The 140,904-nt window shown below is 39.1% G+C and overlaps 6 protein-coding genes across 11 annotated transcripts; 2 read left to right on the top strand and 4 right to left on the bottom strand.

Annotated features, from left to right (window-relative positions):
- Positions 1-19,315: 19,315 nt before the first annotated feature.
- LOC124876324 (zinc finger X-chromosomal protein) lies at positions 19,316-30,747 on the top strand. 2 transcript variants are annotated; one of them, XM_047378987.1, is made up of 8 exons: positions 19,316-19,602; positions 23,972-24,068; positions 24,223-24,288; positions 24,409-24,537; positions 25,143-25,292; positions 25,426-25,554; positions 25,682-25,825; positions 28,176-30,747. In XM_047378987.1, the coding sequence occupies exons 2-8, from the start codon at positions 24,002-24,004 to the stop codon at positions 29,474-29,476; spliced, it is 1,986 nt and encodes a 661-aa protein (XP_047234943.1). In that variant the 5' UTR covers positions 19,316-19,602; positions 23,972-24,001; the 3' UTR covers positions 29,477-30,747. The 2 variants fall into 2 exon arrangements, with proteins under 2 accessions (XP_047234943.1, XP_047234942.1); XM_047378986.1 differs by having other exon boundaries at positions 19,318-19,602; positions 24,223-24,537.
- On the bottom strand, positions 30,743-33,419 carry zgc:153704 (Lipocalin-like). Its single transcript, XM_047378989.1, has 6 exons — positions 33,264-33,419; positions 31,549-31,688; positions 31,396-31,475; positions 31,206-31,319; positions 31,027-31,128; positions 30,743-30,939 (listed from the first exon to the last, which is right to left on the bottom strand). The coding sequence occupies exons 1-6, from the start codon at positions 33,354-33,356 to the stop codon at positions 30,920-30,922; spliced, it is 549 nt and encodes a 182-aa protein (XP_047234945.1). The 5' UTR covers positions 33,357-33,419; the 3' UTR covers positions 30,743-30,919.
- A 936-nt stretch (positions 33,420-34,355) lies between these two features.
- LOC124876325 (palmitoyltransferase ZDHHC23-A-like) lies at positions 34,356-45,063 on the bottom strand. Its single transcript, XM_047378988.1, has 5 exons — positions 44,819-45,063; positions 41,219-41,346; positions 39,219-39,824; positions 38,502-38,669; positions 34,356-38,269 (listed from the first exon to the last, which is right to left on the bottom strand). The coding sequence occupies exons 2-5, from the start codon at positions 41,335-41,337 to the stop codon at positions 37,996-37,998; spliced, it is 1,167 nt and encodes a 388-aa protein (XP_047234944.1). The 5' UTR covers positions 41,338-41,346; positions 44,819-45,063; the 3' UTR covers positions 34,356-37,995.
- Positions 45,064-62,248: 17,185 nt separating this feature from the next.
- LOC124875818 (V-type proton ATPase catalytic subunit A) lies at positions 62,249-73,959 on the bottom strand. The gene is made up of 15 exons (XM_047378200.1): positions 73,794-73,959; positions 73,250-73,348; positions 67,007-67,135; positions 66,641-66,855; positions 66,423-66,560; positions 66,189-66,340; positions 65,870-66,032; positions 65,398-65,506; positions 65,078-65,200; positions 64,803-64,917; positions 64,489-64,552; positions 64,199-64,402; positions 63,843-63,937; positions 63,058-63,229; positions 62,249-62,963 (listed from the first exon to the last, which is right to left on the bottom strand). Exons 2-15 carry the CDS (start codon positions 73,329-73,331, stop codon positions 62,871-62,873), a joined length of 1,854 nt encoding a protein of 617 aa, XP_047234156.1. The 5' UTR covers positions 73,332-73,348; positions 73,794-73,959; the 3' UTR covers positions 62,249-62,870.
- Positions 73,960-74,604: 645 nt separating this feature from the next.
- wasf3a (WASP family member 3a) lies at positions 74,605-118,607 on the bottom strand. Of its 3 annotated transcripts, XM_047378497.1 has the most exons (11): positions 118,557-118,607; positions 118,146-118,198; positions 84,873-84,962; positions 82,894-83,053; positions 79,115-79,249; positions 78,847-79,030; positions 78,648-78,765; positions 78,370-78,554; positions 76,646-76,867; positions 75,409-75,701; positions 74,605-75,329 (listed from the first exon to the last, which is right to left on the bottom strand). In XM_047378497.1, exons 4-11 carry the CDS (start codon positions 83,024-83,026, stop codon positions 75,172-75,174), a joined length of 1,428 nt encoding a protein of 475 aa, XP_047234453.1. In that variant the 5' UTR covers positions 83,027-83,053; positions 84,873-84,962; positions 118,146-118,198; positions 118,557-118,607; the 3' UTR covers positions 74,605-75,171. The 3 variants fall into 3 exon arrangements, with proteins under 3 accessions (XP_047234453.1, XP_047234452.1, XP_047234455.1); XM_047378496.1 differs by lacking the exons at positions 118,146-118,198; positions 118,557-118,607 and having other exon boundaries at positions 84,873-85,107; XM_047378499.1 differs by lacking the exons at positions 118,146-118,198; positions 118,557-118,607 and having other exon boundaries at positions 78,847-79,000; positions 84,873-85,106.
- On the top strand, positions 88,191-101,696 carry LOC124876029 (cilia- and flagella-associated protein 100-like). Of its 3 annotated transcripts, none has more exons than XM_047378501.1 (14): positions 88,191-88,271; positions 94,135-94,180; positions 94,265-94,366; positions 94,450-94,508; positions 95,504-95,667; positions 95,765-95,845; positions 95,963-96,132; positions 97,218-97,287; positions 98,259-98,301; positions 98,400-98,545; positions 98,734-98,863; positions 100,108-100,310; positions 101,090-101,183; positions 101,474-101,696. In XM_047378501.1, the coding sequence occupies exons 3-14, from the start codon at positions 94,285-94,287 to the stop codon at positions 101,615-101,617; spliced, it is 1,386 nt and encodes a 461-aa protein (XP_047234457.1). In that variant the 5' UTR covers positions 88,191-88,271; positions 94,135-94,180; positions 94,265-94,284; the 3' UTR covers positions 101,618-101,696. The 3 variants fall into 3 exon arrangements, with proteins under 3 accessions (XP_047234457.1, XP_047234458.1, XP_047234456.1); XM_047378502.1 differs by lacking the exon at positions 88,191-88,271 and adding an exon at positions 94,013-94,052 and having other exon boundaries at positions 94,453-94,508; XM_047378500.1 differs by lacking the exon at positions 88,191-88,271 and adding an exon at positions 94,013-94,052.
- Positions 118,608-140,904: the final 22,297 nt, after the last annotated feature.

The raw sequence follows: 140,904 nt of genomic DNA, 5'->3' as shown, positions 1-140,904 counted from the left end.
TGCCTTGAATCAGTGAAAGTACTAAAATATGCAGGAGACCGGCCATTGAGGACTGATCTTAGACACCACTGCTTTAAGACCCTCATGAGTCATTTATGACTGTAATGCAAATCACACATGGTAAGATCCACACCTCTCCGCTAGTTTGTTTCACTTTAGTTTACTTTGTAGTCACTGCTTCACTAATATTTCTCATCATTCAATATATTGTTTATTAAATTATCTTATTTTTCCATCACACCTTGCAATGTTTATATGGAGTGCACACATATTAACACTGCAAGGTCAAAAATTCTCTTTTAGGTTGTAATAATACCTCTTACAAATAGGTTTGGCTTCTCCTTCCTGTTGGCAAAAGGTGTGGCAAAGGGCTGAAGGTCCTGAAGTACTCCTCATAGCCTCATTGGACTGAACCACATGCTTCATTGCCTGGAGTTTGTTTCACTGTTTTGTGTTAGTTTGTTATCTGGCAGCTATTTTGTCTTCCCCTTGTGTGTCATATGCTTTAAGTAAACCAGTGTTTAAGTTCCCTTATGTATCAGTTTTCATCAGGGGTCTGGGACATAGGCAGGGCACCAACAGTCAAGTGCAGGACGGAAAAGCAGACTTTCCTTCACTCGGAGTGTTGAGCTTATCAGGTCCTTGGAGGCCCAGGGAGTTCCTTCAAAAACTCAAACTTGACATCACTGGAATTAGAAATAAATAAATGTAATAGTATGGATGGTAGTGAGGAGGAAGACATTGGTGGTCAAGAGAAAGAGTGGGAGAAGGTGGAGAAGCGTGGAAAGACGCGGAGTGCTATTGAAAGAAAGAGGAAAAAGAGAGGTGAAGGAACTGATAGTGAAGGTAATGAAGAGAGGGAACATTTTCTTAAAAATCCATCTATGAATGTTATAATAAGATTTGAAGAAGAAGAGGGAGTACAGAAAATCGATCCACTTGAGTTAACAAAAATAGTCAAAGCACAAGTTGGAGAAATTAAATACGCTAAGATACTAAAAGATGGAAATCTTCTGATTGGGTGTAATATGGAAGTCCAGGTGGAAAAAGCAAAAAACCATGCATGCGTGTGCAAAGTTAAAGTTAAAATAACTGTAAGAGTAGACAAACAGAGGAATAATGGGAGTAACGAAGGCATTGTTGGAGTGCCTTCAAATGTAAACATGAAAGAATTGGTTTATATATAACAAATGAAGTACCAAAGGAGGTTTTCTTTAGCTTGATAAGGGTGTCAGGGAGCTTGTACCAAAACCATTTAAATGTTTCAACTGTCAGGAATTTGGACATGTGGCTAAAATATGTAAGGAAAAAGGTGATGTGTCCTATGTTCTGGAGACCATGAATATGGAAACTGTGGATTTGGAGTTAAGCCAAAATTTTGTAGTTAAGGAAGAGAACACAATGTTGCTTTTTAGGGGCGTGAGGTGATCAAGAAGCAAACAGCTGTACAGCAAACAAAGGTTAAACAGATGACATATGCAGAAGTGTGCAAAGTGGTTGAGCAAGAAAAACATATTGGGAAATCCATCATAAGGAAGAAACAAGTAATCCAGAAGGTAATGGAAATGGTTGAAAGGAAAATAAAGGAAATTAAGATGGTAACATTTATTGCATGAGTAATAAGAGTAATAAATGCAACATCAAATGTGAAATCAAAGATGTAGAGGATTCAGATTATTGTGGAAGCAGCAAATCATAGTTTGGTTAAGAAATATATCAGGTAGGAAGATATATGGGTAGAATTAATTAACCAAGCAAGTCAAGAATGATAATGGTGTGGTTAATTTTGTATCCATCTTAATCACACAGTGGAATGCAAGGAGTCTTTTAACAAGATTTTTAAACAGTTTATCTACAATCAGATAAAAATACCTGACATAATTTGTATACAGGAACATGTATGAAGCCTTTTTTGGCTTTCAGAGTTTATGGATTAGATTAGGATTTGATAGGAAAGAAGGAAATGGAGGTGGGTGTCTCCCTTTGATTAAGGAAAGTATTCCATATAAAATAATCTAAAGGAAAGGGGATTTTAATACGTAGCAATTGAGGGAAAGAAATAATGATTATAAACTATCACAATCCTTGTAAAAAGACTGAATTAAATAAACTTGAGGAGATATATATGAAAGGAAAAATAATATAGTATGGAGACTTTAATGCACACCATTTATTATGGGGGAATGAAAAAAATTGATTATAATGGTAAAGTGTTAGAAGAAAGTTTGGATGAAAAATCTTGTATGTTTGAATGATGGAAGGAAGACAAGAATAAATGTTAACATGGGTAAGAAATCTGCATTAGATATAACATTTGTATCTAGTATTTTAGCTCCATTATGTGAGTGGCAAGTAAGAAGCAAGACATTTGGTAGTGACCATTATATTATAACAAGTAACTTAAGGATGGGTCAAATACAGATTACTGAAAAGGTAGGAGGAAAGTGGATATTTGAGAAAGCAAATTGGGGGAAATTAAATTATTTTTGTGAAAGGAAGCTTTTTGAAAGTTCATTATTAGAGTACTGAAAGAACGAATCAAGAGATTAGTCAAAGTATTTTATTAGCAGCAGAGGAGGTTATTCCAAAGACATCAGTGAATAATCGTAAGAAATTAGTTTCATGGTGGAATGATGTGTAAATTAGTAGTAAGAGAAAGAAATAAGGCATTTAAGTTGGTTAAAACAAATCAGAATTTTCAACATTTAATTGAATACAAAAAAGCTCAGGCAAATGTAAGACGTACAATAAGAAGAACAAAGAGAACATATTGGAGAAATGTTTGTAATACAATTTGAAATAGTACAGAAACAGGGAACGTTTGGGGGATGATCAGGAAAATGGGAGGAGACAGAGGAGAGTGGTGTTATCCAATCCTAATAAAAATAATCAAGTAGCAGTAACTGATAACAAAAAGGCTACTTTATTAGCAGATACTTTTGTGGAAGTACATAGTGGGGAAAACTTATCAGATGGAGATAATCAAAGAACGGAGAGAACTAAAGGTAGAAATGTTGAAGTTTTAAGAAGAAAGGAAAGTACTTAAAATATGTTGAATTGCCCCTTCTCTATTGGAAAATTAAATAGAGCTTCGGGTAAAACAAGAAATAGCGCTCGATGAAATATGCTATGTTATGTTAAAACATTTAAGTGAGAAAGAGATTTTTAAAAAATTGTTGATAATTTTTAATAAGATATGGGAAGAAGGATGCATCCCGGGTAGTTGGAAAAAAGCAATTATTATACCAATAAAAAAAACCTGGAAAAGACCATAGTAGCCCTGAAAATGACAGATCAATTGCTTTAACTTCCAATATGTGTAAATTGATGGAAAGGTGTTAATGAGACATAACACAATATTTGGAGTCAAGAAATATGATTGCACTTTATCAGAGTGGTTTTCGTAGCGGAAGAGGAACAATGGACCCTATTTTATGTTTAGAAGATGATATTAGGAAAGCTCAGATTAATAAGGAAATTGTTTTGTTTTTTGGTGTAGTCAAAGCATACGATATGCTCTGTAGAGAAGGTATATTGATGAAATTACATCAAGTAGGAATATGAGGAAATATGTTTGATTGGATAAGGTTTTTTTTTTAATGTGCTAGAACTAGTCAAGTTAAAATAGGAGCACATGTTTCAGAACAGTGTAAAATAGAAAATGGAACTCCTCAAGGAAGTGTGTCAAGTCCAGCTTTATTTTCGATTATGGTTAATGATATTTTTAAAGATTTTTTTTCAATTTGTGGTAAATCACTTTTTGCTGATAATGGCACAATATGGAAAAAGGGGAAAAATATAGATCAACTTATTATGAAACTTCAAGAGGGGATAGATACAGTTGAAAAGCGGGGGGTAAAATGGGGTTTTAAATTTTCAGTTGAGAAGTCAAGTCAAGTCAAGTTTATTTATATAGTGCTTTTCAGCAACAAGGCACTCAAGGCGCTGTACATAAGGAAAAACATTACAATGAAACAGAAAATCAAACAACAGAGATAATAAAAAAAAATAAAGAGAATAGAATGATGGATAAGAAACGAAAGGAAAATTGGACTGAAAACTTAACTAATAATGTTTAGATAACACAGTCAAAACAAATAAGTTTTAAATCTTGATTTAAAGTAACTTAGGGTTTCGGCGCTTTTACAGTTTTCTGGGAGTTTATTCCAGATTAGTGGAGCATAAGAACTAAAAGCTGCTTCTCCATGTTTGGTTCTGGTTCTGGGTATGCAGAGTAGATTTGAGCCAGAAGAGCTGAGAGGTCTGGGTGGTTGATACACTGACAACAAGTCTGTAATGTATTTTGGTGCTAAGCCATTCAGTGATTACCAGAAGTATTTTAAAATCTATTCTCTGAGCTACAGGGAGCCAGTGTAGGGACTTTAGAACCGGGGTGATGTGCTCTACTTTCTTAGTTCTAGTGAGGACGCGGGCAGCAGCATTCTGGATCAACTGCAGCTGTCTGATCAACTTTTTAGGCAGACCTGTGAAGACACCATTGCAGTAATCAATTCTACTAAAGATGAACACATGAATTCGTTTTTTATGGTCCTGCTGAGACATTAGTGCTTTAATCTTGGAGATGTTCTTTAGGTGATAGAAGGCCGACCTTGTTATTGTCTTTATGTTATGTCTTTATGTGCCTCTGAAGGTTCAGGTCTGAGTCCATCACTACACCCAAGTTTCGAGCCTGACTTGTGGTCATAATTATAATCAACACATATCACTGATAAAAGCTCATTAAAATCACTGATAAAGTTTGTTTTGGACTTAGGAGGCCTGTAAATATTCAAGAACATGATTCGGATCGGGCTCTTTACCTGGAGAGCCAAATATTCAAAAGAGTCAAATTTGCCCAGAAATACTTTTTGACACTTTAGTAAATCTTTAAACAAAGTGGCCACCCCTCCACCTTTTCTTTGCTGTCTGCTCTCACAAAGAAAACTGTAGTTCGGAGGCGTCAACTCCATCAGAATGGGAGCTTCATTAAATTCATGTAACCATGTTTCTGTTGAAAACATAACATCAAGATCGTGGTCAGTGATGAAGTCATTGATTAAAAATGATTTTTATGACAGATATCTAATGTTCAATAAAGCCAGTTTATATGACTTAGTTGCTGATATTAACTCTGTGTCTGGTTGTACCTGACAGTTTATGACTTTTTTTTATTGTTTATTACTGTCTCTTGTCCTTTTGGCTTTGTTCTTTCTGTTCAATTCAATTCAATTCAGTTTTATTTATATAGCGCCAATTCACAACACATGTCGTCTCAAGGCACTTCACAACAGTCAGGTACATACATTCCAATTAATCCTAACCATTGAACAGTGCAGTCGGAGTTAGCTTTTTATTCAAATTGGATAAAAAGTTTTTCTATCTAAGGAAACCCAGCAGATTGCATCCAGTCAGTGACAGTCACTGACGTTGACTTTGCAGCAATCCCTCATACTGAGCATGCATGTAGCGACAGCGGAAAGGAAAAACTCCCTTTTAACAGGAAGAAACCTCCAGCAGAACCAGGCTCAGTGTGAGCGGCCATCTGCCACAACCGACTGGGGGTTTGAGAGAACAGAGCAGAGACACAAAAAGAACACAGAAGCACTGATCCAGGAGTACTTTCTATGGGAAGGAAAAGTAAATGTTGATGGATGTAGCTCCTTTAGTCGTTTCACCTAGAAAGAAAGAACAGATAAACTCTGAGCCAGTTTTCAAGGTTAGAGTCTGAAAGAGAGCACATAGAGTTTGTTACAGTTAAGCTCAGTCAATCGCCATGTCTAGGAGAGAGAAAGGGTTAAACACTAAAAGACAGGGCCATGTGGATCATCGGTAGAGGGTGAGCATTAAGTTGTTACCAGCAGAAGCTCGGACGATTCCCCTCTCCAGAAAGGTGTCACAGGTAGACACAGAGCCAGGCCATGTGTAGCTTCTAGGAAGAGAAAAGAGAGAACAAGGTTAAAAGCTGAAATAACAGCAAATAATGCAAAATTGGAGAGTAGTGTGAGAATGTAGCGAAGAGGGTGAAAGTGGTCCTCCAGCAGTCTAAGCCTATAGCACCATAACTACACAGATAGTTTCAGTTCAGATTATTTAGTTAAACGGCGCTTATTTACAACAATGTCGTCTCAAGGCACCCCACAAAGGGTCCCACTGATGGTCATTGTTATACTAAAAACCACAAGGATTGGGATACCTCTCTCTGTCAGACTGATTATAACCATTGGAAAAGAGAAGGGGTCATACAGGTAGCAGAAATGGAGGGTGTGTTTGCACCTCAACCATAACTGAGCCGGTTTAGGCTAAACCTGACTCCCCCTTACTCCAACCAACAGGGAGGGAGGAAGATTCCCTCCCTGATAAACTAAGCCACTCTAACTACAAGCTTTATCAAAAAGGAAAGTTTTAAGCCTAGCCTTAAAAGTAGACAAGGTGTCTGCCTCACGGACTAAAACTGGGAGCTGGTTCCACAGGAGAGGAGCCTGATAACTAAAGGATCTGCCTCCCATTCTACTTGTAGAAACTCTAGGAACCACCAGTAAACCTGCAGTCTGAGAACGAATTGCCCTGTTAGGAACATATGGAACAATCAGATCTCTGATGTATGATGGAGCTAGATCATTAAGGGCTTTATATGTGAGGAGGAGAATTTTAAATTATATTCTAAATTTAACAGGGAGCCAATGAAGGGAAGCTAAAATAGGAGAAATATGATTTATCATTTACATGAACAAACTGGAATTTGTCAGACAGATAAGATTTAAACCAGCCTAGCGCTGTTCCCCTGATCCCTACAGCATATTCCAGCCTTTTTAAGAGAATATTATGGTCGACTGTATCAAATGCAGCACTGAGATCTAACAGAACCAGAACAGACACAAGTCCATTATCTGAGTCCATAAGAATATCATTAGTGACTTTCAGCAGAGCTGTTTCAGTACTATGATGAGCTCTGAAGCCTGACTGAAACTCTTCAAACAGGTCATTGCTGTGTAAACGCTCACACATTTGATTAGCAACTATTTTCTCAAGAATTTTAGATAAGAATGGAAGATTGGATATAGGTCTGTAATTTTTCAAGTCACCTCGATCAAGCGAAGGTTTCTTAAGTAAAGGTTTAATTACAGCTACCTTAAAAGCTTGTGGTACATATCCATTTACTAAGTATAGATTAATCATATCTAAAATGGGGCTGGTAATCAGAGGGAACACTTCCTTAAATAATTTGGTTGGGATTGGGTCTAACATACAAGTTGAAGGTTTAGATGAAGCTAATGTTTCGGATAACTCAGGAAGCTCCACAGGATCAAAACAGTCCAAACACAGATCAGGTTCTACAGTTACTTCCAATGTTGTCTCACTTGCTGAGGATGAAGTAATCATCTTCGGGAGTATGTCAAAGATTTTCTTTTTAATAGAATCAATTTTATTTAAGAAGAATCCCATAAAGTCATGGCTACTAAGAGCTAAGGGAATGGATGGCTCAACAGAGCTATGACTCTGTGTAAGTTTAGCAACTGTACTAAAGAGAAACCTAGGATTATTCTTGTTCTCTTCTATTAATGATGAGAAATAAGCTGTTCTAGCTTGGCGAAGTGTCTTTTTATACAACAGTAGGCTATTTTTCCAGATTAAGTAGGAATCCTCTAGGTGTGTAGAGCGCCATTTTCTCTCCAATTTTCTAACATTGTGCTTTAAAGTATGCAGCTCTGAATTATACCAAGGAGCTAGCCTCCTATTAATGATTACCTTCTTTTTCAAGGGGGCTGCATTGTGTAATGCATCACGCAATGATGAAGAAACACTATGAACAAAAGAATTAATTTGTGAAGGGGCAGAAACAGAATTATTGCCCTCCATTGTGCTTTTCAGTGATAATGAGGAAATTAAAAGTGGAACAGATTCTTTAAAGGTTGTTACAGCATCGCCTGATAATGATCTACTATAATGAAATTTTCTTTCAGGTGTGGAGTACTCGGTTAAATTAAACTCAAAGGTTATTAAGAAATTGTCAGACAGGACAGGGTTATGAGAGAATATTGTTATGTCTTTACACTCAATGCCATATGTCAGCACAAGGTCCAGAGAATGAAGACAAAGGTGGGTAGGTTTGTTAATGTTTTGATCAAAGCCAATTGAGTCTAAGATAGCATTATTTAGGCACTTTCAGCATCAGCATGAATGTTAAAATCCCCCACTATAATAACTTTATCTGTATTTAACTCTAAATCAGATAAAAGATAAGCACAGAGATTTTACAATTATCTCCTATTAGGGGCCTGAGTTTTTTCCTGGACATGCTCATTCCTGATAGAGTTATCACTGGGGCCCAGATTGTATCACAGAGAAGCGATATGATTAGGAGGAGATAGATTAGGAGGTGGTTGGGCTCTGCGGCATTTGGAAGATGTTGGTTCAGTAGCAGGGCCTCGGCCACGGCGGGTGTTGTATGGAGACGATGTCAGAGCCATTTAGGTCCTTTCATGTTATCAGAATCCAGTAAAGCAAAAAGCGGGCTCAGTGGGGAGATGGGAGAGTTTTGTGCGGTCTGGGTCAGGGTCTGGAGTGAGGGGGGTTTAACGGGGGGGTCGGTCTTGTGATGACCTCTCTTTCTCAGCCAACTGGCCGGTTGTCTCTGCTGGAGCTGTTGGAGGCAGCGTTATCATTGTTGTTGATACTCCATGTTCTCTGCTGAAGGTCGAAGCTGCTGGCGATAATTTACTGAATAGAAGAGATTAGATGTGAGACATTTGGCTCCTGGGTTGTTCAAGCAGAAATCATCTTGCTTGATAAGTTGTCTTTTTTCCCAAAAAATATTGAAGTTGTCGATGAAGTTCACAGATTTAGTAGCACATGTTTTTTTCAACCACTTATTAATCATCAGAAGTCTCGAAAAAATCTCATCTCCGCAGAAAATCGGTGCAAAGAGTCCTCTGAGAAAACCCTTGATATTGAGACCACCAACAATATTCAGAAGACGAGTGAAATCCTCCTTCAATCCTTCTGATTTTTTCTTAGCCACGTCATCCATGGCTCCATAGTGTATAATAAGGTTTTCTAGAGACGGGCGCTTTTCTGTGATTGCAAGAATATTCTCTGGTTACTGGTACCAATCATAACTTCTGTGTTTTTCTTGTTGCAGAAGTTTTTAATCCCATCCACAGCTTTGTTGCCCACTGTTAGGGTTCTTGGTCTGGTGCGGCGCTTTTTCTCTGGCAATTTAGGAGAAGACTGTTTAGAATGAAGGTTGTTCTCAAACCTTTTATTGTTCTCTAGATGGATTGTTTTCCTGGTTTTCATTCTGTAGTGGGGCAAATCTGTTTTGGACGGGAATTCCATTATTTCCAGCTGTCTCACTCCTATCAGTTGTTGTGACAGCAGCTCGCTGTCGAAGTCTCCTTTTCCCAGGGGAAACGGGGGCAATTCTGGCCATTCTAATTTATTTAATTGCTGAGATCTTCCAGGGAGTCGTCCACCTTGATTTTTTTGGGCATGCCCCTAAAACATGCCAGGGGGGTCTACCTGTAGGTTTATTCTCACTGTTCTGATTGCCGGCTGACTCGTTGAGCTGGCTGTCACTGTTTGGGATCACAGGCAGAGTTGAATCATCGTTGTACCCCATATTCACATTCACTTCTAGTCGGTGGATTTTCATCTCCAAAACAACCAATTTCTGTAAAAGTTTGTCGAAGTCCTTTGTGGTGAAGGTAGGCATTTTGTGTTGATTAGCTGGTGTCAACTTGTCCTTCTTACGAGTTCGATTACAAAAACATCAAAATCCTTTAGAAAAAAAAATAATAATAATAATCCTTGGGAGTCGCTGGTAAGAAATAGTTTTAGTCCAATATTTCTGTAATTTTGGCTAAGAGATAAAAAGTTAGGAGTAAAAGAATGCAAGCAAGCAGGGAGCGTAGGAGAAGAAGACTAAAGTTATATTTTTTTGCAAATAAAAAATTTGAGTAAATAAAAAATTACACTTATATAAAAAAGAGATAGGAAGGTTGGAGTGTTTTGGTTTTTTAGGTGTAGTTTTTGACAGGAAATTAACTTGGAATAGTCAAATAGAGCATGTGTTGGAGAAAAGTAGAAAGGCACTGAATATTATGAGGTGTCTAGTAGGGATTTTTGGAATCTGGGATTTTGTGTGTTGTTTCATGTCTGCGATTAACATTCATTCACCACTAGATGCCGCCATAGCCACTGATTATGTGAACACAGGTGCTGAGGTGAGCAGGTGCTGCCAATCTTCGTTCTTCTGGAGGTGTATAAGAAGGCTGGGCTGTCTGCACTCCAGTGCTTGAGTGTTAGCCTTTGTGGCAACTTCTCCTGGCCAGTTTCCTTGCTGTCTCTAGTTTTTGACTCCAGTTTGTCTTACCTCGTTCTGTGCTCCTTCTCAGGTGACTTCCTAGTCTTGGCTCCAAACTCCTGTGACTCATTTGTGCTGGCTTCAAGCCTTCAAGAATTGTTTTGGATCAAGCTCCAGTGGACAGCCCAAGCCTTTCAACTCCTAGGTAGTGATGTCAAATGAGGCTTTTTGAAGCATAGAATCGTTTTGAACCATTGTGTCATAAAGTGGTTCACTACCAGAACCTTCATTAATTTCCCTTGGGTGACATCTACTGGCAGTAGTGATTGTTGCACCAAATGAAGCCCTGCAAATGTGATGCACCTCTTGTGTAAATAATAGCACTTATGTATGTATACAGGTCCTTCTCAAAATATTAGCATATTGTAATAAAGTTAATTATTTTCCATAATGTAATGATGAAAATTTAACATTTATATATTTTAGAGTCATTGCACACTAACTGAAATATTTCAGGTCTTTTATTGTCTTAATACAGATGATTGTGGCATACAGCTCATGAAAACCCAAAATTCCTATCTCACAAAATTAGCATATTTCATCTGACTAATAAAAGAAAAGTGTTTTTAATACAAAAAACGTCAACTTTCAAATAATCATGTACAGTTATGCACTCAATACTTGGTCGGGAATCCTTTTGCAGAAATGACTGCTTCAATGCGGCGTGGCATGGAGGCAATCAGCCTGTGGCACTGCTGAGGTCTTATGGAGGCCCAGGATGCTTCGATAGCGGCCTTTAGCTCATCCAGAGTGTTGGGTCTTGAGTCTCTCAACGTTCTCTTCACAATATCCCACAGATTCTCTATGGGGTTCAAGTCAGGAGAGTTGGCAGGCCAATTGAGCACAGTGATACCATGGTCAGTAAACCATTTACCTGTGGTTTTGGCACTGTGAGCAGGTGCCAGGTCGTGCCGAAAAATGAAATCTTCATCTCCATAAAGCATTTCAGCAGATGGAAGCATGAAGTGCTCCAAAATCTCCTGATAGCTAGCTGCATTGACCCTGCCCTTGATAAAACACAGTGGACCAACACCAGCAGCTGACACGGCACCCCAGACCATCACTGACTGTGGGTACTTGACACTGGACTTCTGGCCTTTTGGCATTTCCTTCTCCCCAGTCTTCCTCCAGACTCTGGCACCTTGATTTCCGAATGACATGCAGAATTTGCTTTCATCCGAAAAAAGTACTTTGGACCACTGAGCAACAGTCCAGTGCTGCTTCTCTGTAGCCCAGGTCAGGCGCTTCTGCCGCTGTTTCTGGTTCAAAAGTGGCTTGACCTGGGGAATACGGCACCTGTAGCCCATTTCCTGCACACGCCTGTGCACGGTGGCTCTGGATGTTTCTACTCCAGACTCAGTCCACTGCTTCCGCAGGTCCCCCAAGGTCTGGAATCGGCCCTTCTCCACAATCTTCCTCAGGGTCCGGTCACCTCTTCTCGTTGTGCAGCGTTTTCTGCAACACTTTTTCCTTCCCACAGACTTCCCACTGAGGTGCCTTGATACAGCACTCTGGAAACAGCCTATTTGTTTAGAAATTTCTTTCTGTGTCTTACCCTCTTGCTTGAGGGTGTCAATAGTGGCCTTCTGGACAGCAGTCAGGTCGGCAGTCTTACCCATGATTGAGGTTTTGAGTGATGAACCATGCTGAGAGTTTTAAAGGCCTCAGGAATCTTTTGCAGGTGTTTAGAGTTAACTCGTTGATTCAGAAGATTAGGTTCATAGCTCGTTTAGAGACCCTTTTAATGATATGCTAATTTTGTGAGATAGGAATTTTGGGTTTTCATGAGCTGTATGCCAAAATCATCCGTATTCAGACAATAAAAGACCTGAAATATTTCAGTTAGTGTGCAATGAATCTAAAATATATGAATGTTAAATTTTCATCATGACATTATGGAAAATAATGAACTTTATCACAATATGCTAATATTTTGAGAAGGACCTGTATATGCGTGTTGTACATGTGTTTTTAGTAACCCATTAAAGATTCTGAGTAGTTAACTCATGAAAAATGGCAATTTAAAAACAATGTGAACTATAGGGGATTACAGATTAAAAAAAATAGCCATTAGGCTAATTCTGGCTTCTTTAACTTGAATTGTCATTTGTTTTATGAAATTCCACTGTCCCATTTTAAATAAAAAACTAAAAAAAAAATGAAGTGAAAATTTTTGATTTGTCATTCATTCAATTCAATTCAGTTTATTTATATAGCGCCAATTCCCAACACGTCGTCTCAAGGCACTTCACAAAAGTCAGGTACATACATTCCAATTAATCCTAATCATTGAACAGTGCAGTCAGATTCAGTTATTTATTCAAATTGGATAAAACGTTTTTCTGTCTAAGGAAACCCAGCAGATTGCATCCAGTCAGTGAGTTGCAGCATTCCGTCCTCCTGGATGAGCATGTAGAGACAGTGGACAGTCACTGACGTTGACTTTGCAGCAATTCCTCATACTGAGCATGCATGTAGCGACAGTGGAGAGGAAAAACTCCCTTTTAACAGGAAGAAACCTCCAGCAGAACCAGGCTCAGCGTGAGCGGCCATCTGCCATGACCGACTGGGGGTTTGAGAGAACAGAGCAGAGACACAAAGAGAACAAAGAAGCACTGATCCAGGAGTACTTTCTATGGGAAGGAAAAGTAAATGTTAATGGATGTAGCTCCTTTAGTCGTTTCACCTAGAAAGAAGGAACAGATAAACTCTGAGCCAGTTTTCAAAGTTAGTCTGAAAGAGAGCACATAGAGTTAGTCACAGTAAAAGCTCAGTCAATTGCCATGTCCAGGAGAGAGAAGGGTTAAACACTGAAAGACAGGGCCATGTGGATCATCGGTGGATCATCATATTTTCTTTGGGAGTGTGCTTGGTGTACTGAGTGTTTTTGGACATTGTGCTTGGTGTAATAAAGAGGGTGCTTGTGTTACATCAGGTGTTTTTATTCAAGAAAATGTCTGCACAGTAGAAGGGCTCAAACGGTTTCACTTTTTGCACACAATGAACACAAAACGTTCTCTCTTTATCTATGTGAATATTTATTAATCTTCACCTACTCAACATGCAAAATTCTACATAACAAGGATAACACATCTAACTAAGCAAAAATAAAGAAAACAGCAGTGGGTGTTGAATCAACCAGCATTTATGGCAAAATTGAGAATATGACGAAGAGGTGTGGGGTGAGTGGAGAGTGGGGCGCGGCTCCCTTGTACTCAGTGATGTCCTGATCATAAAACTTCCCCCAACTCCTGAGCAGACAAAGCGTTATAAAACTTTTGGCGGTAAGCTAGCGAGCAGTGATATTGGAGACAAAGGAAAATGGAGAATTTCTGCTATGGAGGTTGTTTTAACAGTCCAGTCTTACCACGCACTTGCGTTGACTCCCAGATGGTAAAACACTCACAGAGCTAGGAACGCGGCAGCTCCAGATATCAAAATAACACATCAAAGTTTCAATAACAAGGTTACATGCACATATCGTTCAGAACACATGAGATCCTAACTAGCGATTCTGATCGCTCTACAACCTCTGACCCTGCCCAGGCCTTCTAATAAAGAAATAAAAATAAAGGATGGGTTTTACTTGGTGAAGCTCCTTCTGGGTCAGCGAGTGAGAGGGAAAGAGGGGGCCTTCTTGACGAAAAGGAAAAATATGATTTGACCATCAAAGTCGACTTGTGATGAAAACACAGTGGCGGTTCGTTTCCTCGAACTCCGTGTTTTTAGTTATGTGTTAAACTCACGTCTTCGATCGGCAAAGTGAAATTTCTGGCCTTCCTAGTCCAGAAACTTCAGTTATGAATTGTTCGTTGTCCAACGAGAGAGAATGAATGAACTCTGCAAAGAGTTCTTCTCTTGAAGTGGCGCACTTCAGTCGCTAGTCCGGTTCCTAGCAGAAGGCGGGGTTTTCAACATGGAGGCCTCCATATATAGCGCCCTGTGACGTCAGACTCAGGGCGTGTCATATCAGCCGCCATGTCCTGGATACAAAATGGCCGAAAGCACCAGGAGGCCTGGTGTCTGTGCAAGTAGTCCAATATTCAGCAACAAGTGGTCCAACATTCCTCCCTAGGTTCAAAGGATGAGATGAATCGCAGTCTTTGAAGCTACTGGGACCATTCTGTCCTTTGCTGACCAATCAGTGATCCGTGGCGAAGCAGAACAAAACAAAACTGTCTCTGTGTTCCTCAAAACCTATGACTGGGCAGGATAGAGGTTAGCCTGGGCAGGACTAAACTCTGACTAACTCATACCTTTCTACATTGTTCAATGAGAAAATACAGGACAATACATTCATATCATCGTTACATTCCTTGGTCATCAGCTTTGGTAACCCTGAGACAAAATGAAACAGCAATAAAAGATACCGTACACATATATGTATATATAAAAACAAAAACAAAATCATGGTTCATAGCTTATTCGTCCAACTTCTATTAGGCACTGGACCCTGGCTGTGTCATTGGCAAAGGCGGTGCTATGAACCGTGGGGGAATGAATGTAAGGGAATCAATCCTGACCTGTAAATGCTTAACCTGTCTGTATGCGGTGTGTGCCATTCCTGCCGTCACGACCCACCCGATTACAAGGAGAACTACCGTAACGGTCATAGTGTGGGTTTCTGTCCATTCTGTTCGCCGGGGGAACTGAGGGAGAGGTGTGAAGCTTAATTCCGCAGGGGTGAGACTGAACTTAATCTGTTTGGTACCTTCCACTATCAGTTGTTTTTCAATGCTGAAATTATATCCCTTGAAGGCATCCATAATTTCAATTTCTGTATCATATCGATCGGGATTAAGGTGATGAAGGATTATGTCCCCGAGATGTAGGAGTGCACCTTGGGGTACGGAGACGAACATTGTTTGGTTGGGTAATTTTATTCTGGTAACGGTGTCGTGCTGATCGTAGGATAGCAAGGCTTCTCTTACTGGTGTGCTTACAAGCCATCGGTTACCCGCACGTTCGACCTTGGTTTCTAACCCTACATCCTTCAGAGTTACCTTTGCCTGACAATTTTGTTCGGGAGATCCCTCCCTTAAACCACACATGTAATCGGTGACATCTCTAATAAACGGGTTACTCGGGCACACCCAATGGAGGTCCTTGGTTTTGGTGCACAGGTCTAAATTGGGAATCAAATAAAGCTTTGGGTCGGCCTCGTGGTAAGCCAAGAGTGATGGGGTTTTTAGTTGTACGTGTGTGTTTTCCTTCCAAAACCCGACATTTAACACTGTTTTAAGCCTGTATACGTTTGCTCTTTCGATGATAGGAAGATTGAGCATAAATCCTATCTCTAGGTTATCCAGATTGACGAAAATTGGGATTGCACTGCCTAAGCTATAAACTAGGTGTGTTTGTGGAGGTTGCAAGGTGTCTGTTGTGGTGGACTTTAGGATTTTCTCTACCAAATCCAGCGGAACTAGGTAAGTGGGTATCCGTCCTTCGGTTAGGCTGTCTACCGATGAACCAACCTCCCTAATCAGGTCCTGCATCAAATCTCTTACAACCTGTGTGTACATCACATTCCTGACCACTTCTGTGAGGGTTTGCAGTGCATGCAGGGTATTGTTAATAAGAGTGGAGTGTAAGTTTACAGTAACCACGGTGCCCTGGAGGGTCTTGGTTTGTATGTTTAATAGTCTCTGTTGGAGGAGGAGTCTTTGTTGGATTTCTGGCATTTCGTCATCCAATTCTTGCACGTGTCTCTGAATAGTTTTCAGGCTAACGGAATTTGCTGCTGAAAGGCCAATGGAAAACAGGTCCCAGCGCCGCAGCTGAGGCTATCAATCCACCTAGGAATCTCTTTGAGCGTTTACTGCCGCTGAGGTTCTCTTCGGTGACCATGAATTTCTGCAGTTGTTTGAGGATATAGATTGTAGTCTGTTTGGCATGGTCTATGGTGTCGGGGGTTTGAGTCCCCTGAGGTCTTCCTTCAGTTATCAGTGGCGGAAGACGGATGTGTTTACGGTACACGTCCCACGGGTCTAGGCGCACGAAGACCCTCTGCGTATGGAGTCTACAGTGCGTAATAAGGAGCCCGGGGGTGTCTTGCAGGACTGGGCCGGTTGGTGGTCCTATCTGTATTACACCGGTTGGTAGAGCAAGTGTGGAGCCAATAAGAATGCCAATCATCCAGATGATCTCCATCCTGCAACAGAGAAATCCTGATTATAGAAGGGAAAAATTTATGGGTGGAGTTGTTAGTGGTTAGTGCATGTTAGTGTGGAGTTTATTTACATGCACCTATCTGGCTGACCCTATGCGCTACCCTCTCCTCCCTCAGTTCCGGAAGGGAGCCCTGTTTCTGTGGAGGAGAGTCTGTGGTAGGGTTTGATCTGGTTCGCGTGAACCCATTTTTACATCGGGGCCTGTTTGGATTTTGAGATTCTTATTCTGTAGGCCACTGGTGAGAGTTTCCCCACAATTTCGAAGGGGCCTGCCCATTTTGGGAGAAATTTTCTGGAGCGTTCGGTTGGTAGGGCAAATCTGAAATAGAAGACTTTTTCACCCACTTCGTATTCACGGTGGGCTGCTTTCCGGTCATAATATGCTTTTGCGCCCTCTACGCTGGCTTCCAGGTTTGTTTGCGCCCAAGCGAATGTGGATCTGAGGTGCTCCTTCATCTGTCTGCTCGTATGGTCAGAAAACCCATCAGAGAGATGCTGGAGTTGGGGATATGATCCTGCAGTCATGTCACTGTAAAACACATAATATTGCATTCCCAATACTATGACTGCGTCCTTGTTAGAGCTTGGAGTTCATCCAACCCTTTTTTCAAATGATCTTAAATTGCATATTATATTCAACATAGGAGATGACTCAAATTTCATCTTTCTCTCTCTCCTCTTTGTTTCTGCTCTGCATCCATGGCTCCTCCTGTTCAACTAATCTGCAATTTGGGGCTGTGGTTGAGGCAGACCTTACGGCCACAGCTCAGGCTGTCCGGAGAACATGGTACCCCCGGACTCTATGTCTCCACCCTCCCCCGGAATCTGGTCAAAGCTTTCCCGGAGGTTGGACTGAATACATCCCTGGCTGAGGGCCCCGCCAGACCTTCCCTGCAAGCCCTCACTATATGCTTGGGCCTGCCAAATCTGTCCAGCTTTCTCCTCTTCCAGTGGATCCAACTCACTACCAGATGGTGATCAGTAGACAGCTCAGCCCCTCTCTTCACCCGAGTGTCCAAAACATGTGGCCGAAGGTCTGAAAACATGACAACAAAGTTGATCATTGACCTCCTGCCTAGGGTGTTCTGGTGCCAGGTGCACTGATGAACACCCTTATGCTTGAACATGGTGTTCATTATGGACAATCCGTGACTAGCACAGAAGTCCAATAATAAAACACTACTCGGAATCAGATCAGGGAGGCTATTCCTCCCAATCACGCCTTTCCAGGTGTCACTGCTGTTTCCCATGTAAGCGTTGAAGTCCCCGAAAAGAATAACGGAGTCACCGGGAGGGGCACTATGCAGCACCCCCAACAGGGACACCAAGAAGGCCGAGTACTTTGCACTACCGCTCGGCCCATAGGCTGAAACGACAGTCAGAGACCTGTCCCTGACCCGAAGGCGCAGGAATGCGACCTTCTAATCCACTGGGGTAAACCCCAACACAAGACGGCTGAGCTGGGGGCAACAAGCAAACCCATCCCAGCTTGCCACCTGTCCCCAAGGGCCACTCCAGAGTAGAAGAGAGTCCAGCCTCTCTCGAGGAGCTGGGTTTCAGAGCCCATGCTGTGCGTGGAAGTGAGCCCGACAATTTCTAGTCGATATCTCTCGACCTCCCGCACAAGTTCAGACTCCTTCCCCTCCAGCGAGGTGACATTCCATGTCCCTAGAACCATTTAAGCCCCAGACAACATAGCCTCTAGGATCATTTGAGCACTCAAACCCCTCCACCATGTTAAATCGGCGGTTTAAGGAGGGGATATTAAATTTAATATTTTGAAAATAAAAATTTTAACTGTAACCACTTGAACTGGTCAGAATTTATTATTAACAATTATCTGATGCTTCCAAACTCATTAACGGACCAAGATGATTCTTCAAAATTTGGCCATCAAACTCCAACATACTTTTATACATGGTTGTTGTGTGCTAGTGTGTCTTGAATATCTGTACGAACCAGATACATATTTATGAGAAAAAAAATTGTTAAGAATGAGTTATCTAAAACAAAACTTGTGAAACATAAATTCTCATTCTTTTTATACCCCTTATGCAATGCCATAAATTTTTATTCACAATAGAACAACAATTTTAAGATCACACACATTAGCCCTACACCATCTCAAAACAACAGTTGTAGGCTGATATATGGGTCCAACTGGGAGAACCACAGGTTTAGATCAAAGCATATACATGTATTAGAATGGCCCAGTCAAAGTCAGACATAAATCCAACTGAGAATTTGTGACCAGATTTGGAAAAACTGTGTTTACACTCGTTTTCCATCTAATCTGATTAATCTTCATCTATATGCAAAGGAGCATGTGTGTCCATTTTTGTTTCTGGCCATACAAAGTTGGTAGGGTCATATCGCCATATCGCCAAATGCCCCCACATTTTTCACAATTGGAAAAAAATTAAACCATTTCTAATATTTTTTGTTATTTCACCTTTAATAAATACAATACCAATAAAATACATAAAAGTTGTTTGGCTGTAACGAGGCTAAATGTGAAAAAGGTATATATGAGTACTGACGAGGCACAGTGCTTCTTTTGAAAAGCTGTAATATAAAAAGTAGATGCGTTCTGTAAAAGTTGTGGTTTTGGTCGTCTTTGCATGTTCCACTGTTGTTTGGGTAAAGTAGAATGGTTCTAGTCAAGCTACACTAGCTTTTGATTTTATACTAAAGAAACACAATAGTGAAGTTTTGTCACAATCCAGCAAACAGGTCCTCACATCATGGCCTTTTTAGTAGCTTTCGGGTGATTTCCACCTCAACTCTTCCGCATTTTCCTGCCGCTCTCGGGCTGTGACGTGTCGTGCTGACGGCGGCCTCGGAGCTGGAGAAGCGGGGGGCTGTAGCAGGACACTGTCTGGCTTCAGACGTCCTGCTTCGTTTTTCAGCGGTGTTCCAGAAACAATCCCCTAACCCCTCCTTCTCTGCTCGTTCCCGGCCCGCCCAAATCACACAAAATTCCCGACTGAATCCTGCCCGAGTCTGGGGGAACCAGGCGGCCTGGGAAGCCGTGGAGCGGAGAGAGGCCGTCCCTGCAGCATAAATCTGGTACGCGGCTTTTTTTGCGCTCCCTGGGCGCTTCTTGTCGTTCCTATGTCTTCATTTGTGTGCGTTTATGACTGTTTGTCCTTGCTTGCATTTTATATTTTAATTAAATCATTTGATGTTACGGCGAGGCCGCTCAGGGTTGGGCCTCTTTTTCTCGGGCCCGGGCCTAATTGAGGCCGTGATCGGTAAAGCAGGCCTATGTTGTTAGCTAGGTAGCTAGTTAGCCATCCAGCTCTCCGAAAGCTAGATGTCTGTACTCTCCATTTTCCGTTTGTTGTCTTTGATAGATAATGAGAACAGCAACTGTCGAGCCGCGTGGGTCTTAGTTAAAATATATTTAACATAGTTTTTTCGTTAATTAGAAATGTCATTAACGTTAAAGTTAGCATTCGTTTAGACACACGGCTAACAAAATGGCGGGCGCTTGTGTGTTTGAACGGTGGTTTTAGAAAAGGTGTGCTTAGCGCTCCTCTTGCTAGCTGTGTACCTCTGCAGACATAAACCCGTGAACAAATAGTTTAACTCGACTTTCTTCTTTTTGTTTTGTCACGGTGTCTATATGTTGAAGTAGTAATTAGCTTTTTATAAATGAGTTTTATCTGTGACAGTCGGAATTTGCATCTGAAATCCGTGTTAATGTTACTCCAGTGGTCAGTTGGACACCGTGCCTTTATTCATCTCAAATGGCTTTGTGTTTGGCTTAGACTCGTATACGAGACTAAGATAGTTAACCCAATCACTGGTGTGGGTTTTAATAGACGTTTTTGCTATCTCTAAAGCAGAATGATGCCCTGTTGTGTGGCTCTCTACTAACTGTTGTCATCTTTTTTTGCCCACCTAGAGGTGGGGGATGGTGCATTCAGAGGAAATTGGCACCTCAGCTACACCGTTTTTTGTTTACATCTCTGCGTCTTCCTTTTTTGTGACTGGACAGATTTCTTTCGCACGTGATCTCATCTTCTTCCCAGTGTTGAAAACATCACACTTCTAGCTTTGAGGATCATCATGGTAAAATTTACTTCAGGGAATGAAGTGAAGATCATTCTGTTCTGTTCACTAGCTTACCTTTGCAAACAAAACATGATGTCCCATTCTTCCAATTGTACTGTTCAAAAACTGATTTTTAATTGAATATCTTTATTTCTGACTGTGTGTGTGCCAAATTTACAAAACTAAACAGAAACCTTTATAAAATACTTGTCATATTAGATGATAACTGTTTTACCTTCAACTTAGGACATTTATTAACAATTAAAACTGAAAGAAAATCCAGCCTTCGTTAATCTTTTATAAACAAAGAGTGAAAAGCGGTGACATAGCTATTATAGTTTTTTGTTTCAGTCTGCACACATAGGTTGTAAACCAGTTATATTTTTGATCACTTCTGTAAAGTTTTTGTGTTTGATGCATGTTCTTAATTTATTAAGAGGTCCCTGAAGATGAATCCACTCTGAAACCAAGTTAGGATTTAATATTTATCAATATCACTGCCACATCAGTGAGACCCTCCCACAACTGACATTTATCATTGTGTATCTATTTTACTTTGTGTCATACATACCTAGTGTTTTAAGGCGTAAGTAAAACAGCTCATACATATAAAACACGCCATTTGCTGAAACAACAACTGACAGTAATTAGGCCACAATTTTGCAAAAAATAAATACGTTTTGCATGAAAAACCTTCTTTGTCTGTAAATATGCTCTATCCCGAACTCCTCAAGTGGCGTAGATTTAGCCTCACCTGGTTCAGGTTCTGTAAAAAAAAAACTCCTATTAAGCAACTTTCACAATCCGATTATTAATCGATTAATCGAAAAAAGTCTACAGATTAATCAACTAGCAAAATAATTGTTAGTTGCAGCTGTCGTTTATTATTTTTCTTAGGATTTTATCCTATATTTCCATTGATACTGGTTTTGCCCAAGACAGTTTTGACATGTTTCCTATTAAAATGACAAAGGACCTGGACATAATATTTAGTAGGCTATTATTTTAGATGGTATGCATTTGTGGGACTGTATTCCAATAATTAGTTTTTAGGGCTGGGTTGACTCCCTTTGTTCTTGATGTCTGAATCTGATTAAGTTGATAACTGGACCAAAAACATGCGCAGGTTGTACAGGTGTCATTCGTCTAAAATATTTGATTAGATGCAGTTTTGTTCCTTTTTATAAGTTGGATACAAATATAACCATGCAATAACAGTTCTGTGCATGCAGTCCATTGCCTCCACAGTTATAAATGGTCATGAAAGATTTTACAGTTCAATTATCATTTTTTAAAATAATTATTTATTCCTAATTTCATATTAACTGGAAAACGAATTAATCAGTAATTGTTATAATACTAATATAGACTTTATTGATCTCCCAATGGAGAGATTGTCGTCTGCATTTAATCCATTCCTTTAGGGAGCAGTGGGAGCATTTAGGGGCCAAGGCTCTTGCTGAGGGACCCAGAGTGACAGGCTGTGGGATTCAAACCAGTGTACTTGTGTCCTCTCCAGGACACAAATGCCCTGCTTTCTAACCACTAGGTCACGACTCCCTTATTGTTGTAGGCTGCATTGCATTCAGTATTCTAGAGATAATTACCATACAGATGTTTCTCAGTAAAAATCAAATAGAAGAGAAGACTTACTGTGTTTTTGTTATGTTTTTATTTTTCAAGATGACCAGTTGGTTGTACGGAGGTATTTATACAATGTTTTGAGGCCTTATGTGGAGATGGGTTCCTTTCACATTTGAACCGATACCCGGTACCTGGGAATCTATACCGGTACTCAACGGTACCAGTTTTCGGTACTTTTTTGTGTGTTTATGTGGAAATAAATGTTAATTTGTTTATTACTAAAATAAAAAATTCAATTTAACATATTTATTAATATACAAACTTTAATGAATGTATAGTGTAGTATCTCAGTTGTTCCAAACATTTCTTCTCCCATGTTGCTGGTTGCAGACCATGAGTCAGTCATGGATGCAGGCGTGGTAACAGTGCTGAATGCAGGAGTTGTAGCTGTAGATCTGAGGCTGTGGAAAACTGTGCACTCCTCAGCTTTGAGAAGAATCTTGCACTTAACCAGGTGATTCCTCAGATTAGAAGTATTCCCACCGCTGGCCTTGCACTTCCCGTCACAGATATTGTAGCGAGCGTAATCTGCATCGCATTCTGAAAAGTGGTCCCATACTTTGGAGCACTTTCTACACAAATACACTGGTTTGAATCCCACTGCTTTCTACTGAGGTCATTACGCTCTTCTGCGTGCAATGCTGTGTTCATGTCTGGCATGAAAAATTGCCCACTCTTTCACTCCCTCAGTGTCACAATGATGCGTTTAGGTAAAGAAACATGGTACCGTTTGATTTTTGCGTGATTAGGTACTCTGTAGTACCGACGGAATTTGGTCGGTACCTATAAAAGTTCCGAATTAGGTACCCATCTCTAGCCTTATGTTTAAACATAACTTGTCGTGTAATAGATATTTGATAGAGTTAGTTATGTTTCCATTTGAAGTTGCCAAAAACACTAAATGTAGGGGTCACTGTTAATTACTGAACCTAAGGCTACTCTAATGAGATACTAATCTTGCTTCATAGTGTGGGCTCCAAGGGTTTTTTTTATAAAAGGGCACCAGTCAAACCTCAAACATTTGTAAATAGGATCTTCTTGTCTCTGTTGGTTTAATCAAGCTGTTTTTATAAACATAAGTAGAGTCGACTGTAGGGATTGCATAAGATAATCATGATAGCTCATATAATTGTCAATATATGTCGTCAGTATGTATATTGACAAAAAACCTGACTATATTGTAGTTTGCAAAATAGCTCAAATCAATCATTGATGTTGGCTTTTTGGGTAATTTTTCAATCCATTAAGAGGATCCTGCTCTACATTTTACTTTTGTCAAGCATCAGATAAAAGTTTTCCTCTCATCGTGCACGTAGGAAAATACTTGATACAAAGGCTCACACACAGTCACATTCAAATCTGTTTTAAAGTTGCACACAGGTGATGACCTTAGATCCATGCTCAATGTTTCTTTCTGTTCAAATTCAGTTTGTTTGCCCTACATATGTAATAGATAATCCTAAATGTAATATAATGTAATTAAACCAGTTGGTTGTATGACAGGTTTTACTGGTTTGACATTTTGGTAATTTGGGTCTGTTTCAAGACTGCTAGAGTAAGAATGAGATGCAAAAAGGAGACTGATTTATTCATTTAGTTTTTAAGGAGCTTCTGATACCAACCAGATAATAACCATTTGACCAGTCGTTTACATTTTTGCGACATGCATTGCTTTTCTGTTTATCGAAGCATATTTTTACAGCAGAAATCTAACCATTGTATGTTTTACTTTCAGCTCTTCAGTAACAAATGCAGTACGAGGACAATGGATGAGGATGTCACCAGGCTTGCAATTCATGCTCAAGAGCCTAAAATAATAATACGCGGATCGGGTACGTTTTATTATGTTTCTGATTAAATGAAGTACTTAATGAATGCTTTTTTGATGGAGAATATATATGTCCATCTTTTGTTGTAACTTCAGAAGGTGTTGTATGAGATGGTGGATCTTTGGTGTTATCCTGCTGATTGGTTGTCTTCTTCCAGATGACGGTGGTGCCGGTGGGCAGGAGTTTGTTGTGGAGCTTCAAGAGACTGTGTTGGTGTCAGAAGGTGAGGGCGAAGGCATGGCAGTGCACAGGTTCGCTCCAGAGGAGCTAGTCATCCAGGATGCAGTTGAAGATGTGGTTTCTGAGTATGTGCATGGAGATGAAGATGAAGATGTTGCTGTAGAAACCTGTGTGATGGCTCTAGAGGGCGAAGAGGAAGGCGTTGCCATGGGAGACGTCCCAGAAGATGGCCTGGACCCAGAGCAGCAGGATGACGACCAAGATGGCTGTGGAGATTATCTAATGATATCCTGTAAGTTTATTCTGCTTTTCATTTGTTAGAGATTCACCATTCATGGTTTCAGGCTGATTTTGCTTTTCAGATCTTATCAATTCCAATTTAGGTTATTTTTATTCATTAACTAAACTTGAACACTGACCATAATAGAAAAACTATAGATTCATGGATAAAGGTTGTTGTTTCAGTTGAAAATAAAATAAAGAAATAAAAAAATGATTTCCATTTCCACATTAAAACATATTCCTAACCTTTATCTGATGCTATTTTACTGTTAACAAAGAGCATGGTGTTGTTGAAGACTTTACAAATTGAAAAATATGGGAGTTTTCATTTTTGATTCATTTAACAGGAAAAGCGTTTTTTAGAGTTTTTGATCTGCTAATTGCATAATGTCTGTGGAAAAATTCTCATTTCAGTCATTGGTGTAATGATTGGCTTTCCGCTACCAGAAACATTCATAGTTTCCTTTTTTTTTCTGGGTTCTGTTTTAGGTAGGCTCCCTGTGTTTCATTTTTGACAGGGGTGACTATACAAGCAACATAAGTAACATTGGTGCATTCATGATGTGAAAAAGATTTCCATTGCAATAATGTCTTATGTATTTATTATGTAACTAGTGGACGAAGCTGGGAAAATGGTCTCTGAGGATGGAACTGAGGTAACCGTGGAAGGAGCTGTGGAGGATCAGGAAGTGGAGAAAGATGAAGATGGACAAGAGGTGATAAAAGTGTACATCTTCAAGGCTGATTCAGGAGAAGACGACATGGGTATGAACTTATTTTGTTGTTGAGTCATACTGTTGTTTCTTTTTTACTTGTTACCGTGTTTAGGAAAAAAAGATGTAAAAAAATTAATTCAATCATCGAACAAAACTAATGGCCGCATTATTCCTTTGTGCAGGAGAATCAGTTGACATCAGCGACGGAGACGCAGAGAGCGTCGCGTTAACAGAATCTACGGGCCAAACACTCAGAGAGAAGATGGTTTACATGTCTGTCGGGGATTCTCACCACAATCAAGGAAACCATGGTGAGCCTGCGGAGCTATTTAGAGACAATACCCTTGTCTTTTTTGGTTTTGCAAAAATTCAACCTTTTACATTTTCCATGTTTTACAGGATTTGTTTTGTGTAATAGACATTTTGTTGGTCCCTCAGGTGTAGAGGACAGCGAGGGCTGTGAAAATCGAAACGGTGCAGCCAGTGCGCTGCTGCACATCGACGAATCAGACGGGGTCGATGAAATCAATAGGCAACGCAACAAGAATAGGAGACGATCAGAACATCGGCAGGTCCAGACAGGTACGGGATAAAAACCCCAGAAGAAATGGTAATATTTATATCACCCTGGTTTTTCATCTGTACTTATTTTCCCTTTTAAATATGTGCTTTCACTGTTAAATTGAGAATTAAAATGTTCTATCGTGACTTGAAGCAGACATTTTGAACTCAAAATACATACTTCTAATAGTTGACCAAGGCCTGCCTGTTATATTTGCCCAGGACTTCTGTCCGGGTGGCTATTATTTAAAAAAACTTAATTTAACATTTCTAAATAAAAGAACACAGAAGATCTGATTGAAGCAACTTTTTATATATAAAAAGAAAAGCACATATATACATTGCATTAAGCAAAATTAGCTTAGCAAAATAGCACACTAACTTTGCAGACTGATGTATTTCTCATTCTCAGAAATGGCGTTCTATCACAGTAACAAGCACGTGTTATGTCCTGAATCATCAAATGCAAACAGGAGTTCAGATATGAGTTAGAAAAAACACCAGCTGAGAATCTGTAATGATGCACCATACTGGTAGAGAAGTTTAATGGCTCTGAGCATCTTCATGCACAGATTTCCATCAATCTCCAATAGAGTTGCACAGCTTATCAATGCAAATCATTCTTTGAATTTCAAAATGTGAAGTATTGCCATCGCAAAGGGTGCTGCTTGCACTGTGGATCCAGAAATCTACTTCAAAAAATCAAGGTAACTCGTTGCCTTAAAATTTTAAAGTAATGAAGCATCAGTTGAATGAGTGAAGTGAAACTACCTTCAGTGTACTCGAGCCTCTAATTGAATGCTACAGAGCATTTGAGTTGAATGTACTACTAGCCAAGTTACAGTAAGTGAAGATACTTAGTTTTAACAATTAAATTACATTGTTTATTCGAATTGACCTAACTTAACTTTTTCAGTTTCTGTAATTCAATATACGTCAGTCATGAAGTAAAATGTCTTGCCCAAGGTTTGAACTGGCAACCCATTGGTTAAAAGACAAACTCCCACCATCATCACCACCCTCACCCATGTACCATTTTTCCAAATGAACACAATAGCCAACAAGCTAACAGTTAAGTAACTAAAACTTTAAGAGTTCGTGCATGAGGTCAATGCGTTGCTAACAGGCAAAACTTGATGATATTGTGTTGTTTGAGCTCAAACATATATTTACAATAAGATAGACCATTAAAAAATACAGTTTTCTCAGAAATCACAATTAATGTAAAGAAATGACAGATGTTTAAGTAATATGAACTCCGTTGTGGACTTAGTTATCTGGTCAGTTGGATGGGCTCCTATTGTCGTTTATGGACTACTGATCTAGATCTTATGTGCTGAGATGCTAAACCCCAGGAAGAGTGCTGGGGAAGTTATGATGATGATGGAAAAGAAGAACAGGAATGAGGAAAGAGGATCAACTACAATTGATATTATTGCCATATGCAACAAATCTTTCACAGTTTCATGTTTTCTTCTTTAATCTCCGTTTTGAAATTAAGTCCTGTTTTGACTATGAAGAAACTGTCTTTTAAAGGGATGATGAGTTGCCGGACTCCTAGATTTCCAGCGTTTAATATCTGTGAGGAGCTGACCTGACTTTACATTGATTTGGTGTCAGAGCGCCAAGTCAGTGAAAGAGCAGCATTATCAACAATCATTCTGTTGCACCAAGGCTGGACAAACATTGGTTTTTACTTTATTCTCTTTATACCTGTGAAGCCATGCACAATTACTTGATTTTTAACAGTGATGAAACGTAGCATTAGTTTTGTAAATGTAAATTTCACTTAGCCCTTTACTATTCTTGAAAATTAAACAATTAGTTTACTATGTGTACATTGAAATGCATGCATTGCCCTGCAAAGATACTCGCATAACATTTTGTTACGATACAATTACAATCTTCACTGTAATTTATTTGGATTTATGGGAATGACGAACTAAAAGTAGTGCATGAGGAAAATAGTATAACTGCCTCTAAAATCTAGCTTATTTGCAAATAGAGACCCCCCCTGCGTGCGGTTTAATCTCAGTATAAATCCAGGGTTTGTATGAAATCCCCGAGGTTTGTTTGAGGACGTCGGTGAACAAGCAGCATCATGAAGAACAAGAAACACGGCAGACAGGTCAGGGAGATGGCTGTGGAGATGTTTAAGCAGGTTTAGGTTGTAAAACACACATCTAAACTTCTGTTTTGGTCAAATATATTGAAAAGAGATGGTTGTCGAAATGTAAAGAAGTTCAAGGGATATGAATACCTTAGCAAAACACTTTTAACAGTTTTATATTGACAAAAAAAAAAAGATGAAAAAGTCCTTCTTTTCAAACAAAAACATGACCATGTTATTTCATTGTCTTTCTCTTTCCAGCTATTATCATCGGTCCATACGGCCAGCCGCTGACGGTTTATCCTTGCATGCTTTGTGGTAAAAAGTTCAAATCGAGAGGTTTCCTAAAGCGACACACTAAGAATCACCACCAGGATGTCCTGACCCGGAAAAAGTACCAATGTACAGACTGTGACTTCACCACAAACAAGAAAGCCAGCCTTCACAATCACATGGAGGTGCACGCATTGAGCAGCAAAGCCCCTTTTGAGTGTGAAATGTGTGGTAAGGAGTTCCACCAGCAGGGGGCGCTGTTCTCCCACAGGTTGCAGCACCACCACCGGGAGCCCAAAGCCCAGCCGCCTCCTCAGCCCACTAAGATGCACAAGTGCAAGTTTTGTGACTATGAAACCGCGGAGCAAGGGCTGCTCAATCGACACTTGTTGGCCGTCCACAGCAAAAGTTTCCCTCACATCTGTGTGGAATGTGGGAAAGGTTTCCGGCACCCTTCGGAGTTGAAGAAACACATGCGCACGCACACGGGTGAGAAGCCTTATTCCTGTATGTACTGCGACTACAAGTCGGCCGATTCCTCTAATCTCAAAACGCACATCAAGACTAAGCATAGCAAAGAGATGCCGTACAAGTGCGAGCGTTGTTTCCAGACCTTCGCCGAGGAGGAGGAGTTGATGCAGCACGGACTAACTCACGAGGAGAATAAGACCCACCATTGTGCCCACTGTGATCACAAAAGCTCTAACTCCAGTGACCTGAAACGCCACATCATATCTGTTCACACCAAGGACTATCCACATAAATGTGCTGTGTGCCGAAAGGGCTTTCACCGGCCGTCTGAACTGAAGAAGCACTCTGTGTCTCACCGCACTAAGAAAGTCCACCAGTGCCGACACTGCAACTTTAAAATCGCAGACCCTTTCATTCTCAGCCGCCACATTTTGTCTGTGCACACAAAAGAGCAGCAGGCCTCACCTGAAAAGAGTGAAGTGAAAAGGACAGAGACGCACACTCCCGTTGTGGCCCCCAAAAAGTCTGCACCTAGCGGGTCGGGTGGTTCCGGCCCGCCTGCCAGGGTCAGTGCAGCCAGCCTAGCCAGCAGTGTGACCGTTGTTATCGGCAAAGGACAAAAAGAGAAAAGAATTTACCAGTGCCAGTACTGCGACTACAGCACCGGGGATGCTTCGGGTTTCAAGCGCCACGTTATCTCCATTCACACAAAGGACTACCCACACCGCTGCGAGATCTGTTCCAAAGGTTTCCGACGTCCCTCGGAGAAGAACCAGCATATTATGCGTCACCACAAGGACGTGGTGCAGGCGGAGTGACTCTGATTGAGCTAAATACTGTGCCAGAATAAAGACCAACGCCCATCACACACCCGAGTCCTTGCACCCTCATAGAAATCGTTGTGTGTCTGTTCTACTTTAGTCCAATCTGTTGTTTTTGCTCTTTCTGATCCTCTGCCTCATGTTTCTCCATACGGATACTCATGTACATACCATTATGCCTCTGACAGAGTTAGCGCCCCCTCCCCTCCCCTCTCCATAGACTTGCACTTTTTTAACTGCATGTCCCCTGCTGGTGACTGTGTGCATGGTGGTTTGTCTTTTTGTAGATACACATTTTTGCATTTGGCAGGTAGCAATCAGTTCTCAGTCAAAATTGGTCCTAATTCTTTGTCTTAAAATGGATGTGTAATTTTAAAAATATCTGCGTCATTCTGTTCAGATATACTTTTAACACAACAGAGGTATGGATTAGCCACATGTTCTAAGTAGCACTTGTAAAATTGAGTGTGTGAGAGTGAATGAGAGAAGGAAGGACATAAAAAAAAAACCCTTTGTTGTGCTTCCTGGTGCTTTAATCCCACCAATAATGTAACATAATGCTTTTTGTTGTGATAACAAAAATTATGGTTATGGAAGAATCATTCTGGACTGCAGGTGTCCACCACAATCATTAAATTTACCTGTAAAAGAAGTGGACACAGTATGGTTGTGATTGAACATGCACATAAATCGCTGTGCATTCAATGCTTTACTTTATGTCCAACATTTCTGTTTCATGTCTGTAAATGGGCTAAGTTGCTCGGATCAAGTGGAGACAAAGCCCAAAATTACAGTGTTTTAATCCATTAATTCTAACTAGGAAGATAAACCCAATGACTTTCAAAGATGATTTGAGTGAAATGTTTAAATGTTGGGAATCATACAGTATATGTGGTGCTGCAAGTAAGGAACTATGGACTGAACTGTGCCCTCACCATCACAGATGTACGTTTGCCAGTAGAAAAGGGAAAATGTATATCTTAGATGCAACTTTCCGATACCAAGAGCTGGTGATGTAAGCGTATTATGGCTTTTTACATCTTTTGTTAACACCTGTGATCATTTCTGTTTTTATATTTATTTCACTTACAACTCGTTGTATAGTTAAGTGTAACTAGACTTCTATGGGACGTAAATTATTGTTTTGTATACAGACCTGTACAAAGCGTGTAGATGTAAACACTTGATGAAAAGGAAATCTGAACTGTGTTGTTATGGATGTACGTCTGCGTATTTGTTAAAAAAAGATAATAAAGCAAAGTATTTTAGCTGTTTTCATGTTTTATTTTGCCAGCATGGTGCTAGGATGAATGGAGGAGTAGACTCGTTGCAAAGCACAGTAACTGAAGATGTTTATGCCAGTAGCTTTAATAGATGAATATTTCCACAGCAAAGGTAATGATCTGCAGCCTGCATCACCGGCATGATAACCAGAGAAGATTAGGCAGCTGGGCACTCGGCTGAGGAAAGCAAAATAAAGTTGATTAGTGTTTGCAGCACTTTAATTTATTTGGGTACAAAACCAGCCTCCAGTGATATAAATGTACCGTTTTTAGGAAGAAAAACAATGTTTTCGGCCAGAATGCCAGCCTCCAAGGAGAGCTGTCTGAATTTCTCCATCACGTCAGCGTTGACTTCCTCTCCACGGCCTGGAAACGTCACAAAGATTATTCTGCTGCTAAAGGCACAGCTACATAAAATGTAGCACTGCTAGTGAGTACTATACCATAAAGTTTGGTGACAGTGGTGGTCTGCCCTGTCTTCATTTTGGTGGTGTAAATCAGTGCATACTCGTCATACTTGACATCCACCACAAGCATGTCGTTCACACTTCCCCAACCTGACAAAAGCAAGAAGATGATGTGAATTTGTGGCTGTTTGTACCCTGTTTACATTGGTGTGTACATTGCACTTACGCTGACAGACGTATGTAAACTTCCCAGGCACGTCAGTCTTCTTGGCAAGGTTGGTCTTTCTCCAGCAAGAACCATCGGAGCTGCAAGGAAATTAAACTCATTTATCTTTAATTTTCTGAAATCAGCTCTCTCTCACTGTCCTCTCACACTCACTTGAGACTGGCGTATGACAGATCCAGGTCTCCCTCTGCAGTTGGTTTTAGCATGGCACTGCCCATTTTCATTGTAGCTTTGCGGGTGACGAACCACTGGGCGTTGGTAGCGAATCCGATTAGGTACCACTTCCCTGAAACCTGGGGAAACAAATAGTTAAACATTTCATTCAGTATAACCTTGAGATGTGTTATTTTGCTTTTAAAGCAAGATAAATTGGTCTTTTGCATCGATAGGTTGAAGGATTAGGTTTTCCAATAATGAAATTGCAGACCTCGACTGCTGTGAGAACATCTGCAGTGATCAGACCGACCCAAGGCATAACCAGAGTGCCTACTTATGCCCCACAGACCAGCGGGAGCCCCCACAAGAACTTATGATTTCTTAGTGCATAGATCCTAAAAGTAGCGTAAATCTAATGTTCTACTGTTTGTGAATTACAAATTAAGCCAAATATATTTGAAGCTTTAAAAAAAAAAAAATATTTAACAGATGTATTACCTGTCTTATCAAGTGACAAAGTGCAGCGGTGTAATAAATCATTAAATAATGCATTAAAGTTTGTCATATATTTGTAAAATGTGTCAAAAATTAAATTCATATAACTACTTGAATAACGTATCCATATAATGAATTTGAAGTAGTTTGTTAAATCATATATAAATGTAAATGTACTGGTTGTCTGCTGTGCCACAAATCATAAAAAAAATGAATTAAGTAATTAATTTATGTAATAATTATAAGTGAATAGAGATGCTTAAAATGATTAAAATGTTGCAATAAGGAAATACATGTATGAATTGTATTTGACACAAGATATACCTATATTTACATAAATCAATGTATTATTTATTTATATATTCATATAAATGTAGTCATTTTTATATATAAATAAAGTCCTAACAAACAATAAGTAGTTTTATTTCGACAAAAATATTTTACAATATTATTTAAATATTTATCAGTCATTTAAATTTAAAGGTATTACATATTCAAACCTTTAATTAGGTCAGAATTAATTTATGTCATGGTTCCTTTTCTGCAGTGCAGAATGACATGAAATAAAGAAATTTTTACCGTCAGTCCACTTTTTGAAATAACTCCAAACACTGAACTGAGCAACAGTCACAGCAAGTCAACTTCCGACCACTTATATTGACCAGAGCAGCGCCGCCCACTGACTGATAAATTCGTAACTTGTTGCAACAGGGGGCCATGAAACAATTGGGGGAAGAAAAATATTACTTTTTTACATTTTAAATCAGTCATAGATTTTATAAATCTGTTTAGATAGTTTAATTTTTCAATGACACGTATCAGGTATCACTGAATGTATTTATAATAAATTGTGGCACTTTTGAACTTCCATTCTTGTTAAATGTCAGACAGGTTTTAGTTTTAGCTCTGGCATTATTCTCTCTTCACAAACCCTCTCTTCTTGCCTGATAATTGCAGTATATGCCTGTTTTATTTTTTACACTTCTGTTACGTTATCATTTATGGTTTTGTTGTATTTCAGTGTCTGAAGGTAAAAAATAAGATATAAAAGTATATATTGTAAACAATGTCTATTATATGATTTTCCTCTAAGTCTATAAGGTAAACCTGCAGATCGCTGCAGTAAAACATTTAGGGAATTTGTATAAAACAATTTATACTGATCATAAATCTGTATTAAAAAACACACACATAGTTAATTCTGCAATGTCTCTTACCCCTTGTAAGTCAAAGTCTGCCTGAGGCACGACTTCGGCAGACATCGTCAGGGAGCAGAGTGCAGCTCCCAGTAAGGCGAGCAGTGGAGTCATGGTGAGTCAGTTTGATGCCTGGAGCCTAGATGAAGGTCTGCAGGGCTGTTGTTGAAAAGTCTGCCCGATGATTGTTTATATAGCAGAGAGAGGCAGTGAGGGAGGGGGTTGTACCTTTTCTCTTCGGTCGACACACACACACACACACACACACACACACACACACACACACACCAACCCACAGAGCTGGGCTGGGTTCAAACACGTGAAGCTTCAGGCGAACACATGTACAGGTTCACTACCACAAGGTTTGGGCCTGCCAGGACACAATCCCGTCAGCCTTGTGTGTGTGTGCGTGTGTGTGTGTGTGTGTGTGTGTGTGCGTGTGTGTGTGTGTGTGTGTGCCTGTATAAATAACATATTGTGTGTGTGTGTGGTGGGAGGAGTTTATTTCCCCTTACTTCTAGTTAGAATGTAGATGTATTATTTAGTTGATTTATTTAGTTGGAAGGTGGAAAACAACACCCTGAAGTGGTAAACACCGCTGCAGCTGCCCTCCAGTGCCTTCTGTGGCTGAGACTAGAGAATCAAACCCATCTGTCAGCAGTTGTGAAACACAGAGACAAACAAACCTGCTCTTGCAGACTGGATTCCTAATGATGCTTCAACATGGGATGAGTTGGACTGGATAGCTGGGGAACTGGGATGTTTATGTTTTCTATAAAATCCAGTAAAAGAGTAGTTTTCAAGTCTTCAGAAGCACATTGTGGAATCAAATAGTAAATAGGAATGGATTTTGTTTAGCAACCCAGAGCGCTTTTTATCATATATGGAAGGAATGAATTCATATTCATTTCAACAACTAACTGCTGCTGTATGACTACATTATTACAGAATAAATCATTGTGAAATAAGGCACTTCTGTCAGATAGAAGGATGTGAGTAATGTATGCAAGGATAAAAAAACGTGCTGTGGTTGAAAAGCTGCCAAAAGTTAATTTTAGTGTAAATAAGGAACATTAAAACTCTGCGTTGCATGAGCAGAAAGGGGTTCAGAGCAAACATTTTTTATTAAAGAGCATTTAAAAAGACCGAGTTATCCAAGGGATAAGAAATCTCAGTTGTTTTAATTTTTGGCTTTGCACAAAGCAATACATTCAATTCTATTCTATTCAGTTTATTCATGCAGCATCAATAAAACGGCAAAATCAATTAAATTCATTTTAATATTATCCACTCAGATGTGCTGCCTTGCTAACATATCAATACTCCTTGCAGTTTTCAACATTATGTCATGTAAAACTACAAACTTCCATGTATTTTCTTGAGTTTTTCGCACAAAGTGGATGGAAAAAGATACATGAATAAAAATCTGAAAAGTATGGCATGCATTTTTATTCAGTCCCCGCTACTCTGACACTTGAATGATGTGAATTGATATGTGTGTGGAAAAAAGACTAATACTGCTCTGCACCATGAACACACTGTACCCACCAGAAAACATAGTGGTGGCAGCATTATGCTGCGGGGAAGCTTTTCTTCAGCAGAACAGGAAGGCTCACTAAAGATGGATGAAGCTAAATAAAGGGCAGCCCTGGAAGAAAACCTGTCAAAGGCTGTAGATTAGTTGAGATTGGGGTTGAAGTTCACCTTCTAGGAGGACCATGACCCTAAATATACAGACAGGGACCCAATAGAGTGGTTTCAACCAAAGTATATTTATGAAGTCTAGACCTAAATTCAACTGAGAATCTCAGGCAATATTTTAAAATTCCTGTTCAAAGACATACTCAATCCAATCTGACTGAACTTTAGCTATTTTAGAAAGAAAATACAAAAAATGTAAATATCTTTATCTGCAATCTGAGAGAAACATGCCCCTAAGATTTTGCAGCTGTAACTGCAGCAAAAGGTCATTCTCCAGTTGGTTGGTTCAGGGGGTGGCATACAAATGTATTTTGATAAGGTTTTAATTTCCTTTCTCTTTACAATTATATACAACTTAATGTTGTGCTATCACACAAAATCCCAAGAAGATACATTCAAAAAATAAAAACAAATGAAGTTTGTAACATGACAAATTGTGAAAAAAATGTCACATTCAGATTCAAATACATATTTAATCATAGATATCTGAACATCAGTCTGTGTTTCAATAATCTATATATTGTGTTCTACTCAGTGAACCAAGTTACTGAAGTAAACTAACTTTAGCTGTTTTAAAAAAAAAATAACAATAGAAATCCAGAAGATAATTATATAGCAGTTGCACTGCATTGCAGATTTTTTGAAGGCAGGTAAGAACAAGTAGCTGCTTGAAGACAGAGATAAGGCTGCGTTAAACACCAAGGCGTCCCTTTTTCCAGGACTATCAAGTCTAGGCATAGTCACAATCAAAAAAAGCAAAGAGACAATTATCTAGTCATAAAACATTAGGAAGAAAAAAACATGGTGGAAAAGTTTCTTTTTCCATACAAATTCACTTGTGACACAGTGTCACATTTGTCAAGATTTGTACCACTGAATGCAACATCTTTACCCAATAAAGTTTTTGCAATGAAACGTCATCTTATGTCGCTGCTGTGACCAAAAAATTAGAACGATTTTTAAGGATTTCGCATGTTTCAGAAGGATATGCAAGGCCATGATTTGAAAACAGAGCAGCTGGCATGCATACCTTACCAGTATAAACAGGTGTTGTCTTTGCACCAAGAAAATCAAAATTGAATATAGGAGTGTGCCAAAAAATGTTACATAACCGCACAGTTATGAAAGTGAACTCTTACAAAACCTTGCAGCTGCAGCAGTCTGCGTGACAACAGTTTTTCTTTTCATAATCTGAGGTGGTTGCTGTTTTATAAAAAGGAGATTTAACTGTCCTTTGTCACAGAAAGTTGGAATGTTCATCCTGCCATTGCCCTTGGCTTTCAAAATCAGTTTATGGCAACAGGCTCTGTTCTTGAAGACCTGTTTTTCTCAAGCTTTAGATCAGATTCCTGTTGTGGGTCATGAAAGAGCTTGTAGATGAAGAGTAATGAGAAGATCTTGAGCAGTCCACAAAAGACAGAAGGGTCTGACTAATGGTCGAAACGAGATTTAGGAGGAGGTTGCTGAGAGCTGAGCTGCTCTTCCTCCACACCAGAAGAAATCAATTGAGATCATTCAGGTTCCTGATTAGGATCCCTCCCAGGTGCATCCCTTTGAGGTTTGGTTTTTTGGGCATGTCCACTGGGAGAAGGCCCCGGGGTACATTCAGAAGTCACTTGAGGGACTATATTGTGTATCCTTTCTGGGCTGGGAACACATTGGGATCCCCAAGAATGAACTGGAGAATGTCACTGATGATAGGGTGTCCAGGTTGTCCTGCTGGACTTGTTGCCCCCTGGATGGATGGATGGAAGGATGGATGGAAGGATGGATGGATGGATGGATGGATGGATGGATGGATGGATGGACACTACTCAAGTCAATGAAGGCCAGATAGAAAAAAGCCTAACAAATGAAATCACAAGCTATATTACTGTGTGGTTATATTTGGCTTTCCCAACATGTTTAAAGGAATAGTAACCTTATTAAGAGTAAACTTGTGCAATAAAAAATATTCTGTCTCATTATTTTGTCATTTAGCAAACAGAATTCTATTTGTTAATCTTAAATGAGCAAAAACAAGAAATTTAATGTCTGATTTAATGTCAGACAGTGACAATACATTGATTATGTGTCTGTTTATACAGTGTATGTAAATATCCAGTTTCAATTGACGATTGACTTATAGCTGTAATGCCTTGTCTTAGGACATTTTCTGATTAGCATAAATGGGAGCAGTTTTCTAGAGATTTTTGGAGAGTAAAGGAGTGGCCTGAAGAGGGCAGCAGAGGACAGACTACTCTTAAATGCCAGCTGCTGAGGTGATTAGAGGAGACAATAAGTTCTGAACTGAGTTTTGTGAGCGAGGGGACACATCTATTGATTTAAAGAGTTATTAGAAACATTTCTGTCAAGAAAGCATAAGGGTTAACAGTTGAAACCGTGACGTGGGAAAAGGATGTTGAATACTGCAGGAAAATGCACCTGAGACGTATTTACTGACTATGTTCTTTATAAGTTCAAATGGACAGTTGGTTGTTACCCATTCTAGAAGACAGGATTTCAATCTTTTCTAGAATTTCTTTGAATTAATCTTCATATTTTTGCTTCTGAAGCATGCATTTATTTCACTTTAAAATTCTGTTGATTTGTACATAATAAATTGCCTTATATAAATAAACTGCACAGTGGTGACACCTTTTTCTCCTAAAACACAACCACGAGCAGAGCAATTGTGCAGCAAATTCAAACTCCAAACCATGCATCTTCATGAGTGTCTTCAGTCAGAGGCTTCTCCAGATCTGCTGTATGACGGAGCACTACAGGAGATCCTTCCTGCACACAGCCATCAGCATCTACAATGGCTCTTTGAGGAAACCTGTATAACATGAGCTACAACAACATTTATTTCCCTTTGGGATTAATAAAGTATTTTTGAATTGAATTGAATTTGAATCAGCGTGTGCTCTTTTTCTAACACCAGAACCTTTATTCTCCCTTGCAAGCTTTTGTAAGCTGAAACTATTGTCATGTTCAAATACCACATCAGTGGGTTCAAAGTTGTGCATTGAGACTGATGTGGTCATCAGATTTCGTAAGATACAAAGAGAAACTAGACCAAGTCTGTGGGGCTGGAGTGAAAAGACACAGAGGAATCTTTCATGGTGAGGAACTCAACCCAGTTCTGATAAAAGCCACGTGAATGCTCTCCAGTGTCGACCACGAGTCCCCACAGGCGGCTCTGGCCCTTCTTGTTCCTCAGAGCCAGCTGAGCTTCCCGCCCCGTCACGTTAAAGCTGATGTTCAGAACTTGTGCCACCAGAAGGTAGACCAGTCCAACTGTTATAATGCTGCTGTACCAACAGCAGATGAAGCAAAGGGCTGTGCTGCAAACACACATGGAGCAAACATATCATCACTACAACATATCCTGTCAACACATCAATATAAGTTTCAGTTTCAAAAAAAGGTTTAACTTAAAAAAGAAACAAAACGCTACAGGTAAAGTAATGTTCTGCTCTGAAAATGTCTTATTCAAGCTTTTCTTTTTTATACATTAACCTGTCAAGTGTGTCCATTTTTTTCCCCCATAGACTGTTTTTAAAAGGGCTGCAGCACCTGGGCTGGCTGTAGACGCCGGGGCAGTAGAAGAGGGCCGTCACCAGATACTGACAAGGACAGAGGCTGCGGAGCACCAAACTGATCCCGTACACGGAGGTCAGCACAAACACACAGACGGTCTGCAGGAAGCTGCGGTGATTTGCTTGTCCCACGCAGCTGTTTATCCTGCAGCATCTCAACGTGCAACACAGACAGACAGACAGGTCAGAGTATGGAGACAAAATGCAGACAACATGCGATTTCACATTTTGTCACATTTCCATCAGAAACGTCTGGTAGATTTATTCAATCAAATTGTGCATCATTGTAAGGAGGAAGGTAATTGATACATGGTTTTCAAAATGCTTTGCTAAAGAAATGAAAAGTATGGCATGAGGAGGAGCTGCAGATTTCCATGGCTTATGTAAGGAAATCTGCTGAGAGGACAACTATTAGGCGTGCAGTCTACAAATCTGCCCTTTATGGAAGACTGGAAAGATTTTGCTTTGTGACCATGCAGTACTGTGCACAGATAAAATGTACATTATTTTATAAGTGTGTAACGTAAATGTAACAAACAAAGTGTGGTTTCTGCTTCGATGTGTTAAAAGGAGCGGTTTGTTGCTTGGCCTGTTGCACAGATGCCAACAGAAGTCCTTGCAGATAACAGATCCATCATCTTGTTAGGAAAGATCAACAAGGAATGCAACACATAAAATTTCAAATGAGACCCACCAAACACAGTGGTGGTCCAGACGCTGAACACACGATCCGCAGGTTCTGCAGTGTCCAGCACGCGGGGGTCGCATTATTTTGCAGACTGGACACAAGGTCCATTTTGTTGTTGGGGCCTGTTTTCTTGTCTTTTCTGGGGCTGCAAGTTGAATAGATACATCACAGTGATTGGAGTGATCTTCTGCATCCATCCTTGCTTCATGCAGAGAGTCAGCGACAAACCCTGGACCTCTCTTAGTGTGAATAAGAGAAACTATAGTGAGAATCATCCCAGTGGTCACGACACACATCTGCAGTGGGCTGACATCCCCACGGGGCAAAATCTCTGTGATGAAGAGATAATACATGTAGGCCAGAGAGTACAGTGCGAGGGCGAGGAAGAAGAGGGTTCGCCTCTTCCTCCGGTGCGTGGCGTAGTAGTACGACAGCACCAGGCCTGGCAGAGCCGTCAGGATGATGATGCCCAGCAGGTAGTGCAGAGATGCCGCTCTAAGCAGGAGAGGCAGCAGAAGCAGGGCCGGGATCATGGAGATCTCCAGGTTGTTGATCATGGTCCCCAACACAGGAGACTGAAGTCCACAATAAGGTGTTTTTTCTTTCAGCCAGCTACAGAGAACAGAGGACATCAGTCATATCAACAAAAATATACTATTATACATTTTACTGTAACAGTTGCTTTCAGTTAGTTTGATTTTAATATGTTTGCGCTGCACATGTTTTTTAGGCTAAAATCATGGGATTTGTTTCCCTTTAACCTTGCTCAATGCAAATTTACAGTGATTTTGATATAATTTATTATTTAATTTAATAAGCCCCCAAACAAGCCCCCAGATAAAAGAGCAGTATCAATAAGTGAAAACAATATGTAGGTTTTTTAACTCTTTAGAATCTATTTAGCAGTGCATACAATTTAGGCTGACTGTGTAGCCTTTTGTCTTAGAAACAGTTGAAAAACAAATTTAAAATCAAGGAACAACGGACTGCAGTAATTTGAGCACAATCTTAGACTAATAATCTTACTGAAAATATGCTTTGACATTTTTTAAAATGTTGAGAATGAAGTATTGATCACCTATTGATTAGTTTAGTCTCTTATGTGGTCAGTTTTGTTCCACAATGCACCAAATGTTTTCATTGAGTGATATGTTTATGGTGTAATGTTGGTTAAATATAACTAGCACTGTTGAGGGTTGAGCAGCAGAGCATGTGGGTTAGCCATGAAAACTAACCAAACCCTTTCTGCTCATGTATTTTTAGTGGAGGCACCGTGATCGTATGGGACAACATCTTCCTCACTGAAAGACAAGCTCTGTCTTCATCCGAGGGCAGAGACAAATTGAGATAAGATTCAGCATCCAGCAGCAATCCCATATCTCTGTTAGGGGACAAACTATATTCTTCTAGAGGTCAACAGAACAGGGTTGAATTGTTGGTTTGAAAGTTCATTTACGTATTAAAAAAAACTGTAACTAAAAACGTTTTTGGTTACATATATATTTTAAGATGTGTTTAGGCTGTGGCAAGGGTGATATCTGAAAAAGAATAATTCTCTTTTTTTTAAACATAATGAATAAATGTGCTTGGATTTTTTCAATTATGCAGTTATGCTGCTCCATAAAAGATATGTATTAATTCACAGAAGTTTATAATTATTCATATAAGTATTTATATAAGTTTTTCAAACTTTAAATAATAAATGCAAATAAAAATGTAAAAGGCACTATATCTGTGTCCTGTTCTTTCTATGTGTTTGCATAGTGCTGTGATAAACTGGCGACCAGTTCAGGGAGTACCCCACTTCTCTCCCACAGACTGCTGCACAAGGGGGGATCTACAACCCTGAACAGGATTAAGGAGGTATAAATAATCAGCCAACGGGCTCTGCTTCCTGTTTAAGTAGTAGGCATAAAAGGATCATTTCTAATAAGAATCTTTTTTTCAAAGACTTTCTCAAGTTGCTGATTCAGCCTCACAACTTTTGTGTACCAGAGAGCTCATACCTATTGAAAGCTTCATCTAGGTCTTCACAGTCACAGCAACAACTGTACTGGTAGATATCACATCCACAGCAACACATTGGATCATCTGGATCTGGAGGCTTCAACTTCTCCCATTTCATAGTGACCTGCTAAAAATGCCACTGATATTTAGAGCTGCCAGTTCAAAAGAAAATGTAATCATTAAAGGAAAAAAAAACAAAAGCATATAGATATTAAATGTATGTAAGCTAAATAGTAATAAAAACATGAAACATGGTTTTCTGTATTTCTAACAAAGAAGAATTTAAAAACTGTGGCATGCAATCGTTTTTAGCCAATTCTATTATTTATTAATGAACTGACTGCCTTCAGCAGTGACCTAATGAGAGAACAATATTCACCTAAACTGATGGACTGATTAGGGGCAACATTAATCAAGAAAACAGCTAAGAGGTCCACGGTAACTCTGGAGGAGCTGCAGAAATCCACAGCTCAGGTAGGAGTATTAGTTGTTACTCTATAAATCTGGGCCCGTATTCACAAAGAATCCTAAGACTAAAAGTAGTGACGTCATTCTAAGAAAAATCTACGAATTTCTTGAATTTGAAGATTTTTCATTGAATTTTCACTCGGTATGATAAACGTTTTTTATAAAGCGTCTTAGGATTTAAGAGAGCTCCAAACATGAGGAAACGTTAAGAGTAGAGAAGAGGACTTTTAGTGAGCCTAAGAGTGTTTTAAGCAGAGAAGACGGAGGAAAGATGGAGAGAAAGGAGAAATATTCTCCATACAATAATCAACAGTGAACTAATAAGACGCTACCGGCTCGATTGTGCAGGGATCAACCCCCTGAACAGTAGAGTAAATGAGCCCATAAATGTCTATAACATTCATACAGTTATTGATATAGAGATACAATTAACCTTATCATCCCCCTAAGGGGAAATTAAAAAGTTTCAGCGGCCGGACAGGTTAAATGTACACCTCTACTAAGGAAATATGAGGAAAAATAAATAAATAATAGAAACAATAATAAATAATCATGAATAAAAAGTTCACAAATTACCAACAATATCGTATAGAATTATTTAAATAATTACAGGCTGTAAAAATGCTTTTAAAAAATAAATTTGGAAAAAATTGGAAAAACTCAAAATATATTTATAGATATATACATAAATACAAACTCTAGACAAGATTAAGTACAATAATCTAAACATTATGTACACAGAAGGAAGATGTAAATGAGGTGATAAGTATTTACTGTATTGTACATGATGATGTCAGTAGCTATAGCCTAAGTGGTCATCTACAATGCTCCCCGTCTGTGGAGACGTTCTCTGGTGTGTTGCTATCTCCTCTCTAGCTTCTGAATGCAGCAGGTACCAGTAGGAACCAGAGCTGCTTGCATTCCAGGCTGGTGCTGAAAAGCAGAGGGAACGACCCATTGATTTGCTCAGGAATGCCTGTTTGTTTGCACCGTGATCCCAGGACCGAATCTACCTTTCAACTCTCTTTATAGGCTCTCCTCCTCTGTTCTGTTCAGTTTTCTCCACCTTTTTTTCCTCCATTTTGTTTTGGTCATTTTACCACACTAAACCTCATTATACAAGAAGGCAAGGACAGTAAAATGCTGAATTTTAATATTAATATGAAATGTATAAACATGAAATAGATGCAACATGAAAATGACCAGCATGCTGAGTAAACATAATAATAAGCAAATAAAAATAATGATGAGCATGTAAATAAGCTAAGTTCAAACATTTTTAAGCTGTTTGACAATTAATTTAATCTTGCTAAGTTTTATTATCATAATTTACACCTTTCCGAATCCAGTCTAAATTCTATCATCGGTTAATTTCTCTCCTTTGACTACTAGGAGCATATTGTTTTTTTTTTTTTTTTTTTTTGCAACAACCAATCACAGCTCTTAGAAGACAGCATCACACCTAGCAATGGGGTCAACCACACCTCCTCACTAAAATAGGAATTTCTGTCATCTCCTCGCTCAGAGTCGCTCTCAACAGTGAAGAGAATCACTCTTAAGCTAGGAGTCCTTACCAAGAATTTTTAGGCTTAGATAGGAGCTCTCTGAGTGAATATGGTCCCTGGCCTTTATGGAAGAGGGACAAGAAGAAGGCTTGGAAACAAAGTTAAAAGAAGTCCTGTTTAAAGGCAAATATGTAGTAAAAATAAACATTTTGGTTAACGTGCACGATGCTGTGTGTTGTGGAAAAGTAATACTGCACATCACCCTGAATCCATCATCCACACTGTGACACATGGTGGTGGTAGCGTTATGCTGTGTGGATGTGCTTCTTCAGCGGGGTCAAGGTATCTGGTCAGAGTTGATGGTAAGATGAAGTTAAATGCAGGGGATCCTGGACAAAAAGCTGTTGGAGGCCACAAAAGATAGGACAACCCTACACAGCAAGCCAGGGCATAGTTCAAAACACATTCATTAATGGCCCAGTCAAAGTCCAGATCTAAGTCAAATTGAGAATCAGTGGTGAGACTTGAAAACTTGTGTACAGATGCTTTCCAGTCAGTCTGACTGATTTTGAGGTATTTTGCTAAGAAACATGGATCTCTGGATTTGCAATCCATACCTCAAAATAGTTGCAGCAGTAACTGCAGCAAAACATGGTTCTACAAAGTATTAATTCAGGGGACTGAATAAAGACACACCAAACCTTTTAGATTTCATTTGTGAAAAATCTTTTAAAAACATTATAATTTTCCTATTACTTCTCAGTAATTATTTGCATTAGTTTTAAATTCCAAATAAAATACAGTTAAATTTCAGCTTATAATGTGACAAAGAGGCTATATAAACACTTTTCAAACGCCTTAGTATGATTTTCTTGTGTGCAGCGGGTACATACACACCTAACCTGAGCCTGTCGGACCTGACTGCAAACTCTGGGCTTGTTTGGCTTTATTTGAGAAGCAGAGATAATGTTGAGAGATAAAAGCTGCGAATCTCCTTTTGAGTGTTGTCTTGTAAAGGGGCAGTTACATCAAGTGACCATCTTTATACCACATTAATTACATTACTCCGAAGACAAAAATCTATGTAATAAATAGGTGGTGATATATTATAAACAAGACGTAGAGATGGCAAAGAAAAAATTTAAGGACTGGATAAATTTAACTGCATTTCAAGCTGCTACCAGAAAATTAACAATATGCTTTTCACTCATTATCAGTTTTGGCTTGAAAACATAAAATAAAATTTCAATTTTAATATGAGATTCGGATTGCTTTAACATCCCAGGAGGTTTTAATATAATTTGTTAAAACAAGGCCACTATGCCTGCCGGGACTAACTATCTGGGGCAGCAAACCCAAAACCTTAACACTCTGAGATGTACTGGAGTTATTGTAAGAGCAATTTATTAATTTGGTCCGATTTCTTGAGTTTACAGTCTCATACTCTGACCCAGATCTACATGAATGACATAAAACAAGGGGATAAAATAGACCATTACAGTGTTCTAAATAATTTTTACTTTGACTGTATCTAATAAATATCAGCACAGGAAAATTACATTTTTATGTTGTTGAAATGACAAGAAAAACATTCACAAGGCAAAGCAATAGTTTCTGTTGACTTACCTTTTGTTTTTGAGCAGAATATAAAGCCCCACAGAGTTAGATTCACTTCTTTTAAGTGAAAGTCAAATAGTCCTGTGACTGAGGATGAAGTGAAAAATGACCTCTTGTCACCAAGCTCCTTCTGTGAGTGATTGAAGGGAAGGATGAACAGAGCAGCCTAGTTTCTCATCAGTCATTTGCTTTGGAAAAAAAAAAAAAAAAAAAACTGCCATGTGTCAGCCCTGGTGGAACTGTTGTAGCAGCATCAGCGTGTCTGTGCAGGAAGATGGTTTTCATTGCTTGGAATCCCATGGAGGAAGGCAACTTTGATTCCTCCTGACAAGTGGTTTTAATATTGTGTTGCATCTACCCGCTCACGTAACATTGAATAGTTTACAAGTTGTCCTCTGGCGTACGCGGCCCGCTGACAGTTGCCGTTTCAGATTTTAATACTGGCATGCTTGGTAAATATAGAAGCCACCTTAATGGGTTCGGGCAACCAGAGAGCTGGGAGCCTGTCGTGGCTCTGCAGCACAGCTGAGGAGGGGGGTGGGCTGTGCTGAGGTTTTCAAAAGCTACAACAGAAGCCCTGATAATCCACACTGAGTTGGATGAGGTGTGCAGCATGAGAACTATGACAGGCACTCATAAGATGAGAGGGTGAGCATTGATCCATGAGGAGCCCCACCCTCAAGGATCACATTTCCTCCCACAAGATGTTTGACCGTGCAGCTCCAACACAGGAAGCTGTGTGGAAGTGTCTGTGTGTGGTCTGGGCTTTAATATCTCTGTATTCCTACACATCTCACTATGTGAATGTTTCACTCAAAGTGACAACGTGGTAAGTGACCTCACCCGCCCCCCCTCCCGGTGTTTACAAGATTGTTCAGCTTCATGCTCATAAACACCTCAGCAGAGCTTGTAAGCTATAATAAAGTACCTTGCAAAACTCTTCGTACCACGTTGAACTGTTTGATGTTTTGTCACATCACAAACTTTAAGGGGTTTATTTTCTATTTTTGTGACAGCTCAACACAAAGTAGTGCATCATTGTGAAATGGAAGTGATATGGTACATGCTCTCAAATATCTTAGATACTATGCATTTTTGTACAGCCTCCCCTCAGTCAGTCTTGTGAAGAGCCAGCTTTAGCTGCAGTTGCAGCGGCAAGTCTTTTGGAGCATGTCTCTACCACCGTTCACACCTAGACTGATGTATTTATCCATTCTTGTTTGCAAATCAGCTCTTGCTCAGTCAGATTGTGTGGAGAGCATCTGTTAACATCAATGTTTAACTGCTGTCACAAGTTTTTAATTGCATTTAGGCCTGAACTTGGACTGGGCCCTTCTAATACATGAACATTATTTGATCTAAACCATTCGGTTATACCTCTGGCTGTTTGTTTAGGGTTGTTTTCCTGCAGGATGGCAAACCTCTGCTCCAGTCTTAAGTCTTTTGCAGCCTCCAACACGTTTTCTTCCAGGATTACACCGTATTTAGCTCCATCAATCTTCCCATCAACTCTGACGAGCTTCCCTAACTCTCCTGAAGAACAACATCCCCACAGTATGAAACTAACCAAACAAAACCAGAAAAACATGTTCAAGTAGGTATACAGGTAAATGCAGTTACCTAAGTGTCGGTAGTCCAAGAAAAGGCGACAAGCTAGGGATAATGGTCTGAATAACCAGGGGATTTTTCCATAAAAAATCCATTATGAAAGTTTCCTTCATACTGCTTTGTGATATTGTTTTTTTTAACAATGTTCTCTAACAAACCTCTGAGACCATCACCAAACACCTGGATTTACACCGAGGTGGCCACTTGATTTTATTTGGCCGCATCAGCAAATACAAATGCACACTACGCTTTTATTTGGTTAATTTTTGTTTTAAACCATGTATATTTTCCTTCCACTTTACTACTATGCTCTACCTTTTGTTAATGTGTCACATAAAATTTTAACAAAAATACACTGAAGTGGGACTGTAACATAAAATCAATCAATCTGCTAGCTTTACTTCACCACTAAACAGAGAATAGGAAAAAGTATGGGCCATAAGTGTTTAATGCAGAACTCACTCTGTTAACCAGCAGTTGCATAGGATATGAGAAAGCACTCTGGCGCCTGGAGGATTGAACTTCCTAGAAGCTACCAGACCAAATTAAAGTTATTATCTGGCCAGTATAAGAGACATTTCCACAGAATGAGATGTTATCATTTTTTTAAATTAGTTCAAACAATTTAAAGGCCGAAACATGTGCTTCATGCTTTTTGCATGAGCAAACTCAAACTTTTTTTAAAATAATTTGACCTCCATGACTTCCCACACATTATCTATCAACCATTATAAACTGAGGAATCAGAGGCGGAGATACAAGTGCATTATGACCTATAGGCTGGTGTATTCTGAGCCCTTAATGTCTGAGCAAATGTGCATCTAGACAAACTGAATCAATGCAGGCGAAAATATGCTGCTGTTGCCCTTATGGGTTGTGCGTCCATTAGTCTTAATGGAGCCCGGGAACCTGAGATAACAGCTCTAAACCAGTTTGGAGGATGCTACGCTGGGGCAGAACACTGAAGCAGCAGAACACGCTGAAGTCCACCACTGACCCAAATGTTTACTATTGTACAGTACTATGCAAAAAAGTTGATACATGTTTCACTGCAAGTTTTTTTTAAAGGACCTGACCATCTCCTATAAAAATATTAGATCACACATATGAGGTGCTTATCCACAAATACGTCCTTTGTTTCACAACCCACGCATCTTGAGTGTCAATTTTACCAAAGTTTAATGGCCCAAAGCCAACAGTTCCAGTTAAAGTCCCATTATAGTCAGATAACTGTACATGTTCAAGTTTGTGATGGTAGGTTACAAAAGGTTTTCCCTGCAGTTATTTCTAAATAGCCAGTTAGTATGGGAAGACTCTTGTGCCATCAGAAACTGAATTTGAATTGCTCATACTGAATTTGTATTTGTGTAATTTGAAATTAAATGCATTGGTTTGAAAATGAATTTCACTAAACTGAAACCGAATTTAATGGTTTGAAACTGAATTCATTTGCTTTTAGAATGTATTTCGTTGCATTAAAAACTCAGTTTGACTACTTTTACTTTCAGGTCTGTAATTCAATTTCAGTTCCAAAATTCAGTTTTTTGTGTCACACATCCGGGTCCTTGAGGATAGCCACAGATTAATCAAACACAGATTCATCGATTTACGTTTCACATCAGGTTAAACTTCCTTTACGGCATGTTGAGCTCGAGCGGTGCAGCATACAGGAGCTTGGCGGATATGGAGAGCCGTTTCATTCAAAAATAAATAAATAAATAAATACTGCTATCCATAAATTATTAATAAATATCCCCTTGAAATAAAACATAATAATTATGTTAAAAGAAATGTTCATCTTATTTTATTTAATTCATTTTAAGATTTATTTAATTTACTTAAATATTTATTTAATTTACTTAAAGATTTATTTATTTATTTCATAATGCAGTTTTAGTTTGTGACACTTATTTTGTAAAGCTACTTTACGTATTTCGGTGACTTTTACTTTTTAACCCCGTTTTTCATTTTAAGCCCTTTTTATTTCATGTTCTTAAATTCAAATGAGTGGGTGGGGTTTTATCTGTGGGGTGGCGCTGGGACAGCAGGACCGAGCTCAATTCGACAGCATGCTGGAGGTGCTGCCGCCGGTGCTGCCAGTGCCCCTGGCTCCTCTGGTGCCAGACCAGCTGTAAAAGCCTTTAACATGCAGCCACGGCGGTTGCCGCTGTTTTTGTGGAAGCCAATGCTGATTATCGGCAAACGGGATGTCATTATGGTTATAGCCTTAACATAAGGTGGCTGTATTTACTTGAGAAGGAAAATAAATAGCACTATGTGTGTGTATGACATGCTGAAAGGATGACAAAGACTTATTGCACAAACAGCTTCCACAAAAACAGCGGCAACCTGCTGGCAGGCAGCGGCGTGCTTCTGCCGCACAGTAAATTCAAAAGTGTTAAATGTTTTGTTGTTAATAGACTTTGTGAAAAAGAAGAGTTAATTTTACTCTAAGTAGAGTCACAATTAAATAATGTAACTCTGAGGTGACAAATATAAGTCTCTATATAAATCTGCAGGTGTTGCAATGGAAACATTAACTCTTGACCTCCTAACTCCAAACTCCCACAGTGGACTTGACACTGAAAAAGAAAATTCCCTGAATCCGCCTCCAGCACCACAGGTTCCAACAAAAGCTGAAGAACATTTTGCTCTCCATTTTTCTGTATTTCTGTCTTGTTTGCCACGCTTGCTAAGTAATTTTTTTCTAAGATGGTTTTAAGTAGTTTTATTGATTTCTAATTCTGTATGTTTTTGAGTCAAGACAAAGCTGTGTGATAGGCATTAGCCACGTTGCTTGGTGAAAACATAATTCGTTTTAGCTCACTAAAATTTAATGTTTGCAGGCAAATGCTTTGGCGTTAAAAAAAAAGGCCTGGCTTGTAGAATATTCAGTGTATTTGTTGGCTAAACTCATCAAGTTAGATACACCTTAAACAAAGTTTAGTTAAATGTTAGCATAAAAATATGGCGCTACTGGATCCCCGGGGACTGAAAACTATCTCCCACAAAAAAAGATGTAGCAAATGGCACTGCGTGACAATGGTTCTTAACATTAACATTTAGGTCCCTACAGAGGTTTGGTACTGTGCACACTGTTTAAGTAAAAATAAAAAAATAAATTAAAAAAATTGATGTTTTAATTCATTTCAGTATTAACAGTTGTCTGTATTCTTCAGTTGTTTTACCATTAGAGTTAAATAGCTAAAATTTTATATTGAGAAGTGCCCTTAAACCCTTTCTGGGAATATTATTTCCTTTAAAGATGACTGACGGATTAATATCTTACATTTCATATATATAGCTACATATTCCGCAGCCTATAGGTTTATATATTGATCAGAATTGTCTTTTGGTAAAATACTTGGCTTTACACAAGTTATGGATCGTAATGATTACTTTTTACTGTGCTGCAATTAATAACCAAATAATCTATTCTCTTAATTAGTGTATAACTAATCTTTATAGAATCTCCACACAGGAGATGCTTGCAGAAGTACATTAAAGTTCCGCAAAGTGAGGAATGCTTTCATTTCCTCCAGTTTCTTCAAGGTGGTTTGTATTGATATGCAATTTAAATTAGTGTAAAATAATCACCTGGATTATCTACTTGAATTGGTGGTTTTAATAGTTAAATTAAATTTCAGTTCTCCTGCTTTCAGTCATGGAAAAATTCAGCTTTCAGCCTCAGCTCTTTACAGAAAGTGTACTCGTCCTGACTGATACTTCAGACAGTGAAGTTGATTCAGATAGCTTTGATGAGCTTTAATGACTGGGGTTGAGCTTTCACGGTTGGGTACAGAAAGCAGCCAGCAATAGGTAAAAAGATCTGCAATAATTTAGAGGAGTATATTTCTTTATAATCTTTAATGTTCACATGAATATTTCTCAATTTAACAAGCTTTCCGATCCCAATTTCTGTCTTTACATAAAAAAAAATGCTGTTAGATGTTGAATGTGTATTCCACACTGTAATTTATGTGGTCTGGCTTTACTGAACTTGTTCTGACTTGTGCACATTCATTTTGCACTGACTGACATTTGTTTTATCCCTTTTTTGTCTTTTGTTCCTAGATTTTGAGTTCAGTTTGGTTGAAGATGAATCACAGTCATCAGTACAGCCAATCCCTCTGGTCCCCCCATCTTCACCAGTTTCATTGTCAGACCATTCCCCATCACCAGCTTCTTCCTGTTCATCAGATTCAACTCTTATCCTCAAAAGAACAAAAAATAGAACAGAGGGCCTAGAAGAGCTTGATCGTGATTAAGCAAAACAGGTCAAAAGCAAAGCCTTAAGCAATTTATTGGTGCTGAATTAAATTTAACAAACACTTTCCTTTTTTGGTAATTTTCTTGAGTTTAAACAGTATGAATCTTTTTACAGAAGGTGTATACTGTCCTGAGGTCAAACCTAAAGGGTGAGGAAATCTTCAGTGAATACAACAAAACTAAAATAATGTCAGATGCAACACATCCCCAAATGATCAACATACTGGTTGCAGATATGATAGAATCACATGGGTAAAAGTTTTTTTCACTATCAAAGAAAGCAGTGTTCATTAAGCAGAACAGTGATAATTTTTTTTGTTTTCAACAGGAGGGTCCCACCCATAAGTGTTCGGACTAACTATGCCCTGGGGATTGCAACGCTTTTTCCATATCTCCAAGATCCATCCTCAAAAAATGGTTATGTAAGTGTTATATTCTCTGACACTCAACATCTTTGTAATTTTGGCATGTTTTTAGTTGTACCAAATACAGTGCCTGGCGAAAGTATTCGGCCCCCTTGAACCTTTCAACCTTTTGCCACATTTCACGCTTCAAACATAAAGATATAAAATTTAATTTTTTTGTGAAGAATCAACAACAAGTGGGACACAATTGTTAAGTGGAATGAAATTTATTGGATGTGTCAAACTTTTTTAACAAATAAAAAACTGAAAAGTGGGGCGTGCAATATTATTCAGCCCCTTTACTTTCACTGCAGCAAACTCACTCCAGAAGTTCAGTGAGGATCTCTGAATGATCCAAATGACTGATGATGATAAATAGATTCCACCTGTGTGTAATCAAGTCTCTGTATAAATGCACCTGCTCTGTGATAGTCTCAGGGTTCTGTTCAAAGCGCAGAGAGCATCATGAAGACCAAGGAACACACCAGGCACGTCCGAGATACTGTTGTGGAGAAGTTTAAAGCCGGATTTGGATACAAAAAGATTTCCCAAGCTTTAAACATCCCAAGGAGCACTGTGCAAGCAATCATATTGAAATGGAAGGAGTATCAGACCACTGCAAATCTACCAAGACCCGGCCGTCCCTCTAAACTTTCATCTGGAACAAGGAGAAGACTGATCAGAGATGCAGCCAAGAGGCCCATGATCACTCTGGATGAACTGCAGAGATCTACAGCTGAGGTGGGAGAGTCTGTCCATAGGACAACAATCAGTCGTACACTGCACAAATCTGGCCTTTATGGAAGAGTGGCAAGAAGAAAGCCATTTCTCAAAGATATCCATAAAAAGTCTCGTTTAAAGTTTGCCACAAGCCACCTGGGAGACACACCAAACATGTGGAAGAAGGTGCTCTGGTCAGATGAAACCAAAATCAAATTGTTTGGCCACAATGCAAAACGATATATTTGGCTTTAAAGCAACACAGCTCATCACCCTGAACACACCATCCCCGCTGTCAAACATGGTGGTGGCAGCATCATGGTTTGGGCCTGCTTTTCATCAGCAGGGACAGGGAAGATGGTCAAAATTGATGGGAAGATGGATGGGGCCAAATACAGGACCATTCTGGAAGACAACCTGTTGGAGTCTGCAAGAGACCTGAGACTGGGACGGAGATTTATCTTCCAACAAGACAATGATCCAAAACATAAAGCCAAATCTACAATGGAATGGTTCACAAATAAACGTATCCAGGTGTTGGAATGGCCTAGTCAAAGTCCAGACCTGAATCCAATCGAGAATCTGTGGAAAGAGCTGAAGACTGCTGTTCACGAACGCTCTCCATCCAACCTCACTGAGCTCCAACTGTTTTACAAGGAAGAATGGGCAAGAATTTCAGTCTCTCGATGTGCAAAACTGATAGAGACATACCCCAAGCGACTTGCAGCTGTAATTGTAGCAAAGGGTGGCGCTACAAAGTATTAATGCAAGGGGGCCGAATAATATTGCACGACCCACTTTTCAGTTTTTTTATTTATTAGAAAAGTTTGACACATCCAATAAATTTTATTCCATTTCACGATTGTGTCCCACTTGTTGATTCTTCACAAAAAATTAGAATGTTATATATTTATGTTTGAAGCCTGAAATGTGGCAAAAGGTTGAAAAGTTCAAGGGGGCCGAATACTTTCGCAAGGCACTGTATGTGTTTTTTATGTTGTATTTTCATTGTGTTTTTTGTTTGTGTGTGTGACTGATGTGCATGCATGAGTAGGAACATTACAATAATCCTGAGGCCAACACTGGCTATCTTGCTTGGAGACTCAAAACTGTCCAACACAATACCTATGATGGTGTACGTATGTGTCAGAGGTCAAATTTCCAGGACAGCCCGACAACCCGAAAAGAATCTTTGTTAGTTGGTGGACAGCTCTTTGGCAGGGAGTGCAGAGAGGCTTTGTCTGTTATTAGACTCTCAACAGATAAGTCTGTGGTTAAAGAGAAGATGAGAGCCACGTTTGAATATAGACAGAAGCTGGTTCATGATCCGGATGTAACATCTTCAGTCTTGGATGTCTTCCTTCGTTTCCTTAATACACCTGGGTTGGTGAGTATACTTTTAGATATTTCATGATATGTCAAAACACTCATGATTCTAACTTGCAAAGAACGCTTAAGTAACCAGTATTCTGTTGCTGTTTTTTCTTACTAAAAGATCGATCAGGATTCCTCGATGATGCTCGGGGATGACATCTCTGAAAGATTCCTTACAAAGTGACCTTCATATTTCGGAAATTCGGATATTTAGGAAAAAGTCATCGCAGAAAGCAAAAGTCTTCCATCAAGTCCTTGTGTTGAGGAGTTACGAGCATCTTTTGATCCAGAACTCACACATGACTACGGTAAATATTGACAGTGTTTCAGTATCTAAAAACTCCCAATACTCTTTGTCTCTCAACACACTGAAGTAATTTATGCATCTCCATGGTTTAAACCTACTCAAAGATGTCAGTGTTTGTCTCTTTAACAAAATTTCCAGAATTATAATTGTTTTCAGGTAAATTTAAACTTTTTGTCTCAAATATGATTTTTGTCTTTAAGGTTGGGAGAGTCACGTGGCAGCTCTTCTCTTGCTGTTGCATCTCCTTCCCCCCACATCAAGAGGCCACAAAAAAACAGCAACGATTAGCTCCACACAGGCAGCCACTCATCTTGTAAGATTTGTCAAGGTATGCCCCATTAGGACTTTTGTAAGCACATTTTGTTACTAACAATTTTTGGTTTGTATGCTGTAGTAGTTTGTAAAAGTGTAAGCCACAAGATAAAAATAGGAATGATGCCATAAATGTAGTTACCTTTGGTGTCTCTTATCAGATCAGAGAAACAAAGTCTGTAATGGCTTTGCTTTCCAGAGGAAGTTACCATGATCGTCAGATTTGGGGTCAATACACACTCCTGTCCCCAGCAAACAGAAGAATTTGAATTGCTGTTTACTTGCTTAGGACCATAGTCATTATATGTCAACCAAACAGTTGAAAAACAAATTGCTCATGACTGACATGTATAATTCAAATTTCAGGAAGGAGTCAACCTCACTACTTTCCTGGAGAAAGTTGACACCAGGCAGCCATTCCTTCTCTGCATCAGTGAGCAAAAGAAAATTCAGAGGTTTTTCATTGTTCTGGACCAGAAAGCTATACCCTGTGATGCTCCAACATCAGTAGCTGCTTTTGATAGGCTATTCAAAGCACACTTTCTCTTCAGCCTCTCATATGATGAAGCTCTTTCCAGTTTTTACATCTTCATTCAAACCACAATCTACAACATTGATGTTGGGAACACCAAAGAAATTCCAAGAAACTGAGAGCACGTCTACTGCGAGAGCGCTAAAATGCCCCAAGGTCCACAAACGTATAGGAGGGTTTAAAAAACAGTTTGACAATGTTTATATGCTTTGTTTGTAAAATGCACCACAAAAGTTGCTCAGTTCTTTGTCAACATTTAAAATTTCATCACGGTTTATATCCAGCCAAACATTTGCGTTTAAAATGTGGAGAGCAGCGATGTGTCACCGGTTGGGTTTGTTTCGGACCAAAATGCAGAGATAGGCGGGGAGACTTCATGGCAAAGTAAAGCGAAGATTTATTATAATCCAGACTTGGGCAAAAAAACTCACAGCAGGAAGGCAGGGTAGCAGCAGCACATCAAAGTATCCACATCAAAAAACAAAATCCTAAACTCTAGACTAGAACGAAGTGAAGGTTAACTTAAGCGAGGACGAGACGCAGCATAATACATGGAGAGTAAGCACGAAGACAATTTTACAAACCAGCATCGAACACATAAACCAGACTAACTAATATACCAAGGGATAACAAAGGGCGGGTAATCAAAGAAACAGGGAACAAGTGTGACATGGAAGCAGGGAGGCAGAGGGAGCAGGTGAACCTAATAAAACTAAAGCATGAGGAAAGGGACTAAATGATAAGACAGTGAGCAGACCTAAAAGAAACTATAGATCGAGATAAAGTAAAGCATAAGAATCAAGAATAAACATGAACTGAAGGAAACTGAGAAACTGGAGGGAACACAACAACCTAAGAACTTAGCAAAATAGAAACCTCAAGGAAACCCCGACAACAAAAGTAAACAAACCTAAGCCAACACTGATAGAACAAACTGAGAATGAAGCAGAGGAAACAAGGACTAGAATAAAAGTAAACAATAACTAAAGCTAACCTATAAAGGAGGGACTGAAGAACAAAGATAAACTAGAGGAACAAAGCTAAGAGGAACTGGAGAATAAGGGAACTAAAACCGAGTAATAAATAACTAAAAGAGGAAAACCAATGACAAGAGGAGTAACAGAAAAGAAACTAATAAATAAGAGAGCGCAAGGGAACCAGAGAACTATAATAAATAATAATAATAATAATAATAATAATAATGAAACCATTCTAAGAAAATGAACAGGAAAGCAACGCCAAGGGAACTAGGAGCGAGAGGAGAACACACTGGGGCAGAAGAAAACCAAAACTGTCAGAAAACCACAAATAACATGAATACAAAACACAAACAAGAAACATCTAGCTAAAAGTAAACAAAACACAAAAACAAAGTCCAAAAAGTCCTTTTGTACTTACAATGGCTTCAGAAAACATCTTCACAATGTACATAGTTATTATAATGATAAACATGTAGAGACGCAACAGGAAGTTGTCAAGAAACTCATTCTCAAGGAGACCTCTTAAGTGATGAACCATCTACTTCTGCATCTGTATCGCAGGTTCCCACCATTATCAAACTGGACTCACTTGTTGGAATGTGTGGATCTATTGTTGCTCACTTACAAGCTTCTGGTCTTTCCGAAAGTGCTGTTCAAACAATAATGTGTCCTGTCGAGGAAGTCGTCAGTGATGTTCAGAGTCAAGCAAGACAAGTAGTACTCCAAACATTTCCTCCTTATAGTAAGGAATCAGACATTTACAAAAGAGTTGAGCACAGTTTAAACAAATTAGATAACCCTTTTTCAGACTTTAACACTGAGAAAAAAAGACAGAAATATTATGATGAAAAATGGGAAATAGTTGAGCCTAAAGAATTTGTACTTGGTGTAAGATTGGATACACGTAGACATAGAACTACAGGTGTTTATTGCCAAATACCCGTGACAGACAAATACATTTATGTACCCATCTTAGACACATTGAATTCAGTTTTCAGGAATAACAAAATAAGAGAATGCTTTTTGCATGAGAAACAAAGACAGACTGGGTTATACACAGACATTAATGATGGATTATATTTCCAAAACCTTCTTCTGTTTTCACAAAAGAAATATGCTTCACAGATTTTGCTGTATTATGATGATTTTGAAACAGCTAACCCATTGGGTTCCAAGAAAGGGATCCACAAACATGGCTTTATATATTTCACTTTAAAAAAACTTCCACGAAAGGTTAACTCTGTGCTGATGAATGTACATCTAGCTGCTCTTTTCTACACTGAAGACTTAAGAAAATATGGTTTTGAAGAAATACTTTTAGAAACTGAAGGAATTCTGCTTCCATTTATTGAAGAGCCAGTGTTTGGTTCTGTTATTCAAGTAACAGGAGACAACCTTGCTTTTAATGGCTTATTAGGTTTTGTTGAGTCGTTTAGTGCAACAAACTGGTGTAGGTTTTGTTTGACAAACAAGGAAGAAATTCAGTCTGTTTTTACTGAAGATAATTCTGGGCTTGTTCTGTGCTCCAGAGAACTTCATATTGAACATTGTAAGGCATTAAGTGAAGACCCTGCAGTTAAAGGATCTTGTGTGCTCAATTCATTAGAATATTTTCACAGCACTGACAATTACGCAGTTGATATAATGCATGATTTATTGGAAGGGGTTGTGCAGTATGAGTTCAAACCTTTCTTTCAGTACATGATCACATTTGGCTACATCTCCATTAGTACATTACTAGACAGGATACAGAGTTTTAATTACGGTTTTCTAGAGCATAAAAATAAACCAAGTGGGTTAAAAATAGATGATAACAGAAAGAACTTAGGTTTAAATGCCATTCAGTCATTATGCATCCTCTGCAATACTCCACTCATTTTTGGAGACATTGTTGAGTGGGGCAATAACCACTGGAACCTTGTTCTCCTGTTGTTGCAGATCGTTGACGTTGTATTGTCCCCAATCCTTACTGATGTTATTTGAAACATCTGATCTGTGATCACCACAACATGTTTAAAAAACTTGTACCCTGACAGAAGATTAATTCCTAAACACCACCTAATGATTCACTATCCAAGATTGTTACGACCCCACTCGGTCTAGGGGTAGGGGGAAGTAAACATTCAAACCAGGTGTTGTTGGTTTAATGAAAGAAAGAGTAATTTATTTCTTTTTAGTTCAGTTTCCGTTATTTTTAACAAAACAAACAAAAGGAGGATACTTAAAGTACAAACCGTTTGAAAATAAAAAGGGGTAAAACCCAAAATACACAATAACCATAAATTTAACAAAATACACAACCATCAGTAATTTAACTAAAAATAATCCCCCAAAAGGAGGGACAAACTAATTCAACAGTTTCCTAAATCAAAAACGTCCCTGCTAACAAAAAGCAAACAAACAAATCAAGACAAAGCCCAATCAACTTTAAAGAGACTCCTTTGAGCCAAGATGGAGTCATCAAGCAGGTGAGCACACAAAAATAACCAAGCTTCCCAACGAGCAGGTAAGCATACAACAATAACCAAGCTTCAAAATTTTACAACACCAAAGTCAGAAGTGGCGAGCTGTTCTGTCCAAATACCAGCTGCCTTTAGTGGCAGGTGCAGAGAGTTTATATAATGTAGTCCCTTCTTGATTGGCGGCGAATTCAGAAGAACCAGGAAATGAATAGTCCAACATGAACTCCCGGAGACGTCCAGCAGGAGGAGTGCAGAGCACGCAGGGAGATCAGAGTCCGTCAGGAACAGCGAAGAAGAGGGTATCCAGCGAAGAAGAAATCCGATCCTATCAGAAACAGCGGTACCGATAGCACGGAGGAAAACGGTGCTTTTCAGCGACATCGGCTGGCCAGTCTGTTGATGAAGGTACAAAACAAACACACATACGGCCACCAGCCGTAACAAAGATGTACAAAGAAAATGTCCCTCTTATCCATGTATGGTGCCTGCGTTTTGAAGCCAAGAACAAGTTTTTAAAAAAGTCTGGCAAAAATTTTCAAAATCTTACAAAATCTCTGGTAAAGCGACATCAGCGTTAATTGTCCTTCTACTATGAAAACTATAGTTTTAAAAGATTTGAGCTTGGTCCTTTAAAATGAAGAATAGTTGATAGCTTGGAAGGGGGACATCTATTGTGCGAGACATTAAATGTGGATTCATGCTCAAATGTTTCAACTACAAATTGGGTAAGAAATTATGGCACTGAAAACCAGGTTGGCCTGTTTTTATGTACTGGAAAGTCCAACGATCTACCTATGTTTAAGAAAATTTGCTATATCATGATACATGAACAACATGCATTCATTATAGGCTGTACTGTCAACACCTTGTACTTTGATGAACACTTTCATGCGTACTGTATTAAGGAAAGAAGTAATGAGCACGCTCTTATTTGCATTGACCAGCTCACCTATGTCAGACCTTTTGATCAACAATATTCTAATGAAGGCGAGAGCATTTACATTGTTCCACATTGTTACATGTTTTAGAAAATGATTTCCAATTGTGGTGCACATTTTGAAATAAATGTTTTTCAGAAGAAAAAAATATTTTCTTATATATATATTGCGCATTCTGTGAAACAACTGAACTATTACAATGTTTTTAGAAGTGCATATAGTTGTGTAAACCTAAAATATCTGATCAGTTTATCAAGATATCGCTTAAATACACAAATGCACCGATGTGTTCGTCTGCTGCCTCGCCAGCTGTTAGCTGACTGGGTGGTTGAGGTCAGCGCCATAGAAAGAGACATCTAATGTAAGACATCTAATGGAGAGGTTAAAAGAGTAATAAAAAGAGTCGTCAAAGAGCAAAGGAGCCCTCACAAAAAACTTCCATGGAAATAGCAGGCAGAGTTTGTCCCATGAAAACAATAAATAATGTACTCTACTGCAGTTGCCTCTGTGCACACTCACTGTGCAAGACTCCACTGCTGAAGAGAAGGCATGCTGAAGAATACTGTTTGTTTAAAGTTTGATGCAGAAGATTTGGGCAGGCCAGTGAATTAGTGGGAGATTATTTTCTGGTCAGATGAGGCCAAAGCTGAACTCTTTGGATGTCAATGCACACACCATGTACACCAGGAAAACTGCTTCTGGACCTGACCCCAAAAACAAGATGCAAAAAGAGAAGTATGGAGGTGGGAACATAATGGTGTGGGTTGTTTTACAGCATATGGTACTGCTAGACTTAATATAACTGAAGGAAGGATGAATGGAGAAATGAATAAGGACATTCTTATTCTTATGACATTACACCCGAGCGATGCATGTATCTAGTTTCTCCATACAGGAAACGTCTTGAAGTTGTCATTACAAACAAATTACATTAATTAATTTCAAAAGGCGTGTTCAATATTTCCCTGGCATTGCTTTTTTCCCCATAACTTAATTTATGGACAGATTTTTTTCGTATGTGTGGATAACTTGGGTAGTTACTGATTTCTGGTGGGAATTTCATGTCACTATAAATATTACAAATATATTTAAAGAGAAAAACTTTAACAGGTTCACTTGCTATGAATCCTAACCTCTGGTGTGAATTTCATGTCAACAGAAATATGAATATAAAAAGTGTTGGAGTGTTCACTACCTATTTTACCTGCAGTAAATAGCGTCTAGTGTTTGTTAAGGAGACTTAGTGACCCCAAGATGGCCCTCTGTGCTGCGGTTCCTTCACAGGGAAGTCTGGAGATCTAGTTAACCCCACTTACTATTAAACTCACATTTACATGGTGGCAAGATAAACTTGGGTCCTCATCAAGCCTGGTACTCATTGTCTAAAAGAAATGCGCTGCTGTGCCACATCAGTTTTATTCCCCAGGAAAACAGAATTTAACGTATTACTAATTAGAAGTTCCTAGAAACTCAACTCAAGTAATTGAAACATAAATTGAAAATATGCCTATATTAGTATAATCATAATTAATTATTAGTTAAATTTTTTTAAAGGGGTTATTAGGAAAAACAATAACTGTCACCACTGCAACTACAACTTCTTGCCATTTTTTGTCATCTTTTTTCAGAAGGTTATGATACTGCCATTAAAAAGGTATTTATTTCTAAGCTTTTGTCACATTCGTTTTATTGGCCGGGAATGTAAATCTTTCATTCAAGGGTTTAATGCTTGACACATCATGGATATGAACTGGTTAAAAGAAGAAAAGCTTCATGTAAATGAATAGTTTAAAGGACCAGAAAGATTCTGACATGTCTAAACACTGACTACAGCAGAAATTCAGTTCATGAAAATAAAATAGACCAGAGAAAGGCGAAAACCTGGATATGGGGTTTTAGTTGGTCGACTAATAGTCTCATTAGAATAGTCCCAATGGTAAGGTGCCTTTTAAAAATACATTTTAAGAACTAGAAACCAGAAGAAACAAAAAAGGTTTTGATTCCAACAGAAATTTGTTTTCCATAAACTTTACTGTTTTATTATTGTGAGATCTCACAACTGTGTTACAGTTTCTTTTTTCTCTTCTCACTTTCTTAAGATTGAAGACAGGTTTCAGATTTGGATCTGAGAAATTCAAAGGCCACGAATCCAACATTTGAATGTTTTGATCCCTGAACCAATTAGTTATCACTTTTGCCTTGTGACACAGTGTGCAATTATGGAAAAAACATTACTGAGGAAATTACTGGACAAAGTTTTTCTTGCTATGTGATTTGATACCATGCTTTTAGGTAAAACAGTGATTGAACCTATCCTTTAACAAGAGGCAACACCACACATTAATGGTCCCATGATGCTTCCCTGTCAACGTAACAAAGGATTTAAAGTAGCATTCACCTTTTCTTCTCTGTACATTAATTTTTTCCAGATGAACAGACTAAAGAGGACTTCATCAGAGAGGCCAACATTACTCCAGTCCTCTATTGTCCAATCCCGGTGTATCCTGCAGAACGTCAGTCTGTCAGCTAATTCTGGAGTAGTAAATACAAAGCGAATGATGTTTGGGTGACTACGTTAATTTCCATCAACTTGGCAATTGGTTGCATTTCACATGATGACTTCCTATAGCAACTTAAACACAATGAAAAGTGTGGTAATGGTGGTAATAAAAACAAGTTATGTCTGTATCAAAACCTTTGGCCATGACATTTGAGGTGAGCATGTTTAGGTAATATGAAAAATGTAGATATGTGCACCAAAAATTTAAAAACACCCAAAAACCTAATTTTTGTAAAGGTCCCCTTATACAGACATTGTGTGACATGTTGGAGAATTTCCTCTGTGTTGTGGCCTTTTTGAGATTTAACACACCTTAATGTTGAGATCAGATCTCTGATCACAGTGTTCATCAAACTGCATCTAAAATGAGACGGGGATGCTCAGATGTGGCATATTTTAAACACATGCATGTAGAAATTGAGTTTTTAAGAGGTTAAGATATTATGGAGCTTTTTTCAACAGTCACCATGATATCAAAGCTCTGTGTGCCACCTTGTGGGGAGATCTGCAAGACATGTTTGATCACAAAAACTTTGACAAGTCAGGTTTAAATTTTTCTAGAGAACAGGGTTGTAATATTGAGGTGCAAACTGGAATGTGACTAACAAACCATAGTTGTGTGGGGATAACTTGTATAGGAGGGAAACCCAGACACTCATCTGCCCAACAACACTCCTCAACTCTTACCCAAGTATCCCATGCCACACTGTTTTTGCTTTAGGTCTGGATAGGCCTAAAAAGCATCCCAGGTACCCCCATACTCTCACAACGCCCTCCACAAATTAATGCTTCTACCAGGATAAAATCCAGACTGCTCCTCCTGAATCTGGAGGCTTGACCCTTGTTCTGAACCTCACTTCCAACAACACAGGAGAAACTTTTCCAGGGAGGCGGTGTGATCCCTCGATAGTTGGAATTTTGTTTTCTCAAAAAACCAGAGAATGTGATAAAAATCTCACTTCAAAGGAAAACATTTTTTGTATTTTTTTTTCATTTATTTAGAAGTACCACCAATACAATAGATATACATGTTTAAACAAACTAGATTAATTCATATTATACTTTTATACATTATATCAAGTATACAGTCCACATCACAATCACCCTCAAGAGGTAGGATGTAAAATATGCATTTATCCCCATTGACTACACCTTGAATACTCCATCCCTTTGTCCATCTGCATGGTTTAAATAAAGTTTTTTCAAAAACGTGCACTGCTCACCTTAAAAAGGGAAAAACAAAACCACTCTAAGTTAAGAGTTTGGTGCAAGTGCAACACCTGATCGAAGCCTGCAGGTTTTAACCACATTGTCATGAAGAAGAGCAGTGAAATGGGCTGAAACAAGGTGTGAAAGTCTCCACAGAACACAGCGAATGTCTTGCTGATGATATTCGATTACAGCAGCAGGTTTTTATCAATTAAAATCAAAAATGACCAAAATGAGACAAAAACTTATGATAGTCCTGGAATGTTAGAGGGGATGTAAACACGGGGAAAGAGTTCACATGAATGAGGAGGACAATCACAACATGAGCCAACGATTCTGGACTATATGGTTCGGCTACGTTGGTGTGGAGACGAGAGCCTGGAAGCTCACTCCTCTAAGGTCCGGAAGGAGTTCTGCATGTCTTCTAGCAGCTGAGCGTATTCTGCCTTAATCTTAGCTTCTCCATCTTTAACAGGGTCCTGAGGATAACACCAAACACAAACCTCTAGATTTATCCTGCTTTAACATGTGAAACACATAAATAAAACCAAACAATATGATCCTTGAATGTACCTTGAACTTCATGGAGCTGATCCTGTACAGGATCTCTCCCATGTGCTCCCGGATCATGGCCCAGGTGATCTTGTTGTCGCTCTGAGCTGTTGACTCCACTGCATGTCGGGCCATGTCGTAGAACGCAATCATGTTTGAGAGGATGCCAACAGTTTTGTAAAAGGGGCAGAACCTGCATGTGGAGGACAAAGGAGTGTTTGAACCTTCCAGTTTTACGTGATAATCACATGAAGCAAGTGACTCCTCAATCAAAAACCCGTTCCTGTAGTTTCCACAGAAATCAGAGCTTTTACAATAAAATCAACCTCTGGGATGTGCAGAATATGGATTATACCTGTTTTCAGGCTCAGCTATCTACCTAAATATCATACAAATTAGCTACTTCAGCTTTTACAGCATTTATTATCTTCTTAATAGATTCTCTACTATGCAATTGCTTCGCAAGTTCTAAATGGAAATGACAAAAGCAATCACTGTAGATCAGATGTGGGAGGTCAAAGCTGTTTTGTGTTGTTTTGAAGCCTTGTTGTGACAAGACAAGTCTTTTCACCAATTAAATAGTTTAAACGGAAAACAGTTAATACTATCTGTCACGGCATAATATAAAAGATCAAACTTAAGGAGCTCAAAGGGTGACGATTTCCATCATGTAAGTAGTTCAAAAAAGTACTCAACTTAGAAAAAAAAACCAAGATTTGCCATCCTAGGTGCATTCAGGACAACATTAGTACCCATGGTTGAGGTCAAATGCTAAAAAATAAAACAAAAGTAGGCCTTGTTCTCACCTGTCATAGGGAGTGTAACCATTCTGCTGCAGGAAGTCATCCTTAATGAGCTTAGCAACCTCGAGAGTGATTTTATCAGTCTCAGCGAGAGAAGCCTACAAACAAAACAGATCAGTGGTCGTTACATCCGCAGTGTCAGCAGCCAACAGCTGACAGAAACCGCATACCACATCAGATCGCACTCGTGGTTTAGTCCCTGTGAAATTACCCATTCACTATCAGTCTCATGTAAAAATTACACCAAAGACATCATGAATTACTGGCCTTACCACACAGATGGAAGTACTTTTTATCTGCCACATTTTTAAAAGTACAATTTCTAGATGTTTATTTTTTACCCTCTCAGTCCACCTTACCTTGCCTACAAGCTGCACAATTTCAGCCAAGTCCTCCTCCTCCTGCAGAATCTCCTTTGCTTTTGTACGAAGAGGGACAAACTCTGGAAAGTGCTTGTCATAATATTCATCCAGAGCTCGTGTGTACTTGCTGTAGCTGATTAACCAGTTTACTGACGGAAAGTGCTTTCTCTGAGCCAGCTTCTTGTCCAAGCCCCAGAAGACCTAGGAAGAACAAATAACAAAATGGCTCACACATATTAAATCAAATAGTAGCATCCACGGCTAACGCATCATGACCAGCTGCTTACCTGAACTATTCCCAATGTGGCTGAAGTGACTGGATCTGAGAAGTCTCCACCAGGGGGCGACACACTATCAGGAATCACCGAATTAAAGGAAGAGTCAGTTTAATGACTGATACAATGCAGGTCAAGTCTTTTATGTCAATTGACAAAACACCTTTGGAAGGTAAAGATGATCATTATATCATGATGTAAAATACTCTTTCAGTAAACTTCTAATTAAATGAGATTTTAAACAATCTAACAGGAAGCAGAACAGATTTAGGGTTTAGGGTTATTAAGTAAAAAAAAATAATAAATCAACAAAAACATCAACTGACGCTCCAACGATGCTGACGCTGCCTTCCCTCTCTGGATTTCCCAGGCATTTCACACGTCCAGCGCGCTCGTAGAAGGAAGCCAGTCTGGCGCCCAGATAAGCAGGATAGCCGCTGTCTGCAAGCAAGAGGGTCCACAGCTGATCATGAAGTCTGCTCTAGGATGGGTGCTTTTAAAACTTTTTTTTACATATGCAAAGCATTACCTTTTCTGGCCTGGGTTAGGTTTAAAGTCTTCACATTTCAAAAAATAAACAGCATATAGACGGTGAACTCACCTGCAGGCATCTCAGCCAACCTTCCAGAGATTTCTCTCAGAGCTTCTGCCCATCGAGACGTGGAGTCGGCCATCATGCTCACATTGTAGCCCATATCTCTGAAGTACTCAGACAGCGTGATGCCTGCAGAAACAAAAATATTCATCAAGACTGAGCAGCTTTTGTTCTACTAAACATGAACCCCATGACCATCTTTGTTGGTTTGAAGAATAAAAATAAAAGTACTTAAACGTACACAGTTGAAATCATACGGCTGTATTTACATGTAGCAGCAGTTAAGATCTACAGTGTAAATCCACGGTGACGTGGTTGGTTGGTACCTGTATAGATGGAAGCCTCTCGAGCAGCTACAGGCATATTGGATGTGTTCGCTACCAGTGCTGTTCTCTTCATGATGCTCTCAACTTTGCCATCAACTTCCATCGTAAGCTGTGGAGCAACGGACACAGTAACATTACATTAGTTTAGATTATATTAACATGCTTTAATGACGTAGAATAAAAAATAAACTGAATTTTTGATTCAGTTGCAGCGTTGAGTCTAAATGATTCTTTATGGTCTCATTTTTCTCCATCTCCATCCTGAAGAGGTTTTAGATCCATTGAAGGTGACAGACCACTGTAAGCATTCCTATAACTGAGTTTTAAAAGCAAGCTACAGGTTCTGGCTCCTGCTTGTTGCGGCAAATGTAGCTGCTGGAAAGTGAAAGCACGTTATATTGAGCTTAAAGGGTATAGAAAGGATTCCGGTCACATAAATTACACATTAAAACCTACAGGTTGTTCCACCAACCTCCGGGAAATCCCGCAGCACTTCAGACATTTCATTTCCACGTTCCCCACAGCCGACGTAGATGATGACGTCACTGTTGGAGTACTTGGACAGCGACTGCGAGATCACGGTCTTTCCGCAACCGAAGGCTCCAGGTATAGCGGTGGTGCCACCTTGTACACATCTATAAAGCATATTAATCACACAACTTTAATTGGCACTTTTTTTAAACAGTTGACAAATAAAGCCTTTCTATAATCGAGGTCAGATCACATGAACAGCTCACAATATCGTATAAATTCAGTTAAGAGCATAATTTAATATTCAAAGAAGCACTCACGGGAAAAGCGCATCAAGAACTCTCTGACCAGTCAACAGTGGATGATTGGCAGGTAATTTTTCTGTTACCGGGCGTATTTGTCGTACTGGCCACACCTGCATCATGGTGAACTTCTCCTTTACTCCTTCAAATTCAAGCTCTAGAACAACATCCTACATGCAAAAAAAGATCAAAGTGAAATACATGCATCATTTTTCCAACAGATGAGCGTTCAGCTTGATGAGCAGCGCTCACAGAAAGGTCGTAGTTTCCAGATGGAGCCAGGTAGGTGACAGTGCCTCTGTTTCGGGGTGGAAGCATGAGTTTGTGCTTGATTAAGGAATTTTCAAACACAGTCCCGTAAATATCTCCGCCTGTGATGTGACTGCCAACCTGGAGGCAGGACAAAAAGAAAAGGCGTCAGTCTGAGGGGTAGTCAGTAAATCCGCAGTCGTTTTGAAAATGTTTCTTACCCGAAGGTTGTGGCCAGGAGAAAACTCCCATTTGGTATCTCTGTTAAGAGCGCCAATATTTACTCCTCGTGGGATGTAGATACTTTGAGTGAGATCATTAATGTCTTTTAGTGGACGCTGGATACCATCAAAGATGGAGCCCATGATTCCCGGCCCCAGCTCTACGGAGAGGGGTTTCCCCGTTCGGAGGACGGGATCACCGACAGACACACCAGCTGGAGAATAACGTTAGGGGAAAATAAACACCCACAAGGCCGAGGCATCAGCAGATGCTTTTATAATAATTTCCTATTGTCCTTATTAAAAACTGTGACATGACATAATGTATTATTATAATGGAGAGTTTTGTGGCAGTAGAAAGGATACACGTCTCCTCATACACCTGGATAGTTGCCATGTCACCCTCTAAACGAATGATTTCTCCCACCAGCTCACTGTGACCGACACGAACCAGCTCGTACATGGCAGCTCCAGCCATCGAAGTTGCCGTCACCACTGTCAATTGCAGGAACAGGAATGAAAGACAACATCTTCAACTAAAAAATACAAAGCAAAAAGTTGGACCAGAAATCATTTCTTTTTCCTGCGTCTACCTGAATGCTACCAGAAGTCAGTCATTTTCTACCGCTTTTTCCATAGTGGGTCGCGGGGACCAGACGTCTTGTGTTTAAATTACCTTCGTAACAAAACAGTCATTTATCACTGTGGTTTACTAGGCTCACCACAGAGGGCATTAAAATCCCTCTATAGGGTACCGGTTTGTTATGTCTTCAAATTACTACTCTAAGACGTTTCTCACGATTACCTGCTCCTGACTGGATAATCGGAATATAAACGTTTGCCTCTTTTCCACTGACTTGTTTTAGCTGGCTCGGCTCTGCTCCACTCGGTTTCACTTTACTCGGTACGGTAACTGTTGTGTTTCCACTGACCCGCCGACGGCTGAAGCTATGGCGACTGAAGCCCCGCCTCCAGCAATGAGTGTAGTGTGCTGTGCTGCTATTAACGATATTGTGTTACATTGTCACATTAAAGTAATGAGTGAAATGATAAAAAATAAATAGAAAATAAAACTATAAATAAACTAAATACTAATAACGTTTGTATTAATATAGATGCTATGTTTTTTATGTCTAAAACGATCCACCGGGATAATTATCTGGACCACAGCCCAGCCAGAAGGTTCTGAAGCCTCGGGGGTTCTGATGTGAGGGGGTGTGGCAGGAGAAGCAGAGAGGAGAGACGCTGCTGTCTGGATGGTGAAGCTCCAAAGTTTGCCTGAAGAAGTTACAATTTTGGGCTTTATGAAGAACTTTTTGTCTCAGCCATGACAATAACGAGGACAAGGACTTAACACTAGAACTCCCAGGGCCGTCAATTTGAAGGTTTTGAAAGTTAGACATGCCATAACTCTGGTTTATTAAAACTCTTATCTTCCTGGCATCCTCCTGACGTTTTCTATACCTGTCTTTTGCATTCCTATGTCTCTTTTAAAAAAAATAAAGTAAATAAAAGATCTAAGTATTTCTACCTCTAACTACCACACCGCTATTTTGACGGCCCTATTATTTACATTGATATTTTTTTCCCGCGGCTGAGTATACGCGCGAGCGTTGCCTAGCAACCGCAACTCTAGAACGCAGTCTGAGAAGGAGATTGTTGGCATCCTACAAATGGCTTCTAGAAGGATATTTTCTGCTCAAGAGGCATTGGAAATGCTTCAAAAATTACATGATTGTGATTCTGGGTCGAGAGGGATTCTGACGGCTCTTGGTCAGTATTTAGTTCCAGTGACAGCGGGTCAGAGAGTGAGCCTCCCCCGACTAAAAAGCACAAGTCGTTCCATTAGCAGGAGGTTGTGACACATTATTTCAAGGTAGTAAAGACTAGCCTATGTAGCGATTTTATCATTTTAGGCTATAGTTTACAGATTAGTGAACTAAAAATATATAAACTACAGCAACAGTGCCACAATCAGCGCAGGTTCAGAGACGGGGAGAAGAGCCAGGAGCCCAGTGCCCAGCTATAAACCCAGCAATCCAGCTCACTGGCAGGAGAGAAACTAAAAAACAAGGTACTAATAATGGAAAAAGAAATAAACAATAAGTTAGGTCATAGATATAGTAGCCCTGTAACAACAATCTATTCTGCGCTTTACAGCCTTTTCATCACATGACGAGCGCACACCTGGGAAGGAGGAGGAGTAAGGAAAGGATGGGACTGTGTGGACAGTAGTAGGGGAGGAAGAAAGTAGAGGGAGGCGTCAGACCCAGAACACGTTGACAGAGCGCCAGATCCAAGAGGCCCAGACCGCGTTCCTCTGCTTGGTGGACGCCAAATCGCTCATCCACGTTCAGGGCTGCAGGGTGGCTGAGGCCGGCAGAGTTTTAGATGATTCTCCTCGGACATGAGTGTGGATGATCTGAAGGCATTTTTAGCACTAGTTTATGTCCGCGAAGTGAAAGGGGGGCGTAACATGGAGCTGTCCAGCTTTTGGTCAGATGAGTAAAGTTGTTTTTTTTTTTTTTTTTTAAATGTACCCACTACTCTGTATTATTTTTCAGTACTATTTATAAATAATAATAAAAACATGATAGGTTTTGATCAAATACTATTATTAATTCTTGTCAAAACCATAATTTTATAGCGTGCAAGAAAACCTTTATCATTCTGACCAATGTAATACGTTGATGTCATCACTGCCTCGCATCCAGAATGCTCGCCGTCAAAATGACGGGCTTGGGAGTTCTAGTAGAGTTAGAATTCTGGGAGTTCTAGTGTTAAAAGCACAAAACCACAGACTTTTGACCTTCAAAATTAGTTTTAAGTCGGATATTGCATATTCGTGCTCCGCAGATTCAGCAGGCTCGTCTTCCTGTTTGGTCCGATGCAGGCAGTGTGATTACGGGCAGCTGCTCTCTGCCTGCTCCCTCCTCCTGCAGATGCTGGTTTGCTTAAGGACCGTAAATAAATGTCCGAACCAAACAAGTTTCATGGTGGTTTTGTTTTGTGTGTTTAGGGGGGTGTGTTTTAGGCCGACTTTGGCCTATGGGCCGAGCGGTAGTGCAGAGTACCCGGCCTTCTTGGTGTCCCTGTCGGAGGTGCTGGATAGTGCCCCTCCCGGGGACTCCATTATTCTGCTGGGGGACTTCAACGCCCACGTGGGAAACGACAGTGACACCTGGCGTGATCGGGAGGAATGGCCTCCCCGATCTGAATCAGAGTGTTTTATTATTGGACTTCTGTTCTAGTCACCGACTGTCCATAATGAACACCATGTGCAAACATAAGGGTGTCCATCAGTGCACTTGGCACCAGGACACCAGAGGCAGGAGGTCAATGATTGACTTTGTTGTCGTATCATCAGACCTTCGGCCGCATGTTTTGGACACTCTGGTGAAGAGAGGGGCTGAGCTGTCCACTGATCACCACCTGGTGGCGAGTTGGATCCGCTGGAGGAGGAGAAAGCCGGACAGACTTGACTGGGAACGTCTGGCGGAGCCCTCGGCCAGGTATTCAACTCCCACCTCCGGGAGAGCTTTGACCAGATCCCGGGGGATGTTGGAGACATAGAGTCCGAGTGGAACATGTTCTCCACATCTATTGTCGATGCTGCTGCCCGTAGCTGCGGCCATAAGGTCTGCGGTGCCTGTCGCGGCGGCAATCCCAGAACCCGGTGGTGGACATCGGCAGTAAGGGATGCTGTCAAGCTGAAGAAGGAGTCCTATCGGCTGTGGTTGGCTTGTGGGACTCCTGAGGCGGCCGACGGGTACCGTGAGGCCAAGCGTGCTGCGGCCCGGGCTGTGGCAGAGGCAAAACCTGAGCCTGGGAGGAGTTCGGTGAGGCCATGGAGAAGGACTATCGGTTGGCCTCGAAGCAATTCTGGCAAACCGTCCAGCGCCTCAGGAGGGGGAAGCAGTGCTTCGCCAACACTGTTTACAGTGTGGGTGGGGAGCTGCTGACCTCGACAGAGGACATTATCGGGTGGTGGAAGGAGTACTTCGAGGATCTCCTCAATCCTGCCATCACGCACTCCCTGGTGGAAACAGAGGCTGGGGACACGGGGTTGGACTCTTTCATCACCCAGGCTGAAGTCACCGAGGTGGTTAAAAAGCTGGTGACTTCGCTGGTGACTGACCTGAAGCCCTGCCACCCCTGAAGCCCGCGGTGGCAGGGCTTCGGGGGTGGATGAGATCCGCCCTGAGTACCTCAAATCTCTGGATGTCATGGGGCTGTCATGGTTGACACGCCTCTTCAACGTTGCGTGGACAGTGCCTCTGGACTGGCGGAATGGGGTGGTGTACTTCATAAGTAGGGGGGACCGGAGGGTGTGTTCCAACTACAGGGGGATCACACTCCTCAGCCTCCCTGGTAAGGCCTACGCCAGGGTATTGGAGAGGAGAGTCCGACCGATAGTCGAACCTCGGCTTCAGGAGGAGCAGTGTGGTTTTTGTCCCGGCCGTGGAACACTGGACCAGCTCTATACCCTCTGCAGGGTACTTGAGGGTTCATGGGAGTTTGCCCAACCGGTCCACATGTGTTTTGTGGACCTGGAGAAAGTACTCGACTGTGTCCCTCGTGATGCCCTGTGCGGGGTGCTCCAGGAGTATGGAATCGGGGGCCCTTTATTAGGGGCCATCCGGTCTCTGTTCAAGCGGAGCAAGAGTTTGGTCCGCATTGCCGGCACTGAGTCGAAACTGTTCCCGGTGCATGTTGGACTCTGGCAGGGCTGCCCTTTGTCACCGGTCCTATTCATAACTTTTAGGATTTCTAGACGCAGCCAAAGGCCGGAGGGGGTGTGGTTTGGGGACCAGTGGATTTTGTCTCTTCTTTTTGCAGATGACGTGGTCCTGCTGGCCCCCTCTAGCCAAGACCTACAGCATGCACTGGGGCGGTTCGCAGCCGAGTGTGAAGCAGCTGGGATGAAGATCAGCTCCTCAAAGTCAGAGGCCATGGTTCTCGACCGGAAAAGGGTGGCTTGTCCTCTTCAGTTTGGAAGGGAGTTCCTGCCTCAAGTGGAGGAGTTTAAGTATCTCGGGGTCTTGTTCACGAGTGGGGGAAGAATGGAGCGGGAGATCGACAGACGGATCGGTGTGGCTGCCACAGTAATGGGGGCGGTGTGCCAGTCCGTTGTGGTGAAGAGAGAGCTGAGCTGAAAAGCGAAGCTCTCGATTTACCGGTCGGTCTACGTTCCTACCCTCACCTATGGCCTTGAACTTTGGGTCATGACCGAAAGAACGAGATCCCGGATACAAGCGGCTGAAATGAGCTTCCTCCGTAGGGTGGCCGGGCACTCCCTAAAAGATAGGGGGAGGAGCTCGGCCATCCGGGAGGGGTTTGGAGTAGAGCCGCTGCTCCTCCACATCGAGAGGAGCCAGTTGAGGTGGCTCGGGCATCTATACCGGATGCCTCCTGGACGCCTTCCTTGGGAGGTGTTCCAGGCACGTCCCACCGGGAGGAGGCCCAGGGGACGGCCCAGGACACGCTGGAGGGACTATGTCTCTCGGCTGGCTTGGGAACGCCTTGGACTCCCCCCCGGAGGAGCTGGAGAAGGTGTCTCGGGAGAGGGACGTCTGGGCGTCTCTGTTGAGTCTGCTGCTCCCACGACACGGTCCCGGATAAGCGAAAGACGACGAGTACGAGTATAGCCTTTCAATGAAAGCAGTCATCTCACATACATTTTGTTTTAATTGTTGATGCAGACACAGCGATACTGTGGTTATCATGCCGGGAGAATCTCATTCTAGCCCATGCCCATTGCCAACTCCAGAATTCAGCCTCAAATATACCCAGTTTATTTCTTTATCTACAGTAAAGCCAACATCCTTCATTTTCCTTGCAGATTTAGGTTTAAAGTAACAATGTACTTTTCCCCAACATGTTTCTTCTGTGTGGAAGTAAAATTAATATTTCTGAGGGCTCAGTCAGAGTCCAGACTTGAATCTGGTAGACAATCTGTGGGGAGAGCTAAAAATTAGGGTCATGGCAAAAAGGCCTTCCAAGCCTAAAAACGGAGAGCTAATTATCCTGAGACAGACTGTCAAAATACCAGTGGAAACATTCAAAAGCTGCTCAGCTATTGTAAGATATATATGATTGCTTTATTGCATAGAAGCATAGAAGTTTCCAATGATGACTGAGAAGAGTATAAGTATTGTTTGACATGCATTTCTTCAATAAAATGTATATAAAGAGAAAAATCACTTCTATTAAAATTGATACTCCTTTTACATTTTTTTCAGAGACACATGTCTCATTTCCTGCAGTGGTTGTATTATTTTTAAATTGGTTTTACTTAAGATGTTATGTGAAGCACTTATTTAAAAAAGTGCTCTAGAAATAAAGCTTTACTTCCCTAAATGTATATTTATGTCATTACTCCTAACTGGGGCATATCGTTGGATTAAAACCTTCTCAACTGTGCCACCTTTTTCATACAGCAGATTTATCTTCATAACCTTGTTATGTTGGCTTTTTGCAATACTATGCTGTAACATGATCTACTCCTAGGGATTTCCTGTACAGTTTATATAGCCTCAGCTCTCTTTATGACAGCATTAAAAAGTGGAAAGCGCAATGTAATGAGACAGAAAATGACCAAAACCCGACCTGGTCCTGAAACTCCATGAACATATCCGAACAGGCTTTCTCGCTCCTCGTCCTGGATCTTAGGAAGCTTTGATGTGTCCATAGCTTATAGTGTATCTCCTGCAAAGATGAAGAGGAGACAAAGTTGATTTAACTGTGACACAATCAGCTACACAAAACTTTGACAGCATTTAAAACACGGATAGGCTGAAGTTACACAGCATCTGATCACTTATTTATTGTTTCAGTGTAACGTGATCAGTGGGTAGCACAGAATGATAGGAGGATTAAAGTGGTAATCTTTTGCAAAAATTCTTCTGAAAAAATTAATGGACGAGTTATGCAGATCACAAGCTAACTTTTCCCTTTACAAGGACAGATGGCTGTCTCATGTTTCGAGTTCAAAGCTGATCTGTGTGTGCGAACGAGTCAGGTGACAAGCTAGCACGCAGTCCCTTTACTCATCATATTCACACAAACTCAAACATATCACACGACACTCTACTAAAGACTAAAACAATATCTGTGAAGCAAACACCAAATAGCGCCGACGTGAGTAGGTTACCTTAAACTGTAGCTGTGGTTGTGCCCAGGTTTGTCTCTACTGTAGCAGGCTGAGGAGGCGCTTTCTTGTGCTGTGCTAATCACCTGAGCACCGGTCTGTCAGGGGAAGAAAAAGTCTCCATTTTGGCTCAAGCAACTTCCTGTTTTCTCCAACGACGTTAGCTGCGTTTTGAGCCATTATGGCGTCTGATGCTAAACAGTTTCATAGCCTATGCAGTTCCGTCGGTCCATTCACGTGTAGCAGGCGCATTACTGACCCCTGCTGGACACAAGTAGAAACGCACATCACTTACAATGCCTTGTAATGGTATTCAATTAATTAATTAATTAATCTGTCATTGTTTACAGAAACCTTTTCATACACAAGGATGATAAAACACCTTATATTACAACCAGGGGTGATGGGCATTGAAAGAAAAAAAACTAGTAACAATAATGAAAAAACAGACCAAGGAAAGATGAACTGAAGAGAGCAGAAATTTTAAAATTAAAGAAAAATGAGCATTTAAAATATTAGATTTGTGTTTGGAGTGTTAATGATGAAGAGGAGGTACAAAAGTCTTGACATAAAAATTCAAAAATAGGTTGAAAACATCCTGATAAAAGCATTAAACCTAGGTTACAAATGATTAAAAAAGCAAAATAAAATCTACATTTAATGAAAACAGCTAGTATAAAACTCTGAAAGAGTACATTCAATTATTTAAAATCAATCCAAAGCTTAACAGCTTAACTCAAACTTAGTTTTTGGAGGGCCAAGAAAGAGGGAAACAAATGTAGGGAAAGATAATGTGAAGGACAAGAAACTTACATAAAAGGTTTATAAAATATTTATTGATATTTAAGCATATTCTAAAACACTTCACAACAAACAATACTACTACCAAGGCTGTGAAGCACAAAAACGACCCTGACACTTTAGAACGGACATGGATGCAAGCCAGTCATGGCTTGTATTATTTATATTAGTATTTGTTTTCCTAGAGAGGCTTTTCAGAATATATTTTGTTAAAAAAAGATCTGGTGATAATAAACTTATAATCCTTATGGGAAAGATCTGTTTTTAATTTGTCAGTTTTGATTAAGAGGACATTTCAATGGAACAAATAAAAACAAAACATATTTTAAAATTGATCAAACACATATAGTTCATGTTTTTTTTTCAAGCAGATGATGTAAATACTCATCTAGTTCACACTAGTGGTGCAAAATGAGCATTTATCATAGTTGCACAAAACAGCAATGTATCAGTCCAGAATTATGAACATAGGGAGCAGCAGTGGCATTGTTTATCCACTAGATGAAGCCACAATTCAATTTCTCTTTTTAGAGGGTCCCCTCAAAGTCCACGTCAATCAGGTGCTTCAGTTTGTGTGAGGTCAGTCTGACCAATCATTTTCATCAAGATCAGAGTCATCCTCAGAGTCACTGTATTCAACTGCGATGCGTCTGGAAAGGATGGTGGCCACGTCATTGCCCACCGGCTCCCGCTTGCTCTGCTGTTCTTGCTGCTCTTGAACTTTCTTCAGCTGGATGCCTAACAATACAATAAAACATTAATTAGGCTTAAAGCAGCCAACGTTTTCACAAAATTACTTCAGAAAAGCCATGCTCACCCATCCGAATGGCAGACAGCAGGTCACTTCTGGCATCTCTAACCGGTTTCATTTCAGTCCTGCCGGCCTCATTGTGTCCTAGTGGGTGTGAGGGCACAGCTGGGGGAGGCAGAGGTGGAGGCGGGGGACCTGGGGGAAGCGGGGCCATGCATGGCCCCTGTGGAGGTACTGGTGGGAGTGGGTAACCTGGTCCTATGTGCACAGCTCCATTATGCAGCGGTGGTAGTGGAAAGCCAAATGCTGTCTGGGCTGATGGGATGGGTGGGCCTTGGGGAGGAGCCAGGGGAACAGAGCTGTTCAATAGTAAGATCAGAATTAGTGTTGCAAACCCTGGAAAATGAAGTTACATTTGAAACGTGCTTATTTTGCGGCTATCAGCCTGAAGCTTTTCTACACATATTGTGAGCGTATCAGTTTGGGCCTTTAAACTGGTTTATTTAAATCAGTATTGTTTTCTGGGTCATCTGATAATACTACATCTAACTTAGGTGATTTTAATAAACAATAATTGGTTTCCTCTTAACCCCACAGGGTCAAAATGACTCATTCAGGATAAAAAATAAACATTTGCCAACTCTAATATTTGGTTAAATGTCCTTCAGAAAGTCACAGATAAACTTGACACTTTTGTAGTCACCAATAAAACATAATTCTTGTGTTTCACAATTTCTGATGAGGGTTACAAGTTTTTTTTAAATTGGTTGGTTTCCAGGGACTTCACTCTTAAGTATAGGCCATGAATTTTCAATAGTTTTAAGGTAGGGCTATTTCAGAGACATAGTGTCAGACTGCTTTGCTTTGATGGACCCTGTGCTAAGGTTTAATAATCCAGTGGTTGATCTTCGGTGCTGTTTAGAATTTTGAAGTATGACCCAACCTGTTACTCTCAGATGAAAGGGTATTTGTTGGGTTATTCAAAAACAACCCAGAAACCACCATGGCTCAAGCCAATCGTTAACAACACCAGAGTCACTATCCAAAGTGAAGCAATATTAAGATCAATGTTGACTTAGAGGTTATTCATGAGAAAAAAGCTCCTGCTCCAAAATTGACACCTTTAAGATACAACTAATTTGCAGATTCGAATGAATCTGCATAAAATTTAAACTTGTACACTTCATTCTTAAGCAGTATTCAGTCCAGAAGATGGTTCCAATCAACCATTAAAATCTCAAAATTATCTGACATTCTTGCTGATAATGTGTGCGTGTAAAGTCCTGACCGGCACAATACATACTTGCAGTCTGTAACCAGACATGCAGAGCCATTTAATCTGTCTGCAACATGGGGCTCTGCTGCAGCATAGGTAACTCTCTTGTAGTTGACATCAATGCTGTGGTATTCGTGCTCCACAGGTGGTGAGGGTTGTGCGTTTCCTGGGATGTAATCATGAGACTTGGCATAGTTGCAAGCAGCATGAGCAGGTACCGGAGGGATTGGGTACTCCCGAAGGTCAGGCCTGGATAAACAATGACAGTGAGAGAGATTATGATGCAGATGCCTTCGCATATCCAGATGGTCCTTTTTTTTTTTTTTACCCCCACATGCTTGATACAGCAGGAATGAAAAAACTAACATGCAGTGGAGGATGTGCAGGGCATTGAAAAAGTATTCAATTTTACTCTGCATTTGCAAATTCTTTGACTTTCAGCAATAAAAGTGAGAAACAACTTTTTTAAGATCCTACAAAAGAAACATTGAGAAAAGTGAATAAAATGGAAAATGTCACTGCTGAATTAGTTAATCGGCAACACTTGGTTAAAAACATCCAAAAATGTTTAAACTTAAGACGGTGGGCCAGCATGGCAATGATTTAATGGATTACAACAATTTTCTTCTAACATTTAAAAAAAATGTGTATTATCTCCCTTGCACGATATAATCACAATAAATCACTGAATGTATCTGGTAAAATCCCTGCACAAAAGAAACAAGATTGAAAAGCCATCCTGAATGAGGTGCTATAATAAAAACAGATCTGATTCTGTTGTGGGAATTATGTCATGGCTTAGGAAGCCTTTCTAAAACATTTCATTTCTGCAAAGTACAAACTACGGGAAGGGATTGACTGAAATAAAAAAAAGTCTTTTTGTGCCCAGCTGTAAAGGCAACAGTGCATGTTCTGGTACAACATACTTTTTCTAGTAAACGACTTGCTCAAATCAGGATGAAAAGCAGCATTATGCAAGTATCAAACTAGACTCTGTATAGTCAGGAGCTTCCCCTATCAGAAACATTTGGCACAATAATAAACTGAAATAAAATAAAATGCGCAGTTGGTAGCACTGTTGCCTTGCAGCAAGAAGGTCCTGGGTTCAATTCCCGACCAGGGGTCTTTCTGCATGGAGTTTGCATGTTCTCCCCGTGCATGCGTGGGTTCTCACCGGGTACTCCGGCTTCCTCCCACAGTCCAAAGACATGCCTGTTAGGTTAATTGGTCACTCTAAATTGCCCTTAGGAGTATGAATGAGTGTGTGTGGTTGTTTGTGTGTTGCCCTGTGATGGACTGGCGACCTGTCCAGGGTGAACCCCGCCTCTCGCCCATAGACTGCTGGAGATAGGCACCAGCTCCCCCGCGACCCACTATGGAATAAGCGGTAGAAAATGACTGACTGAAGTTAAAATTAACCAATTGGAATCACATTTGCAGCAACCTATCTAAACAGGTGAGGCTGTTACGTTTCATTGCATTACATTGATATTAGCACATATATTCAGATAGAAAGGAAAAATAATAGTTTCAGTTTTAACATTTGACTGTGTACCAGTGTCAGCGAGTTCTCCATGATTCCAGTCTTTGCTCTTTTAACTACTACTTCAATAAATCAGCATCATAATTCTTACAAATGCAAAATTATACAACACAGAAAATTTAACACAAGCAGAATTAAAATAACATGACAAGTGGGTGGAACAATCTTTTTAAATTTTTTTAAAAAAGGACACAAAGGATACTCTTACCTGCTATCTGGAGACAGTGAACCTTCTGATGACGCTTCTCGTCGAAGGGTTTTCGGGTGGCGTGGATCTGGACGGAGCTCTTTATCAAAAGCCATTATGTTCCACTCTTGTCTACGGTTTCGAGCCTTCCTCACCTTTTTCACCTCCCGCTGGAGGGTGCTGCTCTCCATACATCGCTTCTGTTCCTGGGAAAGCGTAATAGAAAGACAAAGAAGAGTGAATATTTATACAAACCGTAAAATACATAAACAGAGATCCAAACAAGGCCGTGCAGTTACTCTTTGTCTCCGCCTTTCTTTTCTCTTGTCCTCAGTGTCCTGAAGCATCTTCTCCTTCCACAGATCAAAAAAATATGATGGATCCGAATAGAATTTCATTGCATCGACGGAGTCCTGTCTATATCATATGAAACAAAACTGTTTGCAAAGACTGATAATATAAAGTGACTTGATGTTTGATGTAGATCACTTGCAGCACCTGTAATCAGTAAGGGTACCAAGAGGGGGAGGTTTGTCACAGCCATCATACATTTCTTCAACAGAACTGGGAGTGCTGCCTTTCGACAAAACCTGCTGGTCCTGGACCGCAGAGCCTCGAAAGGCCTTCCTCATGTTCATGTCGTGAAGAGACACTATGAAGCAGCAAGAGCCAAGATAAAAGTCTGTTAAAAGGAAATGACTGTAAAAAAATTGTAAAAAAAACAAACAAAAACAAAACGCAACAGGAGGTTTTTCAGTGAACTGACCCTCCTCCACGCTGGAGTCCAGCTGGGTGACTTTGACAGCCAAGCGGTCAATACGGTCCTGGAGAGAGTTTGCCCGAGTGTAAAATGTGTTGGCCTCATTAAAGAGCTCTCCAAACACATTTTCTGCATGTTTACCTGCAACAGAAACAAAAGGAACGGAATACAAAGGTTTAAATGTTAGAAAGCACTTTAATAATAAAGACCAATAATAAAAATATGACTTCACAAATCCAAATATTACAGGAAAAATTAATTGTATTAATTCTGATGTGCACTGTGGGCTGTTTGCATGCTACCACCATAACAGCTCCTATCGACTTAGTGTGAAAGCTATCTTAGGCTGTCAGTGTTTAGATCTCCACCCAACAACTCTAAATCTTATTTGCTTGGTAGACATAGCTTTACGGTAAGCTCTAAGCCAGGTTTACTTGACTTAATCCACACACACACACACACACACACACGCACACACACACACACACACACACACACACACACACACGCACGCACGCACGCATGCACACACGCACACAACTTATTAACCAGATGCCCATGAGAAAATTTTTCTTTCTTGATCCCTCATATGGCAAAGAGACAACCTTCATAACAGTAATATGTCCCTTCTATGGACAATACCCTGAGTTACCTCCAATACAAGACACTAGCAGCCATCAAAGTGTCCATAATTTGGGCACTTTGATGGCTCATGAAAATAAAGTGAACAAGTTTGGTGCTAATCACTTATATCACTAATATTAAAACAACAGACACACTTCTAACCTTAAGTGGATGCTGCTGTAAATTAGTTAGTTATGGTCAAATATACTAAAACATGCAACTCCACTACAATATCTGATGCCATATAAGATACAAGGAGTTTTGTGGGATGCCTGTCCAATCTATCCTTAAATATGCATGTTTTTCCAGCTCAGACATTAAAGATACTGTCTAGTGGTATATTTTCTTTTCACCAACAAATGCACATTGACACCATGATTTTGACACCATGATTTCTCAAAATACAAAAAAAAACCTTCCTTATAGACTGCACACAGAGAGTCAAGGTGTGCCCTAATGTCACCTCGGACATCAAGATCCATTCCACCTCTCCTCAGGGCTGTGAGCCCCTCAGTTCTTCGTTATGTACAATGCCGAATTATGCAAAATCCCACCATAGTGACACATCTTCAAATTTGCAGACGAAATTACTTTAGAGGGGCTGATCTCTGAGGAGGTGGATTCCATCTACTGGCATGAAGCAGAGTGGCTCTTGACCAATGGTCTAGTGGGAGAGCTGCATGAGTTGGTAACACTGCTGTCTTGCAGCAAGAAGGTCCTGGGTTTGAATGCTGGTCTGGGGTCTTTCTGCATGGAGTTTGCATGTTCTCTCCGTGCATGTGTGGGTTCTCTCCGGTTACCCCAGCTTCCTCCCACAGTCCAACACATGACTGTTTAATTGGTCTCTCTAAATTGCCATTATGTATGACTATGTATGACTATGTACCCTGAATAAGGATGGGGTACCTTATTTTTCACCCAGTAACTGCTGGAGGTAGGCACCAGCTCCCCCATGACCCTGCACAGAAAAGTGATCATAAACAGTGGATGGATGGATAGATGGATGGATGGATGGATGGATGGATGGATCTTGTGGGCTACAGTAAAAAGAAAACATCCAACCACTATACATCAAAGGGGTCTGTGGAGATGGTGCCTGACTTCCATTTCCTGGGACTCTACATCACAGAGGACCTGAGCTGGGGCATAAACACACTAGAGCTCATAACTAAGACTCAGAAGAGACTCTATTCCTAAGAGTCTTTAGGAAAAATAAGACCCTTCAGAAACAGCTGCCTATCTCTGCTGGGAGCATCATGTGTTATTGCCCCTGTGTAGGTTCTCCAGCTGCTGCACAGCAGGACAGAGGAAAAAACTACTACCTAAAAACTGCCCAGGGTATCACACCTGTCTACCCTCTCTTGAAGAACTGCTTTGGTTCTGTTGACTCAGGAAAGCTAAAACATTGCTAACTAGAAAAGCACTCATAGAACGCAGACCTCTGCCAAGGCAATAGAGTAACTGAAGCATATCAGCCTTTTTCCATGCTGATGAGCTATATTCTGGATGACCGCTACATGTCAACTGATGTCAGGGTGACGAACCATGTAGGAATTCCAAGTTGTTGCACCATGGTCTGGCCATGATAAAGAATCCTTCAAAAAAAAACTGAAACCACCCTGGAAAATCAAATTATCTACTCCTTATCCTAATACGCACCTCGTCAGATAATGTTATCCAAAGATGGACAGACAAATGCAGACAAAAATATAACTTCCCTGGCAGAGGAAATGACTGATCCCAGTCACAACCTGTTCTAGCTGTTGCCAACACGCAGGAGATACAGAAGCATTAAAGCAAGGATTAAAAGATTTAAAAGTTGTTAGGGCTGGTAACATCAAAATATGCACAAGAATTGAGCAGATTAGCATAAACAGTATGGTGGGTCAGCAACCTTTGACCGATTGTTAAATAAAATGCACTTGAGCTGCATAAGGTTCAACGTTTCATGTCTCAGCCAGAGTTTGACTCTGACGACCCTTACCCCATGATGGATCTGCCATAGAAGAGGTTCATCTACAGACCTAACCTTCCTCAAGAAACACAGTCTGCTTTGTCACGTCTTGTAGACAGCTTCACTGTTGCATGTCCAGTCCAGTCTGTTGTCCAGTTGAACACTGGAGTACTCCCCTAACATTTCCACTTCTTCTCCCATGATGGAAATATTGTTTGAACTATACCTGTTTCTCCTGAAATCCACAATCATCTTTTTTGTTTTATTCACATCCAGATGAGATTATTGTTCCTACATCATTTCTCTTGCTTTTTTCCTCTGGTGTTGACTGAAAGGATCCTGATGGTATGGGTTGTACTGCACATGCATGCATAAGGCTGACTGTTAGTATTTAGTTCATCGCCATTCTGCCTGGTGGGCACTTCAGGCAAAAGCAACAGGACTTGGAAATCTTTTCAGTGAAGTGCGTGGACCAGACTATATCGTTTTTATACCAACTCGGCTCAAAATGTTCGCTGACTGTCAGTGAAATCTGTGTCATTTTATTCGGCCCTGGTCCTCTTCACAAACCTCTTCCATACCTTTTATTGTTGTCACATTTTCAGGCAGTGATCTCACATGCAGCTCAAACATTTCCTGCAGCTGTTTTGAATACAAGTAAACAATAGAAATCTGATTCAAACAGTGTGAACAGAGGAACAACAACAACAAAACATGGATACTCAAAAGGATTCTGATCTGTTACGTTATGACTTTTGTGAAGTCACCAGAAGCATGTGCACATGGAAGCTTGTTTTAGGGATTTTATCTTGATTAAATAATGATTTATAACAAAATAGTAAAATAAATAGGAAAGCTCACCATGGCATGTTTTTCTAAAGGTGACAATCTACAATTTGGCTTTTAGCTTTAAAGGCGTTAATCTGTAATGTTCTGTGTTAGCTTTTTTTGCAACTCGCACCAACGTAGATACAGAAAATTTGTGCAATATTACTTGTTCAATATGTGGTCTACAAACTATCATGTATTGTAGTTTTCCTGTGATTTTCTGTGTGTTTAACACCTCTGTGGAAACATTAGACTTTAAAATCAAGCTTGATTAGAAGTTCCAGGTAGTTTTCATGTGAAATGAAAAATATCCTGTAACTCCACTGATTCCATGTTAAGGGGGCATTTGAATATACATTCTTAACAACTAGGAGCTTACTCAGACAACTGAGCTGACGGATCACGGTAGATAGCGTGTTATTGGTAACACATTCCAGCTCATTGCCAATCCCATCAGGCACTGCGTCATGGCACAGGTGTCGAGGCTCAATTTTTCTCTTGACCAAAGGCATGACTCCTTCTCACATCTCGTCGACTGCCTGGTAGGAGAATAAAGGATGCAAAAATCAGTTCTCCAGCTAACACAGCCTGCAGAGTAGACTATATTCTGTGTTTATAGCAGAGACAATAAAATTAAACACAGAACACAGTGGCCCATGCATTAAAAATAAGGCTCTGGGTTATGCAAAAAGCTGCCACTGCAAGTATTACATTTTAAAATGATATTTTTAGTCTGGCAGAAAATATGATTTTGTGAAAAGTATAAAGTAAAAAAAAAAACCTTCAAAGGTTTGTTATTTTTGCGGATTTTTACATTTGACGCCTTTTCGAATTAATTTCCGCATGTCAAAGTAGAACGTTTCACTGAGCCGCACTGTAAAGATACCTCATGCTTTGCATCTTCTTTATCCAGAAAGCTTATGTCATAAAAATTACGAGAGATAGAACAGATGTGTTATTTTTCCGAGTACTTTGCAAATGAATTTACAAATCTTTAAACGGACTTGTCAAATGATTCTCCGCTGATGTCAGCCAGTTAACCATTATAATAACCAAGCAGACTGACAACAATTGTGCATTTTTTAGACTTTCTTTTGCCATATGTCAGAAAGAGAACAGGCTTAATTACAAATGGACACTTACAACAGCTTGTCTGACACTGTGTATAGTAGGGAGCCTAAGCTCTGATACACATTTTAATATTTTTTTTAACATAATAAACGGGAGGAGTTTTTTAGAAACGTTAAAGAGATGTCACAGTGACATGGATCTATGTCTCATTTTTAGAAAAGCTTTAAGTTTTGCCAGTTTTTGGTTTCTCATCAAACACAAACAATGGTCACCTACTTTACATACAGCTTCCTACCTGCAACCCATAAAATGATTCATTTATAAACTAAAAGCTCCCTTAATGTGTAATTTAAACTGCTTAGCTGCTAAAACACGTAAACTGACATTGGAAGCATGGAAGTCAGATGTATAATACATAAAAATATCTCAAACTTAATTAAAAGAGCATCTACAAGCAGTTTTGTATATATACTATAAGTCTAACAACTATAATTTGGTTCTGACAATTTACTTCTAATTTGTTGAAAGTCAGAGGTCAAACTCAAACATGTCTCTCAGGTGATGCATAAAAACATGGTGGTCGGTGAAAAGCATCTTGAGAAAAATCACCAGCTATAATATTAATGTTGTAGCACTGTGTTGTGCTCAAAGTAAAAATATGTCTTTTCTTTAAGATTTCACAGGCAATTAATTTATGTCCAAGTTTAAGAAACCAAACAGTTCAAGCTAGTTACGGCCTGTACTTGTATTGCACTTTATCTAGTCTGAAGACCCCAAAGTGCTTTACACTACAATCAGTCATCCACCCATTCACAGTGGTAGGCTACAGTGTAGCTGCCATACAATCGGCACCACCGGGCCCTCTGACCATCAGCAGGCATGGCGGGTGAAGTGACTTGCTCAAGGAAACAACAACTAAGACAGACAGAGCGGGGGTTTGAACTGGCAACCGACCATTTACAGGACAGAAAAATACACACAAATTTTGTTTTTAAATAGGTGATTAGAAATGACGGTTAATCATATTTTTAAATTGCCATGGATATGATTTATTTTTCATTAATATCTGTTTTTGTATACATATTTGTATAATGTAAAATCTTTCCGGCTTGTTTTTTCTTTTAAGCTTATTCATAACTTCAAGCTACCAAAACTTTAATATTTCTTAAATTGTGCTAACTATTGCTATCAGGTATTCTAAATTTTCCTGACTTTCAAAAACACACAAATGGTGAAATGTTTGAACACTTTTATTCAAAAGAGCAGTTACGTAAAAAGACTGCCTACCGGTGAACTGTAGACAGTTGCCTCTGTCCTGGAAAAGTATTTTCGATGGGCCAGGCTGTCTGCTGGGTCCAGAGATGTTTTTCCTGTTTTCTAGCAAGCAGGGGAACACCTGTCACAGTTGAGTCAGAGCGGTTTCATCCAAGTTAAAGGGACTATCAGAGGGCCTGCTTTTGTCAACTATATGTGTGAATAGGAATAGTTGTCCTCTCAAGTGCAGTTCACTGACAATAAATCCCTACGTCCAAATAACAGCCTGAGCCAGGAAGGGATTACCCAGTAGATTTACTCTTGCTGTCCAATCACAGACGTCAAGGCTGGCCGTGTTACATCCAGCCTTATTTCAGGATGTAGTATTTATATAGCATAGTAATGCATTCCATGAATTTAAGGGCAAAGAGCAACTCAGAATTTTTATACAATACATGAAAGTAAGAATCCGCATATACCACAGGTATCAACATATTAACATACATGTTAAAACTTTTAGACTTAAACAGTTCAGATTCCGAGACATTTGAATCTTTCATATCACATAAACAGCAGCTTGTCAGTCTAATCTGGTCTATTATCATCTCAGTGGGAATGACCTGGATAAAAAAAAAGAAACAGACACTTGGAATGGGATCTAAAAGCCACACACATGCACCATCCTCCTCTCACAGATGACAGACTGGATTTAGGGAGGTTGTTGGTGTAACCTAGATATGGAGCTTGAATCTTTACAGGCATCATTACATCAAACAATAACTCAGAGCTGTTTTATTACAGCCTATGTAAAAGAGGCTTTGTTTAATCTAGGTTGTTGTAGTCTGGATTGTTGATTGGTTTAAAAGATGAACCCACCAACCCCACCTTCAGTGTGAAGGTGGAGCAGGCATCCTAACGTAGGGATCCAACTTTAAGAGAAGATGAAGCCATAGGGAAGACGTTGAAATTAACCCCATTCTATTCAATTTAATTCAATTCTAAAATACTTTATTCATCCCAAAGGGAAATTAATTGTTGTTGTAGCTCATATTATGCAGATTTCTTCAAAGAGCCGTTGTAGATTTCGTAGCCGCTGTTCATAGTATAAGGCATAGCATTATTCCTTTTGTTAAGATAAGCAAAAATGTGAAGAAAAAAATCGAAAGCAACCCCTGTGACTCTGCTCCTTGAAGAAGCATCCTAAGCAGTGATTACTTCAAAAAAATCATCAATTTTTCACATTTTGTACATTGTTGTGCTGTATTTTTTCACAGTGTTGCTTTAAGTTCAGTAATGTTTGTGTTTTGCATGTATTTACTAATCCTCCAATGTCCTTTAAGTACTTCATTTGAGGTGTGGTTTGGCATTTGATAAGATTATTGCTAAAACTTGATTACTTCACAATCAGAATCATAATCAGCTCTATTTGCCAGGTTTGTGCTAACAAACAAGGACGTTTGCTTTAGTGTGGTTTCAGTTCCACTTGCTTGTACCTGTACTCAAATAAGAGTAGTGTCACTTCATATTAATATTGCTCAAGTGGAGGTAAAAAGTATGGTGCATTAACTCATTTTGCATTACTCTTAAAGGTACATATTATTCCAAAAAGTTACACAAGTTACACAAAAAGTTACACAAGGAAATGTAACTGAATAAATGTAGTTACTACCCACCTCTGGTTATAACAATTTTTAATTTCTCTTTAGGATTTTTGAAATTTTTGAAATTGAATTGAATTGAATCAACCATTTGAGCAGATACATTAAATATCAGAGCCTATGATAAATGTTGGCAACTCCAAGCTCAATTTTACATTTTACAGGAGACCTTTTTAATAAATAAATTGTATTTTTCCGCTTGATTAGCTTACTGCTTCTAACTCCTCTTTCTTTATGTCATCTGTACAATTTGATCATCACCTCTGGAAATGTTTTTTTTTTCAGGGCTCTTTTGACAAAACATCAGAGAATTCTGACTGTTGTAAGAATATCTGCAATAGATAAACACACAGAAAACAAAGTGAACTTTTAAGAAATCAAATCTCACACTTTCCACTTCAAAAGTTTCTTGTTTCATATTTTGGAAGCTAATTCTTAATGGATGCAATAGGTCAATACAATAAAAGATTATTTCACAAAAACTACTGATTGTATTCCAAAAAATATATATATTTCCTGTGCATTAAACTTTTATTTGTATTGAAATGATAATGTTAGGATGCACGCACCTGAGATTGTTTATGTTTAAATGATGCTGTGATGATGCGCCTGAGGAGAAACCATGGCAACCACAGTTCTCCACATCCTTTTGTCTACTACAGGGACCATGTTATCTACCCATCTCTGATTCTGACTGAACAGATTAACGGCGTCAGTTAATTACTTGTCAGTTTAGACATCAGGCATGAAATATATAAAAATGAAGACATTCTCATGTCCCCTGTACATCATTTGACACATTATGTCTTCTATTCAAACCCTAAATCAAAGAATTAAAGAGGAGCTTTACCATTTGATCTGCCATACTGCTGGTAAATGACTCAGGTGAACAAATAAGGTACTGCTTCAAAGTTTTTCAAAAGACATAAAATTCTCAGTCATGTTTTAAACTGTTCAGAAGGATGATCCCAAAGCAGCTGACTTTAGTCACCAAGTCACTGCGCTAATATGGTAGGACAATTTGATTTATTACACCGTTGTTATTCTGAGTTGGACTCTGTAATTAAAATAAACTGCAGCAGAAAAAAAAAAATTGTTTTCCTTCAACTATCACTGCACTACTGTATTTCACAATGTGTTTCTGTTGGGAGAAATCAGACCATGTGATGAATGTTAGCATCTTGAAGCTCATTTTTACATATAACATGAGAAAGACTATGGTCTACCTCTTTGTGTTGTCTTTACAATTTGATCTCCAGTTCTGAAAATGTTTCTTTCAGAGATTATTTCACAAAAACTGCTGATTGTGTTCCAAAAGAAAATATATTTCTTGTGCATTAAACTTTTATTTGTGTTGAAATGACAATGTTAGGATGCACGCACAGGAGATTGTTAATGTTTAAATGATGCTGTGATGATGCGCCTGAGGAGAAACCATGGCAACCACCGTTCTCAGCATCCTTTTGTCTACTACAGAGACCCTGTTATCTCCTTGAAACGTTTCTTCCAGAGTTTCTTCCTGAGTTTCTTCCAGAGCTTTTTTAACAAAACATTGAGGCATTTTAAGTAAAACACAGGAAAATCTGAAGCAAACAAAGCAAGCAAAGCAAAGAAGGTTTCTGGTTTCATCTTTTGGAGACTAGTTCTCGATAGGATGCAATAGGTCATTAAAAGAGGAGAATTTTTCACATATATTGTTAAGTGAAATCTACAAAGATACTTTTTTGTATCTGATGAGGAACCACAGCAACCATGGAATCGTTGAAAGAGAAAGGTTAGAAAAGACCAAAATTTAACTTTTTGGCTCAATGTAAAATGCTGTGTTTCAGAAAACTAATACTGCACCTCTCCATGAACATAGCATGGCTTCTATGAAACGTGATTTTGGCTTCATTATGGTGTGGAGATGCTTTCTTCAGCAGTGAAAGTGAAGGAAGCTACATACAGGGGAATATTGGAGGAAAACATGTTTAAGCAGAACATTGAAAAAGGGAAGAAAGTTCACTAGGGGAGAAAACGTCCAAAGTAACGTTAAGTTACAATAAAGGTGATTCAAACAAGTTTCAAAGACATTCTCCAATCTGGAACAAAAATTTTGAAGTTTCAACTCATTTGAAATGAATATGTTTAAAATACTTTTTAGAAAGCCAAGCAAACGGGTTTTTGTATCAATTTTGTTTTGGCACTACTGCCCTTTATTTCACAATATAAGACAGGAAATTGGCAAAGAAAGGATAGGGGAGGACATGCAGTAAAGGTCCCAGGGTCAGGAATTGAACCCCAGACCGTTGTGTTGAGGACTTGTGATGTCTGTATATGCTGTGCACACGCTACCGCTACACCACCCCCCACATCAATTGTTTGTATGTATGGACGTTAACATTAATCACACCTAGAAATAATTTTAATCAAAATAGTCTGATAACAGGAATGTTATCATTTCCAGATTATATATCTCTCCATGATGATTTCATTTAGCTGCCAGGAAGTTGATGCTGAATGCATAATGTTGTTTAGGATTACAGGAGGAATCCAGCACTCCTCAGACAACAGTCGGAAAGAATTTCATTGCTTTCTTAAGGAATCTGGTGATGATTATGCATCCTCTTCACAAGACTATAAAACATCAGCATAGAGTCTTCAGTCAGAGGCCTCTTTAGATTTGGTTTAACACAGATTGCTACAGGAGATCTTTCCTGCCCACAGCCATCACCATCTACAGTAGATTGTCCATCAAAAAAAATATTCACACTCTCTAATACTTTGTTTGACTTACTTTAGCTCTGATTACTGTATATGCATTTGTGTGTCATCATTTCAATACACTTATGCAATATCACATTTACTTCCGATGTTTTAGACATGACGGGAGAGTCAAGAAGCTGTGCAAAATATTTTTAAGCACGTCCTGAAGATTTTTAACAGGCTTATGTTCTGGACTTTTTGGTGGCCAGTCCATGTGTGAAAACGATGTCTTATGTATCTTGAACCACTCTCATACTAGTTCTGGCATCGTCATCTTGGAATAATGTGGTGCCATCAGCAAAGAATAAATTCACTGATGAAATTCAGTACATTTAGGTAGTCAGCTGATCTCATTCTTTGGCCATAACTTGCTGAAACAAGACCAGCCCCAGGTCACAGGACTACCCACATACTACAGGTTTGTACAGTGGACACTAGACACGATGGGTGCCTCTCTTCTCACTCTGATATGAGAACATCACTCTGGAATGGGAATCATCAGACCAAATTAACTTCTCCCATTGCTACAGTTTACAATTGACCAAAGCTGTGTGTTCAGCTGTTTGTTTGTTTTTTTAAAATTTTATTTCACAAAATGTTTAAGTGATTGCCGATCACAATCATTTCTTCGCAGAAAGAAATATTCAATTCAATTCAATTCAAAAATACTTTATTAATCCCAAAGGGAAATTAAATGTTGTTATAGCTCATATTATGTAGGTTTCTTCATAGAGCCGTTGTAGATGCTGATGGCTGTGGGCAGGAAGGATCTCCTGTAGCGCTCCGTCTTACAGCAGATCTGAAGAAGCCTCTGACTGAAGACACTCTGTTGCTGTAGGACAGTCTCATGAAGAGGATGCTCAGAGTTCTCCATAATGTTCTTCATTTTATGAAGAATCCGTCTTTCCACAATGATCTCCAGAGGTTCCAGAGGAGTCCCCAGAACAGAGCCAGCCTTTTTTATCAGCTTGTTCAGCTTTTTTAAGTCCCTGGTTCTGATGCTGCTTCCCCAGGAGATGATGGTAGAAGAGATCACACTTTCCACAACAGACTTATAGAAGATATGCAGCATCTTGCTGCAAACACCAAAGGACCTAAGCTTCCTCAAGAAGTACAGTCTGCTCTGTCCATTCTTGTAGATGGCTTCACAGTTGCATCTCCACTCTAGTCTGTTGTTCAGGTGAACACCGAGGTATTTATACTCCTCCACCACCTCCACCTCTTCTCCCATGATAGAAATAGTGCTTGACTTATCCCTGTTTCTCTTAAAATCTACAATCATCTCCTTTGTTTTAGTCACGTTCAAAATGAGATGATTGTTTCCACACCATGCCACAAAGCGGTCCACCACCATCCTGTACTCATCTTCTTGTCCATCTCTGATCCACCCCACGACTGCAGAATCATCCAAGTATTTCTGCAGATGACAGGAGTCTGTCTTGTACTGGAAGTCTGAGGTGTACAGAGTGAAAAGGAATGGTGAGAGTACAGTCCCCTGTGGTGCTCCTGTGCTGCTGACTACCTGATTAGACTAACAACCCTTCAGTCTCACAAACTGTGGTCTGTTTGTCAGGTAGTCTTTAATCCAGGAGATTGTTGAGGCCTCCACCTGAGGCTTTGTCCAGATGACAGTGGGTTTGTTGAAGCAGGTGTATGATGGCATCTTCAACTCCAACTCCACAGCGATAAGCAAACTGAAGGGGGTCCTGATGGTTTACTGTTTACTTACTCAGGTGGGCCAACAGGAGTCTCTCTAGGACCTTCATGATGTGAGATGTCAGGGCAACAGGTCTATAGTCATTGAGGACTGATGGGTGAGTTTTCTTTGGTACCGGAACAAGACAGGAGGTCTTCCACAACACCGGAACCTTCTTCTGGGCCAGGCTAAGGTTGAAGAGGTGCTGCAGAATCCCACAGAGCTGCTCTGCACAGGCCTTCAGGACTCTAGGCCTGACATGATCTGGATCTGCAGCCTTATTCCTATTCAGTCTCTCCAGTTGTCTCTTCACCTGACTTCTTGAGACACACAGGTGGAAGGGGGAAGCAAAGGAAGCATCAGCATCTTCTGATATGGTTGATGGCAAACATGTAGAAGGGTCTAGGGCTGAGGTGGAAGATAAAAAATGTGAGGTGTTACTGGACAGCTGTGGGTCCTGTGGGTCAAAGGAGGGTGGGATGTCTGTTTGGCTGTGAGCAGGAGAGGAGGATGCTGAGCTTCTTTCTGAACTGAACCTATTGAAGAATAAGTTCAGTTCATTGGCTCTGTCCAGACATCCATCGGTCTGATCATCCTTCTGCTTGAAGCCTGTGATCTTCTTCATCCCTGTCCACACATCTCTGATATTGTTTTGCTGGAGCTTGCTCTCCAGCTTCTTCTTGTACACCTCCTTGCTGTCTCTTATCTTGACTTTAAGTTGCTTCTGTATAATCCTCAATAATTCTCTGTCTCCCTCTCTGAAGGCTCTTTTTTTCTTGTTAAGCAGGTCCTTCAGGTCACTGGTGATCCAAGGTTTGTTATTGGGGAAGCATCTCACGGTTCTGGTGGGGATGATGGTATCCACACAGAAGTTTATATAGTCGGTTACACACTCAGTCATGGCATTGATGTCCTCTCCATGTGGCTGGCACAGTGCGTCCCAGTCTGTAGCCTCAAAGCAACCTTGCAGAGCTTCTTCAGCTTCCTGTGACCATTTTCTCACAGTCCTCTTTATTACAGTTTGCCTCTGAACAAGGGGCTTATATTTCGAGCAGAGAAAAACAAGATTGTGATCTGATTTGCCTAGAGGTGGTTGTGCTGTACAGATGTATGAGTCCTTGACATTTGCATAAAACAAATCCAATGTTTTGTTTTCTCTGGTAGAGCAGCTGACAAACTGTTGAAACGTTGGAAGTGTAGCAGAGAGTGAAGCATGGTTAAAATCACCAGAAATTGCCACAAAAGCATTGGGGTTTTGTGTCTGTAGCTTAGCAACAACTGAGCTGATGGCATCACATGCAGTGTCGGCAACAGCGGAAGGTGGAACGTAAACTGTTGCCAAAATAACACTGGTGAACTCTCTGGGTAAATAATATGGACGAAAACTTACTGCCAACAGTTCAATATCTGGACTGCAGAGATGACACTTCACAGTAACATGTCCTGGATTACACCATCTGTTGTTCACAAATACTGCCAGTCCACCTCCTTTACATTTGCCGCTCCTCTTTAAGTCTCTGTCTGCTCGTATGGTTAAAAAGCCCGGCAGAGAGACACTGGAGTCGGGGATATGATCCTGCAGCCATGTCTCAGTAAAACACATGATACTGCATGCCCGGTACTCTGGCTGGGTCCTTTGTAGGGCTTGGAGTTCATCCAACTTGTTTCCCAACGATCTCACATTGCCCATCATAATCGACGGAAGAGATGGTTTGAACTTCCTCCTTCTCTCTCTTCTCTTAGCTCCTGCTCTGCATCCACGGCGTCTCCTTTTCAACTCATCAGGGATTTGGGGTTGTAGTTGAAGTATTATTTGAGCTTTTGAGATATTAATCAGCTGCTCCCGGTTGTAAGAAACAACCCCGTTGCCATGGCAATGCATCATAACAAATGTCCAAAAATAGAAAGTATCAAGAAAAATCCTCCAAGCTGCACAGCATCTGACACCGGAGTGGACAGTAGTCCAAAAAAAATCAACTGTATCCACCACAAGAGGAATAGTTCCCAAAAAAGAATAAATCAGAATCAAAAGTAACAGAGCTACTCCAACCTGCTGCCACCTTGAGCGGCACAATTCTAGAATATATATATATATATATGGTCCCCATCCTTCCGATATTTAAAAATGCATTGGACAGTTTGTTAAAAAGCAATCTTCTTAAATGCTTCCTATTTATTTGATGGCATCCATTAATTTGACCCTTCTGAAATAGATAAACATGACCACAGGATGTGTCTGTCTTCCTACATTGTTGTTGAGAAAATGAGAAGCTACTCATTGCATTAATTAAGGTTAAATAACTTCTCGCCAGCTGAAACGTAATCACCCATGCAGCAATTATCCAATGGAAGGCTCTTATCTGTTTGCTTTGTTAAATTCTGGTGGTGACAAAAAGGGCTGTTCATTGCTTATTGTTTTGATGGCACCTTTTGAGGTCATTGTTCTTTGAAGAAACTTGGAAATTCCAAGATACCACAAGATTTAATGTACATTTTAAATGTCGGTGTACTTGTACATGTACACAAACTTTGATGACATCCTTTTCTTAATCTATAAGGTCCAATTTGTTGACGGACACACTGTTGCCAGCAATAGCAACTTTTACTATTCTGTAAACATCTTCTACAAGGTTTAGGAGTGTGTCCATAGTTTGATGAGAACATTAGAGCAGCCTCTGCTCTAATTCATCCTAAAGGTGTTGAAGAAGGTTGAGGTCAGGACCCTGTGCAGGTCAGTCAAGTTTATCCACACCAAACCTTACACACCTGCAGCCGTGGAAGTGATTGGAACACCAGAATCTATTGATTTGGTGGTGTGACCCAATACTTTTGGCAATACAGTGCATCTGTCAAATGTTAGCTAAAAAATAAGTTTAATTATAATAATAAATGCCCTAGCTAAGAATGTAAATAAAATTTGAAATTTCTATTTTTTATTTATTTACCAAAACAGATGTTTTCATTTTATGTAATGTGGGGTTCTTAATCTTACTGACAAGGGAAACATGCATACAGACACATTTGAAAATACACTTCGGTTATCATAGTAACACGTAGTAACCACCCAAACACACGTTTTTCAGTTGCTATAAAGTCAGAGATATAAAGAGGAAGGTAGTACTTCTTCATTAATTTGAAAGTGTTATAAGGTGGCAAATGATTGTTTATTTTAGTAAATAGGTATTTTCATTAACAGGCGGCCCTCAACTAGACTGCTTTAGCTCTTTGCGACAATTTTGAAGGTAAATACTAGACTTTTTGTATATATAGATTTTATAGAGGGAAGTTTAGTCAAAGTTTTTGACTAAATATAATTTCTATAACAGCATTCCACCTGAAAGGTCCAATGATGGAAGAGAAACTGGGAGAGAAGAAGAAAAACCAAACACAAAGCAGTCCTGATTTAGCATTCTGGACTACACCACCAGGTGAGTGGAGACACAGTAAATCTGGCAAGTAAACTGTTTCTCAAACAAGTGGCTCTAATTTGCCTCTCTCCTGTTCTTGGAAGCAGCATTGAGATGCCAAAATGACATTTTCAATTACGACAAAAGGATAGCAGAGCTAAAGGTAACTTAAACATGCATAATTGAAACAATACAAAAACCTGGACTAATGAGTCCAGAAAATTAACCCAATATTGTGCAAAAATATTGCCAGAACATTTAGTTATCTGTAAAACAATTAATGAGTTTGCATTTGACAGCTTGTATGGAATGTGCTAAATATAAATTCAACATGAACTAGCTGTGACTGTCCAAAGGGTTAAAAGTAAAAATAAAGTCTTAGCATTTAACTTATTAAGTCTTGCTTTGTCTATGAAATTTTATATTGGAAATAGAACTGCAGTTACAAAACTACTTCAATGAAAAATCTGGCAGACATATCTATATCTTCATTCATGCTAAAAGGAATGTAAGCTTCAATTCAGCTGAAAGTAAATACCTTCTATAACCTCAGATTAACTCACAGTATATGACCAATTAAACTGTTTTATTATTGTACATAAACTGCACTCAAATGAAACTGCATGTACAAATCTAGCTGGACACGTGGGGTCATTAAAATCACATTTAAGGAGCAGCAACGTGAAAAAATTACGTTCTGCACAACCCTATTAGGCTTTGGATGTATTTTAGTTCCGCCTGATGTAAAATTCCCACGGTCTGTGACACATAAAAGAGAAAAAATGTGCCATATGTGTTTTGATACAGGTAGTAGTGTTGAATCCTATGGAAAATTAAAGAATGACAAGAATATCCTTATTTATACAGCATATACCCCAAACCTTTATAATTTTAGGTAGTTCTGATTAATTATAATATTGGACTTTGAATGTTTTGATAGTCTGTCACACATAATGTTTTCTTTAAATGCATTTTTCACAGCCTTATTATAAAAGCTCGCAAAAACCTTAAGAAACGGAAAATAACTCCTAACTTTTCTCAACAATAAGCGTGAATCAAGTGTTTTGGTTATCAAATCTAAATCAGTTCTGTGCATCTTTTCTTTTTTGTCAATATGCATATTCAATCCTGCCTTTACTGTCATTCACATGTCCTCAGACTGACGTGGCAATGTTTACGAAAAAGATTAAGGAGCTTGAGAAAGTCATCAGGCCACTGGAAACAGAAGTGAATTGTAATCAACGTTTCTGTGACAGAGAAATTTACAACATACAGCAGTTCATGACAAGAATTGAAAGAAAACCTCTGGATGCAAAGATCCTGTAAGTAGTAGTTAATTTGTTTTTTATAATATCTGATGACCAATGAATGATAATCTTTTAAGATTTGCAGTGATCGTTCTTATTTTTTCATCAACAGATTTGAAAAAGCTATCAAGTTAAAGCAGGAGAGCAGTGCTACATTGGAGAAGATGTTGAGGGAAAGAATGACATTGAAAAGGTTGCAATAAGTAACAAGCGGGCACTTTTTCAGTTTTTATTATCCAGTCCTTTTGCTTTTGCTGTGCTGATCCATTCTTTCCTGTATGATTCTAAACCTGGTCTTTCCTCTTTGAAGTGAATTTGAAAAGGTCGAGTATATCCTGAATAGACACAAGTGTTATGGAGACATATTGTTCAAGCTTTCACCTCCAGAGTGGCAGGAAGCCAAAGAAGCTGAAATTCTGAAAGCTAAAAATGCCCAGAAGGAAAGCAACCCTGAGCCTGAAGAAACTGCAAACAGCAAATGTAAATGTTTAATTTTTCTCCTCTTGTAAATTACTATTAAGGTTAGAGCTTCTTTATTGCTGACCTAAGTAGTCTGTGATGTTAACCCTTAAGAGTTCCGTTAAACTGTTAAGAATTGCTTTTTGTCCTTAACAACTGACAAAAAAAAATGTAAAACATGCCACAAATATATGATATATTGATTGTTGTTTTTTTTCTTTAAACAAGCCAGTCTTTTAAACCTCTTCAGTCTGAAGAATTCAGGTCAAATAATATTCACATTTTTGGGATTATAATCCTTTAAAGGTCAGTATGTTTACAAAGCTAACAACAAAACATCAACTTCCTTAACTCTGCAGATATATATATATATATATATATATATATATATATATATATATATATATATATATATATATATATATATTATATATATAACCCAAAAAATATATAAATAAAATAGTTATTCAATTTGTTTGGGTATTAATACTTTAAAGGCCAGTGGGCTTTTATAGGACCACTGGTTTTTTTTTAAAGGAAATTAGCAAAACATAATTTTCCTTGAACATATTATTCACACCCACCAACTTGTTTACACCCTTGCAGAAAACTGTAAAAAGAGAGTGAATATCGCCATCTAGTGGGCAACAATAAAATTGGAATTTGACTTCATTACTTTACATTAAGATAAACGCGGGATATAAAAAGGACTTTTTAAGCAATTTCAAAGAAAAATGTTTTATCATTGGGTTTTTGTGTAGCTTAGCCTTTTTAAGCTAATTTCACAAACTGAGACAATATATATATATATATATATATATTTTTTTTTTTTTTTAAATAAATGTCATCTGGCAAATTTGAGCTTCATACATTTAACACTCACAAGTGAGGTGAAAATAAGATAAGTAGCTCTTAAGGGTTAAATCTGAAAGTACATCTTTTGATGTGCAGAAATTAAGGACCCCTAAAATAGCATCTAACCAACGCAGAGAACAACCCTCTTTAGACATCAGATGTTCTTCAAAGCTGATGGAGTAGAGAATCTCGTATTTCCCTCACTGTAAAAGGAAATGCTTTTATTAGTGATATAATCGATGCTAACACAGGTGTGGAAGCAGCTCAGAAGTCCAGTCCAGGTGGAACGCTGCCTTTGGAGTCCAAGCTGTCCATGTTAAGGTAAGGAAACATGAACACAATCGAACTGTTTAAAATTTTTAATAACTGAACCAAAAGCTGTAAATTAATAAATATACAATTCCGATTGCCGTTATCTTGAAACTAATATAAATATTTTCATACAAGTTCAGACAGATTATAAGTGCCTACAAGCATTTTTGCTACCTGTGCATGCAGTTCTCACAAAGAGACTGACTGTCAAGTTTTCATATTTAGTACATGCTGTCCATTATTATATACAGTTACAAATTATATTACAGTTTTTGAAATTTTGAAATTCAAACAAATAAACCAAAATTTCTATCATCAGAGGTAGTTAATAGTTAGCATCAATCAGTAATTGTGAACAGTCACTGAATGTATTGATTGCCTTCTAGTAAGTATTATTATTATGGTTAGGGAGTTCTTGAACATTTTTAAAATACTGTTTTATAAGTGTAGTGGAAGGGTTGTAGTGCATTTATGTTAGTTATAAGATGCAAAACAAACTGCCTGTAGCTTGCATGGACAGGTCATTTACCACTAGGAGGCTTACTGAAGCAGAAGGAGGCCTGAGTAAAAATGTTTTCAGAGTATCGTTTATTAACACAAAGATTTAATACAGGCGAGTCTTTGTGTTTTTGATGACCAGAACAATATTCTTGAACAGTGTACTTTATCTTGTCATGAGGCAAATGTGCTAAAGACTTCTTTCATCCAGCTGACTGGCTGTGTGTAGCAACAGTTCAGGGATGAGCAGTGGTGCGTTACTCTCTGCTACCTAGAGAAAATTCAGTTCACTCTGGCTCTTTCTTTGACACCTCAGTAAAAGAACATTTCGGCAATTTTGATTAGCAATATATAATTAGCAATATTCAAACACAAAACATTTCTGTAATTTCCTTCGGTGTATAATATTATACAATCTACCCTTTTATTGTAATTTTTACTTGTTGTTTTCTTTATTAGTTTAAACTCTTATGCATTTTTAGGTTCACAGAGTCAGTTGTGCTTAGCGGCAGCGAAGGAAATGAGGTTAGACTTAGCCTAAATCAAAGCCCACCTCAGTAACACGTTTCCTCCTTTTCCATGGTTAGTGTCACAGTTTGGTGTTCCTTTGCTTCAATTTGCAGAAGATTATGGAGATCTATTTCTCTGATCCCTCTGAGGTTGTGGTTCTACCATCAGAGTTGACAGACCAGATCCTGTCTCTGATTGAGAACGCCACTGAGATGGATGAAATGCTGGAGCGGACTTTGGAGATCACCACAAATAAAATGTGAGAATATGTATGCTTCGTTTAAAAGGTAGTTTAAGACAGATTGATCTTAAATATAAAACCAGACACTTTAAAGACGTTGCACAAGATCCATATTAAATTATCAGTGACAAATTAAGCCGAACACCAGGCATATTGTAGACATAAAAGACACATGACACTGAAATGCAACTTCTGTTTGTGTGAAGGAAAGAGGATGAGAAGAAACTAACAATGCAAGAAAACAACATGAAGAGCAGAACTGAAATGGAAAAGAAAAGAGCTGTTGTGCTCAAAAAGCAGGTTCAGCTCCATAAATCATTAAAATCACAAGACCAGGTAAAGAATCTGCATAAGGGACATGGAGCGTAGCGGAAAAGTGTTTTTCCCGTCTGGTTTTGCTTAACACATTAAACGTTTTCAGATATTAAACTAATTGTCAGACAAAAAGTACCAGAGAAAATGCAAAGAGTACCTTTCAAATGAATTGATTTATTAAGGTAAAAAAAACAACTATTGAAACCAACCTGGTTCTTTGTTAAAAAGTAAACCAAGCCTGGTGAAAGCATGAGTTTAGTGTGAATAAATTCTATGGTCTTTTGTCAATATCGCAAGCTACATTTAGGCTTGATTACTGCCGCACATGTAGAATCAAGAAATCACTTTAATAGAACCTGTTTGACAACACAAAGTAGACTAAAATATCCCAAAACGCAACACATCGTGCCCTGGTCCAAAGAAGTCTAGAAGAGAGATGAGAAACAAAGTCAATGACCTCTATCAGTCTGGAAAAGGTTGCAAAAGTCATTTCTAAAGCTTTTTAGACTTCAGTGAACCAGAATGAGAAAACCAAGAACAGTGGTGAACTTTCCCAGGCGATCAGTAAAGAACCCAGCTATGGCACAGCAGGCCTCACTAAACTCAGCTAAGATTAACTGTTGATTATTAAACTATAAGAAAGTGACTGGGCAAAATGCATCTTGATGATTCCCAAAACTTTTGGAAAAATATTTTGGAACTTTTTGGAAGGTGTCTGTCCTGTCCTGACCTTGATGAAACCATGAACTACCAGAAAATCTTCAAGGAGAATCTTCAAGAAAGTCAACTTCTGAAGAATATTTTTTAAAGTCTGCAGTAATTTCTGAATAAATTGGACCTTATCAGGCCTTTGATTCCCAAAAACTCTCCAGTGTGGCAGAATTAGAACAGCTCTGGAAATAGGAGTGGGTCAAATTTCCTCCACAGTCAGTTCCCAGAAACCCCTGATGGCAGCTGCCAAGGTTTCTACAACCAGTTATTAGGTTTAGGGGACTATTACATTTTCACATAGGGCCATCTTGTGTTGGATAGCTTGTTGCTCTGAATAAATGTCATCAAATAAAGATTTTGTTTTTATATTTACTTAGGTTATCTTAGTCTAATGACAGAAGAATGACAAAAAAAAAAAAAAAAAAACAGAAAATCTCTAACGGGAAACACTTTGCTACAGCTTTATACACTATTTGCCAAACTGTTTTAGATCCAAACTTTTCCATAAACAAGTATAAGTATAACCATAATATTCTTATGTTTTCTTATTACAGGATATCATGTTAGAAGCTCTGGGTAGGAAGGTTACAGAAGTTCACTCCTGCTTCTCGGAGAGCCGGCTTATCAACCTAGCAACTTTGGAAAAGCTCTGTAGTGTTGAGTACCGTATGACTCTGTTGCTCCAGCAAATCGAGTACATCCCTGCAGACATGTTTCAGACACTGTGGCAAATCAGGGATGGTGAGAAGAAGTCCAGGTTTGTTTCCATGACTGCAGGCCAAAATAGTTTTTTCTCATTTTATAACAACAAGCTCGAGCGTATTTGATTGGGATTTTTTATGATAGAGCGACACAAATTAGGGCATAATTAATAATGATAAAGAAGTAGAAGAAAATGATTCATGATTTTAAACATTTCTTACCGATAAATCTCAAGGCGGCAGATGCAGAGAGCTATTTTGGTGCTAAACGTTTGTAAACCTAATTTTGCTCAGGCTCCCATTTCTGAAACTAGACCCAAAGGCAGGTCTACTCCAAAAGCCTCTCCCAAGCAAACGGTGTTACTCTGCACTCGGTTTGGAAAACTTTGAATGAGGCCTCATGCATTTACTTAAAGGAAAACCCTATTTGATGTGCATGTGTTTCTTTAAGACACTGTAAGACACCGGAGTGAATACCTCATTCTCAAAAACCAAAAAGAACTGTATCACTTTACAATCTTCATTATGGCTTACTGATATAGAAACACCATTGCAACACTTCCTCCAGTCAGTTCTTATAAAAAATGTCTTTTCAGGTCAGGGACTGGAGATTTCTGGTAACTTTTGGGAATCCCTTGATTTTGTGTCCCCTCCAAGTACCTTGGACACAGAAATTGCTCTTTTAAACAGTCCTCACCATGCATGGCAATGAATTACTAACCACTTAAACTCCCATTTTGGATATTCTTTTTTTAAGGTTAAATAGACCTTAGGGAATAAAGTTATGTATCTGGAATTATTTTGGTTAGCCTTTTTGGATTTATTGTCATTCCAGACTACAAGAGGAAAGACTCCGGCAGGAAAGGCAGAAGCAGAAAGAAAAGTTGGACAAGTGCCTGAAACGGGCTCTAGGAGAGAGCAAGAAAATTGTGAGTCACTCTAAGACAGCAAAAACAACCTTTGAAACTGCCTTGTCAATTTGTATCAATTTGTATCAATTTGTATAATATATAATGCCAGAACGTGTTTTGTGTTGTCTAATGTACATTAAACAACATTAATCAAAATACACCTTGGGCAACAGGATGGCATTTAAGAAACATTTACAGCTAATTTTGCTGTAATCAGACAAGCTTGTTTTTTTGTAAACCATTCTCACACCTCTGATGGAGTGTTTTTAATTTGCATTGACTGTAAAAAATATGACATCTTTTTTTAGACTGGAAGAAAGCTCATGCCAAGATGTATTCCTGTTCAAAAGAAGGTTCAAGTGAACGTTGAGTCCTCTGCACCTGTGGAGGAAGATCCTCATGCGGAGGTCTTTATAGAGGGCTGCGACTCAACATTAAATACTTACATATGATGTTTTTTTGTTTTTTTTCTCGTGCTGAATGCAGGTACTACAAACACTCCCAGAATAAAAAGGAAGTAATCTGTTCACACCAAATATTTGTCTTCCATGTTTAAAGCCTGGCCACTGTTATATCTGCCAATAATTAATAGTGAATTTGAGTATTTTAAAATGAGTTTAAAAGATTGAAAATTCTCAACATTTAAGTCGAGAATATTGTGTAATTTTGAGTCAAAATGTTTAGGAACCCTGACTAAGTATGCCAAGAAGCCAAGAAGCTTCTTTCCATTTGCTACACATCACAAACTTCCAGCCCCTTCCTGACATTTACTGGGGGAGATAATAATCTAAGGTGCGTTTTTGCAGTTTTACTGTGTTGTGTTCTGTTGATTTTTCTCATTTATTGCATTTTGATCATGAAATTTGATTTTGTTGTTGTGAGTGTTTTTGTTTCAGAGAACTTTCACCCAGATGAACTTGCAAGATACCAGTTTAAATTAAACACTTAATTTTTATGCATTTATTACTTATTAAGCGTTTGCTAATGTGTTGTAAATCAATGATTCATAATGTCTGAAATACAGTAATTGTGTAATGCAGTTTCTTGAGGTTTTTTTTTTTTTAACATAATATCCCTAAGAAAGAGCTATTTCTGTCTGAATGTAGGTCTAGAAATGTGATTTTTGGTTGCATGTTAAAGTCACGATTTAACATTGAGCTGCCTTATTTGGATTCTTCTTGGGGACTTCTACGAGTTTAAAAAGAATTTAGAAAATCTCTTTTTGATATTCTAAGCTTGATATTGTATAAGAAAGGTTGACTTGTGCTCTGGAATGAGTTTATCAGTTCCCTCTTCATACATGGAAATGTCAGAAAAGGCATAAAAGTGAACCTTTCAACTTCATGCATACATATGCTGACTACTGTTTATTTTAGATTGGTCAAAAAAATATCACTTCTGGGGAGGAAATTTCACAAGGTTTTATGGTTATTTACAGTTTTGTTTCTCTGCTGTATTTTAAAACCTGTTTTCTGTGTCTGAGAGTTTTACTAGCATTAAACCTGGAAACAAAATTTTACTTGTAGGAGTCTTCTATAAATTAGAAAATATCATAATCTGAAAGCCAGCCCAGGAGTATTAACCCCTGTGCTACAGTGCTTACAATCCTCATTACCACCATCATTGACCCTGCTGGTGTCACATAATGTAGCCAACAACCAGTTTACCCACTTACTGCACATTGGCATTAACACGTACACCTCCATCCTCCATTACACACAGAATGTCCCTCCTCTGATATTTGTCCTCCTATTATGGCTTTCTAGTGCTATTCTATAATGACCACAGCCAATACCTTTCCCAGTTATTATCTGTAAACAGTGAGAATTACACTCAAAGCTGTGGCAGGAGTATCATTTAACACTGTGGTCAGTTTTTCATGTTTACGCTTGTGTTAATCCACATCCACTATATCAAAATGTTTAATGTATCTATCAAAGTCATGAAGAAGCTGCCATTACATTAAACATGACCATTATTTTGTTCAGGGCTTTTGGTCCATGTGGTTATATTACCATGGCTTTCAAGTCTACTGTACATTTCTCATTATTTTTCATAATTGCTCATTAACATGTTCAAAAACATTTACAATGCCTTGTAAGAGTATTTGTTGCACATTTTGTCACATTACAAACCCAAAATTCTGTGAATTTGTTCTGGATTTTATGTGATAGACATAAACAAGATAATGCACAACTGAAGTGGAAGGAAAAGAATATTTGGTTTTTACAAGTAATAAGAGCATTGTTCAATTCAGCCTCAGAAAATAGAAAGCGTGATACAACTGCAAACCTAACATGATATGGCCACCCACCTAATCTGAGAGGCCATGTGAAGAAAGCATTAATTAAAGAAACAGCCAGGATGCCCCTGGTTACTCGGGAGGAGCTGCAGAGGTCCATAGCTCAGTTGGGAGTATCTGTTGGCAGGACAACTACATACAAAAAAATAGTCTTTTACAATATCTCACAAAAGTTATCACATCCTGACATTTTTGTAAATATTTTATAATGGCTTTTCATGGGACAACACTGAAGGCATGGTACTTTGATATAATGTAAAGTAGTCAATGTACAGCTTGTATAATAGTGTAAATTTGCTGTCCCCTCAAAATAACTCAAGGAACAGCCATTAATGTCTCCAATCGCCGGCAACAAAAGTGAGTACACCCCTGAGTGAAAATGTTCAAATTGTACCCAAAGTGTCATTACTTTGCATAGCCACCATTTTTTTCCCAGCATTGCCTTAACTCTCTTGGACATGGAGTTCACTAGAGCCTCACAGGTTGGCATCACGGAGCTGGTGGATGTTATGGACCCTGCACTCCTCCACCTTCTGTTTGAGGATGCCCCACAGATGCTCAATAGGGTTTAGGTCTGGAGACATGCTTGGCCAGTCCAGCACCTTTACCCTCAGCTTCTTTAGCAAGGCAGTGGTCATCTTGGAGGTGTGTTTGGGGTCGTTATCATGTTGGAATACTGCCCTGTGGCCTAGTTTACAAATGAAGGGGATCACGACCTGCTTCAGTGTGTCACAGTACATGTTGGCATTCATGGTTCCCTCAATGAACTGTAGCTCCCCACAGCCAGCAGCGCTCATGCAGCCCCAAACCATGACACTCCCACCCCCATGCTTGACTGCAGGCAAAACACACTAGTGTTTGTACTCCTCACCTGGTTGCCACCACAGACGCTTGACACCAATCTGAACAAAATGAGTTTATCTTGGTCCCATCAGACCACAGGACATGGTTCCAGTTATTCATTCCCTTAGTCTGCTTGTCTGCAGCAAACTGTTTGAAGGCTTTCTTTTGCATGATCTTTACAAGAGACTTCCTTTTAGGACGACAGCCATACAGACCAATTTGATGCAGTGTGTGGTATATGATCTGAGCACTGACAGGCTGACCACACACCCATTTAACCTCTGCAGCAATGATGGCAGCACTCATACATCTATTTTCAAAAGACATCATCTGGATATTACACTGAGCATGTGTACTAAACATCTTTGGTCAACCATGGCAAAGCCTGTTCTTATTGGAACCTGTCCCGTAAAACCTCTGTATCTACCTCTGTTTCTTTGCTGCCATGCAGCAGCTCAGTTTCAGGGTGTTGGCAATGTTTTTATAGCCTGGGCCATCTTTATGCAGGGCAACAATTTGTTTTTTCAGATCCTCAGAGAGTTCTTTGCCACAATGTGCCATGATGAATCTTTAGTGACCTAAATGAGAGAGTGTGAGAGCGATAATACCAAATTTAACACACCGAAATTGTGCTCTGTTGTCTCATGTCTGCTGAGATGCAAACTCCTTGCCTGGCCAGAGAGAACCAAGCTATTAGAGTTTACTACTCAGTAGGGGTTAAGGACCACCATAGTATTTTTCTGCCATAATTAAGATGGGTTTTTGGTTTTAGAAATTAGTTCACTGTGTATTGCTGTGAAAACGTATATTGTAATACTTATCACTTTGTAATAATTTAATGTGGATCTTCTTCTCTGCTTTTACAAATCACTTAAATTCACCATAGCTTGTCATTATAAAGCTATCAAGACGTTTTCCAACTGTTCTCTTCTTATGCTGTTTACAATGGCTTTTTACAAAACACAAAACCTTAAATTTTCCCATAGCAGAGCTCAGCACATCACACGGCACCGGAGAACAAAATCAGCCGCAGCTTAAGGCTGCATCAAAAGCCTCACAGTTCCTGAGCAGCCGTCTTTATAGGGGGTGACTCTTAGAATGCCTCAGCTTGTTTGTCTCATGGTTTAAGTGGTGCACATAGCCATGGAAAGATCATTAAATCACTGTTTTACCACTTGGCTTAATCCCTGCAACAAAAGAGGAAGATACAAAAAAAGGGGAAAATGGCGAGAAAAAAAGTGGTGGGCGAGATTAAGTGAGAACTTGATTGATCTAAACTGACATCTCTTCTTCCTAGCGTTACTATGGGGAGTTAAGAATCCCGATACCACATCTCCTGAGGAGTGCTGCCGATCGGCCTTTCCCTGTTACTCCCACAGTGGCCAGCCTCTCTCGTACTGTCCGCTGCTGAAGCCATCTGCCGGATTACCCAGCAGGATGTGTTTTTATGGAGAGCATCCCATTCATATCCTGCCTGCAAAGGTTTACATTAAGGTTGAACTCGGGTGCACTTACAATGGCAGATGAAACGGGCTCTGTCCTTCTTACAGCACCCCTCCCCATCTTCTCACTGTTTGAGAGACTGATAGCGCGGAGTTGAAAGGAGCTGCTTCACCGTGGCATGAAAGAGGATCTCATGCAATGCCACTGTCTGCTGCTGATTCTTTTTCAGCCACTGACAATGACGTGATGCCCAGCATGAAAAAAACACTGGTGCGTGCCAAGTTTAATTGTTTCTTCTAATAGGCATCAACAGGCCAACTTTGCCGTGTTACCATACAGGTGAACTCATTCCTGGGAAAATGTTTTTTCTTTCTTAGCCTCGTAGGCGCGATGGCGTCCCCCTTTTTTCCTCGGCCTAAAGGGATTAGTCGTGCCAGTGCTACCCCGGCTGTCACGGTACTGTCTACTTCCCATCTCTCTTCTGGGCCTCTAATGTGATTAGCCCATTCCCTGTGGTCCGAATGGTTCTGGATAGTGGGTAGAGGCACAGGGAGGTGGATGGAGGGGGGGTTCCTTGGCATGTTCTTCGCCATGCCTCACTCACCATTATTGCTACCTTTGTTGGACAGGAAGGAGTGAGGTCTAAGGTTTGTTTGAGCATAAAGAAGGGAGCAAGTGTATGAGGAAGGAATTTATAGACTTGGGCACAGTCCTAATAATATAGAGCAGGTATTGAAACAATTTTCTTTAATGTGGGCCTTTCAGCCCCTACAAAGCTGAGCTTTACTTTGTCAGCTGTGTTTGATCACAATCTGTTGAAACCTCTCAGCTGATGATACAAACCTCATCCATTTGATTTGAAGAGTGGCTTTGGTTTGAATCAGCCCTGAATAATTGCTGCTTGTTTAAGTGAAGGCCATAATGATTACCTACCCCCATCACGTTGTCAAATGTCAGTGTTGAGGGGCTTCGCCTGTTTAACAAATGTCACGCTTATTTTGGACTCATCTGTTGCAGGTCTTTAGAGCATATGCTCTTTGCCAGAGCAAAGGGCCTTTTAACTGTATGGCTAAAGACAGAACATAACTCTGTACAGTGGTTAGCAATACTAGAAATATTTTTTTTATTTTCAGTAAAATATAAAAGTTTTTACTTAATGATAAAAGAGAAATTAGATCTTTTAAGGCAGGATATACAGTCATCAGTAGTAGTCATCACTGTTTAATACCAGGTCAACAAATCATAACTCACTACATATTAACCAGTTGTTTTTGCAAGGATAGTATGATGTTAGTAGAGTTGGTAATTGCCCGATTTTATGCTTGACTTGCCCTGATTGATGGTCAGGCTGTCAGTGACTAAAAATCTTATCTTATTTCTGATCAGTGAACACAACTAACCTTAGCCCTAACAGGTCGCACGAACTGCAGAGCTGTGTAATAGTGACTGCTTTCTCTCACTCACACAGTAGGTCATCGCCTCTGCTCCTAATGTAAAAAGATAATGATTAAATATGACAAAAAAACCTCTTTAAAAGGCAACTCACATTGGTGGGGTCAGACTAGAAATATGCCCCCATTTTTCAAACAAGGCAAAAACTAAGCCTTGTTAATTGCATGATGCACTGCCCAAAGGGTGCTCTGCTTAGGGCTTGCTTTCAGTTACCATAAATGAATAAATTATTTTACAGTTTAACGTCTGAAAACTGTCGCTTCCCATACATTTAGTTGAACAAAGCTGTTATTCATTTTGAATGGATCTTGTAGAAAAAAATATCTGGTATGGAACACGTCTAAACAAAAAAAGTAGGTAAGGTTCAATCTGGCTCTTAAAAGAGTAAATTGGGTTTATTTCTACAAGTAGCATTGTCCCATAAGTTAAAGGATTTTCCTGAATTCGTAGATGCACAATGATGCAGAGAGAGATTATAACTTTGGGCTGTTTTGAGAAACAAATGTACCATATAAACATACGACTCAAATTGTTTCGGCCTGTCAAAGCTTTACAAAATTGGAGATCAAGAATTCTCCCTAATGTCTCTGATTGGTGCATCTGTAATATATTAAAACCTTTTACTCTATCAATCTACAGTGAATGAAACAATGACACTGCAGTCTTAATGTAACGGTGTCTTCCCCCATGCTGTTTTAAGTAGGGCTTCACGTGAGCTCACAGCCATAGTCAGACGACGGCACGGAGAATTAAGGGTCTTAATTGGGAGCTTTTACAATGCTGCATGTGCTCATCAGTTGCAAGACAACAGGGAAGGGTTATGGTGGAGTTTTAAACAGCTGTTCTCCCTGAAATGAACTTCAAATTTAACACAAAACGCATGTCGCTGGTACTTTTTCCAAGGAAATACACTGAGAGATGGTATAATGACAAACTAAGAAGTATATACACTTTATACATTTAAATATATAAAGTGTAAATGTTGAAATAAAAAAAATGTAGTCAAGGAGAACACAATTCAACATTGTGCCTGAAAGACAATACAATCCTTTGGGGGGTATAACGCCTATCTTGAGCAGACTTGGTAAGTTTCCAATCTTGATATCAAACGCAGCACCATGTAATGGAAGGTGGCACTTATTGTATTAGTAGGGGCTAATGAGTGTCTAAAAGCCTGTGTGACTGTGTGCGCTGAGGAATCTCATCGTGTGTGCTGGGTGGTAGGAAGAGAGGGCAATGTCTGCAAAGTGGAGGAGGCCATGACGTTCAGAGTTAGAAAAGAAAAAAACAGACCCCTATCCCTATCAGTGAAGGTTCAGGAGGCACACGAGGCTCTTCTGCACAGCCGAAATCTAATCTAATGCAGACCTAAAGAGGAGAAAATTAGGGGAAACCTTTATCAGACTCTCTTTATATCAGCATGGCAGGTTTTACTGTATTCAAACAATCAACTAGCTGTAACTTGAAATTACACTGCTGTTGGATTAGTTGACGGTTTAAGAATTTGAAAAATATATTTTTTCAGTAGGGTAAATGTAGACATTTTGGGACATGATGTATTTTGGGACGTGTTAAGTAAACAACCATTTAACCATCCCTTGCTGTGCCTTATAGTTTTATATACAGAGATACAATGCATTTTTGCTTATCCTGTCCCATTTACCCGATGCCTGAATTCCTGAATTCACCATACTATGCTATACAGCTCTGATTTATTGTCATTAACATAGAAGACTTTGGCACGCAAAGATAACAAAAATGAATGTTACTATGCTTCTCTAATTAATCTTAGCTTTTCAAAAAAAAAAAAAAACAGCAGTGTCATTATTCACTTTACATGAAAGAAGAAATAATACCAGATAACACTTAAATAGATATCATACTCCTAACTGTATTGCTGACATTTACTGAGTTCAGAAAAAGTGAGACATAAGGCGAGGTAGGATGTATAAATCCTAATGTTTGGAAGAAAAAAAACAAAGACACAGGAGGTAGAGTTGTTGACACAGTACACAGTGCAGTAATCAACCTAACCACAAGGTGGCTATCTTACAAAACAATTGAGAATCCACACTCCTTATTTCAATAAGTAGTACTTTCATTAGATAGCTTTTTAAACCTGACTCAATTTTATTCAATTCAGTTAAGCTCAATGTAATCATATAGCATCAATTCAGTTGTTACAATCGTTACAAGACAAGCAGGCAGCATTCATATTTGTTTATATAGAATTCATTTTGGTCTAAATTCAGTTGGTATCAATACAAATTCACTTATGTGGAGTCTATTTTGATCATAATCATACTCAAATACTGTCAAATCAGTGGATCATATAATGTCAATTTGTAAAATGTTATCTATCTAGGGAAGCCCAGCAAATTGCAGAAATTACTAGCCCTCATCTTAAGCAAGCACACTGTAGTATAATGTACTATACTGTACTATAGTACTGTAATATAGCAAATACAGAGATTTTACTTTTATACTTATCAATTATTAAGATGTCCTCTAGGGTTAGTAACTGACTTGACTTGTCTTACATCTTAAAATCAACATAATTTATAAACATGGACAAAATTTCTGTTGAATTCAGAAAAGAGGAGGAAGTCACAATTAAAATATTATGTAAATTACATACAGTTCCAGATAAGGATAAATAGTTTGAATCCTAAATCTATTCTTTGTTTACGGCTGCAGGCAACATATCGTATCATAATTTTGGGAATCCTAAATTATTTCAATCCTACTTGAAAACTGTTGATTGGCACATGGCTTGTACCACAAGAGAGAAGCCTGATAACTGAAAGATGTGCCTCCTGTTCCATTTTTAGAAACTCTAGGAACCATCAGAGTTGCTCTGCTGGAAACATCTGGAACAACTGGCTTTCAAAAATATGACAGGGCTTGATTATTAGGGGTTTATATGTAAGTACATTTTTAGAAACTTGTTTAATATGGAATTTAAATAATATGTACCAATTCAATGACATCCAGATATTTTAAAAGCTGGAAGTTAAATAGCAGTAGTGTAAATGTCACAACAGTTGTGCATATGCGGTATACATGGAATGTGAGAGCTGCAGCACATATTCTCCAACCAAAACAAAATGTCCAACAAATCTGTGACAACCTGGCAATGCTGATGTTCTAACTGTTCACTCAACAGCATCAGAAACGTAGGAGGGCTGGATCGTTATTGGCCTAAGGCAGCATATCTTTCTACACCGTTGAAACACAAGGCAGCACAAAACAGCAAGAATGTGTGAGGGGGTAACCGAATCCCTTCATGCAACAGTGCTTCAGCGCTGATCTGATCACAAAACATGAACAAGTTGCACATATCAGCTGTCTTAAAATTACATGACTAAGTTTGTAAAATAGTTGATTGTTCAAGGAATACTGGTTGAAATAAGAATTTTTACTGGATATGGATACTAAATACTGGATGTATTTGCTGCTTGTAGCAGCTATGTTTATTTTTATTACTAATTTACATACACAAGTGCATTGCATGCATAACTTTTTATGCAGTCACTCTTTACTTTAACCAAACTGTATTGCTAACAATAACTTTTGAGCTATATTGTAAAATTTACCAGCTTCAGTCACATTTTTGCATTAAACCAACAAGTTTTATTTAAAACGAAAAACTATTATGAATCCGCCTTGGCTCAACAGACAGAGTTAGCTTTCATAACAGAGTTTGTCAATGCTGGAATTCGTTTCATTGTTCAGACTTTAGAAATAGTCTAATTTGTCACCAGAAATGTGTGATTTCAGACATGCAGGGAAACTGGGAAACCTTTGGCCCAGGGAAAAAAAATAATATCTTCAAACCAAGAGGCTGTCAACTGAAGGCTCATGGCCCACTGGAGATATAATGACATCAAGGATTTGAAATGAAAGTGAGCTCCTAAAGCAGGCCGATCCTGGCTTCACACTTGGTCCACAGGTCAGCCTCAGTGCGCTCATCTGAACATAACTCAGGTTGACACGAGTTGACCTCAGTTAGTAACCTTCTCTGCTACTCTTTGTTTTCACATTATCCCCTGAGAGTTGTCTTTAATACTATACTAACATTCTGTATAAAATGTTATAATCTTCTAAGCTCTCATTTCTCAACATTTGCTTTTCTATTATTTGTCAGACCTCTTCGTCCTTTTAGAAACGGTCCTTTGGAAGGCTGTTGACTGAGTTGTTTCTCTTGGTGTGACCTTCAAAGAAAAAGCCTCTTTAGTAGCATGAATGAACAGACTATTGTTGTTGCCTAACTTTTCCCTATATGAAACATTCTTAAAACTATTACATTTATAAAACTTAAATGTAAAGTTTAAGTGCAACTATCCACAAGTTGTGTTAAATAAACTTTGCAGATTTCATTTTTAGATTAGGCGTTCTCAAAGATTTCTCAATCAAATATTGGTGAAAAACTTGCAGGTTTAAAGCTGCTCAGCAGACAGAATATTATCAGCATTTTATTCTTTAGATTGAGACTTGTAATAGCCTATGTTTAAAAAGAGCTAAAACGATAGAACCAGTCCACTGGTGTCTAATTTTAAAGTGAAACTTACTTTTCTATCAACATTTGAGAAAAACAAACCAATTGATTGTGTTTCCAAATTGGCTTAGCTCTTTAGTTTGTTCTTTAATAGGTTTAGAATGGGTTTGTATGGTATTTAAATTAAAGCAAACTGAAACATTTGCTTTTCATCTGGTCAGGAAATTTACTGTAATTAAAAAAAGTATATATATTACTCGTCTTGGGTGTTAAATAGAGCATCCAGCCTCCCTGTGGTTTGGTAATTCTTTCTATGGAGTTGGGCACAAAGTGCAAATGTTTGAAAACCAATTGAAATTCTTTTAGGAAGAATCCTAACAAAACAAGCATCCATCATTTGGAGGTAGCAGGTGGATGATTGTGCATGGCTGACTGATCGGAAATAAAAAGATGCCTAAAAGAGCTTTCAAGAAAGGCACGGGCACGTTTTTCATTTCCTAATTAGCGTTTGGATTCTGCTTCCTCGTGCAGCATCCCACATTGTCGCAGGAAACCAACAAAACCTCTGCATCTTTTCAGCAGGGAAAGGCTCCCTTTTTTCTCAGGGGCCAACACGTGCAGTGTTTATTTGCTGACAGTGAATGGGGAGTGAGATGTGAAGCTATGAATACTGTGAGGTCATCCCACCATGATGCTGTAAATAAAAACAGGGCCAGATCATAATGAGTGAGGCCGCAGCCAAGCTCCCCGTTCAACCCTTTGATCAAAGAAACTGAATAGCGGACATAGATGCACATAATGACATACGTCTGCGTACCAAACAAGAATATAATTGTTGCAGGTCTTGCTTTAATTGTCTGTAATGTCAGCTGCCATCTTTTTGTTAAAGGATTGGATAAAATAAGCTCAGCAGGGCTTACTCTGATATTTAAAATGCTCACATTAACCAGAGACACGGCTGTTTTGAAGCATTTATCTTAAGAATATTTATTCTCCCTCTCAAGTAAGATCAATATGAGCCATTAAATGTATAAAAAGTTGGAATTAGGATTTTTTCCACAGAATTTACAATTGTATTCAAAAAGACTCTGTGCATTTTTGTTTTGTTTTTCTTTTTTCTCTTTCAAAACACTTTACTGTCAATTTAAATATAACACATAGATTTTAAGTTTAATGTTTTTTTACAGACATTATGTCAAAAATGTCTAACATTTTGGTTTTTGACCAAATTAGTCTTGACTATTTCCAGCTCAGCGGGAAGCCTGAGAAAAACCATGAAGCTCTAAAATTATTACATACATATCGATCATGTCCCAGCTGAACCCTGCAGAGAGCTTAGATGGTCATGGAGACAACAGGATTTAACCAGGAGGCCGCACAGCTTAGTTTGTTCAAAGCTGATGTTGAAGAAGTTGGTACAAATTGTAAGAAGACATTTCTTTCAGCCTCTGTTTGTTCACCCAAGCTTACAGAAGAAGAACCACACTGCCAGAGTTTAAACTTAATATTTGTTATTACTCACAATAAAAAGCATTATTCGTGTTTGTTTGAAAATTATAATTACATAAATAATGTGTTGTAAGAAACCTACAAGTGCCTTTAATATTTAATTGATCCTAAGTGCAACATTAACAGTTATGCAGAAAGTATGCCTTGTGTAAATCATTTCCAATTAACTGCAGTTGCACTATTTGCCCATATGATGTCACTATATATACAATTATCTCAGAAGCTTTTGTGCATATTAGTGTGGGTGATGATTGGTCCTGATGAAACGTTTACTTTGTTCCATTTCAAAAGAAGAAGCTAAAATATTTGATCAGACAGTTGTGTTTTTGTGACAGTATTTGGCAGGAAAAGGCAGCTAAATAAACACATTGGATCTACAACGGCTCTTTGAAGAAACCTACATAATATGAGCTATAACAACATTTAATTTCCCTTTGGGATTAATAAAGTATTTTTGAATTGAATTGAATTGAAAAGTAATTGCCCCCTAAATCTGACAGTGGTTATGCTACCCTTGGTGGCAACAACTGATATCAACTGTTTGTGACAACTGGCAAGAAGCCTTTTCCACTCCTGTGGAGGAACTTTGGCCCACCTTTCTTTGCAGAATTGTTTTAATTCAGCAACATTATATGGTTTCTTAGCATACCACAGCATCTCAATCACGTTTAAGATATTCTAGGTTCTTTTGTGACCTCTTTGATGAGTCGTCAATTGCCTTTTATAGTAATGTCACTAGCTGGCCACTCTTGGGGAGGCTCACCATGTTTCATCTGCTCTCGATTTGTAGATATTAGCTCTGACCGGTGCGCTGGAGTCCGACAAAAAATTGCTTTATAAACCATTTCAAGCCTCACAGATGTTATGACTTTATTTCTTGTCTCTAATGTATTTCTTAAGACAGAAGCATGAGTGCTGTTATTTTGCAACCTTTTAGCCTGCTTCATGTTGTAAGACAGGTTCTATGCAATATCCTGATTCTACAGGTCCAGCAGTGTTCAGGCCTGGGTTAAGAAGTCAAACTGATCCTAAAAGATGCTATTCATCAAAGTTTATTTATGATTTAAGGAGGGGCAACTGTATCTTCACATATTAAATGAAATCAACATTTGAAAGCTGTTTTTGCTTCTACTCTGGTTATCTTTGTCTGATGTTAAAATTAGTTTGATTATCTGAAATATTTAAGTATGACCAAAAAAAAACAGAAGAAATGCGTAATTGGACAAATACATTTTGACCTCACTGTAGTACCCGTCTTGTTAGTATAGACATACATGAAGTGAACTGGTTAAGAAACGGGAAATGGTGAAGCCTGTGCAGTGTTGTTTTAAAAAGGACACACATCTGCAGACATTAAAATATGCTACTCACATGGAATGATTCTAACTTGCATGTTGCAAGTTAAAAAACCTGAAAGAAAATTCCACAAATACCTCACTCCATCTGCTTTTTCTTACAGAGGAAATTATTAAAACTGAAAAATGAAGCAACTTTTTCTGCTCAAGCAGACACCGTCACCTTTAAATACCTATAGCTGTTTTTAATCCAAATAAAATCAAGGCTAATGCTTCATTACTGGGTATTTTTACATAATGATCCTCATGATGCGGCTGTTAATTTTTTTATTAACGCAATTACAGAGCTCTCAGTGGACTGGGTCACAGGGGTCTAATTACCCTTGCGTCATGCCGGTAAATAGTTGGAGGTGTCTCCGAGCAGGTGGCCCTGGAGGTAAGAGGGGAACATGGGGCATACCGAGGCGGGCAATTACTGGGTGAATTTCACTTTAATAAATGTTGAGCTACATTTGGAAATTCAGATAACAGAGCTTTTTGACTAATGGGTGCTGCACCGAGGCCACTTGAGCAAGAAAATGATCTGAAAGAGGGTTTAATTAACACAGGCTACATGATCCGGGGAGCGCGTGACAGAATGCTAAAGTAAGCGGGAGAGAGCACAGCGCTGGGAGAGTATGAAAATTAGGAGGGTGAGAAACAGAGGGAAGAGGGAGGGGGCAGGTTGACGAGCCAACTTCTTTTTCAGAGGCTGAAAGTCTAACATTTGTTCTTTGTTTTGCACAATGCTGGTCTAAAAATATGCAATATTACAATACGATGCATATTAAATACAAAATAAAATATTTGTTTTCTCAAAATATCTCAACTGTAGGATTTAAAAACAAAATATACACAAAAATAGACCCCCCACTCAGCAAAGGATGGTCAGATGATATAGAGAAAAAGAAGTGACATCTTAATAAACCTATACCATATATATAAATAACGGTGGTGCAATTTTACATTTACATTCAAGAAAGTTATGACATTTCACCCTGATTGTTACTGGATGTGCCACAACAATTTTAATTTCTTGATTTCCACACAGAATATTTTGTTGACATTTCATTAAAGCTGCTAAATTTCCTTTTGGTTAAATAACATTTGAATATATGGTTTAAAAGCAAATGATTACATTAGCTTGTCATTTGTATTACTGAAACAAATACATGCCCAAAACTAAACATGCAAATAAATTTGCAGTTTGCAAAGTGTTTAGGGACTTTTAACAAGCTGTTGCACTTGCGTGATTGACAGGAAGCATCCACCCTCCAATGTAAGCAGAAACAGTTAAAAGGATTATAAAACCCTTCAGGAGTGCAATTCAGCACAGACAGTGGCCAAAGTTATTGGTTGTTCCCCGTCAACATTTGATCACTCACTAAGCAAAAATGTGATAAACTGAAGCATATTCACAAGATTCTTAAAGAAAAGCCAAATAAAACAGTAATTAAGACCTAAACAGACGGGGTCAAGAAAGACCTTTAAGCAGGAGCATTTACCTGTGTGGGAATTTAACAACTGATAACAATATAACAACAGGAAATAAAAAAACAGAAACTCAAAAACACCTGACACAGGAGGATCATGACAGTCTGTTGTGTTCCTTTGCCTTCATAATGCTTTGTTTGCTTGTTTACTGATGTTTATCGATGCTGTAACAAACCTCTGAAGCCTTCACAAAACAGCTGGATTTGTCAGGGTTGAAAGACTTTAGGCACTTCATGATTCAATTTGTTTCTAATTTAGAAGGCTATGATGTATTTATAAATCTATTAAAACATCATGGCAACCCCTGTGTAAATAATGAAGACCCTAAGATCTAGTTAAAATGAGAATAAATAATATTTAAACAAAAACACAATTCTGTCCAACATGCTTAGACAAAAATGCTTGTGGACCTCTTCAGCTTCCAAACTAACAAACAGCTGACATAAATAAATAGAGAGTGCAAGATCGTTCACTTTATCAGTAACTAAAACAAATTTTTTTTAGAAATCAGCCATTCTTCAGCTTTAGTTTTTTGCAGCTAATGCATGTTTGCACCCATGTGACTTTCATTTTCTGCTCTCGTTTGACCCATGCAACACTATAGTTGCCATGCATCAGGAAATGAGCAGTTTTAGATGGCATAGCTGCTCTTGCATCAGGTGTTAAAGTGACCATACCTGCTTTCGGTGATTTTGTGACATTGTTTCGGTTTAGTTGAAGAGTGTAGGGACCACCGAGTCCTGAGCCCTCCCTAGCCTGAAAGCCCTGGTTCTCAAAGACAGTCGATAGTCGCAAATCTGTCCCAGTAAAAGTTACAATGAGCCTCCATCCATGTTCTATACCCGCTTCTTCCTTGCAGGGTCGTGAGGGGCTGGTACCTATCTCCAGCTATCTATGAGCAAGAGGTGGAGTGTGTACTGGGGTCATCATAGGGCAACACAATGACACACAGGATAACCATGCACAAACCCATTCATGCCTAAGGGCAGTTTAGAGAGACCAATTAAGCTAACAGCGATGTTTTTGGACTGTGGGAGAAAGCTGGAGTACCTGGAGAGAACACAGATGCACGGAGAGAACATGCAAGCTCCGTGCAGATAGACTGTTGGTCTATCTGCACCAGGACCCAGGACCTTCTTGCTGCAAAGCAACAATGCTACCAACTGTCCCACCATGCAGCCTTACAATGAATGTTTTCCATGTTATTAGGGAACTTTTATAATGCCCTCTAGTTGATGGTCCCAGGTATGATTAGGTTTTATTCTTCCTCCTCTAGGTGGAAACGTAAATTACTTTCTAATGTTCATTGTGTTTTAGAACACTTTAGCTTAATTTTACACAGCCTGCATATGCTATGGTTGTTGTCCGACTCATTTTCCCTTTGGTGCTGAGCGTGCTGGCCATAAACATGTGGCTTGTGTGTTCACCATAAACTGTACAAGTGCCACAATAATGCACTTCCAAGATCCCACTTTGCATTCCTAGGTTAAAAAACTAACATTGGGATGATTAAAATTGGAATTTGTTCATCAATTCAGAGTTGTTAATGTGTGCAACTCAATGCATCCAAACAAAAGATTTTAAACCCCGCCCCTTGTATGTATGCTGAGATGAAATAAACAAATGTGGACTCTATTTATTGGTGATATCTGAAGGCAATTGGTTACACTGGATATTCTTTAAGGCATTAGAGTAAAGGAGCTAAATACAAGTGGACGCCACACTTTTCAGATTTATAATTGAACAAAATGTTGAGATATTCTCCATCTTATTCTCCACTTCACAGTTTTGTGCTATTTTGTGTTCATCCATTAAATAGATCACCAATAAAATATCATAGGTTTGTGGTTGGAACCTGACAAATTGTGAAAATGTTGTATGAATACTTTCTCAAGGCACAGTACCTCGTGAGCTCCAAAAGGTTAAGTGCCAATGCTAGCTAGCTTACAAATCGGACAAACGTTTTCTTATGTCTATGAAAGTGTAATTAATTCTATTTACAGAATGATTCCATAAAATGACTTGCACACTTTATAGATAAAATATTCTTGACAGTTCCAGTTTACAAATGGAAGCATCCAAAAATAAAGGAGTCTTTTGCTCACCTTTTAGTCACTATATGTTGAAGTGGACATCAATGTCTTCTTTAAAACATTTTCTGTGAGGCATAAAGAGAGCAATGTACAGCAGGTAAATTAAAACATAACGTTTTTTTCAGTAAGTATATTTTAAACATTTCCCTTGATGTGAAATTCACACCAGATGAGTAATCAACACTTACAAACAAATAAAAAAAAACAAGCCCATAAATTCAGTTATGTGTAGTCAAGTGGAATAGTACTGAGAACATATATTAAATGCAAGTATAAAAATAAACCAACTACAAACTGTCAGTTTTAAGGAAGCATTGAAAACTTTCCTTCTACTATGTGCAAATTAATATATATATAAAAAAAAATTGAAGTTGCAAAACATTGTAATGGAGTTTTGACGAAAATTCAGAATGAAAGACTCACCTTCACCGCCTCCACCTTCCAGTAACTCTTCGGTGCGTCTCCCGGCCTTCCAATCAGCATCCTGTCCGTCTGATTCTCCATCCAATCACCTTCCGACGCCTTGCTTTTAAAGGAGCTTCTACCGTGTTCATCTTCGCTTGTCAGCTGAGCTCATCCCTCCTCCACCCCACCTCCACCATCTTCCTTCACATCTACTCCTGGCTTCCTCGCTCCCTGGCCGCCAATCCACCACCAGTGTCGGATCAGGGGGAAGACATATTTAAATCTAAGCCTTACAAATGATCATCTTAGCTCATGTCATTCTCAACATTCATGTCTTCCTCCCAGGTCAGAGCGCCAAAGAAATAACCATGTAATTTCTCATCATTAAAACTTTTCTAATTGCCATCCCTCTCTTTGTGAGTCTTTTTAGATTGAAATGATAATGGTATCAGCTTTACTTCTAAAGTTCTGATTTTTCCAGTGAGCATCGATGGAACTGTTATCTAGAAGCGCAAACAACATAATTTGACCATAAAGAAGAATTAGACTATTGAAGACTGTTTACAGTTGTGTTAAAGGTTTGCTGCATAAGATTAGGACAAGCCAGTAAAAAAATGGAAGAATAAAATATGGTCAAATGTGGCTAAAGCTGAACTGTTTCGATGTCATTGCATACACTGTGAATAGAGGAATAAAAGCTCTGCACATCACCCCTAAAACAAGGCGCCACAAGTGACGTTTGCAGGTGGGAATATGATGGTGTGGGCTGTGATGTGATGAAATGAAATGTAAAGAGACATTTTTTATAAGAATCTGAAGATGAAGCAGGTGTGAATTTCCAAGCAAGACAATCATCCCAAACACATTTCCAAGGAAACTCTTAATTGGTTTCCGATACAGAAAGTTGAACTGCTGTAATGACACAGTCAATCACTTGACTTGCATCCATCTGAACATCCATGGAAAGAATTGAAACTCTGGGTGTATGGAAAGGACCCCCAGAACCTTCGAGATTTAAACACAAATGCGTGAAAGAACAAGTCAAAATGACACATGAGCAATGCATGTAAGTAGTTTCTGAAGTTTTCATCACCAAGAAAATTCTTTTCCACAACATGTTTAATAAATTCATGTAAGTGTGTATTTCATACTTCTTCCATGAGTCATTTTTCTTTTACCAATAACTTTATTTGTGTTCTAATTTGTTTAGATCTTTTTGTGTATGTTGATTGATTGTTGATTGATTTGTATAGTTGATTGATTGGGTTGTTGTCGACATAAGTTATAAATGTTATTTCAGTGACCCTGTTGATATATTTATACCCACTGTAAGTAAAGCAGTGCTGCATCCTGATGTGTAAAAATGAATCTTCCAATTTCCGGCTTTCCGATGAAGCAAAACACTTTTAAGTTGTGCATAGTGTTACTGTTATGTTGCAACCTCAGTCCACCGACCCTAAAACTAAATATAATCAAACTATGTCATGCAATAAGTACTCCTAGCTATATATAGTAGGTGGCCTAATGTTTTAAAAGTTAAATCTGCAGGAATGCATTTGCCCATGAGATGGCTCAGCATGCCATGGCATTAACACATGTTTGGAAAGTTACAGCAGACATAATTCAGAGCTGCATCTGCATTATGTGTCACTGAAAGGAGTGCATTTTAGAGCCTGCAGCTCCTGACGTTTGTACTGTTAGTTGCACTAAGCTGCGCCGTATAGGTCCGTGTTGTGTGTATACAGGATGTAGGGTTTTATTTATTTATTTATTTTTTGTTTAAAAAGTGTATGTGTGTGGTTTTTTTGTGCATGTAAGGTCCTCATGGTTTTACACACCGTGGTCTCCCTCCACTCTCTACTGGAGCTAAAAGCCCCGAAACAGAACGGTAATTGCCCAATTAGGGCCCTCGCTCTGTGGGCCGCAGAGCACTATGCGCCTCCACATGCTCACAGAGTCAGATAATTGAGCTGAAAGCAAATGAACGGATGGCAGACAAACAAGCTACTAGAAAATAATTACTTGGAGTGTTTCTTTTCAGTACCTGTACAGCGAATTTCATTATTGTCAATAGCCTCTAAAGCTGCTCGAAACGGTGGTATTTGTCATTTTCATAGAGACTTGATAATGACATTAATTTGTCTTAATGGGTTGGTTCTATTGTTAAAAATAGTAAAATGAGCAGAAATTGTCTTTCCTCAGCAGGTAGAGAGGACTTCACCACATTCCCGTCAGGCATGAGGAGATAATTTGGTGTGCTTGTCAAATTTCCAATAATTTGTTATATGGAACATGAGTAATGCTAATACCATTAATGTCCATTTTCCTCTAAATTCATTACTGCCCTTTTTCCCTTTTATGTTTTTAATGCCTATGCCATTTTTTTCTCTCCTTCAAGAGGTTATTCCAGGACTGGTAATAAACATGCACATTTAGCCCTTTGGCTCATGCATACGCAGGAAAACAGAAATAAACACATCATTTAAAAACCTGTAAGACATGCCTGTCATCAATCCTCCTGATGTGTGTGTTAGACATTATGCATTACTCAGACAGGTTATGTTTGAAATAGTCACAATATTGGCTTTAAATTATCAACTGACAAATATGCAACAAAAATCTATTTTGCATTCATATTTTTCAGCACTCTGACAACCCAGGATACATTTTATACACTCACAAATAGGAATCTGATCCTAATGTTACAGTACATATATTTACCCCATCTGTAAATCTGAGTGAATAGAATTAAAACTATTTTAAGTCATTAAATAATTCATTTTAATTTTTAAATAAAAATCCCATGTTGAATATTGTTCATACCCTTCTCAATAATCTGTGAAAAATCTTTTTTGGTATTACAGGAACCAAACCTTTCGTACAGTTGCTGCCCACCTTTTGACGAATAATGTTGGGCTTAACTTTACATGAATTTTATCTTAACCTAAGATTGTTTTACCATGAAAATAAATAGCATATTTATGGGTATTTTTAATCAATTCCCAAATTAATTCCACTTTTATGAATTTATTTGAAAGAAATCTCTCATCCTAAAAAAATAGTATATCTGTTTTAGATGATAAAATCTGTTTATTGTCTAGTCTGAAATTGTAAAATCATCTTACAAATCATGCCCCAAATTATTTGAGTCTGGGAACTATTTCTGACTAAAATAATATTAATCCTTCAACATCATCATAAAAAACCGCAAGTGTTTTTGTAACTTTTTTTTCTCTGCTTATTTGATAAAGATTTTATTAGAAATTGTAAAATGGTTGCATTAAGGGTTAAGAAATAATTTAAACATTTAAGTGTGGAAATATGAAGGGAAGAATAATAAGGCAACAAATAAAAAGAAAAGTTGTACAAAGTAAAAAGTATGTCCCTGTGAATAAATATAGAAACATAGAAAAAATGAGAGAACACTAGAATTTGGTAAAGTTTCTTCAATAATTTAAATAAAATACCTAAAAAGGTAAAGGAGTTTGGATCCTGATTGGTAGAATAGGGGCAGATATCAGATGAAAAGCAAAAAAAATCTTAGAAAAAAAGAGAATATTGTGGAGGAAAAATTAGTAGCCTATGTTCACACTTTTAAAGGATGTTCTAAGAATATTCTCATGAACTTCAGAACGTCCTGAAAAAATATATTTTGATAAAAGAAATGTTTTACTTGGTTTATTTTTTATATGTTATTACCTTAATTTAAAACATATGTACATCTCATTTGTATTGTGGAAAAATCCCATTGATCCTCTGTTAACATTTAAATATACAAAAGTGTTTGGGGTGATCAGAAACTACTTAGTGAACTAACATGTCACTGTCCATCAAATGATGACACCAGGATGCCTCAGTCCTCAGAGATCTGCCCTCAAATGTCAAAATGTAAAAGCTTTTCAACAGCCTGCAGAGGGTGCTGGTCAATGATACCCCAAAGTAGCTTTTAGCTTTAGACAAATTGTACAGCTTCCACACTCTGAAGTTTAGTGATTGAGCAGAATAAAACCTACCTACCTACCTACCTACCTACCTACCTACCTACCTACCTACCTACCTACCTACCTACCTACCTACCTACCTACCTGCCTGCCTGCCTGCCTGCCTGCCTACCTACGTACCAACTTTCCTTCCTTTATTTTTTCCTGGTCCCATATTTAAATCTATGTCATAAGTTCATTTAAAGCATATACAGTATATTCATTTTGAAATTAATATAATGGACTGGGAATTGTGGAAATTCGGGTCAGGAGAAGTTTTAAATGCTACAATTTTAGTAGTCTGCTTAGAGTTTGGGTGATACAGTTAAAGTTGAGGTGAGTGGACCTTATAGAAAGATGAAAAGTTAAAACCAGTTAAATATAAAACATAGTTTTTACAGTGTTCTTATCTAATGCATTGGTCTAGCAGAACACAGATTTAGGCATCAGATGCACTAATCCAGATATTTTTCCACAGATCTTTTTGCTGTTTACAAAAAAAACATCTATGCTTTGTAGGGAGGTGGTGACAATGTGAACATTGAGCAGACCCAGGGCATAGCTAAAAAAAACTGCAAGGACTGCACTCACCGGCCACTTTATTAGGTACACCTGTCCAACTGCTCGTTAATGCCAATTTCTAATCAGCCGATCACATGGCAGCAACTTAATGCATTTAGGCATGTAGACATGGTCAAGACAATCTGCTGCAGTTCAAAACGAGCATCAGAATGGGGAAGAAGGGTGATTTAAGTAACTTTGAACGTGGCATGGTTGTTGGTGCCAGACGGGCTGGTCTGAGTATTACAAAAACTGCTGATCTACTGGGATTTTCCCGCACTACCATCTTTAGGTTTTGTAGAGAATGGACCAAAAAAGAGAAAATATCCAGTGAGCGGCAGTTCTGTGGGCGCAAATGCCTTGTTGATGCCAGAGGTCAGAGGAGAATGGCCAGACTGGTTCGAACTGATAGAAAGGCAACAGTAACTCAAATAACCACTTGTTACAACCAAGGCATGCAGAAGAGCATCTCTAAATGCAAAACTCATCAAACCTTGAGGCAGATGGGCTACAGCAGCAGAAGACCACACCGGGTGCCACTCTTGTCAGCTAAGAACAGGAAACTGACGCTACAATTAACACAGGCTCACCAAAATTGGACAATAGAAGATTGGAAAAACGTTGCCTGATCTGATGAGTCTCAATTTCTGCTGCGACATTCAGATGGTAGGGTCAGAATTTGGCATCAACAACACGAAAGCATGGATCCATCCTGCCTTGTATCAACGGTTCAGGCTGGTGGTGGTGGTGTAATGGTGTGGGGGATATTTTCCTGGCACACTTTGGGCCCCTTAGTACCAATTGAGCATCATGTCAACGACACAGCCTACCTGAGTATTGTTGCTGACCATGTCCATCCCTTTATGACCACAGTGTACCCATCTTCTGATGGTTACTTTCAGCAGGATAACCCACCATGTCATAAAGCACGAATCATCTCAGACTGGTTTCTTGAATATGACAATAAGTTCACTCTACTCAAATGGCCTCCACAGTCACCAGATCTCAATCCAATAGAGAATCTTTGGGATGTGGTGAAACAGGAGATTCACATCATAGATGCAGCCGACAAATCTGCAGCATCTGTGTGATGCTATCATGTCAATATGGACCAAACTCTCTCAAGAATGTTTCCAGGACTTTGTTGAATCTATGCCACGAAGGATTAAGGAAGTTCTGAAATGCAATTATCAACCTTTCTCTACTTCTAACTGGCCACCTGGCATGAAGTTAAGATAAAACTGATATATCACTTCTATGGGCCTCCTCCTGATGCGTGGGACCCTGAGCAACTGCTTAGTTTGCTTATGCCTTGCCCGGTTTTGCTCCGCAGTGACTTGTACTTTAATATCCTCATATGTGCTGCATAGACTTTCAGCAACCATGAACTAAAAAAAGTATATGGTAGACAGTTTTTCAGCCCCATGGCAAAATAAATAGTAAGTCTGGTCTAGCATAATGCTGTTTTGGTATGTAACCAGTTAATTTCATTATTGTATTCATTGCTACTTTAAGACCTTTGGTCTCTAATAGTATCTATTTTAACCAATCTGTGATTCTCTTCATATCCACGATCATCTGTAGTAATAATTTAATTATGAAACCATTTAAATGTATCCTTTAAAAACCAAACCATTGCAGATAGTCAATGCAACTGCCATTCACATTGCTGCGTCCGCCCATAATACTGAAATAAAACGTGTTAATGTGCATCTAAGTGCTACTTCAGTCTGTATTTAGCTGTACATGACTCCTTTAATATTGTGTGGAATGCCATAAAGTGCTTTAAGTGCCAAAGGATCATTTGTTTGACTTGACTGGACTGATGATTCATTTGTGGGGCCTGAAATCCTTTTGGAGATTCTTGTGTAACACTCTGTTGAATAATACTTTTTAAATATAGCCACTTTTGCTACACTTGTGGCCACAGATGGAAAACTGTGAGTGTGAGGTATCTTGGGATGTTACACATCAACAAGGCAAAGGGTTTGCAAAGAGTACAGAAATCAGGTACTACAAGTAGAAATTACAGTGTGGGAGTGTCTTGCAAATCAGTTAATGTCTATACTTTGTGTTTTACAGTTGTCTTTTATATACCACTCTCAAGCTGTGCTAAATAGGAATAATATTGTTCTGCTTGACAGTGTCTTTGTAATATACAGGTCCTTCTCAAAATATTATCATATTGTGATAAAGTTCATTATTTTCCATAATGTCATGATGAAAATTTAACATTCATATATTTTAGATTCATTGCACACTAACTGAAATATTTCAGGTCTTTGATTGTCTTAATACGGATGATTTTGGCATACAGCTCATGAAAACCCAAAATTCCTATCTCACATAATTAGCATATCATTAAAAGGGTCTCTAAACGAGCTATGAACCTAATCATCTGAATCAACAAGTTAACTCTAAACACCTGCAAAAGATTCCTGAGGCCTTTAAAACTCCCAGCCTGGTTCATCACTCAAAACCCCAATCATGGGTAAGACTGCCGACCTGACTGCTGTCCAGAAGGCCAGTATTGACACCCTCAAGCAAGAGGGTAAGACACAGAAAGAAATTTCTGAACGAATAGGCTGTTCCCAGAGTGCTGTATCAAGGCACCTCAGTTGGAAGTCTGTGGGAAGGAAAAAGTGTGGCAGAAAACGCTGCACAACGAGAAGAGGTGACCGGACCCTGAGGAAGATTGTGGAGAAGGGCCGATTCCAGACCTTGGGGGACCTGCGGAAGCAGTGGACTGAGTCTGGAGTAGAAACATCCAGAGCCACCGTGCACAGACGTGTGCAGGAAATGGGCTACAGGTGCCGCATTCCCCAGGTCAAGCCACTTTTGAACCAGAAACAGCGGCAGAAGCGCCTGACCTGGGCTACAGAGAAGCAGCACTGGACTGTTGCTCAGTGGTCCAAAGTACTTTTTTCGGATGAAAGCAAATTCTGCATGTCATTTGGAAATCAAGGTGCCAGAGTCTGGAGGAAGACTGGGGAAAAGGAAATGCCAAAATGCCAGAAGTCCAGTGTCAAGTACCCACAATCAGTGATGGTCTGGGGTGCCGTGTCAGCTGCTGGTGTTGGTCCACTGTGTTTTATCAAGGGCAGGGTCAATGCAGCTAGCTATCAGGAGATTTTGGAGCACTTCATGCTTCCATCTGCTGAAAAGCTTTATGGAGATGAAGATTTCATTTTTCAGCACGACCTGGCACCTGCTCACAGTGCTAAAACCACTGGTAAATGGTTTACTGACCATGGTATCACTGTGCTCAATTGGCCTGCCAACTCTCCTGACCTGAACCCCATAGAGAATCTGTGGGATATTGTGAAGAGAACGTTGAGAGACTCAAGACCCAACACTCTGGATGAGCTAAAGGCCGCTATTGAAGCATCCTGGGCCTCCATAAGACCTCAGCAGTGCCACAGGCTTATTGCCTCCATGCCACGCCGCATTGAAGCAGTCATTTCTGCAAAAGGATTCCCGACCACGTATTGAGTGCATAACTGTACATGATTATTTGAAGGTTGACGGTTTTTGTATTAAAAACACTTTTCTTTTATTGGTCGGATGAAATATGCTAATTTTGTGAGGTAGGAATTTTGGGTTTTCATGAGCTGTATGCCAAAATCATCCGTATTAAGACAATAAAAGACCTGAAATATTTTAGTTAGTGTGCAATGAATCTAAAATATATGAATGTTAAATTTTCATCATGACATTATGGAAAATAATGAACTTTATCACAATATGATAATATTTTGAGAAGGACCTGTGTGACTGTAAAAACTGATCTGAAATCTTTAGGACTCTCTATCCTATTTTTATCCTCATTAACTGAATGCAGCATTAAATCCTCTAAACTGACTTCACCCACATCTCAACCTCTCTACTTCCTTCAAAGACATGTTACAGCTAACTGCTACAGTTGTCTTATGAGCAAACAGCAACTGTCTGTTGCTATCACTGTGGGCAAGAATCTTGTGCTGGCAGATCTCATCCTTTGAAACATAAGAATCACCTGCAGGGAATTGAAAAGGTAAATGTTTAAACTGCTACCCCCTAAGAAATGATAGTACAGAGAACTTTATAATTCTTGCCACACCTGGTAGATGGATGAAACGCCTTAAATTCTTGCCAGTAGTACAGCTCTTGGTCTTCTCTTGTTGCATTTCACAATGTTGAATCAATAAAGAGAGAGTGAGGTTTGACTATTTCCTCTCTCATACACTCTGCTCTTCGCCTCACCCAATATGCTCTCTTTAGGATTCAGTTCTGGGGACTGAGATTCACATGGAGGAAGGTTGATTTTGTGTCCACTGAACCATTTCTTTGTTGGCCATATGTTTTTGATCATTATCCTGTTGAAAGACACAATGATTACCCATTTTCAGTTTACAGCCAGGGGTCACTAGATGTTTATATAAATATCCTGATATTTCAGATTTCATGACCCCATGGACTATGACAGGCTTCTCAGGACCTTTGAGAGAGAAATAAGCCTACGGCTTTTTCAGGTCCTTCATCACACTTAATAGTGGAGATGAGGTGCTTTTCACATATTCATATTGTTGTTTCACATGGAGTATTTCTTACTAAAAAGCTCAATCTTATTATCATCTAACTACAGTATATCAATCAGTTCCAGTTCAAGTTCAAGTAGCATTTAGTAAACTCCACACATTTTCCTGCAAACTTCCCAAACAATTGGTTAGGTTGTCGATTGCATGTAATGGATGTTATGAAGACTTGAAAACTCCAAGATGCCACTCTTTGCTGCGGTTCTCTAACAGTGAGTTATGCAGATTTTTTGTATCTTGCTTGCCATCCTCCTCCCTGTCCATGGCAGCCAAATAAATGTGGGCCTGCTTATAGCCTGGATTCTCACTGTTCTGGCTGTTATAGCTGTTTCTAAAACATTTTTTTTTTCTAAAGGTTTAGATTAGATTATTTTTTGACTGGAATGTCTCCTTGTCTTTACTATTTAAATACAGGCTGAAAGAAAGGCCCCTTGTGTCATTTCATATTTATACTACAGGCAAACGAAAGTTATGGATTACGAATTAAAATGTCCAACATACTAAATTATAAATTCAGTTACATGTATTCTATAGATAATGTTGGGGGTGCCAATAAGTGTGATTTTATTAAAACAGTTATTTATTGATTTGAGATTTTTCTCAAATAAATGTCCTAAAATTAAAGTTTTTTTTTTCTGAGATTGTGTTATTGCAAAAAAGATGAAGTATGTTTTTTTTACTCTTGTACCAGGAGTAGCAATAATTGAAGAGGGCACTGTTCTATAATTTATAGGACATAGCTGCAGCAGTTTAGTTGTTCCTCCTTACAATACCCTGCAAGTGTTTTTTTCTGTTTAAGATGATGTGATCTGCCAGCCCATGATTTTTGACCTTAGCCATAGCAGTTTTTTAACAGAATCACAATAATTCATTGTTCAGTATCTTTTTGTGTTTTTAGGAAACTAGAAAGGTTGAAATATGTGATGAGTGATTTTATATACATTTATTTTAAGGATTTTTACAAATCTTTACCAGTGTTGTGAATCCACACCCGTTCAATAAATTAGAAAATTATTGAAAAGTTCTATTTCTACAATAAGTTAATACATCAAGGGAATGCATTATTTAGAATAATTACACGTGATGTTTTCAAGCCTTTCTTTCTGTTGATTATGGTGAATTTTCTGCTTACAGCTAATGAAAACACTTGTTACATCAGACCAATAAAAACACATGTTTAATATAGAAATTGGGGTTTAATGAAAAATATGTTTTATACTTGCTTAAAGGTTGTTATTTTCAAAAGGTACTTTTATTCTGACAGACGAGAATTATTGGAACGCATATCCTAATTTATTGAATGTTACTGGCTAGTTTGTGTGTTTTATTAATGTAATGGTTTACATAACTTTATTTTCATTACCTCCTTTCAGGTCACAGTTCTACATTAAACATGCAACCATGAACGCCCCCATTAAGAACCACTTTGTCCATTCACATCACACAAGCTGATTTGCCAAACTCACGGGACATGTGTGCTTTCAGGTCATGCAGCACAGGTTGTAGAACCATTCATCTGAGCAATATGCCTAGGATAAATAAGACATATCTGAAGGATTTACCCAAATTTGTCTGAACTCTGTTTTTGAGTCCTCATGCAGGCTTTCCAAATGTTTTCAGAAATCTTGTTGTACACCAGTTTCAGCAAGTGGATACCTGCATCAGATTAGGCTAAGCAGATGAGTTTTGGAGGACCATCTGTGGACTGTGCTGCTTCTCACTATGTCACACCCAGATTACCCATTAAGGTTAATTTTAGTTACTGGTTTGTAACTACCTTCTCAGGTTGACAAGGGGAGTAATCTTGGTGGGTAGACTTCAACCATGTCGGGACCTTCAGTTGATCGCGAGGTAGTTCAAAGAACGAAGGATAATCTGAAAGAAGCTTTTGAAAAAAAAAAAAAAAAGCTGTGGTTTCGAACACTTGCCGAATAGAGATGGGTAAGTATTTATTTATTATTTGTGAGGAGGTAACACATCTTGAACTGGGAACAGAAAGCATGAGTGGTGGCATTATTGAAGAGTGTTGATGGTATTAGGTTATTGCATTTGACTGCCAGTTGGGACAGTAAGTGGATGAGGTTGCCATCTTTAGTCACCATTAACACCATGAAACAGTTTTGATGCTACGCTAAAGTTACATCGGTTGAGGCTGTTGGCTCGATGAACAGTGGTGATGAGCTGAAGTCATCAGTCCACTCTAGAACAGTGAAGTTTTGGATTTTATGACAGGCTGTCATTTGGGCAATGGCATCGAAGATGGTATGTTGCTGTGCCTTTTCGAGACTAACAGTTCTTTGGAAATTGTCTGATCAGCTGATCAGGTGTATTGATCCAGTTGGCATCTCCGACAACCTAATTTTGCACAACATAACCTGGTCGCTCGATGAAGAAAAGAGCAATAAACTTAACAGGGTTATGTGAAAGTGTAAACGGTTAATATCCATTAATATGATGTTGTATCCAACTGATGTGAACATTTTGAGCTTGTATTGTTTTAAATTGCTAAAATCAGCTATAACAGCCATCTTTCTGACTGGTGTTAGCCTATCACCTCTCTAAGGATTTCTTCACTTTTTACAAACTCACTGATATATGACATCATCATTCCACAGTTAAAGTAACTATTACTGATATAACATTTTACTTTAAAAAGTCAATTATTCATACCCCCGGCAAACTCAGCTTTCAATATTACAAACATTTGTTTTGTTATTATTATTATTGAACAGTGATACATCAGTTGTTTTCTTACTGCAAGTAATATTGGAAATCTGAAAGAAATCTGAAAGAAAATCTGTGGAGGGAGCTATACATTAGGTGATGGCAAGAAGCCCTTCCAACCTTAAGGACTTGAGCTCATCACCAATCATAAATCATCAAGATACCGGTGGAAATATGTAAACAGTTGTTCAGCAGTTATAAGAAGGGTTTGATTGCTGTAAAGGCAACAAAGATTGATACTTCTTTAATGCTATTTTATTATATTTTGAGGTTTGCCAGCCTTCTTTCTTAGAAACAACATTTATAGTTGAATGTAAACAATTTTGAATCTAAATTTGCAAGGGAAACAATCTTTTCAGCAAAATATAAAAACCAAGCTATCCTTTAAAGAAATCTTCCCCACACTTGTAAGTTGCACTTGTTGTTGATATTTGGATATTTCTTTTATTTTATTAAACTTTTTCCTTCACATAGAGCAGTAAAAAAGCAACTTTAAAGAAAAGGGCACTTATTTCAGGATTATACTACATTTTTTGCAAAGTCTTTACTTGGCACTTGTTTTAAAGTTGTTTTTTTTTTAATGTTCAGTTTTCATCTGTTATTATATATAAAGAGATGTTAGATAGATAGATAGATAGATAGATAGATAGATAGATAGATAGATAGATAGATAGATAGATAGATAGATAGATAGATAGATAGATAGATAGATAGATAGATAGATAGATAGATAGATAGATAGATAGATAGATAGATAGATAGATAGATAGATAGATAGATAGATAGATAGATAGATAGATAGATAGATAGATAGATAGATAGATAGATAGATAGATAGATAGATAGATAGATAGATAGATAGATAGATAGATAGATAGATAGATAGATAGATAGATAGATAGATAGATAGATAGATAGATAGATAGATAGATAGATAGATAGATAGATAGATAGATAGATAGATAGATAGATAGATAGATAGATAGATAGATAGATAGATAGATAGATAGATAGATAGATAGATAGATAGATAGATAGATAGATAGATAGATAGATAGATAGATAGATAGATAGATAGATAGATAGATAGATAGATAGATTGATTTAACTTTTATTAAAATCATTAATATTGTTTTGGTTTTTGGTTATAGCTTACTTTGAATTTACTATCTTTTATTATAAAACAGAAAATAAATTACAAAACCAACTCTCTAATCAACATTAAGTAAGTATTTAAATTAAATGTAAAGGACATGCCAAGAGTCTCATTTGAATAATTCATTGATGGTGTATCCCCACCTGCTTCTGCCTCCTAGCCAGTGTCTGAATTTGTGTGACGGAGGGGCTGAATAGTGATGTGTGACACACTCCCGATGAAAAATAACAGCGGCCTTTAGATCCTTACAACAGCTGATGAAGAATCACTGACTTTTATTGGCAGCGAATAAAAGGATGGGATGAAAGAGTCAAAGGCTGAGGGAGAGAAAGAAGGATTCAGAGGGTGGGACGAAGGAGTGCAAAACAAGGCCCCATCCATCACATAAGTTGAGAAGACACATTCCAGTGCCCTTAACAAGAGGATACATTCACTCAAAGTCACAAAAGAGGGTGAATCTGGGAGACGATGGGAGGGGCATCCATCAATGCTCAACCTCTCCCTTGAGCTGCCTGTGAACACAAACTCAATGTGCTTTCTAAGTCCAATTCACTTATCTCTATAGGCATGACAAATGTACATTTTGCTACAGATGAATATGTTCATACTCAAAACAATTGCAGAAACAAAATCTAAATGAAGGCATAGTAATGGTAAAAAATGCTTCCCCCACTCCTATCCCTCCGTCTTTCTGTGTCCGTTCTGTCGCCCTCAATAATCAGAGCTGAAGAAAGTTGAGGCTGGGGTCTGCAGCATATCTCTGTCTGTCAGAGTTGGAGGGGATTTTAGGGTGGAGGGAGCAGGTGACGGCTTTCTGGAGTGCACTCATTTACACTCCTCCCTTTCTCTGTCTGAGCACCGTGAAGAGGTGGGAGAGATGAGGGGCCACCTCCTTTCGCTCCTATGAGCTGCACCTGCCAGAGGGTAGGATCAATTGTGAACTCTGACCTCGTACCTTTCACAATGCCCAATTATAACACGTAGCATGTAATATATACACATTACATCAAGAGTGAGTAAAATATGTACACTTTGGAGAGCACTAAAGCTGCATAATTGCGCAACTGCAGAATTATTATTATTTTTTTACCAAATGAGAATTAGAGATATTTAAAGTACCAAAAACCTTCTGGTTTGCTTTGGTCCACAAAAATGTAAAGTATATTGTGGCCCAAAAAGTAGAAATTGTTTAGGAAACTTTTCCTTTTAAAAACACACGTGGCACAGCTCTGATATCATCCCTTCTGGCAAAATAAAATGAAAATTGAGACTCAGACAAGCAATATTAAAATAACTGATTCAGTAGAAATTGTCTTTGATCAAGCTTTTCATGAACAATGTCAAAAAATAACAGAGATTTAAACTATCCTAAATGTCTTGTGCTCAAAAAGACCTCATGTGTTTGCCAGATCCTAAATACAATTTTCACCACAGATGGGTTTTTGATAAAAAATAGTTGATATGGGAGCTAGAGAAGAGAAACGTCTGTTCATGAAATAACAGAATAGGAAAATATACATTGCCTTTCAAAAGTATTCAAACCTCTTTAGCTTATTGTCACATGTCACTTTACAACCGCAAACTTCAACATATTTTATCTTGATATTATGTGATAGATCAACACAAAGGACTACGTGATTTTGAAGTTGAAAGGAAAATTATGCCTGGTTTTAAATGTTTTACAAATAAAAATCATGCATTTGTATTCAGACGCCTTTGCTGTGATACCACAAAATTAAATTTTATGCAACCAATTACCTTCAGAAGTCACCTAACTGGTAAATGGCTGTGTATTTTAATCCCAGCATAAATCAAGTTTCTCTGTGAAGGCATCAGAGGTTTCTTGAAGAATATTAGTTTACCAACTGCACTTCAGACAGTCGATGTATGAGAGGTTTAAAGTAGGATTAAAGTAGGATTAAAGCAGGATTTAAAGCAGGATTAGGTTGAAAATGAATATCCCAAGCTTTGAACTTCTCACAGAACTGTTCAATTCATCAACTATAAACAGAAAAAGCATGAAAGCTGGCATTTATAGCATTAATTAGTGAAGCAGCAAAGAGGCCCATGGTGACTGTGGAGGAGCTGCAGAGATCCACAGCTAAGGTGGGGGAATCTATAGACAGAACATCTATTAGGGCACTCTACAAATCTGGCCTTTATTAAAAAATGTCAAGAAAAAAGCCATTGTTGAAGGAAAGCACTAAGAAGTTCCTCTTATGTTCTCCACAATTCATATAAGAGAGACAGCAGACATGGCAGCAGAAAAATAACACTGCACATCACCGTCAAAACACCATCCTCGTAGTGAGATATGGTGGTGGCAGCATCATGCTGTGGGGATGCTTTTCTTCAGCAGGTACAGGAAAACTGGTCAGAGAACATGGGAAGATGGATACATATAGGACAACGCTGGAATAAAATTGGAAGATTATTATTCAATGTTGGAAACAACCTGAGACTGTGGCAGAGGTTCATCCTCCAGATGGTCTACAGTTTGTCGTTTGTCACAAATTAGAGGACACAGCAAACATGTGGAAGAATGTGTTCTAGTCAACATGCAAAACCCAATATGTAGTTCAAAACTAACGTTTCAAATCACCCTGAACACAGCTTTTCCATTTTGAAACATGGTGATGGCAGCAATGTACTGTGGGAAACATTTTTCAGCAAGAAATAGAAGCTAGTCAGAGCTGATAGGGAGATGTATGGAGCAAAATACAGAGCAATCCTGGAAGAAATCGTGTCAGGGACTGCAACCAACTTGAGACTGGGGTGGAGGTTCAACTTCCAGGAAGGTCATGATATTAAACACATAGGCAATGCTTTCTACTACTGGTAAGACACTTAATACTCAGAACCTCTCCACTTCAAGAACTCCAAAACATCTAAAAAGAACCTGTTTCTGTGACTCAGCCAGCTCACTTCATGGTGCTTAAGTGTTTTCTGAGAAGCAAACCACTTGGGCCCTAATGTTGTTTTCAATTTTATGTCACTTGATACTGTTGGCAGCTCATTTTTGTCAGTGAACTGGGTACAAATGGTTATTATTCAGTGTGATGAGAGCCATTTGGGGTTTTGTCAGGACCCAGAGTAGTGTGAAAGTTGGTGTCAGTGGACCCCTGGCCTGGACTGACTCAAAGCCAGTGTGTTTGTTCCTATGGTAATGGAGAAAAAGTAGGTAACTCCCAGCAGTGTCCTGCCGCGTGTCGCTGCCTCAATAGAGCGCATCTGCAGAAAATGTGGGACCCCTTGAGATGGGCAGTGACCCGTCATCTCAGTGGCTCTCACATATTTAGACGTATGTAGACGCTGAATTAGCCTAAACCTTCCTTTCACACAACTTACGTCATAACTCTTGAGGGAAAGTTGAGACTGGGCCGTATATTCCCTGTTTTGATAAAAGCGGAGTGTGGGACAAGAGTAAAAAAGCCGTTACAGAGGTCATTAGGATGAAGGGGAGGGAGAGAAGAGAAATATAACAACTGCAAAGTGGGGGGGAGTTTAAACAAAAGCTCGCTTTAGATAACAAAGAGTCCAATGGAAATTAGCGAAGAAAAGGAGATATTGAGCTATAAAAATCACACAGTGTCTGCTTTTCCTCTTGCAAATGATTTCAATTTTTTACTTATTACTCTGAATTGAACAGAAAAAACTTATGCTTCTTCATATGCACTCCATGACTTCAAAAATGCTTCCTCTTTAGGAATTGTTTTCACCACAATTTGAAGCTGGCATAATATGAAGTGGGACAGCCAATGCCTTAAAAGCAGTTCATTTTAAGTTTAGTAAAGTTTTTTTCTCTTTTTTTTAAAATATATATTTATAAAGTGTTTATGTTTTCTGCCAAACCTTTGTGCTCTGGATAAAAAAGAAAAACAATTCTAAAACAATTGTGACTTCTGAAAGGAGACTAATGTGAGATGAATGGGGAGGAAATGAGCCAGACTGCAGGGGGTCATTAATAAGAAAGCCATAAACTTAAAGAGGACCTTGGGTGCTTTTCCTGCAGCTTGTTCTCATCCTGCTCTGCAAGCAGGACATTTACTGAAATGGGGGTAATCATCAGTGGCTGAGCTGAAAATGGGTAAGTAATGATTACAGAAGTACATTTTTGTAGAAGCATTTACCCCCCCCCCCCCCCTCCTGCTCTAACTCTCTGACCTCCCTCCTCACTAACTCTTACCCCCCTCTGTGACTTCCCATGGGCCTCCAATTGATTCAATTAAGTGAACATACAAAAACCATATGCTTCTACTCAGCCACTCAAACCACTCCACAATGACTAGATACACTGATGCATTTATTTTACAAATAAATAAAGCAATTGGGCAATTTTTCTTCAGTACTGATCATTTCGTTTGAATTAATTTGGAAGGTACTACTGGAAACCTCAGAGGGTCCAACATGAGAACAAAAAGTGAATGAGGGGATGATCATAGGAGGGAAAGCAGCGAAAAGGAGGGTAGAGCAGGGACTCACTATTAGAAGTCATTCTGTAGCTGTGGTTCAGTGTTGTGTTCTTCACAATGACATCTCCTACGCGTCGGCCTTCAGCATAACGGTCGAGGAAGAGAAATGAGGCAAACACAGCATCGCAAGGGCGCTCCGCATTCTTCAACGTTTTGTCGTTTTGCGAGACTGTTCGTGAATGGGCAGTGAGAAACAAAGGGGGTTTTTGGATGAAGGCGCTATTGCTGCCATCCCCAGCACTTTGAACAACTTGTCAGCACAGACACTGAAGAAACCGCGTTCTGTCACATTTGTGTACAAACCCCTTGAAAGGGCTTGCTGACCTGCCCATATCCTTTTATTGAGGTTCAAATGGCAAAAGGCACCTATTGTGTCTGGGAAAGTTCATTAAATTCATTGGTTTGACCTGTTATTTCTCGGCCAAAAGTCTACTGATTTGGAAAAATGTGAGTCAGCCATACCGCAATGGCAGACTGACCTCCGCAGGGTAACAAACCCTTTTGAAGAGTGTTTCAAGGCTTTTATATGAATAGGGTCAAAGGGGAAGTTTGAAGCATATCCACAGCAGAACCAATGGATTTACATCAAAAGGAAATTTAAAATCATCCAAAGATATTTATCCCCTAATCACTTTTAGTGTATTATTTTTGTTCAAATTATTTTTTTATGCATGAGGTTTGGCATGAAACAACACTATGCAAGGAGTAAGCGGATACCAAAAGCTTTTTGTCTCAAAAGGTTGATAGAAAAGTTATGGGAATAAATACATTCAACTGCTTTAGTTCTCACAGCATCATCACATTTAAATGTAAATAGGCTCATTAGGGAGGCCACAATGTTACGTTTGCATCTTACCATCATTTGCTCTTGTCAAAAAGGCCAGGACCTACAGCAGATCAGTCTTTGTTTGTTGTCAGATGTATGTTGCAAATTGGGGATTTTGTGTTTTAAACTACATCCATATGATTGTGCAAAAAGAAGTTCTAATAGTTGAAGGATGCTCCAAAACTATCTGATTTTATCATAATTTATAGTAAATAATTAAAAATTTGGTTCATAAAACTGTATGTTTTGATTCTTTAGACCAGTGTAATGTGAAGAAACGCACAGAAACTTATCTTGAAACTACTTGTGCATGCACAGATGTAAACACCTCACTATTCGTACATAGGCTCTTCAGACTAAACTAATAATATTTGAATTAAACAGAATGTGCCTTTAATACTCTTTGAGTGCATGTGAGACCTTGAAGGAAGACAGTGATATTCTTTTGGTCTATCTCTGAAAAAGTACGCAGGGTTTGGAAAAATAGCTGAATCTGTGTTTCCTAACGACTATCTAATGTAGAAAAATGTTATCTCATGTGGGTGAAAACACTGTCTTCTTTGTGGTTCTGAGAGCTGAATCAGTGAGGTGTAATGGAGTGACGATGAGGAAACTGAAAAAGATGGACCAATGATTGACTGACCCTCCAGACATGCCAAAACTGTCACGATGTGGTTTTGGATCGGACCAAAGTGCAGACAAGAGCTTGGCAGGATCATCTTTGAAATTCAAAGATTTATTTACAAGGTCAAAAATGTAGCAAAATCACTGCAGGTTTCCCAAGGCAAGACGTGGCAAAAAAACAAAGCATAATCATGGACGAGAACAAGGTGTGACGAACACAAGGAACCAGCACTGAACAAAGACACAAAACCAACTTATATACTGTGAAATAACAAAGGCAGATAATCAACGGAACAGGGAACAGGTGTGACAAGGAGGCAGGGAAGCAGAAGGAACAGGTGAAACAGATACAAAGGCTGAGGATGGGCAAAGTAACTAATAAACAATAAACAGAAACACAGACCAAGCAAACCTATAGACAAAGATAAATAATCAAATGGGGTATAAGAAAACTAGAATAATCATGACTAAAGTAAACAGAGAAACTAGACGGAACATAGGAACAACAATAACAACCTGAGAACAAACAAAGAACCCATAAAGAAAACCTGAATACAAAAGTAAACAAACCTAAGAACACTGACTGAATTAACGGGAAAGGAAACAGAAAATAAACTAGTAAACAAGAAGAGTGCAAAGGAACAAATAAAACACAATTAACCACAAAGATACTAAAGAGAAATAAAACTAGAGAATCCAGGGAAGACCAAGAACTATAATTATAATAATAATAATAATAATAATAAACCATACAAAGTAATAGGAGAACAACCATAAAATAACTTAAGTAGTAAACACTAGGAGGCGGAAGAGGGAGAAAAGAAAAACATGATACAAAAACCAAAATAGAAAAATCTAAGCAAAAGGTAAACAAACACAAAGCCACAAACAAAGTCCAAAAATGTCACTCCGTGACAAAAACAAGACGTTGTGCCCAATCAGACTAACCAGTCCTGGATCAACTTGGTTGATTGAGTTGTTTTAGTTACCAAAATCATTCTTTAATCTTTCAACAAGATAGATCATCAGAGTGCTTCCAGTTTGTTTCTGAAATCCAAGAGAGAACCAATCAAAAAACCAACAGCCCTGTAGCCTCAGAATAAACTCCTTGGGTAGACAGCACCTGTGTGAGCCACGACTGACTCTTCAGTGTTGAAAGCCAAGGGCGGGAGAACTGATGGAGCCTGGAACAGAAGCCCAAGCAGGATCCGAGCAGATAAACAACTTCTGACCCGCTTGGAGATGCTCCCAACCTGTCCTGTAATATGGCTGTTTTCTAGTATGTGACCTTCAGGATTTTCTCTACTGAGAGTCTTCTCATGAATCCTTCCAAACCTTCCCTAGGACTCCAGGCAGATATTTAGAAATCCATACATGCCTTGACATTGTGAGTTTACCTTTTCAGAGAGAAAGAGAGAAAGAGAGAGAGAGAGACAGAGACACCACCTAATAAGGTTAAACCTTTACCAGCTAAAGAAAACTTGAATGTTCATGCTCCAACCCTTTAAAAAACCCATTTAACTATTAACTACTATACTTATATTTCATGTGTTTGTTTATGTCTTGTTAGTTATTTAGCCATTACTTTAGTGATTACTAATACGTTATTGATTATTTTAGTGAGTGGATGCAATATAGTAATTTAATTAACATTAAAGTGTTAAGATTGTTATTCTGAGAATATACATATGTTCATAATATATTCTCATATTTTCTAATTTATTCTTCTCCTTTCTAATTTAGACTTCCTGGAAAAGGATTTTTTTTCTTTAATCAAATAGACTTTTAATCGATTTATGATTGATAATAATTAATGATACTGATATATTTAATACTGAGGCCACCCATGCATTGTTTGTTAGCGTTAGTAGTGAGACATTTTAATTACTTATTCCAATTTGCTAAGTATGTCAATACATATTTCTACAGCAACATTTAAAAGGCCATTTCTTTCTGTCCAAGAGACACAGGAACACAAAATGAAGTTACAGTCAAGGGTTAACGTGGCTCTTGCAAATGATATGGCTTTTTAAGGTTATTGTCTGAAATCCCACAACTTGAAGAATTCTGGGATTTGTAACCTTTTAATTTTACATTTCTCCATTAAAACCCTCCCAGGAGCACCTGTGTTCAACACAAAGTGACACTCTTGTACATAGCTAGTGTTCACTTTTACATAATTGTGAAATTGTTAGGATGGCCTTTAGTACACTGCTCAAAACAATAAAGGGAACACTCAAATAACACATCCTAGATCTGAATGAATGAAATATACTCATTGAATACCTTGTTCTGTACAAAGTTAAATGTGCTGACAACAATCATCAATGGAATTCCCATGGAAATTAATTAACCAATGGAGGTCTAGATTTGGAGTCACACACAAAATTAAAGTGGAAAAACACACTACAGGCTGATCCAATTTTGATGTAACATCCTTAAAACAAGTCAAAATGAGGCTCAGTATTGTGTGTGGCCTCCACGTGCCTGTATGACCTCCCTACAACACCTGGGCATGCTTCTGATGAGACGGCGGATGGTCTCCTTAGGGATCTCCTCCCAGACGTGGACTAAAGCATCTGCCAACTCCTGGACAGTCTGTGGTGCAACGTGACGTTGGTGGATAGAGCGAGACATGATGTCCCAGATGTGCTCAATCGGATTCAGGTCTGGGGAACGGGCGGGTCAGTCAATAGCTTCAATGTCTTCATCTTGCAGGAACTGCTGACACACTCCAGCTACATGAGGTCTAGTATTGTCCTGCATTAGGAGGAACCCAGGGCCAACCACACCAGCATATGGTCTCACCAGGTGGTCTGAGGATCTCATCTCGGTACCTAATGGCAGTCAGGCTACCTCTAACAAGGACATGGAGGGTGGTGTGGCCCTCCAAAGGAATGCCACCCCACACCATTACTGACCCACTGCCAAACCGGTCATGCTGAAGGATGTTGCAGGCAGCAGATCGCTCTCCCCGGTGTCTCCAGACTCTCACGTCTGCCACATGTGCTCAGTGTGAACCTGCTTTCATCTGTGAAGAGCACAGGGCGCCAGTGACAAATCTGCCAATCCTGGTGTTCTCTGGCAAATGCCAAGTGTCCTGCACGCTGTTGGGGTGTGAGCACAACCCCCATTTGTGGACGTTGGGCCCTCATACCATCCTCATGGATTCGGTTTCTAACCGTTTGTGCAGACACATGCACATTAGTGGCGTGCTGGAGGTCATTTTGCAGGGCTCTGGCAGTGCTCCTCCTGTTCCTCCTTGCACAAAGGCAGAGGTAGCGGTCCTGCTGCTGGGTTGTTGCCCTCCTATGGCCTCCTCCACGTCTTCTGGTGTACTGGCCTGTCTCCTAGTAGCACCTCCAGGTTCTGGACACTACGCTGACAGACACAGTAAACCTTCTTGCCACGGCTCGCATTGATGTGCCATCCTGGATGAGCTGCACTAC

Source organism: Girardinichthys multiradiatus, chromosome 11 (assembly GCF_021462225.1).
Source record: "Girardinichthys multiradiatus isolate DD_20200921_A chromosome 11, DD_fGirMul_XY1, whole genome shotgun sequence".
NCBI classification, from domain to species: Eukaryota; Metazoa; Chordata; class Actinopteri; order Cyprinodontiformes; family Goodeidae; genus Girardinichthys; species Girardinichthys multiradiatus.
This window is presented reverse-complemented; position numbering and strand designations above follow the sequence as displayed.

Coding starts and splice junctions, on each gene's coding strand:
- LOC124876324 (XM_047378986.1), top strand. CDS start 24,002: ATGGATGAGGATGTCACCAGGCTTGCAATTCATGCTCAAGAGCCTAAA. Junction 24,538..25,142: donor AGATTATCTAATGATATCCT/GTAAGTTTATTC, acceptor TTATGTAACTAG/TGGACGAAGCTGGGAAAATG. Junction 25,555..25,681: donor CCACAATCAAGGAAACCATG/GTGAGCCTGCGG, acceptor TTGGTCCCTCAG/GTGTAGAGGACAGCGAGGGC.
- zgc:153704 (XM_047378989.1), bottom strand. CDS start 33,356: ATGACTCCACTGCTCGCCTTACTGGGAGCTGCACTCTGCTCCCTGACG. Junction 31,129..31,205: donor CACTGTCACCAAACTTTATG/GTATAGTACTCA, acceptor TGACGTTTCCAG/GCCGTGGAGAGGAAGTCAAC. Junction 30,940..31,026: donor TGTTTTTCTTCCTAAAAACG/GTACATTTATAT, acceptor TGCTTTCCTCAG/CCGAGTGCCCAGCTGCCTAA.
- LOC124876325 (XM_047378988.1), bottom strand. CDS start 41,337: ATGAAATGGGAGAAGTTGAAGCCTCCAGATCCAGATGATCCAATGTGT. Junction 39,825..41,218: donor CTAGATGAAGCTTTCAATAG/GTATGAGCTCTC, acceptor TGTTCTCTGTAG/CTGGCTGAAAGAAAAAACAC. Junction 38,270..38,501: donor GGCGTCTACAGCCAGCCCAG/GTGCTGCAGCCC, acceptor GTGTGTTTGCAG/CACAGCCCTTTGCTTCATCT.
- LOC124875818 (XM_047378200.1), bottom strand. CDS start 73,331: ATGGACACATCAAAGCTTCCTAAGATCCAGGACGAGGAGCGAGAAAGC. Junction 65,507..65,869: donor TGCTGCGGGATTTCCCGGAG/GTTGGTGGAACA, acceptor GTTGCTCCACAG/CTTACGATGGAAGTTGATGG. Junction 64,403..64,488: donor CCACATTGGGAATAGTTCAG/GTAAGCAGCTGG, acceptor TGTTCTTCCTAG/GTCTTCTGGGGCTTGGACAA.
- wasf3a (XM_047378497.1), bottom strand. CDS start 83,026: ATGCCTTTGGTCAAGAGAAAAATTGAGCCTCGACACCTGTGCCATGAC. Junction 79,250..82,893: donor CCGTCAGCTCAGTTGTCTGA/GTAAGCTCCTAG, acceptor TTTCTGTTGCAG/GTAAACATGCAGAAAATGTG. Junction 78,555..78,647: donor AAGAAAGGCGGAGACAAAGA/GTAACTGCACGG, acceptor ACGCTTTCCCAG/GAACAGAAGCGATGTATGGA.
- LOC124876029 (XM_047378501.1), top strand. CDS start 94,285: ATGATGGAAGAGAAACTGGGAGAGAAGAAGAAAAACCAAACACAAAGC. Junction 94,509..95,503: donor AAAGGATAGCAGAGCTAAAG/GTAACTTAAACA, acceptor ACATGTCCTCAG/ACTGACGTGGCAATGTTTAC. Junction 98,864..100,107: donor CATTAAAATCACAAGACCAG/GTAAAGAATCTG, acceptor TTCTTATTACAG/GATATCATGTTAGAAGCTCT.